The 126,548-nt window shown below is 41.3% G+C and overlaps 1 protein-coding gene and 1 long non-coding RNA gene across 4 annotated transcripts; both read right to left on the reverse strand.

Moving 5' to 3' along the window:
* Positions 1 to 13,365: 13,365 nt before the first annotated feature.
* On the reverse strand, positions 13,366 to 111,478 carry nf1a (neurofibromin 1a). 3 transcript variants are annotated; one of them, XM_053873074.1, is made up of 57 exons: positions 111,187 to 111,478; positions 102,430 to 102,573; positions 97,746 to 97,829; positions 92,174 to 92,364; positions 92,004 to 92,110; positions 91,857 to 91,924; positions 89,519 to 89,594; positions 84,175 to 84,332; positions 83,892 to 84,065; positions 83,480 to 83,608; positions 83,344 to 83,418; positions 83,136 to 83,267; positions 82,893 to 83,030; positions 82,426 to 82,539; positions 82,223 to 82,302; positions 75,307 to 75,430; positions 74,018 to 74,264; positions 73,409 to 73,482; positions 73,213 to 73,296; positions 70,761 to 71,147; positions 70,492 to 70,631; positions 66,456 to 66,578; positions 66,291 to 66,374; positions 66,102 to 66,218; positions 63,342 to 63,523; positions 63,053 to 63,264; positions 62,147 to 62,308; positions 61,976 to 62,073; positions 58,872 to 59,007; positions 52,374 to 52,436; positions 47,090 to 47,248; positions 45,338 to 45,435; positions 43,058 to 43,204; positions 42,503 to 42,649; positions 42,138 to 42,248; positions 38,105 to 38,537; positions 37,686 to 38,026; positions 37,066 to 37,268; positions 34,523 to 34,716; positions 34,307 to 34,447; positions 32,204 to 32,483; positions 31,915 to 32,129; positions 30,542 to 30,603; positions 30,308 to 30,449; positions 30,035 to 30,136; positions 26,458 to 26,598; positions 25,408 to 25,534; positions 23,063 to 23,194; positions 22,863 to 22,998; positions 20,765 to 20,925; positions 20,574 to 20,696; positions 20,369 to 20,487; positions 18,395 to 18,495; positions 17,852 to 17,994; positions 17,739 to 17,785; positions 17,439 to 17,655; positions 13,366 to 15,196 (listed from the first exon to the last, which is right to left on the reverse strand). In XM_053873074.1, exons 1-57 carry the CDS (start codon positions 111,244 to 111,246, stop codon positions 15,054 to 15,056), a joined length of 8,328 nt encoding a protein of 2,775 aa, XP_053729049.1. In that variant the 5' UTR covers positions 111,247 to 111,478; the 3' UTR covers positions 13,366 to 15,053. The 3 variants fall into 3 exon arrangements, with proteins under 3 accessions (XP_053729049.1, XP_053729048.1, XP_053729050.1); XM_053873073.1 differs by having other exon boundaries at positions 70,761 to 71,150; positions 111,187 to 111,477; XM_053873075.1 differs by lacking the exon at positions 52,374 to 52,436 and having other exon boundaries at positions 70,761 to 71,150; positions 111,187 to 111,477.
* Positions 111,479 to 114,755: 3,277 nt separating this feature from the next.
* LOC128764001 (uncharacterized) lies at positions 114,756 to 115,707 on the reverse strand. Its single transcript, XR_008415706.1, has 3 exons — positions 115,519 to 115,707; positions 115,329 to 115,414; positions 114,756 to 114,817 (listed from the first exon to the last, which is right to left on the reverse strand). It is a non-coding gene; the product is annotated as an uncharacterized LOC128764001 (long non-coding RNA).
* Positions 115,708 to 126,548: the final 10,841 nt, after the last annotated feature.

A 126,548-nucleotide genomic window follows, 5' to 3' on the forward strand; every position in this document is an offset into this window, starting at 1 on the left:
CCCAGGGAACTTTCATCTTGCCAGCAGCCAGTCAGATTTTCTTTTCACCATCCACCCAGTGCAGCTGCTGGCTCTGCGTCTTCACATTCAAGGAGCACCCTGGTCAAAACCTTTGTCGGGTGATTTGTAAGAGAAACCCTATTCACAACAACTTTCTTCTAAATAGTTTTTGTCGGTGTCTTGTCTGTTTGCTGGTAATTACTTACTACCCACCCCACAATTGAGCCGTGTTAATGCTTGTTGTGCCAAAAACCTGATGACCCCAGTCATATATTGAGTGGCTAATGTTGTCACTGTATATTCACTGACTGACTGAGAAGTCAATCCGAATATTATCAAAATCACTCCTTGTGAAAACTGAGCAGCAAGATGGTGACAGTCCGCTTCACGGAGTTTGAGGCCTGTGTTGCAACAATCACTGACAAGGTGAAAGAAGCCCTCGGAGATCAGGAGCCTGTCATTTAGTCAGGGGAATAAAATAATTGATTTGGAAGGAACAAGAGGTACGTATAATAAAGTTATTATTTTTGTTCTAATTATCGCTGTTTAAATATAATAATTAAATATATATTAATTTTTTAAAAATATAATAATAATAAATAATAATTTCTGCACAAACAGTTCACATTCTTAATAACTGAAAAAAGTGCATACACCCAAGTGATATTCTCACGAAAGGACATTTTTTAATAATAGCTCTGTACTTTGGATTTGTTTAGAAAAAAAAAGAACTTACCTTTAAGATATAATTAATCCACAGGGCAGAATATACATGGTTGAAACGTAATAAAACATTTTTTATGACAAAGACTAATCTTATTTATTCATGTCAGGATCAGTATACTGGAAGCAAAATTCCAGGAAGTATGTGCAGTACCTGAAGCTCATCTGCTCCAGGTTAATAAGAGGAGGCGGCTGAGGTCAGTGAAGACTATTTTACTTTTTTTGGATCGATGTTTGTGGTAACTTTCATATGATGTCCACAAAGGGTTCCGATTCTGGTTTTAAAAAAACACCATCTTGTGATGAAATATGGCTTAGTTGGGACCGTTTTGCTGCTCCTAACGAGGTTGAAGTCAAATTTGAGGGTTGAAACTTAAAAATAACTAGATCATTTTAATTGGATATTAGTTTGGATAAGGTTAGCCATTTATTTTGCATGGTTATGTTTAAGGGTGAGAGGCTGGGGAAACCAAGGAAGTCAATGAAAAACCTCCCAATGTCCTAACAAGGATAGAAATATAAGTTTGTGCGTGTGATTTGTTTTTTTTATTTTTTATTTTTTTCCCCTTTATGAATTTCCTGACTGCAGCTTTTCTGAGGAATCTGAAGTGATTGTCTGTCTATGTTAAACATTGAATTAAAATGTTCTTCAGTCGCAGAGAAGATACTGGCCTTCAAGAGGTTGTAGCAGACATTGAAGATGTTGTGGAGGCAGCCCAAGGATTAAAGGAAGTGTCACAGATTATCAAAGATCTCAGTGGATTTGGTCATTCCACGCTGACGACAACCTTGTCTCTGTCAGAAGCCAAAGCAGCCTCTTAAAGAGAAATCTGTAGCTGTCTCGTCTGTAAAGGTTGGTACTCTTAAATTTATTAATCAACATGGACTATGACGCACTCAATACTACACTGCTCTCACTGTCCTGGTTCTTATACAGTCAAAATGATATGAATTGTATGTCTAATAAAGCTGATTTAATAAAGCTTTTATCTCCTTACCAAATGAAATTTTTAAAACTTTTATTTTTTTTATTTTTCTATGAACTCACAGGTCTTTTAAAACGACCAATGTTCTCCACCTGCTGTAGAATATTATAATATGTAATTATAATTGAGCTCACTTATTGTTTGGCAAGTACATACAGTATTAACAATCACTCTGCATGCCTTCCAGTCACATGAATCGGGTACAACAATGCTTCTTGAAACATATTGTGGTCATTGTTCACAACTGAGTCAAAAAGAAGAGAACATGACGTAATTGGAGAGGGGAGACTGGCCCACATGCACCAGAGGACTAGGGATTAGATTGCAATGCTCCGCATGGCAAAACACTCATTGTAAAACTAGGCCCATGGTACAGGTTCTGCCTATATAAACCACCAAAGAGTACCTTGCACCAACCGTTTTTGGAAGGAATTGTTGATGACAGTAGCAGCAATGAAAGATGGATTGAAGGGCATTTACCAATGACGTCAGATTTTAAATGCATTTCATTCCTTTCAAACTCTTTCAGATTTTGGGATAGAACATGTATTTTTGATTGTGAATAATTTTTTTGTTAGCCGTGAAAGTTACTTTTGATCTTTGGCTGTACGGTCACTAGCAGATCAAACTCACCCTAGAAGAAGTTGTCTGAATGTAAGGCAGCCTGTTGGTGTTGTGTCTGTGTTGAGACAACTTCTCTTGAACGTAAAGGGTTAAGAAAAACTCTCTGCCATGATCAACTGGTCCCACATGCCATTGTTAGTAACTGCTGCCCTGCAACACGGAAAATATGTACATTACAGAATTCTGATGAGATAAATTAGCTTCATTTCACATTTACATGCACACAACACATATAGCACATTATGATAGTTGAGAAAATATGATTGATATATATAACGACATGAAGTGCTTATCATATGCTTTGGTTTAAAAATAACCATGACTAACCTGTAAACTTCCTCATAAATAATGAGATTGTTCTTCACTGGCATTGTGAAATTAGCAATGATTTTGCTGCTGAATCCATCGATTGCCAGTACATGAGTCACTCCAAACATTCCCAGCTTCTCATTTTGGTCAATGTGGAGTTTGTGGCCCATTGACTCAGCATGGTAAGGAACAGGGATCAGGTTACGTGCCCCCTAAACCAAAGTACCATTTATCCAATGAAAAGAAATAATAATACATAGCCTACCAATATAACAATATGGAATAATATAAAATTGTAAATGTACAATGACATAAGTTGATCAATCACGCATTTGTTTTCACTGTCAGTGACTTACCTGCTGACGCATTTCATTATAGGGCTGGTGCACCTCTCTGAGAACCCTTCCCACTCGACATTCTCCTGCTCTTTAACCCAGTGATGACAAAAATCCGGTCATAAATTTTCGGCCATATGATGGACCTGTCTGTGAAGACAAAAATGTTTCTTATGTAATTGAAACTGAAAATCAAGCTAATAACTTTGAAATGTGTTTATATGGCAGATGCATTGCGTGTGCAACAATATGGCAACTGCTTGTATCAAAATGGAAAACTGGTTATTTGGTGCCCGTATTGAACCTTGTAAATGTAAAAGGATTTATTAAATAGGGCTAGACATAGTGTGATAAAGTGTGAATGCACTTTAATCTGCATTGTAACAGTGGGTTGAAAAACCCCTTCAAGGGCCACGAAACATTATACCCTGGGCAATAAGGCAAGTAATACATTATTTGTATAGCTATATACTTTTACAATTTGTCACTAAGGGCTTTCAAAACACTTAGGGAGGAGAGGGCCCAATCATCACCACCCCAGGATCACCCTGTGATATCGATTTACAGTAATGTACAGTAAATATACCCAGTACACACATCTTGGAATGGACTATGTCGAGTAAGTGAGTAAGTAAGTAAGTGTTGTTGTACTTGCCTTGTATGCACTTGCAGTGGCACTATTGTGGTATTTTGGTTTTAGAATGATTAATAGATGAATGATTCGAATTTGAGATACATACGTCAAGTTTTCTTTGGACAAACAAAAACAAACCGTTTCAAATAGAGACGTCCGATTGAAATGAGTGACTTCTGTTTTGGTTTCAATTGCCAGAATCTGTGCATCAAATTCTTGGAATGACGTGACTTATAGTCACTTAAATTAAGTTCACGTTTGGATCTTTACAGGACTGTTTAGCAGTTAGGCAATTTCGGCATGCGTTCTTCCCTCCTCAAAAAGTTGAAAAATTATGTCAGCGTTATCATCCAGTCCAGCCATGTTTTCTTTGTGTTGATCTTTGTGCTCTTACAGTTGATCTTGAACCACGTTGCGCTTAACAGTGAGTCGGCAGAACTCACGCACCTAAACTTCCGAACCACATAAGGCAGACTGCTGAGCACTCGCGTTTCTAAAAGGTTCACTTCCGGGTGATGCAATCAACATCAAATCGAACTATGAAAAAGTAACAATCACCCCGTTATCCGTTCTTTCCATTTTCCAATTGTGCAGAAAATCGGAAAAAAACTATTCATTTTCTGTTTTTTCATTTTGGTCTTCGAAACAAACTATGAAAAAACAAGTTGTTTTTTCGTTTCTGTAGTTTTGGTTTTATTATGAAAAACAAATGAACGAATGATACACAGATTCAGAATGATAGTCTCAAGCTGGCTTTCTAGCATTTGGAATCGGCGCTCGGATGTACAACTCCCAAGTTTTGTACGCACATGCTACTGGTTCCTGAACATCCCCTAACCAGTAAACTTTCACATATTTGATTTATTGGAGCAACTGTTGGCCTGTGGTTTGCACCAGATTTTGATTATTAATTTGCACAGCACATCTCTTCCCAGCAGATTGACTGGGGTTTGGTCTGATACTAGAATGGGTATTTGAACTTCACCCTCCTCTGTGACAAGTTTCACTGGAGCTGTCATTGAAATAGCTCAGGAGTTCAGCTTCACAGAAATACACACAATGTCTCATTCAGTTCAGGAAGCTGAACCTTCGGAAGGCTGTGGGTCTGGACAGAGTTTCCCCTGCCATCCTGAAGCATTGTGCTGCTGAGCTGGCTCCAGTGTTCACAGACATCTTCAATGCTTCCTTGGAATCCAGTCATCTTCCAGCCTGCTTTGAATCCTCCACTATTGTTCCTGTGCCAAAGAAACCAAGGATCACTGGACTGAATGACTACAGACCGGTGGCACTGACGTCTGTGGCCATGAAGTCCTTTGAGCTCCTGGTTCTATCCCACCAAAAATCCATCACTGCTGCCCTCCTGGACTCAATACAGTTTGCCTACAGGGCCAACAGATCTGTAGACGATGCAGTAAACCAGGCCCTTCACTTTGTTCTGGAAGGGCCTGGCCTTTGTGATCAGTTGTTGTTGTTTGTGTTACAATTTTGATTTGCAGGAATAGTGTAACGGTTTCAGATGGGTGACCCACATGCAGCAGGGAGGAGACCAAGGGTCAAGTCCAATAAATTTAATAATAAAACCAACCGAATGCACTCAACTGCTGCACTAGAAGGAGGCAGTTAAACAAAGATGAGGGAAATTAAAATACAATACACAAACAGAATTACACTCTACATCTAAACAAGGAGGCATGAGGAAAGGTTAAAAAAAAAACACCAGAGGGAGACAGAGTCCGGAAAATAAAATTAAACAGTTCAGGAACAAAAGCGTCCATGAGCGCAAAAAACGGAGGAGAACCAGAGTAGAAAGCACGGAATGAATAACACTCTCTAGTCCATGGCTGAAGCCAATACCTGCCTTCCAATGATAGACCCACACAACCTGCTCTCAGACTCTTGCAATTGTGTAGCATCTCAACGCTGCATCTTGTCGCTCACAGTTCCGCGCTACATGGAACATCCCTCCCTCCTATCAAAAAGGTATGGCGGCCGAGAGGGCAAAGCTTGTTGCCTGCGCTACACTGTCTAACCTGAAGCCGGCAACCACCGCTTTATCCAGCCAACAGTGGGTGAGCGTGCAAGACAGACACACCAACCTGCTGATCACGCACTGTCATCTGGCGACGGCTCCTGAGGTTGTTCCAGACCGGTGAACTGAGTAAAGTTACATTTTTTGGTTGGTAATGCTGACTCGTTCCGCGACGGTCACTTGCCGCCTTCAATGAGGGACCCTCGACAGCCCTGGAAGACGTTTCTACGACGCCACCTCCACCTGGACGCAGCAATTCTCAATTCACTTGAGAGCCAGGAAACCACCTCCCACAACTCCAGTCCAGCCAGTATGCTATGGTTAATTAATTGAAGTAAAGTGATACTCAAGGTATTTTAATAGTTTTCTCAAAACTTCATTCCATGCGGCCCGAAGCAGATAAACTTCCTGTTACTTGGCTGAACCGGGATAATAACCGGGACAATAAGCCCCAATTTTTGGCAGAGAAGACACAGACCCGACACCAAAGTAGTGGTTCTTATTTTTATTAATGTTAGACTTGTTTGACTTAGATTTGGAGAATGTTTTCTTTCTATTCACGAGGCTGTGAGCGGAGGTGGGAGCAGCCAACTGGTCTCTCTGAGAGGAGCAGCGATGATCAGTGAGGCTATTCTCCGGACAGCTGGGCTCACCTTGGTCCTCAGATCAGTGATAGTATTCCATTCGCCCTTCTTGAAGTCAGGGAAGTCTCCGGCCTGGCGTAGGGACATGGCCCTCTGTCAGGCAGAAGTACATGTACTCCTGCATGTCCGGGTTCTCTTTTCTTGTCTGCACTCTCTCCGGCGTCATCTGCCTCGGCTCAGGCCCGAACAGAGAGTCGGTAATCGGCGCCCCATGAGGACCGGCTTTATGCTCCGCTGAGAGCGGTGCACACTGGAGCCACATTCTCTATAAACACCATTCCACTACGCGATGGTGGCTTTGTCAGCGCCGGGTGGGATCTTCATTCCTGCAGGGGTAGATCGAGCTCGAGTGGCAAGCGTTTGGTGTGCATCCAGCAGCGGCCTGGCGAAGAAAAATCCATGCTGCTGCGTCAGGTCCAAGAGTAGTAAAACAAATGACTCCATCAAACCCTGTTTCAACTGCCTTAATTGGCGAGTGTGAACCTTAATTGTTGAATTTCCCCACTGTGGGACAAATATAGGCCATCTAATCTAATTAGTCAGATAGTATTTTTTTATCTTTTGTGTTAGTGTTGTTCCAAAGTATAATAGAAACATTGAAAAGAACAACGTGCAATAGCAATAAAAAAACAAAAACAATAATAATAATCACAATAAAAACAAAAAATAAAATACAAATGAATAAAGATAAACAATAATAATAGAAGTAACTCATAAATAAATAACCCACAAACAGCATGGGCTGTTCACGAATTCATCAGTCTGACGGCCGAGGGGAAAAAGCTGTTCTCGTGGCGGGAGGTTCTGGTCTGAAGTGACTGAAGAATGAAAAGTGTTCATGATCCCCACCAGGAGGAGGAGTTTGAAAAGCACTGTCCTTCAATGTCGCAACCCCCCATAGGCATCAGGGCTCATTCCATCAATGGGGTTGCTGCCTCTGTGGCCAGTGGAGTATATTTTTCTGCTGCTGCATTGAGGTCCTCCACCTCCACCTTTATCAAATCATATTTCTTCAATATCACTTCCAGCTGTCTGTCTCATGCAGTTTTCTGACCACCAGACTTCGAGGTCCCATGCTGAGGTTTTATCTACAAGTAAAAGGGAGCTCACCATTCCAATTCTACTCGGTGTGATTGCTTGTGCACTCGCTGTTTTTTCGGCTTCAGGAATCCATGGTCGAACCCACGGTTTGTGGGCCTATTGGGCCCAGCGTCAGACGGTCCATTATACTTTAGTTCATCAACATTCTGATGACTGCACACCTGGAGGTAGTTATGGTGGGAACCAGATTCTGCTGTCCATGTGGTGCCATGTTGGTGCCCAAGGACCAAGTAACTGTGGTCAGGGACACGGTGGTTGACCATCTGAGGGGTGGTTGCTACTCTAGATGACCATCTTCAAGTTTGTTGCTGTTCCGCCGTGCACTTCGTGGGCTTCCCATGACTGCTGGTCAGTCAGCTTGCCAAGATTTCTGAGAGTGACCACCCACCTGGATGTAGGTGTATCTTTAGTGATTGAGTTGTCACTTACTGGTCAAACACGTAGCTGTAGGATACCAGCTGTTTGTCGTTGCAACCAGTTTGCAGTACGTTGATTCATGCATTCGCCTCTGCATCAGCATTCTGATGTAGAGTTACCATATTAGGTTCTACGATGTGCGCGTAGCCCTCTACTGTACTGATGTATTTTGTTGGCGGTTGCCGATATGGTAAGAATCACCCACGCATGCTGTAACTGTAACTGTACACCAATCTGGAATACCAGCATCCCATGGATCCCAGCTCTCACTACGATAAGTGCTTGAGTACGTGGACTGATAAGGTTCACACCCATCTAGAAATCAGACAGCAGATGATGTGTTCAGAATTGCGATATGAGACACTTGTCCTGAGGAAGTTATATCAGAATTAGTAAAAGATCCAGACCTGATGGATTCTGAATCTATTTATTGTAAGAGACACATTACTCGTCATCTCAAACTTTTTGCAGATCGCCACATTGGCTCAGTCAAGGGCATGCAGGGGCAGCTCTTGAAGCTGCAACTCACTCAAGCCCGTTGAGACGCCACGACCGGAAAACATAAAGGTAAAGATACAAGTAAAGGGAGAGAAACTGATGTGGATGACCCAGGGACCATGTCCATCGAGAGGCAGAGGCAGGGGTCACGGGAGGGGTGTTCCTTGACTTCAATAAAGAGAGAATTGTGTTTTAGGAATATTTATTGAAGAATCTTTGCAAAGAGAGTGAGAAGACAAGTTCGCATTATGAAGTTGAAACTCTCACCGAGGATATTCTCAGCCAGCATTCACTCACTAATCACTGGACGGGATGGGTACACAATAACATAACAAGCAAGAATGTTGCAACAACCTAGAGCATGTGTGAGACGCTCAGTCTTCACTCAGAATTCTGAAAACAAGGAGAAATGGTTTTACAAAAAACAATGAGACAGCCTTCACCAGAAACCAGTAACCCCCTTTTTTTATTACAAATTAATAAAAATAATAACAAAAAATATTAACGGTTGATAAACACTACTGATTATGAGATGAAAATGAGATTAAATGTATGATGATTTATGAGATTAAATGGTGAGAATAAATGTAAGTAAAATATAAAAAAAAGTGGATAAATGTGAGTAAATATGAAAGTAAAAGAATAACATCAGAAAAACTGAGCCCCTTAGGTTTTAAGGTAAACCATCATTCAAGAGAGAAGTAAATGAAACACACAAAAACTTTTGCATGACAACAGCATACATTTTAAACCAGAACAGTAGGAAAAGTATTGAGCTCAATCTCAACAGTGACATCATCATCCTCGGGAATATTGAGTCTATTCGATTGGCAAAGAGTCAAGAGCTGGTCCACCAGCTACAGGTGGATGAGACAGCGAAGTCATCTTCTTTCAGTTGTGTGTGATATTACCAGAAACCTCAGAAATGAAATTGCAACAGAAATCACCTGCCACGTGACATAAACCTCCCTGAGAGGCAAGTAATTTGATTGATGAATTTGCATGTTGCGAGAAGCTAAGAAAGATCTCTTTCGAAGATCTCTTATCTATATAATTGAGTCATAGCTGAGAAACCAGCTGTCACTATAGCAGGTAAATTCTTGAGTCTGATGTGTAGCTTATCAATGTTGTGAGCATTGTTATCTGCTCCCCACCAGGGACGGAACCCTGACAAGAATTTAGTTCCTGGGGAGGTCATGAGTCGCTTTGAAAAGTGATGAACATTAGTCCAAGGATGGTGGAAGTGTGGATGATGAACAGTAGTTTGTACTAGGTCAGACAATACAGTTAAAGAGGGACCTAAATGTACCAGTGACATGATGCCACTTCATCTTTAGGGAAGAACCTGATATAAGCTACTCCCGCAGATCCAAAGAGCATCATGGGGTGACCCAAATCCAGCATCACTTGCCTATAGCAGATAGTCACTTTTCTCGTACACTGGTGAGTTGGCCGAAAACAAAACATTGGCAGTAACCCAACATAGAACCAATTCAGTACTGTGAGAACTGATTTCTGAATTACCGATTTCAATTGTGTTCAAATTGTGATCAGCACAAAGATATTTGTCATCAAAAAGTCCAACAGCAGCAGAACCAGGTGCATACAATTCTGAATAAAATAAATATAATAAAATAGCCCAATATCATAAACTATTTCTATTTCCTCTGCCACTATATGTGGAAAGTGTATTAAAACTGAGCATCTCCCGGCCCTCATAGTCAGAGGTGTAAAACAAAAAAGTTCTAGTGGCCATATAGGGGGCGCTCACAGCCCAACCATTGAGTCAGAGGGTGAGGTTTGAATGAATTGTGTAGAAAAAGTGTACACACAGAACTGTCAGACATATTGGCTAAATTGGTCCTTGTACTTACTGTGTGCCGCCACATGTTATTTGACAGTTCAGCAGGGTGAACATTGTTATCAATAATGTCGTCAGTCACGTGACCAGAAGAGGTGGCATCATGTTTCAAATGTTTCCCAAAGATTGGTGATGGTTGTGAGATGTCACAAAACCACAGAAGCGGCAACACGATGGTGACTGCCATCACACTTTTGCATATCACAGTCATTCTGAAACCACGTAACCCATATAATCCAGTTTGGCGGAAAGGGTGCCATGGACGAGACCAGTGTCTTTCGCTGTCCACGTTGGAACGTTGTCAGCGGCTTCTGGACGGAATTTCTGGAACATTTCCGGTAGAAAAGTGAGCAATTTCATTGGTGTTAGATGCTAGTGTGGCGTGTTTTGTTTCTCATATCTGGTCACAGGCAGTGCTGGGGTCTTTTGCTCCTCTTATCTGGTCATGGGCAGCGCTGCTCTCCTTGGAGGGTCAGTCTGACAGAGGGTGGGGCCACTGAGGATTGATGTCATCATGGCATCGTCCTCGGATGGATTTTCATATCCACATCCACAACCCTTTCGTTTATCACAGTCTCTGGCCCAGTGTCCCACCTCACCGCAGTTGAAGCACGCATCATCATTCTGGAATGTTGGCCCAGTTCCAGATCTTCTTCCGTAGTTGCGACCATGTCCACGTTGCTGAGCATACCAGTGACCACGCCCACGGCATCTTGGAGTGGAGTATAGTGAGGTTGACGGTGAGCTTGGCTGTCTGTGTCTGGGACAGCAGATCAGAGTTGGACTCTTGAAGCACCTTCTCAGCATGCTTGGCGTGTCGCAGGATACCTGGAACCCAATTATCTTTCCACCCACCTACCAGGCTGGAATTCATCTCTTTGCAGATATCAGCACTGACACCATCATACAACGCCATTTTCAGAATCGTTTCAAGCACAGCCTCATCACCAGTATAGGTTTGTGGCTTTCCTTGCCACACACCGTGCTGCACACACTCTTCCTCCAGGCGGTAGAAGTACTCAGTGACAGTCTCATCTGGCTTTTGGGAGCAAGCTTTGATTTTGCCAGGATTATATCTTACTTGGAAGACGCGCCGTATGGCGTTGCAGATGCTTGTGACCCACTGTTCCCACGTATTGATGGTGTTCCAGGTGGCAGTCATTGCTCTGAAATTTTCAGAGGTTACCTCATTGGCGATGAGAATGAAGCGTTCTGTTTTCAGGTGGCAGTTTAGAAGGCTGTGTAGTTCGGGACCTGTTGGATGCCAGGCCCTGCAAAGCACCATCACAGCGTCTGTGAGTGAGTGTGATTACCTCCACATTCTGGAGAAGGCCACTCCTCGACTGCTTCACACATTTTTGCCTCCATTTGGTGGAGCATCAGGACAGGTCTGCCAATTGTATTTCCAACAATAGTTCTATCAGATTTAAATCTGATAAAATTGCATTAATTGCAGCAGGTGGCGCCACATGGCCACAAACGTGAGCGCGACTTAAGCCCTGGCTACAACTATTTTTACAGTCATCAAGTTGAAGTGCATGTGTTGCAGCTTCTTGTGGCCATGAAAAGGCAATGAAACAGTGGATTCACACAAACAATAGTTGAACACTCGAGAGCAAAACATTTTATTACCAACACTGGAAATGCTTTTATATTAATATACAGAAACTAACTGCTTTACAAAAAACAAAATGGTACAATATCACAATGTTTCCCAAAGATTGGTGATGGTTGTGAGATGTCACAAAACCACAGAAGCGGCAACACGATGGTGACTGCCATCACACTTTTGCATATCACAGTCATTCTGAAACCACGTAACCCATATAATCCAGTTTGGCGGAAAGGGTGCCATGGACGAGACCAGTGTCTTTCGCTGTCCACGTTGGAACGTTGTCAGCGGCTTCTGGACGGAATTTCTGGAACATTTCCGGTAGAAAAGTGAGCAATTTCATTGGTGTTAGATGCTAGTGTGGCGTGTTTTGTTTCTCATATCTGGTCACAGGCAGTGCTGGGGTCTTTTGCTCCTCTTATCTGGTCATGGGCAGCGCTGCTCTCCTTGGAGGGTCAGTCTGACAGAGGGTGGGGCCACTGAGGATTGATGTCATCATGGCATCGTCCTCGGATGGATTTTCATATCCACATCCACAACCCTTTCGTTTATCACAGTCTCTGGCCCAGTGTCCCACCTCACCGCAGTTGAAGCACGCATCATCATTCTGGAATGTTGGCCCAGTTCCAGATCTTCTTCCGTAGTTGCGACCATGTCCACGTTGCTGAGCATACCAGTGACCACGCCCACGGCATCTTGGAGTGGAGTATAGTGAGGTTGACGGTGAGCTTGGCTGTCTGTGTCTGGGACAGCAGATCAGAGTTGGACTCTTGAAGCACCTTCTCAGCATGCTTGGCGTGTCGCAGGATACCTGGAACCCAATTATCTTTCCACCCACCTACCAGGCTGGAATTCATCTCTTTGCAGATATCAGCACTGACACCATCATACAACGCCATTTTCAGAATCGTTTCAAGCACAGCCTCATCACCAGTATAGGTTTGTGGCTTTCCTTGCCACACACCGTGCTGCACACACTCTTCCTCCAGGCGGTAGAAGTACTCAGTGACAGTCTCATCTGGCTTTTGGGAGCAAGCTTTGATTTTGCCAGGATTATATCTTACTTGGAAGACGCGGCGTATGGCGTTGCAGATGCTTGTGACCCACTGTTCCCACGTATTGATGGTGTTCCAGGTGGCAGTCATTGCTCTGAAATTTTCAGAGGTTACCTCATTGGCGATGAGAATGAAGCGTTCTGTTTTCAGGTGGCAGTTTAGAAGGCTGTGTAGTTCGGGACCTGTTGGATGCCAGGCCCTGCAAAGCACCATCACAGCGTCTGTGAGTGAGTGTGATTACCTCCACATTCTGGAGAAGGCCACTCCTCGACTGCTTCACACATTTTTGCCTCCATTTGGTGGAGCATCAGGACAGGTCTGCCAATTGTATTTCCAACAATAGTTCTATCAGATTTAAATCTGATAAAATTGCATTAATTGCAGCAGGTGGCGCCACATGGCCACAAACGTGAGCGCGACTTAAGCCCTGGCTACAACTATTTTTACAGTCATCAAGTTGAAGTGCATGTGTTGCAGCTTCTTGTGGCCATGAAAAGGCAATGAAACAGTGGATTCACACAAACAATAGTTGAACACTCGAGAGCAAAACATTTTATTACCAACACTGGAAATGCTTTTATATTAATATACAGAAACTAACTGCTTTACAAAAAACAAAATGGTACAATATCACAATTATGTACAGTGTAGTAAATATACCATCTCAAATTGTACACAGTATTTACATTTATCATACATACTGCATTAAAAACAAATCAACAGACATTAGATTTTGCATTATACCAACAAAAACATGCCACATTTGGAGTTTTTCTGTCTGAACAAACCCAGAATTGGATTTTCAGAGCAAGTCAGTTGTCTTTTTTTGGAGTCTGAAGAAACATGAAATATAAAGGAAGAACCACGCCCATGTGGAAACACTGATGGTTCTCCTTCCATATTTGTGCTATTTTATGCAGTAAAAAGTTCCCAGATGGATGCCGGGGGACAACATAGTTAAACCAATGGAAGGCCAAAATGAAAAAAATAAAACAAAGAAAAACAAAACAAAACCACACGGACACATCACACACACACGCACATATCATGAACGAGCACTGAATTTCCTGTCCCTGGTGACACATTTAAATACTTACAGTTGGGGTTTGCAAAATTATTTCAGCTGCTTCTCACATTCACACCCTAGGAACAAAAATCCGATGTATCTTGGTGCAGTTTCTCATTTTGAATTAGTTTAAAAACAACTACTCAAAATTAGAAGACATACTCATTTTAGCACATGAATCAATCTAAGTGACAGAGGAATAGCTTTTCAGTGCAAGGGGACATCTCCAAAACATCATGCAATCATTGATGGAGGTCAACACTCTCTGCGTTTGTGATGGGTTCATGGAGATCAAGAACAGTAAGAATGTCAGCCAACTTCACTAGATGAACGAGTCACAAAATCCAGATTGAATAATTTGTGCTAGTCACGTCTCAGTTGTGAGTATAAAAAGGAATGTGGTTATCTATTATGATTAAGTTGTGATCACGTCTCCATGGAAGCTTAACTGCAATGGCAGGTTATGGACAAGCAACTAAAGTGGTTGACACATGAAAATTATTGCCAAAAAGTGAAATCTTCATCTCAGGATGCTGACATGTAGTTGAAAGTTGAAAATAAAAGTAAAAACAAGATCTGGGAATATTTACATTACATTAACCTCTTTGTATGTGAGAGACTATAACTGTACAGGATAAATATCAGGCAACCGGATTAATGGATGATTGTACATTTGGATGGTCGGAGGCCAGTGGGGAGACGGCTGGTGGACGGCTCACCTCTATAATTAGTACCTGTTCTTTCTCCAAGCAAGGTTTCACATTACAAATGGTACATATTAAAAACCCTGACAAAGGCACACAATGGAGAGCACGTCAACATCTAAATAAGCACAAGGTACTTGGTACACACTGTCTTTGAAAAATTGAAACTAGACACCAGCCATCCCGATCCCTACATATTCACACATACTCAAACACACTGTCATTTGGTCCATTTAGGCTGCAAAAACGTGACATTTTAGTCAGGTTTTATAAACCTTAAGCAGCAATGTCCCATGTTGGCAGAACCCGTCTCTTTCACACATCCCATCACCATAGTCCGTCACTTACATCAAAACATTCCTTGCACCAACACAATATGGGTACAAGATGAGGAGGAAATAATAATTAAAAAGTCAGATAAAAAGTTGAAAGTACAGCTGGGGGTGGGGCAAACATCAGACAATCTTCTTAATACTGGGCCCCCTGAAGCTTCCTGCACTGCGTTGCTTCTGGACCTGACTCGCTGAACCATGACGGGCCCGGCCACTGCTGGAGAGGGCTGCACTGGGGGACAATTGCACACTCTCTTTATCAACTCCTAGAGGAGAACGAATATGTTAGTCAAACACATACAACAGTGGGTCTGTAGCTGCATTGGCACTGTAGGAATAGTTTTACTTCTGGGAACAATTTCACAGAATAAATGGTTCCTGTATGCATTCTTAAACCAGGAAACAAACAGAATAGTTTTAGGAACCTTTTCCTTTCTTATACTTGGAACTATTAATCATGGACCATTTGGTTCTCAGAACCATCCTCCCCATGAGTACACATTCAAATGGGGTTGGTGATATTACAGTTACTTCACAGGTGCGTTGAGACTCACAGAACAAACTTAATATAGTGAACGAGTCGTGTTCCCTGCATGAACGGAATTTGTCTCCAGTATTGTGTTCGTTGAGTTACAACAGACAGAAATTCATTAGGGCTTACTAGAACGCTGAAACCAAAACAAAGAAGTGTGGAGGGGATCAACAACATTGAGGTACAAAGAGGGGATGAAGAGGGTAAGGGGAGGACCAAGTTGGTTAAAATAGACTTAAGTTAGGGTCTTTTAAAATAATTTGAGCTTACCTAAATTTGTAAATAAATACATTTGTTTTAACAATTATTCATCAGCAGGTTACCATGACATCATTTCAAATCAGCAGAGCTTGTTTGTCTGAACACACTCAGCATTGCTCAAAGTCCATAATCAGTGAATAAATATAGCTGGTTATGTCTGGAATGATCTGAACGATTTGTGTCGTACGTCAGACATCAATGCTTTATGGATCACATGGATCAATTCATCTGATCGATGCGCGTGTGACTTTTGATCTGTAGTGAACCATTTCGCCTATTGGTTAGAGCCAAAGTGTGTTTCATATTTCTGTCTGCTATGATGCAGTGGTCTCAAGACCACTTTTTAGGGTCTCGTTCTCGAATGCATTTTAAGAGGACTTGTCTTGGTATCGGACTGGGTGGACTCAGAGTCTGCATTCAAGATGAGTTGAATCTGACAAAAAAAAACTGTCATAATTGGTTAAAGAAGGATTTGTTTAGTTTTGTGCTTTTTCATTTCTATGCATCAGAGGTCTCAAACAGATCCACAAAGGGGCCACTGCTAATCATCAATTGTCGCAACTAATCAGGAGAATGAGCCAAACATCAATACGGTGTCTGAAGACTGTTAATTGTCACCTGACACCTGACTCTCCAGTATCGATAATGTCTTGGTCTGGTTTGGTGTGGTTTTCACTGCAACACTACGGTGTTTGAAGGTAATGATTTTGCAGGAGTGTGCAGGATAATCTCAACAGTCAGGCCAGGACAATGCGTGAACGCAAACGCCAAGAAGCGATGGATGAAGGAGAAGATTTTCATTGCCATTGTTTGAATTCAAATTTTAAAATAGCAAATCCTCAATGCATCTCAGAATGAGAGCTGTTATATCAAGTGTGATGCTTAGTACTGTCATTGTGAGTTTTCAAATCATCATCAAACTTGCCGAGCAACACAACAACGAGCCGGCAACACATAGCTCATGATTTAAAGTGGGTTTAGTATTTCAGAATCTAGTCAAAATTCACTTTTGACCTACAGATTTGTCTGTGCAATGATTCAACCAATGTTTTAAACATAGAAGCTACTTGATTGGTTTCCAGTGATGCTCAGTCCTTTTATGATCAATAACACCTAAGCCTTTCAGCCATAAAAGTGCATATAATCTATTTTAATAAATTGCCTTGGACCCAAAATGCTGCCTGATAACCATTTTCTAAATATAAATACAAAACACCAACACAGTAATGGAGCAGTGGGATAATGCGGATGAGAGTGTAATGCACTGGAACGCATCATGTACCTACCGACTGATAACTCACAGTGTTAAAGTGGCTTATCTGTTCTAGAAAATCATCTCATTCCAAACAATGAGTGAAACACCAGGTGGCACATCAAAATGACAATATACACCATAGTTAGTTTTCTTGCATAATTATGGTAACAAAATGAAGTATTATTTAAATGGAAGTCAAAATACTGACGTTCTTGAGTGCATTTATTTGCGTGTTGCAATAGTTTTAGATTTTACCTGAGCAGGTAGTGTCAGGTGCAGAGAAATGTTGAGATTGAAACCAAAGCTGAAAACAAATACATTTAGACACGTAGTCTATCACAACCATTAGACTACCTGCAGTTTGCCTTTTAATCCTAAGTGAATGTGATCCTTAAACCCATTGATACATTTTGAATGAATTCACTTTTGAGTGTGTTTTATAATTTTTGCAAATGCAGACCTGGCAAATGCTGTGAGGTGGCCAGGGAGGTCATGGAGTTTGACAGGTTAAGGTTGGCAGTAATGCTGAGCTGGCTCTGGCTCGTGGGAGGGTAGGGAGAGGTGGGAGTGCACAGCTGTTCCTCCCCACGCTCCTCCTCAGCTGCTGGCAAGTAGCTGTCAATCAGCGCCTCCAAAAACTTGACGATCAGCTCAGCATAGTCTGGTATCTGAGTTTGCTGTCAGAAAGGGAAATGGGATATAATGGCAGATATAAGTAAACTCATAAATCTTTGCATGACAGCAGCAGGCAGGGACATACCTTAGAGAACGGACCCGCAAACCTCCAAAGCCCGTTGAACCCAAAGCCTGTATGATAGAGAAATAATAAGTTAAGTTATGTTATTGCCGGGCAGTGAGTGCAGTAATTGTTACTTTGCAAATAGGAAGGTTGGTATTGCGGAGGTGATTCTTCATAGTACACTACACTTTGGACGATTCCATGGACTGGGTTGAGGAGGTTTGTGTCCTGGCACATGGAGAGCACCGTGTTGATTTTTGAGTCCAAGAGGTTGTGGCTACAGAGGAAAAAAAGGACTCTTAGATAGATAATCAATGATTGAAAGTTATTTCTTATCACTTCAAAAGTTCGCTCTCTCCTAATCCTCCACCACTTACTCCCACTGGAGTTGCATGATTCCAGAGCATCAGCACAGATCAGATCAGCACATGCAGATAGACATACATTCACAATCACACTCTTTCCTAAGGACAATTAAGAGTCATCAATTCATGTTTTTGGACCGTGGGCGAACGTTGGGGTGCCTGGGGGACACCCAAACCAGTGTGGGCATGAGACTAAACATTCTTGCTGAGAGGCTGCAGTACACACCTTCAAATGTTGGTGATGGAAGGAAAAGTCAACGACAATCCACATTTCAATATAAAATGTCAAACCAGAAGGTAAAATTCACTTACACAACAGGGAAAACTTTAGGGAAGACGACACTAGCCTCAGCCAAGTACTCATAGAGGATGCGCTGGTCGAAGTCATCAGTGGTGTACTTCACCTGTGTAGCCTATAGTGTCACAGTGAAGATCAAACAATTTTGGACAACATAAATTAAACACTAACTAATTTAACTACCAAAAGACACAAAACAGTGTGGAGAGGATCAACAACATTGAGGTGCAAAGAGGGCATTAAGGGGAAGACAAGGGATGATGACCAAGTTGGTTAAAATGGACTTAAGTTAGGGTCTTTTCCAGCAATTGAAACAATTTTTTAAATTTATGTACAAATTTAGGTAAGATCAACAATTATTCAGCAGCAGATTGCCATGACATTTCAAAACAGCAGAGCCTATCTGTATCAACACACTCTCAGCATTGCTGAAAGTCCATAATTTGTGAATAAATATTGAACAATTAGTGACTTTTGATCTGTAGTTAACCATTTCGCTCATTGGTCAGAGCCAAAGTGTGTTTCATATTTCTCTCAAGACCACTTTTTAGGGTCTTATTCTTGAATTCATTTTACTAGGACTTGTCTGAGTATCGGACTGGGTGCACTGAGTCTGTACTCAAGACGAGCTGAAACAGACAAAAAACTGTCACAATTGGTAAAAGAAGGATTTGATTTATCAGAGGTCTCAAACAGATCCACAAAGGGGTCACAGCTACCAGAAAGAGCCTTATTTGCTTGTGTCAGATTACCCCTGAAGTAGCAAGAGGACGAAAGAAAAACTACATCTTGAAACTGCACATGAATTGATGAAATTGTACATATGTAGGGATGGTTACTTAATTGTGATAAATTGTTATCGCAATTATGAAAACATGATAATGATCATGAAATGAAATCATTTGGCTGAACGGCCCTCTCCCGTGCCGCTCTCATTCTGTCCTGCAAACACTGTGCTGAGACCCACCGCCTGCACCTCATGTGAATTATTCGTGTAGTGCCTCTCCTCTGTGTAATCCATTGTCATCTTCTACCTTTGTTCTACCTGTCTTCTCCTACCATTTTTTCTGGCTTGTACTGTGTAATAGGTTGTCATACATGAGGAAGATCCTTACTCCATGAGTGTCAATAAAGGTGTCAAGTGACATTCCACGAGCTGCAGTAGCTCCATTAGCTCTGCAGTGCAAACAGTCTTTAGCATTGCGGGTGAAACAAGAAAACTTAATCATTCTGCCACGAAGTTAGAGGTGTATCACGTATACAAAAAAAAAAAAAAAAAAACTCAGCAGGACCATATGAACTCGTCCTGAGAGTCAATGGCAGGGCTTCAGCATAGATCTGTAGTGTTTAGAGTGTGGCACCGACAAAAAGCTAGCATATGATCTCCTCACGGGCAGAAGTCAACAAATTTTAATCGTTCAAATATCGTCATATTGCTCATCTATACTGAGGGACCTGGTTTCAAAATGTATCGGATATGGTGAGGGTCTATCCGACACCGACTGAGTTTCTTTGCGGACATGGTCTTAAATGTTCATGCTGTTTATGCAAACTACAATGCAGACTGTGCTAAGAGTGGCAATTGCTTGCCTGGTCATTGCCAGTGACACTGTTTATGCAGTATCTTCCTTTGGTAACTGGAAAGCAGTGAACTCGACTGTAAAGCCATTCCGAGGTCAATCGAACGCAGCATCTTTTCGGAATCTGAATGGTATGTTCTTTCTCAGAAACACCTCCATATTGTCTGTAACTGGTCAAACGCACGCACTGGCAGCAGTATTGCTTGCATCATCACAAAATCCAGTTTCGGCCGTGTATTTCAGGTGATGATTTTTTTTTTCTTTACATTACTAGTCAGACATTTTTCTGATTCTTATGTAGGTGGCTGTAGAGGAAAGACGAAGAACAAGTGATTGATGAAATTTTGCCTTGAGTATTTACAATGGAAAAAACAAAACAAACACCATCTTTGAGGTATGATTGCTCACCAAGACTGTGAGCAGAAGAGCCTGAATTTTCGGATCAGTTAGCACCTCCTCATCCAGCAGAACATTAGATTCAGATACAGAAACTTTGCGAAGGTGTGAGTTTCCGATCCTTTGCGTTTCTGTAATATTATACAAATAGTTGAGATAAAGGAGTAGCACATAAAACTTTGGTCTGACCTGCAGCAACCTTTTAGTAATCACTCACCAATCTCATAATCATTTTCAGCAACACGTCTCATCTTAGGAGGAGTTGTCATGCCAGACTCCATCTCTGGTCTCTTTGGTGGCTTGCAGTCTGATATGAGGTGATCAAAGCTCTTCCTGGTACCTGCAGAAGGTCGGCATTCACTCTCTAATTTCAATAAAACTAATAAGGAGTGTGAAAATGGGTCATACCCAGAAGCTTCTTGGTGTTGACCTGTGAGGGCTGGCCCATGTCCAGGCTCATGGACTTGCGTGTACGGGGGCTAGTCTGCCCTACTGTTGTGTAGTGATTGGCAGAAAGGTAGCCTTCAGACATCTCCGGCGATGTCCATGGTTGACTGTCTCGAAGAGTTCTGGAACAGGAAAGTAGAGTATAAGTAGAGTAAAAGATACATTTAGGCTAGAATACCTTGGCATGCATTACCGTCACAACTAGTAAGTGTGAACTCACTTCGGGTGTAAACAGGAATGTCTATTTTGTCTAGAGTTCCCTGAAGTTGTTTCCACACCGACACAGCCGGGAGGCTAAATATGGGCATGTGTGGTAATGTATATCTGGTAGGAGGAACGCTCTTGATCGAGTCTCTATTTAATGTGTTTGTACTTTGAATAATTTGATGCCAAGTGAGACAAAGCAATGCCAAGCGATAATACAATGTTATGCTGATGCTGATCTGAAAAAAACAAAGCTTGCATTGTACTACTTCTGTGGTTCTTTCTTCTCCCGACTCAATGCCCAGAGAAGTGTATAACACGCTGGCCGGACTACACTCTCGAAGTAGCGGCTCAACTCTGAGTCTCTTCTGAGTGACAGAACTTCTCACCCTATCTCTAAGGCAGACACCTGCCACCCAAACTCATTTCAGCTGCTTGCATGTGGGATCTCGTTTTTCCGGTCATACCCCAAAGACCTTGACCATAGGTGAGGGTCGGAACCAAGACCGGAAAATAGAGAGATTTGCCTTTTGGCTCAGCTCGTTCTTAGACACAACAGTGCTATAGAGTGACTGCGATACCGCCCTAGCAGTGCCGCTTCGCCGGCCAATGTCCAACTCCCTTACCCCGCCCCACTAAAAAACAACACCAAGGTACTTAAACTTCTCCACTTGAGGCAAGAACTCATTCCTCATGTGGAGAGAGCAAATCCATCCTTTTCTGGTTGAGAACCATGTACTTCGAAGTGCTGATCCTCATCCCAGCCACTTCACTCTCAGATGGAAACAGATCATGCGAGAGTTGAAAGTTGCACGGTGATGAAGCCACGAGAACCCAATCATCTGCAAATGGCAATGATGGGATCTACAGGCCACCAAAGTGCAAACCCTCCCCACTAGAGCTAAAATCCTGTCCATGTAAACAAAAATGGGATTAGAGATAAAGCACAACCCGGCAGAGACCAACCCCAACTGGAAACACATCAGACTAGTTCCCAAAGATGCGGACACAACTCCCACTCCCCATATTCCCAATAGTGAAGATCTGATTTGTTGTTTGACAGGTTTACTTTAATAATCTTGGAATCCAACTGCTCATGCAGCTGCCAAGTGTCATGAGGGAAACTGGTGGGAAGACTGCAGCTAATTTTAGTGAAGTAATTGAAAACGACCCAACTATCAATTATCCAATTAGACCGCTGGTTCTGGTTAGCCTGACGCATAGTGGTGCCATCAGAGGGCAAACCACACTCAGCCCTTCTATCCAGAATGAGATATGGTTCCGCCTCCACAGCCAGTGAGCTGAGCAGCACGACGGTCCAGGGAACCCAAGAGAAGTGAGAAGAAGACGAAGTTGCAACACATGGACAGAAATGATATGAAAACAGCACAATTTAGCACTTTAATGTCAATAAAATGCCTGTAATTTTATTGGTCTGACCCACAAAACTCCATATAATAGCAATCGACTGTGATTGGTTGACTGGCCTACAGGGCGCTCAGTTTGCTGTTGAGGATGATGGCACCTTACATACTAGTTATTATAGTGGCCAAACAGGATGGACAAATTGGACTGGTCAGGGAAACTGCGCTTAGTTGTGACTGTATTCCGACCTCTGACATCAGAGAACTGTTCAAAGAGCCACATCTGGCTTGCCAGCCATAGGTTCCTGACCCCTGAGAAGAGAGCACTGATGCTGAGACGCAAGCCAGGTTTGGCTGGTTCTTCTGAGGAACAGTTTCTGATTTTGAGAGAATGGAAACACGAATGTAGCCGGACATCTTTTTTTTTTTCCATGCAAAACATTCCCCAATCTTCACACAATATATGCTCACAAATGTAGGTCCAGACACACCTGCAGCTGGGATCTGGGATGTGAGTTGAAAAAGTGTCCATCGGGACTGGGTCCATGGAGAGGTCAGACATCAGGAGAGACTTCCTATGTTTTAAGCTGCAGCGACTCCGGACTTCTTCCGAGACAGTGAGAAGAGCTGCAGACAGATGTTTGTGGTTATTAAAAGCATGTGGTGAATGAGAGATGAAAAAGTCATACACCTGCTAGGTAGGCAGCACTGTGGGTGTTGACTTCAAACTTGTCACACTTCATGTGTTTGCTGATGAGAGACAGTAGGGTGTGCAGGATTCTTACAGTCCTGGCCACAGTGGTGGCCGATGGGTGTCGGTAACCTGGTAAATGAAGTTATCATACAGGGAAAAATTAGGTCAGAGTCACACAAGGAAATAGAAAAACAACTTATTGAAACTGGATTCTGGAGTAGATACGAAGGGGTTGTCGTAGCAAATCAACCTCATTCAGCTCATCTTTTTTTGAACAGCCTCCATATTCACACCTGTACTCTGTCCTTCTTTCATGTCCATGAATCCCACTGGTTGTCTTCCTCATCTTCTTTTGCCGTTTCTGAACCAATTAATGGTATTTCAAGTACCTTGTAATTATGTTTGACAGTTGCTTGACTTGAATTATTTCCATTACATAACATTCCTAATATTCCTATTTTATTTCCACTATGTTTTGATGTTTATATTTTACCTTTACCATGGAAAAACAAAAAACTGACCAAAAAAGATGGTTAGCCTCTACTTCAGTTCCTGTTTTTCAATGTAGAAACATGACAGCATCAATCAAAAAAGAAAAACATCCAGCATACATGCAAAGAACATGCAGCTTCTCTCTGGTTGTTGCCCCATGTTCTACATGAACCAAAATCACACTTGAATCGTATCCATAACCTCAAACCATGATGTGAATCGAATCGCTATTAAAAGGAATCATTACAACCTAACTACTTGTTCAGGCCTATCGCACAGTCACCTGGCACCTTTGGAAAATTGCAGGATGGATACATTTTAAACTGTTGAAGAGCGAGAATAGAATTGCAGTTGGCAATAAGCTTTCAACCAAACTTTCTAGCTAACAGCTGTGACTAAGCAGCCTTGTGGCAGGAGGACAAGCATTCAATTGTTGGAAGGTTTCATATAAATTAAACTAAAAGTGAAAAAACTAAAAGCTCCCTATATATATAAATGACATATTTTACATTGATTTCCATTCTGGACTATTTATGCAATATTTCCAAAAAATGGTGACAAACTTAACGTGAGTATGTGAGAGTCATGAGAGCCGTGCTCTCTCGATCTCTCTTGAAGGGACCAATGTCTGCTGCCTATTTAATCGCTTTCCTTGGTGTATGTGGCGTCAAGTTTCAAAACAGAGCGTCTTTCATGTGAGCGCACCAGTTGCTCCGTTGAAGGGTGACCCTTCAGTGTATGTTGTGATTTAAAGCAGAAAGAATGCAGAATTGTATTTAAAAAAATGTACCGGATCCACTGTGGGGATTTTTTTTTACGCAGCACTCATATTTCTGCTAAAATCTTTTTTTATCTTCATCAACGTTTCCAGGTAAACAGTTGGGAAGTCGAACTCAATCATGTCTCCTGCTCAACAGCAGTCGATCAAGCACCTCAGTCTAATACTCGTGACAAACTTTTATTTTCAAAAATCAATTATTGTCAAATGTATACCAACCACCATACACCACCGTAGCATGGATGAAGGATGTTCTCATCGTGCCAATGAGCACGTAAGCCTGTTATCCCCAAATGAATATCCCCAGTGTCATAAAAAATGGTGGAGCAACTGAAAACGATGAGGGACAATTGGCCGTCATCTGCATCATCAGTACTACTTTTTTTTTTAAACTTTTCTTTTCATTTGTTTTCAAGAGCACTATATTCCATATGGCCATACAACATCTGTATCCCCCAATCAAAGTCCTTCAGAGGCTTATAACTTGTGGTAGCAAATTATCTATTCTTATAGCTAGTATTTAGGGAAAAAGTTTATAGTTTCTACCATTTTGTCTTGACCTTCTTTTGGGATCAGAGGAATAACTGCTTCTTTCCATGACGGCGGTGTTACTCCTTACTTTGTAACCCAGTTGAAAGTGGGCTGAAGAATAGGGATCAGTTAGTTTTTCATCACTTAGAAGAAGTCTGCAGGGAAATTGTCTGGGTTTTGGGGCTTTATTTGTTTGTAAATGAGAAATGCCTGGCGATATCTCTTAATTAAGTAATCAATGTAATTCTTTGGTTTTCCTCAAATGTTGGCAATTTGATTGTTTTGATCAATTCGTTTTCACTTGGGACAAATTGTGCTTGTAGATATAACTTCTTTATTCAAAACACTTTTGAATTTCTTCTCCCGTGGTATATTGTGTTCCATTCAGGATCTTTGATTTTATATATACTGTTTTGTGCTATTAGCTAAACATATTCCAACAACGCCTGTATGAGCAAAATTGAATGTGCTATGAAGCTTTTTGGAACAAATATTTCTAAGTAGGAGAGGGTGGAGACCCACTTCTGAGACTTTTCTTCACCTTTTAGCAAATGGCCTACTAGTGCAAAGTTGAAGTTTGCATTGAAGTTAAGTCCGACAAAATGATCCATCTGCTTGCAGTGCCACTCTAATGGACAGCGGATTTCCATGAACACCTGCTCAGGACTCTGGAAGAGAATGCAGACATACAAGATCGTTTCAGAAAAGGCAACATTTCCGTTCACATTAACTATTACAGTGCAGATGAATAAAACTGTCTGACTATACTTCTATATTGAAAAAAAAAAAACTCTTCAGTTAAACCATTTCAAAAATAAGCTGAATACATTTTATACAGTTAGTAAATCGACATCGACAATTGAAAACATTACAGAGGGAATGAGATGGTTAGAATTTAAAAGCCTGGATTCATCAAAGGCATATTGCTAGATGCATCTTTTAGAGGCCGATCCTTGTGATGGGCAGTCATTGATGACAGACTCTTATTTAAGTAGGACAACTGTAGGACTAGAATCAACATTTGCCATGCAAATAAAGTCAGTAAATAGTACTGATAGGTTTATATATGTTGGACACCATTGAAAACAGTCTGCGAAATAACAATAATAATTATAAATATTGTTTTAATCATTGCAGAGAGGAATAAATGATGCTGTTTTGTATCATTTTCAGTGTCATGGTCCAGCAAAGCCATTTGTTCAGGATGCTTAGATTAAGGGTGAAAGGATAGGGAAAGCATTATGTCAAGTCACCATTTAGTTTAACATTTTATTGGTCTTTATGATTTTTTTTCAGTGTTCTTTGCAGTGATCAGTGATATCTAACATGGGCTGATGTCAGTGTGATTGGGCATCCATGTTTGTACGATGGCGTGCAGCTCCGACTGCTGTCTTAGTGAAGCTTAGGTGATATATACTCTCTGACAAACATAATGAAATATGCTTCTTGCTGGCTACATGGAGACTCATGTCAGGCCAGATGTGGCACACATGCCGTAACTTGATGGTCCCTGCTCTAGTCAGTATGGTGCTAATCATTAATCACAAACTAATGACAATAATGTTGAGGCAGAAAAAAATGTGTCACAAACCTTCTCATTAAAGACGCGCATTGTGTCCAGAGTGTGCAAGTTTTGCTCCAGCAGAGCAGTCCCAGCTGAGTAGAGGTTGACCTCATCCAGCTGCAACACAGCTATTGCCACCCAGAACAGAGCTTTGTGCATTGGGGAGTCCTAAAATCACAGACAAAAAAACAGTCAGGAGTCAAAGACGAATCGGTCAACTAATACATCAAAACTCGCAGTCAGGGCCGTCACCGTTGTACTTGAGAAAGGCTGAATTCAGTAGGTGAGAGATGACAAGCAGGAATAGCCTTGCTAATAGCATAAGGCTCCAGTAACTGAAAGGCCATTTTGGAGTCACAGGTTGTTAGATGTATTCCCCTGCCATGATACTTCAAAGCTCACCTGAACGGAAAAAGTGTAACCCAGGGTGCCTATCCAATCTTTACCAAAATTGGCATTCAGACGTTGACACTGTTTGCCCATAACTAACCTTGTTATTTGTACAATAGAGGTGTCCCTAAAAGAACCAGAGGCACAAAGAAAGGTAGCACCACATTCAACTGATCTGTGGCCATTTGTTGTTGACACTCACACATGACAGGAGTTGAGAAGTCAACCAATCACTACTTGGTGTCAGATGGCATAGAAGGATGTTGCCCCAAACGTATGATTAGAAGATGCAGGGAATATCTGGAAGAGTCTCCGGTCTGAAGCGTCTTCAACTCTAAACTGTATACTGAAGGAGTCTACTGATGTCCTAGTCCTCAACTGCAGACCCAGCTAATTGGAGCCTGTCTAGGAACTAAGCAGCTGAACCCATTGGAGATATGTGCCATCAAACTGAAGAAAGAGACCTATCTACTTACAGCAAGGGCCTTCAACCCTTCAATACCACTGATGATATGTCAGAGGCAACTCAGAAGCAGGTTCAGCTGTAACCAAGCTGAAGTAGTTAAAAAGCATCGGCGTGGCACAGCGAGGGGCATAATGTGAGTGACATGCTCCAGCAGCGCCACATAGGCCATCTAGGACTTGCCAATGGCGGCCCATCACACTGTGCAATCTCCACAAAGAAGTCTTGCAGCAGTACTGCAGCAGAGGACTGAGCCCACAGTTGATTATCAGTTACAGGACGAGCACAGTGGTTTTAATCCACGTTTGTGTGTGTACCAGCCAGGAAGGTCAAAGGTAAAAGGAAGTTTGCTCAACCACTACACATGTTTCGTTTGAACTAATGGACATAGGCCTTTAGGGCCCTGTCTGGTCCACATACCATATGTGATAATAAGGAAGGGATGAAGTCCAGTCGTGCTGCCCTTTTGTCTCTGGTTCAGCTCACAATTTTTGGGTGAAAATTTCTTACGACAGACAAGAACACAATGGTGCACTCTGTTTGGTAGACATGGGATCTAGTTCCTGGCTTCGGCTGGTTAGGACGTGGTCTTGATTCCCTCAGACCGAAACCTTGAGTCCATGATGGCAACATCTACAGCCACTAGTGAAGCAGCTGGGTAAAATCAGTGCCAGTACATCCAGGACCGATGCTCTCGGTTGAAAAGGGGTGGCGAGTCTTGTTAAGGTTGCTGGCAAGATGCTTGGCCAGGGTGGAGGGATTCAATTGGGGTCTTGTCCACGAGTGAGGGAAATTACAGCATCCTTCGTTAAGGATCCTTACAAATCTAAATTTATGAACTTTTCCAGCACGGTACAGCCATAGTTAAACAAAAACGGTCACCACCAGAAATGTTTTCAGAAGCTGTCAAGGAACGAGGAGAAACTAAGCGTTGATTTTTATGCATTCATGAGACTTGTTATGAGATACAAGGAATAAGCATTCTGGAGTAGTTCATTAAATACATTTACAAAACAGGAATTTCAAGTGAAAGTGAACCCAAAGAGCAAAAATAATTATACGAAGTTAACTTATATCTCAATGTCGAACTGAATATGGGCAAGAATATTTGCAAACAAAATTGCGAATTGATGTTTTAAAATGAGTACAATAGTTTGGAATTTTTTTAAATTAAGTGATTTTTTTCCCAAGAATTTCACTGCATATACAGTGGAGAACACATTCGTACTTGACACGAGGACAAAAAGGCACTTAATATTTGGTACCGAAACCTTTGTTTACAATTACAGAGATCAGACATTTTCTGTAGTTGTTGAGAAGTTTGCACTTCTTACTTTTTCTGATAATTGCACAATTGCAACAGTTCTTGCCTTCTCACCAAACTGCTTGCCTATTGTCATGTAGCTCACCTCAGCCTTGCGCAGATCTACAATTCTATCTCTGATATCCTTGTACAGCTCTCTGGTCTTGGTCATTGGAGAGAGGTTAGAGTTTATTTGAGTGTGTGCACAGTAGGGATGGGCGATAAGTTATCGTACATGATATCGCGCAATGAGAATTCTGAATCCAACAATAAATTTGATAAACATAAGCCATACTGACTGCATTGGACTTGCATACATGAATATGACGAGATCATGACGGTGTGCCGTGCTCTCCAGCTCAGCTGTGTTTGACAGCTGACACGCGTGTGAAAGCCTTGTGGAGAGTTTGGTGGACTTTGGTTCAGGATCACAGTTTTCAACCTATTTTTAATGCAGGAAACCTCTGCTAGTTACATTGGCGGGGCCCGAGTCTCTGGATCGGTGTTTGTTTAGATGGAGTGGTCCTAATAGATTTTCTGACGTGGTTCACATCAACACATGCGAAATACTGTGGTAAAATTAATTGGATATTGAACAGACATCTGCACCGGTATAGGCGGTGGAGTCTTCTTCCATGTCCTGATTAGGGTTCACTGATCACAGGGACACTGATGCCAGGTTGTAGCATCACAACGTAATGCTACAACCCGGCATCAGTTAGGGATGGTCAACAAATTCTGATTTGCTCAAAATATCAGTGAAATATTTAATAAGGAAATAAAAACATTTCATTTATTCACATTATTTCAAATACAATTTTCTTCAATAGCATCGAGGAAATGTCCATGTGGTTCCTAGTTAACTCTAAACTGTTAAGAGACATGAGATAAGGCAGGCAGATGTCTCAATTTAACCCCTAAATAAAGCTGGCAGAGCAGTCTGTCAGACACGATCGTGTTCTACGAGAGATGTGAAACATTGAATTTCTCATCTCTACACTTTGTTAACTATTATAATTAAACATAAACAAACAATGATGTTGGAGACAAACTCCACTAATAAGTTTCATTATAAAACAGTTTCAAGAGAGACATTAGTGTGTACAAGGCATGGAATAGAATGAAAATGTATTTATCATTGACTTCATTCATTTATCATTAGCACAGAAATTACAACATTTATCATGATAAATGTGGACAGGTGTCTTTTATAAAGGTAACAAGTTCAAAGTACAGTTAATACTGTAATGAAACTAAACAAAAGCACAGTCCTATAAAAATTTATATTTTTATAGGACTGTGCGTGTAAAAACGGTGCAAGAACATGGACAGGACAGCTCGTTTCGACAGTTGAGGATGTGGGGCTTCGGCTGCGACCACCTCAAAGGTTAACTCAACATTGAGAATATATGCAGACATCCAAGAGTTCTGGCGAACTGTCGGCATACCTTGCAGAGTAGAGGCTGCAGCTTGGTCAGTGCAATTACAGTGGCCTCAATCAACACTTGGCTGTTGTAATTGTCGGGACCCTTCAAGCAACTTTCAAGACTCTGGAAAGCAAGGAAATGGGAAATGGCAATCAAAGGTTTGATAGTTAGATCACTAAGTCAATGTACAATTTTAAGGAAAAGTCTGTCACCAATTTTGAACTGAACATAGGTGGTGAGAGGGTTTTTTTAATACATTTGATGCAGAAACTAATGATAGACATGTGCTCTCACTCGGTCAATGCTGAGCAGAGGACTGGCTTTGCTCAGGATGCGAATGATCTGCTTGATCTGGCCATGGCTCACACGTTTACTGATACATCCAAACACAACCAGGGCTCGGGGCTGAAGGGATGGGTTGTACTGGAATGCAAACCTGAATACAAAACAAACACACACACAAGCACACACAATCAGAAAACCACTGAACAGAAAAAAAGCATAAAAAACAAAATAAATATGTCTTACTTCTGAGCCAACTCAGTCCACTGGTCCAACCACTTACTCCCGGGAATGTCCCTCATACAAGCCTGTCCAGGTTGCAAGTAAAGTCAAAGACGATGTGGTCAGAAAAGAATAATGACAAATTCATACTAATATTAATATTAAGTGAGGGGAAAAAAATCAACTGCGCATAAAGCAGTAGTATGGGTATACATGAGCTGAAGAAATACAAGCCGGCTTTTGTATAAAATTGATACTGTCATACTGACAATCTGGAGTACTTTACCTGGATTGCTATGCCTACGACCCAGTGAAACAATCTTACACATCAACGGCACCAGGGAAAACGACTGGATGAGACAAACGTCACACCGAGTGAAACTATGTTGTTCATTGCCTGTGGGAGTGTAGGGTGGTGTAGTAGTAGTAACTATGCCAGGTTGTTGAGTGGCAGTGCATTTTTGGCTCTGCTACTGTCATTTACTGACGGCAGCGCTATAGCAGACACAGCAGATTCCAGCCAATAGATCACTTGTGTACAATACAACTAAGTACCAGCAGCCTGAGTTTTCCTACAGGCTTGTTTTGTCTTAGTGTAGTGGATCGGTACAAGCAGATTCAGGTGCCGCTATTGCTGTTAAATGAGCACAGAATCTAACACAAAATGGTGGTTTATTCAGATATCCACCACTGTGTATATGGCACCTTAATTTTCAAACAAGAAAGGGCTGGCTGCTGATGTAATCCCACTCTCACCTTGAATCCTGTCACTCTTATACCACAAATCCCCACTGTATCTGTCCTGAACAGTGCTAAAATACTTCACTGATGCTCCTGACTAACTCATCACCCTCCACTCTAGGAACTCTAGATTATCTTAAGCATTCTTCTGATCAATAAAAACTGCAACTCATTCTCAAACATATGATTTGAAGCCATCTTGCTGCTCACTGATGATCTGACCACATCTGTTGGCCTGACCTCATCAACTCTGTCGCACATTTGTAAGGCTCATCAACTTGAACCCCCGATAGAGTAGTTAGTAGTCAGCATTCCCATTCCCAACATTCAGCCTTCCCCAACAAAAAAACGATCAATGTTCCCTGTAATCTTTTCATTTCAAGGTTTGAATATAATTGGATTGTACAACACAGACCAGTGAGGTTATCCCATTAAACCGGATGCTGAATTATATAAACCTGCGAGCATCCACACATATGTGGAAAAAGTATATTTTAAAACGAGAGAGGGAGAGAGTGAGTCAGAGAGAGAGAGATAGAGAGAAAGAGAAAGAGCGAGAGAGAATAGACCAGTAAGTAATAAAGACAACTTGACTGCAACTGCAAGATATTGACAATTAAACAACCATAAGTTAGAAAACACGTGATAAGACAGACCTCCATGATTTCCAACAAGGCCTCTGTGACTGTCTCAAGAGAAGACAGGGCAAATGTCTCCCTCTCATAAGACCCAGGCGAGAAGGACCGGTCTCTGTAGCTGGAGCGGAAAGCGATGACAGCAGCTGACTTGACTTTACTGATACCAAAAAGCAAGTAAAACTTTGGTAGTGAAAACTCAGTCAAGCTCAGCCGCAGGACCTGCTTGGTCTCCTCTGAAAAATCATGCAAGCGTAATATAAGTAAGACGATGCTTAAGTAATCATCGTTGGGATTTTTTTGTGCTCACCATTGAAGTTGAGCTGGGAGCATGTGCAGAGTGAATGGATGATATTGATGACCAAACCATGGGTCGAGGCTCTAAGAGAAAGGGGTCCAGTTGCTACCAGCAGAGTCACAACGTGAAACAAATATGGCAAATGAGCTGCAACATCCAGTGAGTTATTGAATGACAGCATGAGCATATAGCGAGCTAAGATGGCGATATCGTCCCACATCAGGTGTTGCTCCAGTGTTGGTGTTGGTGACAGACAAGTCTTATCGATGATCTTACACATCCGGCCAATTACCTGTCACAGAACAGAAGAGGAGGTCACAGAACCCCGTCATTATATAATTTCAATACAGTACAGAGTGCATGTACCATGACATACACAGTATCAGTCCTTATCCTCAGATGAGCATCATCTGCCTCTTCTAGACTAGAGCAGATTATGTCCATGACATATTTTGAGTTCATCATTTTAGTTGAACACTTTCAAAACAAAAAAAGATAATACGGTGGCCACCTACAAATGGGAGGACACTTGACCTTTGATTCCTGATGATTCAGCTATTCTTCTGAACCATTGAAAAATGAACTACATAAATGTAAATATACTGTATGTATGATAGGATTTGGGTGCATGAACAAAGATTTGCCTTCAGTCTTAATAACAGCTGTTTGTCACCTGCCAGCTTTAATAATGGGAGGGTGAATATTGTTCACTTGATTCTGCAGCTGAAAAACAGCACCTGACTGACTATCAAGTGATGATACCCCTAAGACACCTGACACCTGAAAAAGTGTCCTCTTGATTGGTTGGAACCCTAACCCTAACCCTTTGTGGAATAGTTTGCCCACTCCTGCATTGGACAAATGCTTTTGTCACATACTGGAACACCAATTAACTCATTTTTGGATGAATAACACACTGAAGTTCCTGGTGTCCATGCCAAGAATGGTGAAAAAGATATGTACTGAGGGAGGAAGAAAATATTTAAACACCCGTCTCACGTGACAGTGGGCGGTTTCACACTGCGCGTTCTGTCTGAGAGCTCAGCTCAAAAGTCCGAGATGTGAAAGTATGCAAGTCGGGTATTGGCTGCGGACTTGATCCTTGATGCACCTTGTCTCGGGAAACTATCCACGGAAGGAGAGCTTCCCGCCTCTGGTGACTCTGTGCCAGATGCCAGAAACTATGTGTACAGCGCGACTCCACAAAAACATGAAAAATGCCGGGCAATAAAGGGTCTGATCGCTGTCTGGGCGGACAACAGTGTTTAAAAACTCTCTGAACACTGAGGTGTGCAAGCCGAGACTGGTTCTGTGGAGGAGCGCAGCAGTACGGGAATCATGATCTGTCCAAGTGTTTTGGCCTTTATTAAACTGATATGCACCCAATTTTAATGACAGACAGATTTGCTTAAATGAATAATGCTGCACTCTCAGTCACTGTTTTCACTGCTGTGATCTCACAGCTATCTGCATGAGGAGAACAGCGAGGAGGAAGACACTGATTTTTCCCAAGTTGCTGAAGATTACCAGACTACTAATTAATCATTTCTGAACATCTTCTCAATTGTTAGTCATCTCGCTCACATTGTTCAATGAGTTGTGAGAGCGGTGTGGATAAGTCAAGACGCTTTGTATTGCACAGCTTGTTTCGACTATTTCTTTGTAAAATAAACATGAAAACACTCTTTAATGTTAGCCACATTCTGTTACAGCCCTTGTGGAGGTCTGTTATCCATCAATATCTGACATGATAACTCGTAGTGCAAAGCATAGAAATAAGGTGGTTAGCCCTGCTCAATAGGTTGTCACGGGGTGATGATGACTTCCTTGAGACGTGCTACACTGTGGGTCACAAAGCAGCTATTTTGGGCAGAGCGCCGCCAGCTGGCGAGGGAAAAAAAAGACATGCCAGAGGCGCGACGCTACACAGCCAGGGACATAACCCGCAGTGTGAAACCGCCCAGTATGTCATGCGGTTCTGCCATTACATTAAAAGAGATATGTTGCAGCAGAGGTGCTCTCGCTGTGAGAGAATCATTCATGCTACTCAGAGAACCAGGGTTACAAAAGTAACCCTCAATCTTCCAAACCTAAACCCACCCCACGGATGTTTACCTTGCTTGAGACCAGCTTGACATTTCCAGATGCCAGCGCAACAGCTGTATCCGCCATGACCTCTGCTTTAATGGAACCCAGCCCTCCTGTGGCACTGGTCTTTATAAAGCTATCTAGCACCACATCCAAAAGGTCCGTGATCTGAGGACAGAAAAGGAGCAAATATATGAATATGAATCATATGAATCCGTTCGGAAAAAAATGTGGCACACATACCTGGCCCAAGCTGCCCCAGATCTTTGCTTGAATGGATGGATACATCTGTTTCTCATTGATGGTCATGGTTATGAGCTTGTCCAAAATTGCTGTAACACGCTGACGCTTGCCGTCATCTTTATGCTTACAAAAGTGAACCAGGTTGAGTAGCCATGGCGTCATGTACTCTAGACACAGGTGCTTTAGCTCAATACCTGCAGAGAGCAGTACAGTCAGCTTCTCAAAGTCAAGCCTACTGTAGGATAGGAAGTACAGTAGGAGCAGTTCAATTGTTCCCCTCCCAGCACTGCTCCAGCCTAGTCCCAGCAGAGTTACAGCACAGTTACAGTGGCTGGAGTGACCCCCCCTCTGCTTGAGGGAGTGTCTTTGAATAATGTAAACTCCACTTACTCATTGAGCTGTGAACTGAACTGGCACCTTCTTTTCATACACAAAGCCCAGAGTGATGAGTGAAAGCTGGTCTCACACCAACTTCAGTTGTGTTATAAGACAACTCCAGTGTGATTAGGGTTCCATACATCATCCCTCCACTCAGTGAAGAGGCCCAGGTCTCAGGAATAGGTTACTTGGAGCCCATCTGCTGCAAGCTTGAGGTCATGAGATAAGTTCTTCATGCCATTTCCATTCTTAAATGTTGTAAATGGTGGTGTGCCGTTGTATCTGTAACTTTTAATTTTAATACAAAAGCTCACTGCACCGTTATTTCAATCGTTTTTCATTTTATTTTAATAGATCCACTCATTCAAGTCCGGTGACTCTGGTGGAGTTTTGACCCAGCTGATCGCTTCGGATGCCATGCATGCTCCAGCAGCAGTATGTTTTGGATCATTGTCCTTGACAAAGCGGTGGTTTGATCCCAAATGTCTTCTTATGCATGCCACAGCACGCTCTTTAAGGATATACAGCAGGGGTGGCAAACCAGTCTGTGGCAAACCTGTGTTGTTGAAAAGAGCCACATCTACAAATACGTCAGGCTGTAAGGCTCAGCTGGTCATGTGACTAAGAGGCAGTATCGCGGTTAAAGCACATCCCTGTGTGTCACAAGTATGTTGATTCGCTTCCGGCATATGTCTCTTCTGCATGTATTTTTAAAATTCAATACACTTTACTGTGATTGTCCTTGAAATGTCAAGTGGCGTAGATAGAAATGTGTGCGCCATTTATTTTACTTATATATTGTATAACAGCTCTTACTTTTTCATCTTATTTCCTGTACAAATGATCATCTCAACAGCAACTTGACCAAAATCGCAGCCAGTTTGGCCGCTCATTTGATGAAGAGCTGCACAAAACTGGGGAAAGAGCTGTGGGTTGGCCAGGTCTGATCTATCTGTTCTCATTTACTTACAGGTATATCTGTTCATGAGCAAGGGGCTCTCAGGTAACACAAAACAAAAGTGTCTTTGACTTGGTGTGACGTCATTATTCTTATGCGAATATTTGTCAGAGGGAGGCAGAGCAGCATACAACCCTTTTGGAATTGTATATGACCTCAAAAAACGCAATAAACACACCCAATTCAGACATCCCTGTCCAACAAGTCAAGTGGCCTGGATTATCATTTATTTACACTGCACAAATACGGGCATTTGCCTTTTGGCATGGGTGTTTGCTTGGTTCACCCATACTAAAACCTGCCCAGTGTTGGTCATCTTAGCATAAAAAGTAGTTAGTTACAGTTACAAATTACTTCACCATGACTCAGTTGCAAGAACTGTCAGAATCACAAATTATTTTATAGTTGTACCTTTTTCTTTCAGCTTGTCCCTTCAGGGGTTCGCCACAGCGGATCATCTTCCTCTATCTCACCTGTCCTCTGCTTACTCTTCTCTGAAACCTACAAACTTCATACCTACACCTCTCTAGCTTATCTACCACTTGCGCCCTGCTCTTACCACAGATCACAATCTCATCTGCAAACATCATCGTCCAGGGGGCTTCTTGTCTAACCTCATCTGTCAACCTGTCCATAACCATCACAAACAAGAAGGGGCTCAGAACTGAGCCTTGGTGCAGTTCCACCTCCACCTTGAACTCCACTTGCAGCACACCTCCCCACTGTCTTACTCCTGGCATATCGTGCATACTTCTCTGCCACTCCAGTCTTCCCCACAACTCTTCTCGTCACTCTGCCGTATGCTTTGTCCAGGTCCACAAAGACACAATGGAGCTTCTTCTGACCTTCTCTGTACTTCTTCATGAACATCCTCAAAAACACAGCATCTGTGGTGCTCTTTTTTTTGGCATGAAGCCGAAACTGATATTATGTGGCAGTTAAATTTTATTGTTTTATTATTTAATTTTCTTTTTTTTTTTTTTTTTTTTTTTTTTTTTTTTAGCTGGACAAATGCAATGATTCAGTTTTCTGGGTTGTCAAGCATCTGTGCTCAGCTTTGGATTTAATGCAACACCTTTGGGTCCAGTATTGAGAATTTCTTAATTACTTTAGAATAATGCAAACCACTTTCAAATTGGATTCAACAACATTTCATGATTATTAATATTCATAGAAGTGGTATTGTCACTCAATTACTGGGACTTACTAGATTTGCTGAAGCCAGAGATGCATTCCTCCAGAAACTCCAGCGTGAGGTGAGGCTCATTGGCAGCCAGTGTCTTGCTAATGGAAACAATAAAGAGTGTGTTGTTGGCTGGGATGCAGAGCCCTGACGTTTCCAGCAGCTGCCCCTCAATCTTCAAGTTGAAAGTGCATGTCAGGGCACACAAAAGATTATAGGCAGCAGATCTGTGACACAAAAGCAATACATGTTTTTAGTTTTATGCAACTACATGTTGTCAGGTGTAAGTCTTAACATACATCTCCAAAAAAACAACGGATATATATATATATATATATATATATATATATATATACACTTCTGACTGAGTAATTGGGTAATACATGGAAACACTTGAACAGTGTTTGTTTTGAACAGGATTGCTTCACCTTCATGTTATGTAGTGGTTGGGTGTAGGTTTGTGTTTGTGTGATTGTTTTTAGGAAACACTATATATATATATATATATATATATATATATATATATATATATATATATATATATATATATATATATATATATATATATATATATATATACAGATATATATCTGTCCCCAATATGTTGAAGGCCACAAGTGAAAAATGCAGAACATTGTACTGACCTAAGGCTGGGATCGGAGCTGCCGAGGTTGAGCAAAGCAATGTTTAAGAGAGTACCAGGGACATCTTTGGGTCTGATCTTGGTGTGTTGGGGGATGGAGTCAGGTTGAGAGAGCTCCCAACGTGTTCGGATGTGTATGATGGACTGGACAATAGCATCACACTCCTGATGCATGAATGTCAGAGGTGTACCTTGGTTGGCCATAGTCAGGGTGAACTGGCTCTCGTCTACCAGACAAATTTCCTCAATCTCTGAGGCATAGTAGACATCGTTCAGGAAGACTGGCTGGCCAAGAACCCTGGTTCGCTCAGCAGAGGTCACCTGCACAGCTGTCGAACCAACCTGAACATATGAGAAGAAATAACATTGATATTGCCTGAAAAAACACTTAGTAAAATCATTCACCAAAGGAACACCCACCTTAATTGAGACTTTTGTATCTTTGTGGGCCAACTTTAGGGCATTATGAAATACTTTGAGATCTTCTTCAAGAGTCAGTGTGGCTGCAGGAAGCTTTTGCTGGTCAGCTTCAATGTGTTCAGCCAATTTGGCCGGAGAGTCAATAAACTGAAGACGCTTGCTCCCCTTTAGGCCAGTCAGCAGCCGCTCATGATATTTGGTGTACTCTCTGACCCATGTGTTACAGTTGTACACATAAACAGCTGCCACATTCTCGTAAGCAAAGCCAGGAAAGACCACAAACCACTTTGAAAGGAAATCAGTCTTGAAGCGATTGCTGGGCCCCACATGGGTCAGGTCTACCACAATCTCATATGGCTTGGCATAGTATGGCTTCAAAGTGAGGAGGACGTGGTAAATAAGCAGGTCTCCATTTATTTGGCCAGTTTTGAATCTAAGAAAAAAAAAAAAAAACAACATTTGCTTTGTTTTTCAGGAAAGACACGTTCAAAAACTAAGGGACAACAATAGCCATTACAGTTCAGCATTAAACATTACATTCAAGAACATCTACATTGTATGAATGAATTAATGCTTATTTTAATCCCCCATCAAACATGAATTACTACTGTATACTGCGATGCATTAACCACATTCAACACAAAGGGATGTAAATAACACTTTTAACCTGACATTTGCTGGCATGTAGCAAGCTGAGGCACAGAATGTATGAGTTGTATGGAAATTCCTAGAATTTTCAAAGTTCTTTGGCCTGAAATATCTATCGACTTTTTTCCTTTAGCACTAACACTGACAATAAACTTGGAAGTTAGTCTCAAAAATACATGTGAAATAAAACTGAAACTGTTATTTTAAATAAAATACTAAATCATGGTATATTTTGTCATATTGCCCACCCCTTTCCAGAGACATTTTTAAACAAATCAATTTTCTGCAATTTGTTCCTGCAAATAGCATGCCAAAACAGCAGAATGTCAGTCGCTAAAGACTTTCACAAACTAGAAGGGTTTTTCTACGAGAAAAAAAGGTTGAAAAATACTGCTCTAAGCCAATGGGAGCTGCATTTGGGCAGCTGCAGCACACTCTCTGCATTGGACCATGATGGCTTGCAGAGCTCTCCTCCAACTCTGTGTTTGATAGATGATCGGAGCGGGACAGTCGTGGAGAGTATGGAGGACTTTCATTATTGTATCTTTAATACAATACACTTTTAATAATGACATTAGTTGACCATGAACTGGTGCTGGTTTTGTTACACTGAGTGGTCCAAAATCGGATTTCTGATGCGGTTTTCTGACTTCTAATCAGTTCAACACATGCAGGGTCTCCCATTGTGCTGCCACTTCTTAAAAATTGTTGATAATTGGATATTCAACGGACATCCACCCCAGTATTAGCAATGTCATCCACAGTATGTTTGGGGACAGCATTACCATGAATTACAACAAAAAGATGATAACAACAACAAACATGGAGGATTCCCAGAGCAAAAACAATATTTGCTTTGCAATCTGATGTTTTTCACTACACAATGGCCAGGGTTTCCAACACTCTGAATGTACTTGAAATTCTGATAAAATTGAAATTCTTGTTCTTACAAATATTATCAAGACATTAAAAGAGCTTTAGTTTTAATAAGGTGAATATAGCCACCATTGTGATATAATGTGCTATTGTCAAACTGATGCAAAATAAACAATAGTTTGTTGCTTAAATGTATGTGTGGGTCCACCATTTGATTCAGTAGTATACCAAATACATTCAAATTGAAATTGTGGCATCTTGTTGCCAATATTCTTGCCAATAAACTAACAATTCATTGAGATGAATTAATCAGATGTAATTAATTAGATTTGTTTTTAATTGAATCCCACCCCTATTACAAACACAAGAGGGTTCTACAAGAGACGAGTAACATTGAATTCCTCATCTCTACACTTCATTAACTATTATATTCCAAAAACAATTGATTTGGGGACAAACCCCACTAGACTCAACTCAGCTTTCAGAAGAGACTGTAATTTGTCATAGCAGAACGTGGCTGATAAGAGAGCATTTTTGACTGGAGAAACAATGTTCAATAACACTGAAGAAGTTTAATGACTAATGGCTAAAAAGCATTAGAGCTGCTTACAAAATAAATATGAAAAAATATTAGGCGCACCGAAGCAACCAAACCAAAAGGTATGTCTGGAGCCCTGCTACAGGGTAAAACAGAATATCTTAAGAGGGAGAACACAGTATTGAGTCAGCTTGTTGACAAAAACGCAGCCTCAAAAATCTCAACTGATGGTCATGAGGAGACAATTGCCCACACGGAAGCCAAAGTAAGAGCTTATATTCTCAGTGCCAGAAGACACGGAAGCTGATCTCAGGCACTTCACAAAGGACCTAAGACTTCAAGAACGGGGGATACATTCAGTTTTATCAGGACAGCATGCCTGGCCAGAAACGTCACTGTAAAGACTCTTCCCTGCAAAGCTCAGGTCATGTGGTGATCTACAAAAACCCAGAGGAGGCTTTTCATGCCTACTGCTGCATCACCAAAAGAGACAAGCAATGAGGAGTATGACTGACTGAGAGTTACACATTCAGAAACCTTCTGAAGTCATAAAGAATAGTCAAGGAAGTGTAACAACACACTCAAAAAGATTTATGATTCATACATGTTAAAGTGATCAGCTTCTGTGCTATTACTGTATCCATCCATACACTGAAGTTTACTTACAGGACTCTGGAAATCAAAATGGACTGCTATAAAGGCACCTAACCTGTCTGGGAAAAGAGAATACAAAAAAGGTGCAGAAATCATAAGAACTGGTCTTTAGCTCAAGTTGATGATGAATGAGTTGCTGTTGAATGTATATTTCATGTGGGATTGGAATAAACATTCAACACTGACAACAACCCGATACCAGTGGGCACAAAATCCGAGGGATGGACCAGTCTGCCACTGAATGTGCTGCACAGTGCCAACAGGGTGTCCTGGAGGGTGTGAGAAAGGCGGGTCATCAAGGATGACAGCTTGGACACAGTCTTCCTGTCTCGAACCTCCTTCACTAAGTCTAATGAGCAGCGCAGGACTGAGCTGGCCCTCTTCACCAGTCTGACCAGTCTTCCTGTCTCTGTTTGTGACGCTGCCCGCCCAGCAGATGACTCAATTGAAAATGGATGATACCACCGGAGTCATCGAAGGTCCTAAGCAACGTTTCCTGCACTCCAAAGGACCTGAGCGAAAACAGCCTGCTCTCCCTTCTTTTGAAAAGAGCATTCATGTTTTTAGTCCAGTCCAGTTTACAGATCAGGTGAACACCCAGGTACTTCAGTACCTATCAGTACCAAAGATGTTCATCGGTGCAGGTGAAAAGGGTTGGCGCCTGCTGAGGTTCACCTCCAGCTCCTTGGTTTTACCCCTGTTGATCTGGAGGTGGTTTCTCAGGCACCAGTGCTCAAAGTCATGCGTCATGTCCCTGCACTCTGTCGTCTCCGTCCTTAATGAGACAGATGATTGCAGAGTCATCAGAGAACTTCTGCAGGTGGCAAGATGGAGTGTTGTGGGTCATGTCTACAGTGTAGAGGGTGAAGAGGGACGGTGCAGCAAAGCATCAAACACCGTACCTCAGGTACAGGATAGTACCACATTTGCACGCAAACATGCCTACGCATATGACACGTATGCCCTAGTGTCAGTACACCTAAAGCATCCAGACAATGTGGAAAGTTCCACTTATCCATTTCATCCAGTTGGTGGTCATCTTAAAATACAGAGGATGGCTCTCTGTATACACCCACACTTCAGCATAAACATAGTGAAAGTCCCCTGGGCATAGAAAATTATTTCATTGTGACCATGTTGAGTGATGAAAATAGAATATACAACAGAGGGTTATGATTAAGAAAGTTGTCTTGATTTTGTCTGAGGTTAAGTAATTATTGCATTATTGAAGAATTGTGAAGTCACATCTTTATAAAACAAATTTCAATGAAAGTGTAGCATAATAGTTACGTCTTTGAATTCAATCTTGGATCTTACCTTCGAGCCACATAGTAAAAGACTGGGTTTCCATTCCTTGAGGTCCCTGCCTGGTAGAAGATGTTGAGGGTCTTCAATGCTTTAAACTCTTCTTTTTCATGAACCTGGTGTCTGGACACAAACCAATAGTATTGAACCGTAGTATTGAAGTATCATACACACCGTAAAGCAATATCAAAGTGGAATCTGATTTCATCATTTTCAAAGTCAGAATTTTCTCAGTACTCAGTACTTGGTCAACACAAAGTTATTTTTGAATAATCAAAGCTTTATAGTGTACTTCACTAAGGGTAAGGGTTCACACAAAAATACAGAAAACAAATAAACTTGCAGAAATTAAAATAAATTGCATGTAAGGTTCCAACCTTGTCATAAACTCCTCAAACTTGGAGCTGGTCAGGTTGAGGCTGGACCAATGTGTATCAGCCACAGGTTTGTGTTCTGGAGGACCCAAATAAGCTAACAGAGTGGCCATCTTGTCAAATGGTCTCCTGCCCACAGCCTTGTGGTCTCTGAAAATATTAATACACATACATATTATCCACTACATTGCCCCATGGGTCAACCCCAATTTTCACACAAATTTGTATATGGTCAGTTTTTGACTGTCTGCACGGAAACAAGTCTATAAGGTAAACCAAACTTGATCAGCTGTGCATGTCGGATGATCTTGTAGGAGCAGGACATGGATTGAGCCCTGGCAGTAACACTTGCTCAAGAGATGGTTAGTGTGTTTCCCAACCCACAGAAACTCAGAAATCGTCAAATAGTGGACACCCAGAGAACTGTCTGGCATTTTAACATCAAGCAAGACTAACTCAGACAAACCAACATTTAGATTTGCAAGTAATAAGCTCACTGGACAAAAACATGCGTTATATTATAGATGATGAGATCACATTCTCTGAACTCTATCTGACCTGTTGCTTGACAGGTACTGGCCAATTCTCTCTTGGTTGTTCCACAGCAAGCGGTGAAGGGCCAGAACATTACCATCACTGATGAAGGAAAGACTGTGGTTTACTGAGTCACTGGGAGGGGAGTCAGAGGCAATGTCCAAGAAAAACCTGTGGGGACAAGACAAGCCACTGACATCAAGAGACTTCACCCACTAGACAAGCTCTAAAGTAATTGATGTTGTGGCTCATTGCTGTACAATCTGAGAGTAACAAAAAAATCCCTTTTGATTTTCATCTATATTTATGATCAAATCTTTCTCTGGTCTCACTTAATTTCTAGCTGAATAAAAACTGTGAAAATACACTGTTTAAAAAGACTTCGAGTGCAGTCTTTTCAAGTGTTTACTGTAAGTTAGGCGCTACCCGGCAAACTCTCAAAATGAGACAGAAATGTTTTATTCATTTATGTAACTTTATTCTAACTGTTATGGAAATTGTACAAAAAGGCCTTTGGGAGGAGCGGCGTAATATTTTATTTCAGATTTTCCTGACTTTTGTATGCTTAAAAAGTTTTAAATCATTGTCATCACTTTAAGTTTAATTTGGTGCTCAATACTGAAATAAATGTACAGAAAGAATTGCTCATAAATAACTATGGCGTCCCAAAGCGGCCAAATAAATAAATAAAAACAAATAAAATTGAAATCGTGGCCACGAATTAAGTAAAATGTGCACACAATATATTCATTCATGTCGACAAAATACATATTCAAGGGAACAATTTGAGGAAACAAATTAATTAATTAATTTGTGGGAACAAAATAATAAAATGTGGCTAGGAAGTAAGCGCAAATCGAGTGCAGCTTCACCAACACGGACACCTACACCTGCACCTGCATTAGGCTATGAGGGCCAGCATTGGCCAATGTGGTTGACCAATTAAGTTGAGTTGCATGTTTTGTTCAAATGCTTTCACAAACTAAGGCATCTATATAACCAGATCTTTATTTTTCTACTTTGGCAATTCCTCCAATAGTTGCTCGATTACGCTGCATGTAACTTGTTAGATTGGGTCATTCGTCACAATCCTGTGTTTATCAGACATAATATGCAGTGAAGCGAAGCAACTTAATGGAACGAGTGGGAAGGGCGCTGTTTAAGGCCCTCACAACCATCTTTTGGATGTGATTCTTTGGACACTTGCCACTCTTGGAACGCCGTGATCATGGCTTCAGCAATGTCCGCAGTGGGGGTCCTATGCTGAATTAGAGTTGATTAAAACTTGCCTGAGAGACATCAATTCAGACATCTGAGTGGATAAGCACATTCCCCGATCGTATCCATGACGTCAAACCAAATAAGAACTTAATATCTATTTAAATATATGGGAGAATGGTGTGCGCTGCAATGGACTGGCGAACTGTCCAGGGTATATTCCTGCCTCTCGCCCAATGACCGCTGGGATAGACTCCAGAAAGGACTAAGCGGTGGTTAATTAAAGAATATATATGTATATATACACTGTAGAATTCCACGTCGTAGCTTCACCGATAAAGCAATCTGGTCCTCAATATTCAGTGAAGACTCAGTAATAATAGCTTTATGCAATGTAAGGGTTTTCAGAATGTCATTGTAGTTCATTCTAAGCCTAAAACAAAACTCAATCATGGTGTCCCAGTTTGTCGTGCTGCTCAACCGTCTCTACCTTCATGAAGATGGATGATTGCTGGTGCTAGAGAAGGTGTGTTTGATTTGTGCCTACTTTGTGGCCACAATTTAGCATTTCGTTCCCACAAATTAGTACTTATTTGTCTCAAATTAGTACTTTGTTCTAGGGATGCTCCGATTAGGATTTTTGCTGCCGATCAACGATACCAATCAGTCAGAGTGACAATCTGCAAATTTCGATCATTCAATTTCAAATTCAAATTACCAGGCGGAAACACCCTTTCCATGGAAACCAGTATGATGACAGTACGAGTGGGACATTGTACAAGCACGAATAATTGGAGGAATTTAGGGCGTCCTACTGAGAAAAACTTGTGGGTGTCTTGACTTGAGGGTTTTGCTGGGGACGCCTGACAACCCCCGCTAACAAAAAGCCTGTCAACAGATATCAAAATTATAAAGTTTTTTTTTGGTCGAGACCCAATAGAACGAGACATCAGATGTGGAAATGGCCAAAAATGACCAAAAACTTATTTGGGTGTTTCCAATAATACACATTGCTTCTAGATTTCTTCCAGTTATAATGGTCAATGGTCACAATCATTTCAATATTGCACAGGATTGGTCCCTCACCTGCGCGCTGCATCAAAATTGCTCTTCACAAAGTCATTAAAAGGCCTCATGTGCTCCTCCTTAGTAAACAAGACATGATTGGCAATGCTCTGCAGAATCTGTAAAAATGACAATAATGGAAAAATCATCAAAACAGGTATTTTATGTTTTAAGATATATGACTGCTTGGCAACTTTGTGAACAAATACACTCGGCAGTAGAATGAAATGGATAAATACAATTCATAACAACACACGTTTTCACAACAATACTTTAAAGGGGACCGTACGTCCAGTATTATGTTTAAATGTTAAAGCTTTGCAAAACGACTGCTTTGTTCAAAACACTCTGTTAAACTATCATGATCATGAATGTCAATCACCTGTTCCTTTAAGTAAAGTGTCTGAAGCGGTCTCTTTTCAATGAAAGGGGGGGGGGGATTTGCAACAATGTTTTTTAGTTCACAAATTCACAGTTCATAGCAAAAAAAATAGTTTGTGGTTTTTAGTGGTAAACCTCAGCAGCTCCACTGGAGAGACTCACATATTCTGACATCAAAGTTTAGAACCAGGATAAGTGTGTGAAAAAGTTCCTTGATTGTGCAGAAGTGCTTTGCCATGACCCCCGCATCTGTCAAACGCTCCTGACTGCATTTCCTGCATCAGTCAGCAGATTCAGATGCTAGGTGAGAAACTACAGCAGGGACACGATCTTAAACGGAGCTGCAGCTTTTAGGATTTTAGCAAATACTGTGTTCCTCCAGCTCCCAGATAAAAACACAGCACTTCACCTATCAGGAACATATTTAGCAGTGGTTAAAAAGTTGCTCCATGAAGGGTAAGCGCCTCTGTTTACAGTAAGATGAGCGTTATCAACCCCATAATTCTTTCTGGGTCACATGAATATGCTTTCCTGACATCACAATCCATCCCAATTTGCATAATTCATATTGAGGAAACTAAACTGAGTGAAATACTGTAAGTTAATATTGAAGTCACATCACACAGTTGAAGGCGTTGTATACTTGTATACTGAGATTTTTGTGCCAGGATGGATCAGGCAAAAATGAATGAGGAATATGCTTCTTCCATTGCCTACTCACTGAAACAATGATATCTATCCCATATTTCATTTTAATATGATCACTCGAGAAACTAATGAAGGCCTGGATCGTACCTTTTTTTTTTTTTCCCCTCAGGAATCAGACAACTGCAGCGCATGAATGATGTTCCCAATAGGACAGTACAAAATCAAAAGAAAGCAGTGTAAAATGGTGACTGATACACTGTCTCAACAATCGCAGTTATTATATACAGTTACAGGCACTTACAATCTTTGTTTTGAAGCCTTGACAAAGACACAGGAATGTCTTAACAGACATTACATAAAGCACATTTGATGCTTGAAAGATGCAAAGGGGCATTAAGTCGGTAGGTGAAGCCATGGGTTGGTGAGACTATAAGATGCCCTTTTGGAACATGTGGAGCGTTGAGAACTTGAAGCAAAAACTTGACTGTGGCAACTAAACCCAATATAGTCACATGAGAGGTAAAAGGAAAACATATTGAACATGCAAACATTTTTATATGTACATCCAACTGGCAAGTGAACTAAGGAAAAAAAAATACAAATACGTATATAAATGTTGCACGGATATACGAAACAAACTAAAAGTTCATAACAAGCCAGTATGTACACATCTTCGTTTAGCAATGGCCTTGAAAACATGTAACACCATGGATTTATTATCCTTGGTGTCCCATGCTCATTTACCTTAGACATTAGCTTTAGGCCTCGTTCAATCCTGGGCAGTGGTTTCTTATCCAAAATGCCAGCTTCGTATGGGGACACGATGGCTGGATTGACAAAACGTAAAAACATGGCACTACCGACAGCGCCAATGCTGTTCTGCGGAAATCGCTGACTCACCACCTGTGTGAAGAAGGATTCAAGCATTAGTGATGAGACAAAAACAATGGGAAACAGAGAAAGAAAAAACAAGTGTTCAAAGTAGGAGACCAGGTTGTGTTAGTAAAACTAAGAGTTATTTGAAATGGATTTAAAAGAGGGATTACATATTCTATGAAACTATCAATATGGTAATTAGAAAGGTAAAAGAAAAAGGGAAACTCCAAATCAGTTAAATATGTTCTGAAAGGCAAATCATCAAGGAAGGCAAAAAAAAATCTTTTTCTGTATCCAAGTTGAATGTATTCAATAAAACTGTGAAAAAGAATATGATGAGAAAAAAAAATCCTCTCATGATAGAAGAAGAAAGTGACATCACAGGTGTGAATTGAATCTTAGAAAGCAACTACTATGGGAACATAATAGAAAATAGTGAATGTGAAAATGTGAAAAATGGTTTCAATTCTTGTCATTGGTAACTTTTCATTTTCCTTTTTTTATTTTTTAAAACACAACCATTATTACTTTTTATGTGATTTAAAAGCAAAACAAACACACAAAAAATGGATTTGAAACATCAAGACAGAAATATTATCAAACGCATGCAGATAATGTAATGAAAACAGTCTATCACAAGCCACTTTTCGGGCTTGGTGGAACAGAGACTATTCCCACTAATTTAAGCAATGAAAAATAAATAAATCCCAAGACGCCCACCGAACTATGCTTAGTGTTGTTTACAAGTTAACTGGGAACAGAAAACCGGACTACCACACTTTTACAGCATGTTAATCACTCTATCTGGAATTGAACAGAGGAGGAGCTTGGTTGTCACCCAGGGTTCCAAATGATCATGGCTATCCATGCAGGACAGCAGCATTATTATTGTGATGAGGCCCTGATTTCACGAGGGGAAAGAAGAGAAAGATATAATGGTTGCATGCCGCACAGAACTCCAGGTGCCAGGTGGTGCATCACTGCTAAAACGGCATAAAGCCCCTGCGAGCACCTGTAAAACAATGCTTATATTTTGGCTCAAGAACTTTAAAATACAACTAATACGAGCTACGAGAGTAGAGCCCACAGTGGGCTTTGTTTGGCCTCCAGCACAGCTCTTACACCTCCTTATTAGACAGAGTTGTCATCCCCTCTAACAGCTCTAATCCTAGAGTGCTTCTCCAGGTCTTAAACTCCATGACAACACCTACTGTACCACTACATTTGACCTTTGTGACAGATTACAGTTCTTTGTCAACAAGGTAATCAATATTAGACAACAAATAACCCCTCTGAACACCATTTCACTGACTAACCTAACTATCTCCTATATGAAGCCAACCACATGCAGCCACCATATCCTTCCCACACACTTCAAAAAAGAGATTTTAGATGTCGTTGGGCTCACAATTTTATCAATCGTTAATCAGTCCTTTTCTGAAGGTACACCCAACAGCTTTTAGACATCCAACAACACTGAAAGAAATCCAGTCTAGCCTCTGATGATATGAGTAACTTCAATACCAGCAGCAAGTTCCGTTCTTAGATAAGGTCTGAAAAAAATAGTGACTCCTTAAACTGTGGATGCATCAGAACTCATTTAATTCAGTTAGTGCAGCTTTCTATACTGTTGATCACAGAATTTTAAACCACCTTTGTTCCTTGCTGGAACTTGAAGACACTGCTCTGAACTGGTTCCTGCCATACCTCTGAGGCAGGACATCTTTAGTCAGATCCACAGCCGAATTTGCCTGGGGTGTGCCATAAGGTTAGATTTTAGATCCCATTCTATTTTCAATGCCATGCTACCCCTTTGGAAAATCATCCAATGTCCCCACATTTTTCCAGTGCTACATAGATGCCACATAGATGTATTAACCCCATAAAGAATTATCAAGATGTGGCTGATGTTCTAGCGTGTTTATATTTAAATCTAGATGTGACAAAGACTTCACGATCAGGGTTCCTCAACTCTGGAACAGTCTGCCAGAGCAGATCCGAAACACAACATGTAACTAAAAAGAAAAGAAACCAGTGTGATGACACTACGAGTAGGGCGTTATACAGCAGTAATGACAGGAAATTTAGGGCGTCCTGCAGTGGGCGTTTTTTTTTTCACGTTTTGCAGTTCAGGATGTCCCAAGGACACACATACAACCCCTTAGCTAAAAGCCTGATGATTATTATTATATTATTATTATTATTATAACACCTCTACATGAAACCCTGACAGTCCAGCAACTGCAATTGAAAAAACAAGGAAGAAAATCAGGAACACAACAAAAGAATGACACAGTAATTCTGATATGTGAATAACAACACATTTATTTTGCAGCCGATCACGCTCATCTAATCTAATGACAATTATTTAATGTACGTTTTTTTGAACATGCTCTCTTTTATGTGATGCAATTAGCTCTGACCTGAATTCTTGTCTATATTCTATCAATGTCTTGTCAAAGGAAGTAGAAGAGGCTCAGTTGAGAAGAGGGAAAGTCGTGCGATGCTACTTCAAGAAGATCGGGGGTAAGGGGCTGGGGACCACAAAGAGGTGGGAGGACGTGGAGCAAAACGCCACCCTCAATAAGGTGTTCCATGGTGTCCTCAGGAACCTGGTAAAGGCTATGAGGGAGTGGAGGGAAGGAATCTTCCAAAGTCCTTCTCATTAATTAAGAAGGTTGAGAGATTGTAATGAAGGCTGAATTCAAATGTATGGACCAGACTGCTTGGATGTGCAGGCAGGAATGTGGGGGTGGGACCATCAGAGCACCTAGACTCCTGAAGAGCCAACCCATGACATAACTTCAGTTTTAAAACACATTGATATATATTTGCATTTATGTAATAATCGTCTCATTTCCTGAAAAAGCATCCTGGATGTAATAACCTGGGAATGGCTCATCTAGTTGATTCTGGCATGTATATTACTTGTTTTCTCAGAGTACGGTGCCAGGTGGCACAACGTGACCCACACAAACAAAATCACATTATTATTGATTTTGGAGACTTAGTCAAATGAAGGAGAAAAAAAAAGGTCACGTGGACTTCTTCACTCAATTTGTTGCGTATGTCTCAACACTCTCTTTCTCCCATAAGAATGGATACTCAGTGGAGGGACAGTTGGACAACTGGAAAGTAAGCACGATACAGACAACTAAACCCACTGGGCCTTCCACAGATAAGGCTTTAATAAAAACAGAGCCCGCACATGAGGATAAATCTTCACACAGTTCAGTTCCTCAGCTCAGGATCGTGAAAGAATCGCTCTATCCACAAACATGTTTTACATTTACAATTGTAGTCCCTGCCCATTCTTCAGTGTCTATAGCTGCACCAGGCTCATGTTTTAGGTAAAACGTATACCCTGAACACTTCATTATCTGACAGATAACCTAAATAACCGACAGAGGCAACAGTGTTCAGTGTACAGCATATGGCAATCAATCTATAAGTTCACAAGTATCACGGAGGGATTGGTGGAGATAGTAATGGTGTTGATGCTTCTTCACATTGAAGCCAGTCTAGATTACAGTAGCCTCTGTAACATCCCTTCCACCCTGAAAAGTGCATGAAAAGGGTTGACCCCCACCTTGATGTGGCACTTGGACAGGTTCACCCCGAACACTGGGTCTCATCTCCCACTGAGACGTTGCTTGCCTCCTCATCTTTTCTCAGACAGCTATGAAGATGAGGAGCACTTTTTTGCTGAAGTGGGAGCTTCTGCTGTAATCATATACGCCCTCAGATTTGTGGAACCCACTGGCCGGACACCAATAAGTGTGGCCTGAAGTGGACATAAAGTAAGTCTCACTGAAGAGGTATTCATGAGCCCCACCACTCAGTTAAGTATTTCAAAAAGTTGATTCATGTGCTTTGATAGCCGTTCTAAAATTTTATTTTAAAAGTATTGGATAATTCACGTATATTGACATATGTCAATATGTCAATGTCAGTAATGAAAATTGCTAAATTCCCATCACGATTTTCAACTTTTATAAACTATTATGGTCAGTCACCATTTAACTAATGCCTACAAGCCTACAAAGCTCATCTGAAAGAAAGAATAAAGAACAATACATAGCCAATATATTTGTAAATAAATGTTTTGTATTTTTACGGTTGGTATGGTAAGCTAAAAAGTTAAAAGTTAGATAAAAAGCTTAAGAAGTGTGGGCCCCCAAAAGCAAATGGATCTAGTTTCAGTAAGAAGATACCTTGGAAATATCCGTTTTACTTTTTACCCAAAAGGAAGAGAACTAATCTAATCAGTGGGATGACGTTCAACATAACCATGTCATCTGAATCATAGCATAGCAATCAGAGAGAGAGAGAGATCAAGAGCAGAAACTGTCACTTCCATTTTCACCACAGTTTTACTTGTAATCAGTTTTGTCAATAAAATGCATGGCAATGTGATCAGTCAAAATTTTTTCATTCATGTATTTGGTAAACACTGCCACCTCCAGTCGTTGGGCACTCAATGAAAACATGTTCATAACCTTGTTAGAGAGCCATTGGACAATTGTCTTCAACAAACTGCAGTTGAATATCGTCCTTACTTGCATGTCAATGTGGTAAAGCTGTATGATGGACAGAAGGTGGAGAGGCAGCCAAGTATCACCAGTGGAGGATAAGAAACAGACACGACATTGTGAATGTGTCCAAATGCAGCATGAAGGAGGTTTGATCAGCATTTTTAAAAATCCCGCACAGATCACCCATCTGCATCATCATCCAGAATTAGAGCCAATCGTAGTAGACATTAAAAAAAAGAAACCCCTTGCACCTCATTCGCTAAACACACCTAATGTACAGTAAATGCATTATATTAGGTAATTTCAACAAAACATTGCCATATCCAGATGATGGCCAAGTCAGTCGTGGTAGGGTCACATGCAGGGTTATGAAACATCAAAGGTGAGAGTTGTGATCAGCCACAGAAATAATCTAAAAATGACCCTATGAAGTGATAAATGCATCTTAAATGACAATGTAGAATTTAAAATCAATTCACATTCTCAATTATGATTTTCACATGGATGAAGAAAGGTTTCAGAAAAACACCAATTTAAAAAAAAAAAAGAAAAAAAAAGAAAAAAGTTTCAATTTATTTGTTGTTGGCTTTACGGGAAAATAGATTTTCCAAACTTACTGATTTTTTGTTTTCCTTTTTTTCTTTTACTGTTGCCTTATTCAGAAGAGAGTGGCAAGTAGCCTACAGAACAGAGATGAGCACATGGTCACAGCACCGGCTACACAGATACAGTATACATCATCTATATGTACACACAATAACAAATTAAATGCAAAATAGGCAAAAGACAGCTACTTGTATGGGTAGCAAACACATGCATGCACAGGTTTTCTACACTCATTTGTACTGTTTGAAAATGTGCAGTAGACAATCCAAATACAGATCACGATACCAATGATTATAATGATTCAGCTTTTCTTTTCTGGGATTGGCCAGTCTACGCAGATGTGTGAAAGGTAAAAAGTAGAGCTGTAGGTTTGAAGAGGAGGCAGCAGCAGTTAAGCAAAGGCCAAAAAGAGAAAAAAGCAATAACTGGAAAACAAGCGCATGTGAGATAAAAACACCAAATATATATTTCTGAGTGGAGTGAATCCAGTCAGAGACACTTTTCTGACCAATATTGTGCTTTCTGAAATAAATTCAGTAAGTTAATGATATTTGAAATAGAAAGAAGAAAATCAATTGACAGTACCACTAAAAGTAAATAATAGAGACCTTATTTTCCCTACAGCTTTTTATTAAATAAACCCCTTTCCAACAGGTTTTACTTTATTTCAAAAACATTTTGTTCCACTTTTTTTTCTCCCATCTACAGCATTGTTCCAAGAAAAATTTGTAGCGAGCTACTCCAACTTTTTCAAAAACTAATAAAACAAATTTGGAATGGAAAAATATCCTTTTCAAAAAATGTCATAAATGTCATGAAGAAGAAAATACATTTATCCAAAATAAATAAAGAGTTAGGGAAAGATTAGTGATGGAAAAAAAAATTGCTACATATTTTTCAAATATTTCACAAAGAACTGTATAAAGGGCACACAAAGAGCAGTGTAATGTCACGCTTGTTGTCAGCCTTCTGCTTATGATAGCATGAACGTAACATGCATTAATTATTACATCTGAATTGAGTAATGCCAAGTGCTTTAGCAAAATAATTTCATAACATTAAAATCCAGTTGGGACGGTTCAGAAGTTTCTCACCTTTTGGACAAATCACAACCTTTTCTCATCTTAATACTCAGTAGTTGGCCAATATAAGACACTTAGGCACCATCTCATAGCACCTTCAAAAATAGCGTTACGTTACGATACGTTAAGTTATTATACATTCAATATGGTGGAAACAAAGGCTGGCCTGGCATTATCATGCGTGTTATTAGGCTTTAAGTTTCGACAGTGCATCAACGTTCTACCACCCGTGATGAGTTGATTAATATCAGGTCCATTATTTTTTATGTCAGTTTCGGATTTTGGCTGGGTAGAGAAGACTGAGGAGAAAAGGGAAAAGTGCCGGTTCACTCTTACGTTTTCGCTGAAGAGGCTCATGCACACCCAATCCATGATATTCCCCTCTAATGTCCGCTCGCTCAGCAATAAGATGGCGCTTATGTTGTGAAGGAACAGGGACTTTTCCTTTTGTGTTTTATGGAGACATGGTTGAGCGATCTCATCACGGACACGCTTTATCTGGAGGGATTCCTGCTTCACCGAGCAGAACCGGAGCTCAATACTCAGACAAACTTTGGCAGCAGTTTTCAGACAATGACTCGGTTGCAGTGTGGAGAGGACTTAAGGTTGTCACAAACTACAGGCCACGTGCCCTCCTCATCCCCCACCCACCTGAACAACCTCGCTGTTGCACAAGACTCGAACAACTTTTACTGTCGCTTTGAGCAGTCATTTTGCCCTAACACCTCTGTGGTCTCCAGCCCCCTCTTTCACTTTACAGCAAAGTAATATTCTGTCTCTGAGTGACACAACAAAGATGAACAAAGTCACTGACACAGCTAAGACGAACACAGTCACTGATGAGTGTTCTTCTCATGGCATTCTAGAGCAGGCCGTGCTCACTCAGTTTAAGAAGCTGAAACTTTGGAAGACTGCGGGTCCAGACAGAGTTTCCCCTGCCATCCTGAAGCATTGTGCTACTGAGCTGGCTCCATGTCCACTCAATGGACATCTTCAACGCATCCTTGGTGTCCTGTCATATTAGTGCCTGCTTTAAATCCTCCACTATTATTACTGTTCCAAAGAAACTTTGGTCTGTGGTCATGAATTCCTTTGAGCACCCGGTTCTATCTCACCAGAAATCCATCACTGTTCCCCTCCTGACCTCAATGCAGTTTGCCTACAGTGCCAACAGATCTGTGGATGATGCAGTAAACCAGGCCCTTCAATTCATTCTGGAGCACCTGGACTCCTAAGGAACCTGTGCCAGGATCCTGCTGCACCTCCAGCCACCAGTCCGTGAAAGTGATCAAGTTTGCGGATGACACCACCATCATCGGCTCATCTCAGATGGAGATGAGTCGGCTTACAGGAGGGAGTTGGACCGCTTGGTGTCCTGGTGCAGCCTCAACAACCTGGAGCTGATCATGGACCTCAGGAGAATCACAGCTCCTCCGTCCCCCTCATGTTGGTTGGTTCACCCATTCTCATTGTGGACTCCTTCCGCTTCCTGGGAACCACCATCACTGAGGACCTCAAATAGGAGCTGATCATCAGGTCCCTCATCAAGAAGGCACAGCAGAGAGTGTTCTTCTTGCGGCAGCTAAGGAAACTACGACTGCTGACGAAGTTGCTGTTGGAGTTCTACACAGCCATTAACGAGTTCATCCTCACCTCCTCTATCACTGTGTGGTACAGCAGTGCCACCTCCAGGGACAAAGGCAGTCTGCAGCGCATTGTGCATTCTGCTGAGAAGGAGAGCGTTGCAGAGTGTCACCTCTTCATGACCTGTATGTCTCCAGGACACAGAGATGTGCAGGTCGGATCCGAGCCGACCCTTCTCACCCTGGTCATGGACTGTTAGCCGCTCTTCCCTCTGGCAAGAGTCTACAGTCAATCCAGAGCAGAACCTCCCGTCACAAGAACAGCTATTGCCCCTTGGCCGACTGATGAATTTGTGAACGGCCCTTGTTGTTTGTGGTTTATTTATTTATTAGTTACTTCTATTATTATTGTTTATTTTTATTCATTTTTTTTCATGTATTTATTTATTTTATTCATTTTTGTTCATTATTGCACAATGTACAAAAGAGCTTTCCTAGTTGGTGAGATCCTCACTGACATTGGCAATAAAGCTGATTGTGATTCTACAGAACACTAGCAAACATTTTTGCTTCACGGTGCTAAGTGAAAAAACCTTAAGGCAAGGAGGTAAAGTCCCTAGCAAAGATTTTTTTCACCAGCCACCACCAGTTCCACACTTAAAACACAGAAAGGATGGAAAGGCCTTTCTATCAATTGATCAAATATCAATTGAACTCCATCGAAAGTGCACCAATACGAGTGTGGATTATCAATAGCAAAAATGAGCAAGAATAAACAGGTTATCTATTTTTGTGTTTGGTTTTGAATATACATAATTTGTCAATGTAGCGCTGCTGAAGTACATAATTAAACGTTTACATGCTGTAGTATGAGATCCACAAGTATTGTGCATGCTCGGTCGGACGGTGTGAATTCATGGGGTGTTGTGTGAACCCACTCTCAATGTGTCATAAATTGAAGTCGGGAAAGTGGACTTTTGCCTCCTGTGATGACACTGAAGTCAGTCTTCATTGTCGCATGTTGACGCACTACAATGGACAAAAAAATCCTTCTGTGATCACTAAATTACATTGAATGTCACTTGCTATTAGGGATGGGACAAATGACAAAGACACACTGATGCATTTTGGAACATGTAGAGCGATACCTTGCATCAAAGCAGATCGATACATGTTGAAAACACGTGACATATTCAGCAGCTATATCTTTTCACGGGGACACATCCAACTGTGTTGTGAGACTCACTGAAACACGCCACAGGAGTAATTGAGGTCCTCAGTAGCTATGATTAAGAAAATGAATTAAGTTCATTTTTTTTCATGTAACACCAACATTGATATCACAGTTTGTTTTTATTCATCACACTTCACGTGGATGTGGGTGTGCACAACGGCAAGTCATGCTCTCTGTGCGTGACGTCATGTCACGCTGAAGCTGTGAAGCAACTGTTACATTATTTCCCCTCAATAAGTCGTGCTTCACACAAACTGTCAGAGGGACAGCGTCGGCCGTTTTGTTTGCGTGTCCTCTCTGATGTCATGAATGAAATGTTATCGTCATATCTGTACTACTGAAAATACATTTTGACAAAGACACCTAACACCTAAAATTCTCTCACGGTACTAGTAGACAAATACGTCCACTACATTGTTTTGCCCTGTTAGTAGTACATGTGTCACTTTTTGCTTTACTAGTAAATTGTGGATTCACACCACAACCAAAGTTGAGTACTAGTACTAAAAAATATTGTCCCTGTAGTGCAGAACAGAGTAGATGTTGAATTTATGACCAAACAGCATTCCATATCAAGACATTATCATGCATGTGTGACGACTGACACAAACATAAAGCATTGTGGAAAGAGTATGTAGCACGTTAGTTCATGATTGTAACGATCATCATATTTTCAATACATCTTACTTCACTAGTTGGACTTAGAGCTTTAGAGTCAGAGTTGGTTTTATTAGCTTGTGTGTGCGCTTGTCCCATTGAGCTTTCAGATGTGGACAATCTGACATGGACCAAACCCACGATTAACACATGAGGTGTCACCGCCACACCACAGGTACGATGAATATGTACGCAGTACAAAATGATCACATATCGTCAAAATACTTCATTCTGCTGAATTGCACTACAAAACAATAATACAACCATCTGCACTCTGCAGCATTGCAGGATTATTTTTCCAAGAATGTTTCCCTACAATGAGTTTGAAATTTGCAAATGCCTATGGTTTCTGAATTAATAAGAAGTGATGACACCTAATCAGTAGAAAGAACCTATCAAAACATCAGTGAGGTCAATCCATCCTGGTAAAAGACAGATTAAGTCCTGGCGCTATACAAAGCGCAATATATGTTTTGTACTGCTGACCCTTCAAAAGAGAGTTTTAGATTTCATTTACAATAGTAATCAGTGTTGCCGTCCGTCTCTGAGCCATTCAGAAACTTCATCCCCTCACAATAGGAATAAAAATATGAACCAGCTCCTCTTCCTCAGAAACCATTGACAATTCCCTCACTATTGGATGATATGGTCATTACTTCCATTGCTTCAGTGCACAGCTCACAGTTTTCGGTACCTCCAGGGACATTACAAGATGCTGGCGGCCTTTGATCAGCTTCCATGTCAGAATCACATCAAGTATTTTATGGTAGCACATGGAAACGGAATTATATTTCTTGCCCATTTCGATCCCATGGGCCTTTGTAAGCTGCTTGAATGAGCTTTGTGGCATAAAAAATAATGACAATATGAGATCTATAGCATTAGCAAAGTACATTTTGAGCCACCATGTGTGTTATGTTCAAAAGTACAGGAAGGTTTGTGTGGATGTAGATGACACTTAAAATGTGGAAAACTGCAATGGGGCCTCCAAAGTTGAAAATTGAATTCAACTTGAGTTCTGCATTTCATATTCATGATTAATTGGCCAGATATCACTTAGAGGGTTGCAGAACTCTCTTACCCCCTTTGAAGGAACCCTCTGATGCTGATGGAAACATCCTCATTAGCACATTTTCAGGATGCAATCAGATGCATGTGCATGAAGGTCGCTATTTTCAAGCTACGACTTCCATGACGTCAGTTAATATGCTCCTTTGATTTACACCCATTGTGTCGACATACAAGTTCTCCAACATTAACATTCCACCAGGAAATACATTCTATTGGTATATTTCAAATTATTAGTTGATGCTTTTTCAATGGAGTTCAGTATACACTCATGATTATCCTAAAGTCCTGTTGTGGAGGCCTGGGGTGACATTTGGCTCCTTGATGCACATGTTCAGATTGTGTGAATTCAAAAATTCAATAGGATATCGGTGTCAGACTCATACCGTCTTTCTTTTTCAAACATGACTTGAATATTTAATTCTCTACCAAAAGAAAGAGAATCGGGCAAGAGGTGGGTACCGCCACAGAAGGATTGGCAGTTCACCACAGGACAAAGATGGACAGGTAATCACTCAAAAACACATACCAGTGTCCAGTTAAAAGTCAGAGTAAAGCTTTAAGTGGGCTCAAAGTGTCATACCAGTAGGAAATCTGTGTGAGCATAAAAACAGACCTAAATAGGCTGAGTGCTACCTTAAGATTGATATGGTCCACTTTGCAACGGTGCTGGTACACAGCCCGATTTTGGATTTTCTACAAAATTGTTGCAGTAATGAAGAGCAGAGAATGTGCGTTTCATGTGCAGTGTGAGGCAGCAAGCAGCTAGTTAAGCAGCACCAGTGACTCTGGAAAAAGCTTCCAATATGATTTACGGCACAAAACTAGTGAAGAAGAGTGGAGAAACATCTGAAATATTAGGAATGAAGATGGAAAGGTGCTTACCTGGTACAGACAATGGCAGACACTGCGCAGCTGTGGGGGGAATTCACTAGAGGAGCCAGTGATGGCGTGGAAGAAGCGTTCCGTGATCTGCTTGAGATTCCTCTGGTTGTCCTCCAAATTTTCCCCTGATTCCAATCTGAAGGTAGCAATGAAAGTTTAAAACATTTGTTGTCTTTCTTGATTTAAACCTTACATTTATATTATTACTAACAATAAACCAGAAATGTGGACTAACGGAGGAGCAGAAGTCCAGAGGTTATACTAAGGATTTAAAAATCCTTATTCATGGGATCAAATCTGGATAGTGAGGAGAAAAATTCAGGGTACATGAGTTGAAATAACTGGCTAGAGGGCATCTGGACAGATTGTTAAATTACACAAAATATTGGTTTCAGTATGCTGAATTGTTGAGGTTTAGAGGCAAACGTCGTCTGTGTCTGATAAAACGATAACAATAATTATCACGAAATAACAAAAATGTGCCATCCAAAATGGGCAACACAACAAACTTATTCCACTATTAAAAATAGTATCACCTGCGAGAACACGCAGAAGGAAAAAAAATGCAGTCCCAAGCAAGTGTTATCAGACCCTCAACAAGCACCAGGCCAGTGAGAGCTGAGTCCAAGCAGCAACAAACTTACAACCTTATGACAAAACAAATTAAAGGACACTTTACAAATGCGATTTAATTCATTCATTCATCACAAAAGACATGCTACCCATTAGCACTGCTGAAAATCAGAAATTCAAGAAGCACTTCCCATGATGTGCACTGAGTGTAGAGAGAGGATGAAGCGGCAGCTGTGCAGAGTCTCATCCTTCGCTATAACATGCGACAAGTGGTCTAGTCAAACGTCTCAGCCGTATATGAGGCTCACGGCTCAGTTTCTAGACAATGACTGGAGTCTACGGAGCAAACGAATGCTAAAACCCTGCCCAGGATTCTGAAGTTTTTTTCAGGAAGTCCACCAAGTCCTTGAACACAGTAACTATTTATTGTTTTTTATATTATATATATATATATATATATATATATATATATATATATATATATATATATATATATATATATATATTTTTTTTTTTTTTTTTTTTTTTTTGGTTCAATCAACTTTCAATAAGCAAAAATCAGACATGAAATTTGAAAAAAAATCATGATTTGATAATTATCGTGATAATTATCGTTATTGACTGGTACAAACTTTTTTTGTTATATCCCCCAGGCCTAATTGTGCTTATTTTATTATAAACCGGGAGTGCTCAAACATGCTCACTTGTGTGAGGCTGAGCCTGACACTTGGTGGTGTCCCATCTTTTGTACAAGTTCATCAATGTTTGGAGTCAGGCTCAGTGCTGAGTGTTTAGCTTCGTAAAAGAGAATAGTTGAACACACAGGTATGTGTGGACAAACAGAAAGCATCTGAGCAGCTTGGATGCGCAGCTGGGCCATTGTGTCAGGGATGAAACACACAAATTCAGCAGCACCCAATCTGTCATGTTTTTTTCCTCAGCATGTTATTGCACTGGAGCACAATCAACTCCATTTGTAGGTTTGGTTGTGCGCTTTTCAAGTCAACTGTAAAAGAATAACTGAGCAGTTCAGACCTCCTTTTTTGGTCTTCGAAGTCAGCAAATCGGAAGTCAGCGGCAAGTATTTTGAGTTTATCTGCAAACTGCGTACTTGAGAACACAGAGGTAGGGAGCTTTTATTTTATTGTGTGGCAGCTGGGAAAGTGGCTCAAGTTTTTTTTCCCCATCTGCGTCTCCCACAAACTTAACTTGGATTTAAACACATTCACTCTATAAATACATATTGGAGATGACAAGCTCTGTTGCTGCAGTTCCATCACGTTCTGGAATGTTTGCATAGCGGAGCTCTGTTGTGTCTTTCCCCTTGCTTTCCATGAACAGATAAATCTCCTCAAGAAGCTCAAAACATCTTAGCAGCACCTTTCTCTGGCTTAGATAGAACAAGTCACTGTACTCAATATCTCATTCGCAGAGAAATGCCTTGAACTGACGGTGATGAAGTTCACTGCTTGTTTTATAGTGCTCATTACACATTCCATTTTCATGGATATGCCGCACAGCCACTCCTCATTTATGATGCAGTGATAATCTGTGAGCTCACATGTGGAGTTTTCTTCCCGCACCTTCGCCACTAATTCACTCCAGTGCCCACACATCGCGGGGCTTCATCTGTTGCTAATGCCACAAGTATTTCCTAAGGCAGTCCCATCTCATTTACACATTTGGACATGATGCCAAAGGTTCTTCTGTTACAAGCAGGCTGGAGTCCACTCCTTGGATGAAAACTGACAACTGGGTAGAGTCAGAGGTGCCGGTACTCTCCTCCACTGCCTTAGAATAAGCGATTAAATCTTTTCCCTTTCCCACAGTTCCTGGAAAGCTCGTCAACACATTCTGCAACGGTATTTCTGTTCAGGTTCACGTATGAAAACGGTTTTCTCAGGGCACACTGCATCACAAACTTTAAGCATACAGTTTTTATAAACTCTCCTTCTGTAAATGGTCGGGCAGATTTTGCGATCTCTTCCACCGCAATAAAACTAGCCTTGACAACAGCTTCGCTTTGTGTTTTGACTTTAGTGAACAGAGCCTATGGGGGCTTAAAAACTTGTTTGAAGCTTTAAGCATTTGTTTTGTGTTCATATTCTTGTCTTTGTGAGACATGTGATGGTGCTTTCTTACCGGTATGCCTTTTACCTCCAGCACTAAAATGACAATCAACTCATTCTAGTTTTCAAACACCTGATTAGTGAAGCTGTGTGTGCTCATTGGGTTGGAGCAAAAACCTACACCCACTGCAGCCCTTGAGGACTGGTTTGGACCTCCTTATTATAAACCCACATACATGAAATAATTTATTCTAACTACCGTCCTTGTTGTTCCAATTACTTTGATAAAGGATGTTCCACACAGATCAAAAAGGAGTCATTCTCCCCATGGACGGAAGATCAACAAATTTGGAGATTTAAAACGGAGCATGAGATAATTCAGATTTTAAAAAAAGTAAACTATTTTGAGGACATGGTTTTTAAGAAGGCTCAGACTACCATATTTTCTACGCCAACACTCACCTTGCGGGATCCACCTCAAAACTGATGTGTTCTGGACTGGTGATGACGCCTTTCAGCAGTGGTTCAAGTAGTTTCTGCAAGTATGCAGCTCCATAAACCTGGCACAAGACAGCAAGTTACAGGTAAGGAAAAGTTACCATTATAATGCAGGATTAAACATGGGTTTCCTACCTTAAAGCAGAAGGTCATGATCTTGCTTGCCAGACTGTTTCCTCTGAACAATGTTTGCATGGAGTCTGCCAGTTCCACTTCTTTGGAGAACATGTTCCAAAGAAGTTGGTAGAGAAGGTGCCGTGAATCGAACAGCGTAACCAGTACTCGGGCCAGCTCATCCTATGCATACAGGCATACATTTGACCAGCATCACAGCAAGAGACACACTTTTAACAAATGTACTGATGAAGATCAAAAATCCAAACATTGGCATTGCAAATTATGGCAGTCTAGGACTAACTCAATGTTTGTGGTGCAGGTATAATTGCCTAGTTTTCTGTTGTGCAACAAAAACAGTACCTAATAATAATAGCAATAACAATATTATAAACATCTGATCAACCATGTCTGTGGTACACTCTTAGCAGCAGGCTACTTGTTAAAAAGATACAGCTCCCTAAATATATTTTAAACACAATCAATCAAGCAGATATGGTGCCTTACTATTTTGCTTGGTAGAATTTGAAAGAAACTCACTTAATAAAATAAAATAATGGACCAAATCATATGTAACAATCTTTTCTTTGGAGCAAAAGAAAACCAACAGAAAAAAAAACAAGTAGTTCCTAATTATTTTTTTGCTTATTCACGCAGACCCCTTGTGCTGGCAATTCAAGAAGGAAGTCAGATGACAAAAAGCAGGGTCGATCTGATAAATTCAATACATTATCTAACAAATTCAAAATAAACAGCTTTTGCAGACAGAACAGTTGGTGGTCTTAAGACAATATTAGAGGAGGCACATGGTAACGTGAAGAAAGCCTTGAAAGCTTGTTATTGACAAAAATGACTTACCAGCTAATTTCATACTTGTTACATACACTGTAGTAACAGTGAGCAACATAATGTGGCCTTCAAACTCACCCACTGAGAACCAGGAACAACATTGGCCAGAGCCATCGCAATGGGAAGCTCTCCCTGGTCTCCCATCATTGTGACCAGCTCCACCAGCCTCTCAAAACGATCGGCCAACACTGTCTCGGCTAGTGTATCAAACTCCGTGCCCTGCTGCAGGATCTTGGTAAGGACTTCCATGAAAGTGGCCCGAGTCTGTAGGTCCTTGTGGTAGCCAAGACCTTCCAAGAAGTAAGAGGCAGAATTGGACTCACTCCTGAAGTGGTGTGTTGCAACTTATGTTATTTCTGCATCCTACCAATAGAGTGCATGAGGCCACTGTCCACATTGGCATTCAGGAGGTTGGACATGGCTAAGATGGTGCAGTGACGAAGGGAGGCGAGGCGTCGAGACATACCCCGTTTCCGTCCAGTCACTGCCTGTCCCTCATCCTCCACCTCACTGCAGTCATTGAGCAGGTTCATGAAGAGTGTGAAGTATCTGTATGGGAACAAAGTTTTTCTATAGGCAAGCTGGACGTGCACTTGTTTGAAGATCAAATCATGAAATTGTCCATGAAACACACTGCCTTCCTAAAGTTTGGGATAGTTTCAGATAGACCTTCTATTGAATGAAAAACATTTCATGTTTTCCGTCCGGAATCTAAATACATTTTAGGTCTAACAAAATCTCAGCACATCTTACCAGACTTTAGGAGTGGATGATGGATTTATTTTCTGAAAGTGGACAGGTCCCAACTTCAACTGATTTTTTTTTTCAACATTTTTTGCAAAATTTACAATTCATTGGATGAATGGTCTCATGGAAAACATGAACTTGAGTGTCCCAAACCTTTGGACATCAGTGTGAAAATTACTCACATTACTCACAAACTCACATTTCACTCCTAAGGTGCCACACGAAAAAACCCACTTGACAACCGTCAGTATGGGATGCCTTGGGCAGTGAGGATGTGTTGAAAATACATAGAAACATAACCACAAGAATAACTGACTGAAATAACTGATAATCTGAACTCGTCTTTTTAACACGAGATCAATTAAAGAAAGAAGTGAAAGTGATGCAACACTGTATGTTTTTGCAACTTTCAGTAAATAACTTCTTGTTTTGCATGGGTTTGGAATAAACCATTTCATATATATATATATATATATATATATATATATATATATATATATATATATATATATATATATATATATATATGTGTGTGTGTGTGTGTGTGTGTGTGTGTGTGCAAATGAATGTGGTTCTTACAGACCAATTTCTGTTTGTTGATTTAGAACTGATGGTTGTAGTATTAGTGCTGCCTGAGTGTGTGTGTGTCCGTGATCGGTGAACGCTAATCGGGGACGCGGACGAGGACACCGCCGCTAATACCGGCGCAGAGGACCCTCCAATATCCAACTATTTTCACCACGGTTCACCAAAGTCCACCACACTCTCCACAGCTGTCACACGCCGGTGTCGGCTATCAAACGCAGCGGAGCTGGAGATCGCGATCTCATCATGTTCACGGGTGCAAGTCCTACGCAGTGAGTATGTCACGTCGAATTTATCGTGAGAGGCAGAATTGTCATCGTGGAGATTGTGTTTGGCGGTATATCGTGTACGATAAGTTGTCACCCAGTTCTACTGTGCATAACGGATCCAATTAACAAGATACCAAACTTAATTACCATTTTTGAAAAATATGGCTCATTTTCTGGCTCCTAACTTAATTTTAATAAAAGTGTCCTCTATCTATTAATTAATTGGCTGTTGAGATACAAAACAACACTTCACCATTTAAAACTCCTACTCTGGCTTCAAATATTTAAAATTAAATAAAACGGGGAATTAATGTCACACGAGACATGGGGAAGCTTTACTTGGCAACCTTTCTAACGTTTTAGACTAAATTAAGTTACACTTGGAAGAATGGAAAATACTCAACCTATCCATGGCGGGGAAGGTAAACTGTATTAAGATGAATGTACTCCCTAAATTCCGCTTCATTTTTCAAAGATATAGACAAAGCATTCATCTTTTGTTTATACGGAAGGGTCGAAATCCAAGAATTAGATTGGAACTTTCACCCACACCTAAACTTCAAGGTGGCTTGGCCGTTCCGAACCTCTGTCATTCCTAATGGGCAGTTAATATTAAAAAAGTACAATTCTGGCTTCAAGCCCCTGAAACAGTCTGGTGCACCCTGGAGGCAAATTCTTGTGTGGCAACATCCCTCCAGGCTCTTGCCTACCTTTGTCACCATCAAAATACACTGAAAACCCTGTCGTTATAAACACCTTAAAAATTGGAACCAATTCAGGCACCACTACGGATTCACACAACTTCTTTACATTAGTTCCATGTGCAACAACCACAACGTTATTCCAGCTAAATTAGACCCGACATTCTCCACATGGGAAAGACTTGGTGTTGCCAAGCTCAAAGACTTATATACTGATCAGGTTATGATAACGTATTTGCAAGTTTTGAAGATCTCTCTAATAAATATGGCCTTCTTAAGTCTTAATTCCATGCGCTCCGGGTTTAGATGATATACTGTATCTAATAATTGATAAGCAACACTGATGCGATGCAGAGACACAGACTCCAGTTATGGTCAGTCAACTACACAACTGAAACCCTGTTGGGCTTACCAAACACAAAGTTGACATGACAAACGGGAACCATCAAACAGGGGTGTCCAAGCCAGTCCTCAAAAGGCTGCAGTGGGTGGTGCAGGTTTTTGTTCAAGCCAATCAAGCACACACCGTTTAACCAATGAGGTGTCAGATGAAACAACACTAGCTTGACAAACTGATAACAGTGCTCAGACACCTGACTGGTGAAGCTGTATGTGCTAGCTGGGTTGGAGCAACCACGGACTGGTTCGGACACCCTTGATCTACATTTTATTAAGAGCTTCTTTAAACCACAATGTGCTTCTTTGCTATCAGAAAGCGCCAGGTCTCGTACCCAGGTTGAATCGCAAAAAATGGGCAGACATGGAGCTGCTTCATCACAAATGGGCCAGTCATTGACAATAAAATGTCAGTAAGTGCATTCATACTTAAGAAAAAGCTGGGACTTGGCCTCCATTAGTTCCACTCCATCCCCCTCTTCAGGCTGCAGAGGCAAACCAGCAAGAAGAGATACTACAGCTTCCATACTGGCCTGATCCAGGTCTCTGCAAACAAAAGACAGCTGAACCCATTTGTGTCATTAGCATTAAAATCAAATAATTGAAACACATATTCACCTTGTCAAACATTTAATATCATCATCAGCAGCCTGGTTGGAGGTTCCCATCACCCAGTCAGTTAAATACTCCACCATTTTGTTTCTACAATAACACGATAAAAAACGGAAAAAAAAAGAATGAGCTTCTCTGCGTATTTTGGAGTAAGACTCACCAGGAACTTACCTGAACTTCATCTCCTGGCAAAACGACAGATCATCACGTCTCTTCATCATCACCTCAACCAGTTCACAAAGCTTTGTTTTTATTTGGATGGCACGAAGCACGTTTCCCAGAATCCGCACATACCTGGTAGAGAAAATTATTTATTTTTTCATCCAGTTTGATTTCTGTCCACCAGCACAATTTTGAATTCATAACTGCAATGAATGACAAGTCCCTCGAGGAAATCACAATGTCTTGTTCGCAACTATTAACACCAATTCATCCAATCTCCACGGGTTCTGCGAGGGGCTGCAATTCTGGACAATCATCACGACAAATTCGACCCATCACTGAAGCATCCTTTCGCCTACCCCTCTATAAGGCATGTGCATCATCACATCATTACTGCCTTCTTGAGATGAGGTCATGTGATATACAAGATAACATCCGACTTACGACCGGGATCGGTTCAGTCAGATTGGACGTAAGTCGAATGCCATTCAAAATAGCTGACGGGAGGGTTATAGGTACGACTGTAGTGGTAGATCGCTGTGTGAGAATGACATGGTGGGATACTGTGCTGCTGTGATTGTTGTACGTGATGCCAAACAGCTGCCATAATTGCTGCTATGTGCTGCAGTGCCAGACATTGAATTAAAAAAAAAAAAAAAAAAAGTATCTGATCTGCTGGCCGTGGTCAAAAGTACGGGTGTATGTAAGTCGAGCAGGTTGCATGTTACTTGTAGGTGGAACTAAAAAGCATAGCTAGGGCCACATGATAATCGTTTAAAACGTTGTCATCACAGGGCAGTGCCATATCTTCCTGCTGTTTTTCCAATGTTGAGAATGTTGTTTTTAACAGCAGAGCGTAGCATCCGCAATGAAAAAAATGTCTGCACCACGTAAACAGGCCCTTACAGGGTTCCTTTAGTATAAAAGCAGCACACTAATCAAATGAAATTGTTCTAGGAGCTGGGTCTGTCCAATTGAATCACTCTCACACCTCCGCGATGTGTGAACGTCCACACTACCACAGTGGCATTGTGGAGGGAGTCTGGAGAACTTTAGTTACTCAACAATGACAGGAGTAGTGACAGAGACGTATTCAATGCCAATGGCAAATTGCAGACATGGTCATCTGGATCAGGACAACAATCAAGAGATTTATAGTTAGTTCAACATTTGTCGCTGGTGTGACATAAAGGGGGAGGAGACTGAGTCCAATGATGAAGAGAACATACTACTGTTACATCATCGCACACTACTGTACATTAGTAGAGTTCATCTCAGCAACCTCGTAATATGGCGGTGATGCCACTGGCCCAGCTCTTCCACCTCAGCAATGTCTATGGGAAAGCGTATTCTGGGGGTAATGTCTGTACTTTCAAAGGTTCTGGGAAATAAGCATGTGATTATTGACGCTGACACAATGGCTTTTCTTATTTTTCCATCTTTTTATAAGAATCTAACAGGGACTAAAAAGTAATGAGCGATCCACCTGTGCATATGCTTTGATTGCAAAAACGGCACATAATTTAGATACACGATAATGTCACATGTACAAAAGTTTCAAAACTACTGTTTTATGAAAGATGAGGAAGGCCAATCAAAGCTGCAGTAATTTTAGAAACTGTCCGGCGCTTCAAAGAATGGGCCAACGAGGACATCTAGTGGAATGTGTAAACTTGGGGAAATTCAACAACTGTTAAGTTTGTCTTCTCATTGTGTGTTATTAGTTGAGAAATGACACAGCAAGATTGTTTTATTCTATTCACATTCTTCATCAAGCCACTGGTTTTAAAATAATTTATAAAGAGTAATACTGGCTTCGGATACTAAAGAAGAGAAATCATCTAATGTTCGGACCAACGCTGACTATGAGTCTTGGCATTAACTCAAGTCAGTCGTGAGAATTTCTTGTATTATAAATAAGTTTCAAACGAGAAGAACCCAAATGCAGCTTTCAATCGCACAGTGGATCCTGTGTGTAAATGAAAAAGTAAAGCAATAATGATGGTTACCTTTAAATAGATGTGCATTGTGCAGTTATTAGATGCGTAACAAACGTTTTGAATCTTTTTCTAGGAGAAACAAATGCTTGCTACAGTAACACTAGTTCTAGTAGGATTAAAGTCATGTTGTAGATCTGCCGTTCTCTGCCTCTGAACAATGTGCAGGGAGCTGTTTGTATCTGCGTAATGTCAAAACAACATTTCTACATCAGCAGATTAATGGACCAGAAGTCCACTACAACTGTCCTATCTCTCCAGCAGAGTGCAGTATAAAACACGAACCGCCTCATGATGATGAAGGATCAGGCCTCCGACAAAATGCAGAATGTCGAAAAAGTGATCAAAAGTGATCTGAACCTGCTGAAGAAAGAGGCAGCCTCAAAGATATGTCACATCACTTGTGAACTTTTTTTTTTTTTAACACATAGCTGCCTCCTTATGATTATGTGTGAGGTTTCATGTTAGCATGCTGGGAAACCTAAGGCTGCTGGTTCACATCCTGTTAGTTATTACTAATCAGGGAAAATAATGTCAAAAGCTGTCGAAAGAAAGTGGGCACTTTTAGACAGCAAAGCTTAACCACGATCTAGCATTCAAAAATATGGACACATCCAAATTTGTCACCAATATGAGATATGTGTAAAAAGAAGAAGTGTGTAAACTTATTCATAAATGATAGCTGGACTGATAAATCATCATTTTTTTTATCACAATTACAATACACTCATGCAGTGTTCTGAGTCAGCAGCAGCAATAGCTGCTTGTTGGAGATGTTCTCAAAAACCAATGATGACTTGGAAGTGGATAAATGCATGAGAACCATTGCTCGCCCGCAAACTGAACCTCGAAAGTTACAAGCTCAAGGTCAAATATTACTGTTAAACTATTATTTAAATTCTACAGATTGTTTTGATTATTTTATTGTTGTTCAATGTTCAATAAAGTTTGAACACTGAATCACTGAACAATCGTTTGAATCATAGCGATTATATCAATCAAAATAATCACGATTATCATTTTTGCCGTAATTATCCAGCCCTAAATAACAGTTGATGTAATTTAACATGGTTAATGATTATGATTACTAACTACCTAGTACTACCCATTACTCCAAATTACAATGCATCACAAACTCAACATAACATAAAAACATGTCAGAATGTGTCATATTTTCTAAGTAGGTGCATACTTTTAAATATACACTAAACTAACGTCATTGGCCAGCATTAACAAACAAAGTGCATCATGTCACAGCAGCCCACTAAACATCATTTCAATACTCCCTGGTTGTCCTCATGAAGTGATTTACTCTCAATCTAATTCAGTTTCATTCACGCCGACCTCTGGAAAATCATACACATTACACTCATTTAATCAATTTCAAAGGGCCTTTTTGTTTTAAAGTGCATCATCGAAACTCACTTAAAAGTCTGTTTGTCTTCATAAGGTGATCTGCTTTCAGTCTATACCAATATCATCAATGTTAACCTCTGTTTATTATTGTAGAAAAGCTCAATGATATCACACGTATTCATATCAGCAATTTCAAAGTGGCCGGAGGTTGTTTCCTTTTAGCAGGAACTGAGGTAGCCATTTAGCTTTTTGGGTCGTCATTGGTCCAAAGCAAGAGAGCTGACTCGTATGATCACCACCCCAAATAAAAGGCAACTTTTCCAAAAAATGTGTCATTTTTGTTTTCCTTCCCTGTATGCCTTCACATCTGGAAGTAGTTTCAATGAGAGTTTTGAAAAGCTTTTCTGTGGTTTCAGAGGCATCTCCAATGAAACTCCAATATGGCAGGCTATGGGAGGCATCTGATATCTGAAGCATCCGATATTGCAATATCGCGAGAGTTTCTTCTGCGTTTCTTCTTTCTACAGCGTTCTTTCTTTCTTCTAAATTTTGCTTAATGGGGACAAAACATTTGGAAGATAGCACTGTTGTTCTGTCTATGAAATTTCTATACTGGTATCAGGTTTGTTGAAGGATTACAGGAGAGACAGCAATGTCACTTAAAGCAAATACAATTTAAAAACGAATCTAACCTAACAAGATTGAGCATCATGGTCTCAATACTGGCTTGACCAAGGTGTTCAGAACTGCCCTCTGTGTGATTATCCAGCAGGTTCTTCATGATGGCAATGATTTGTTCCACAAACTGGGTGTTGGCATCATTGATGGGAACCTGTAGAGAGTAAAGCTTGGTCATAGCAACCAGAAGCAGCCCAGCATAATCATGTTTAGCAGAGCAATATGTGTCATCATTATTATATATTAATATTAATAAACAATAATCTGAGAAGACTTTACTCACTGGTCCCTGAGCATCAAAAAACTTTCCAATGCTGTTTCTCAGCTTGTTGAAGAGCAATGGGTAGAGAGCAGGGTTCAACTCCATCCCCAACAGGTCTTTAACATTAGTACGAACATGGAGGCCAACCCTTTCATGACCACACACCAACAGAGTCAGTAGACGATCCAGGAAACAGCTGACTGGCATGTCAATTGATGCCGACGATGAGCATGTAGGCGCTGAGGCCAGAAGACTGGGCGCATCACAAGGGCCCATGGAGATCATAGAGTGTTTGCGCTCACTCATGGTGCCCATGGGTGGGCTGTAGGTGGCAGGGCCAGGGGTACTGCGCTGTTGGAGACACACACCTCCCAGAGCACACAGGAAACCCGTCATGTTGATCCACTCCTGCTGTAAATTGAGGGGTAAAGATAGACGAGTGTTAAAACAATTGAAAGAACATTGCTTCACATGTATGTACTGATTCAGACAGTTAAGTAATGATTTTGCAAATGAGTTATTTCTTTTCATTTACTGCATTGCAGTTTGGACAAGCTCTAAAAATCATATTTAAAAAAAAAAAAAACTAAATTAAATCAGATTTTCCTGGGAGCTCAAAAAGGTGCATCATATGCCTGAAACAACACCAAAAACAGGTTAAATTAAAAACTAGATATGGCAACATGAAGAACAACGGCAGCAAACATCTTGATGGCTTGAAGAACACTCAAATATTTTTTTTCCATGTACCGTGAAATATGTATGTAAAATATGCAATGGGTCCACCCATTTCTGTGCTGTTCATTTCCACCCTCATGCTAGATATGGCACTAATGGAGAATCCCTGCACCACACACAGCAAAATAGTAATCATTGCAAAGTCAGTGAGATAATTTCCCATTCAAGCAATTCATTGATGCGTATTGGTTCCATATCATAATCAATTTGAGTTGATGAACATTAGTAGATTTGCCTTCAAAATGAGCCAAAATAATAATGAATTCCTGAATTGGACAAAAACCATTAATACAGTATTGTCATCCTCTCTATCGCGTTGCATCCTGTGAAAGAGGTTGGATACCCAGAGGCCAGAGCAGACAAATACAGTACCCCAAATTGTACAAGCTAGCACTAGCACTAGGAAACGTTGTGAGGGGAGGGGAAATATTCCATTCAATTGTATCCATTTACACATGTACATGTTTATTTATCTAACAGTTCATTTTAATGCAATTGCAATGTATTGCTGGAAATTGGGTGAGCAAAAAGACAATTTATACCACACAGAAGCTGTTCAAGGGATACAACTTTTATGACTTAATCACATGCAAGTCTTCCTGTCAGCGATGTGATGTGCTCAGATCAGAAATCAACACATACATTTGATTTCTGATCTGGGGACCAATATCAAAGAAAGATTATATTTAGGATTCTCAACAAAACAAAATCTTTGGTTCAGCGGCATACTAAATAATAACTTTCATGAATTGACAAGCGAGACATATGACAGGATATGATAGTGTCGTAATGTCGTACCTTGTACCTTCTTATTGAAAGTTGTTTCCCTCAGACACCACAAGATGGCAATATAATGGTCCACATACAAGGTCAAAATGTCTCGAACATAATTGCATTAATAGAAACATCACCCAAAATGTGCGTCCATTCATTGGTTACGCCAGGTCCTGAGAGGTTAATGCACAAACATGTGTGCATTCTAAACACAACCCTACTGAGAAAAAGTGATCCATACAATGAAAAGAATAAAATGATCATGAAGCCATTGATACTTGAGGAGTCCAGCAGTGGCTCAACACCCTCTATTAGCCAGTCACGGCATTAGTATTTGATCAATTGTAATGACTGACCATAAAGGACTGTGGATAAAACCCAAGATCACATATACCGTAGAGGAGGTCACAACAAGTTCTTTAAGAAGATTGGAACGTTAAAGAGAGACAACCTGCACTTTAACCCTTATCCTGAACATTATTTTACTTTGTTAATAGCACTTTTTGTATCTGTTCTGTACAGAGGAGTGCATGACAACAGCCTCCCAGTTCAAAGCCTGTATGTCGTGGTTGGCAGGTAATAGGTAAAAAAAATAAATAAAATGAAATCTTTATTCCGCTATAAACACATTGTCGGTGCAGTGCAGAAATAGGAAATGCTGTAAAATACCAACACCATAAGGAAGCACACAGGAACAAATTTGTCCTGTTTCATTGAGCAATTTAGGGTTTGGGATTTTAAATGTCAGAATATTTGACAGTACAAAGGCCGGGACAGTTTAGCGGGACTTAATATATACTGTGAGATTGTCATTCGAGACACTGACAGTGTTGCTCTCACTTGAAAGTAGGAGCACAACTCGCTGTATATTCATGAAACGGTGTTTGTTTGAGATAGCTTTTTTGGTATAAATTCCGCCTCATACCAAATACAACTTCAGTAAGGACTTGAAAGCCTTTACCTGTCCATCATCTGCTTTGTTTTTTGGAAAATTAAGAATCTGCTTGGTGACCAGCTCCCATTTAATATGTGTATCCTCCCATGCCTGAAAACAGAAAAATAAACAGCAGTGGTAACACAAAACAGTCAAATATTCAAGACATTCATTTCTGGTAACAAGTTGAGAAAAACAGATTATTTATTAATCTTCACCAGACCTCAATGTTTCCTGGGGTGGGATGTTCTATTCTCCTGAGCAGAGCCATTACTCTCTTCTGAAGAGTAGAGCGACCTGTCACACAACAAGAATAATTTATACACTAAATACAAGCCTGGGCCAAAAAAAAAAAGAATCTCAGCAACAACCTTTTCAAATTCAGTCCATATCACTAGAAGAGCAACATGCCAAGACTGCAGATATAAGGGCAATGCAATTCTTTGGTTGATCAGAATCAAATATTTCCATGAATGAATGGGCAGAGAGGTCCAAGTATGAACTCCTCACCTCTCTGCCCATCATTATTAAATTCCTGGAATTCCAGTATATGTTATGGATTGGGTGCAGCAGAGATTGAATGATCCACTGAGCAGTCCACACAGTGCGATGGAGTCTGATAAATATGAATGTATTTAATATGGGCTTCATCACTAGTCCGTATGTGGAGTCTGCTCTGTTATCAGCTCCTAAATGAGGATGGACACCACGAGTGCAGTGTACCACAGCAGCAGCTCCTGGGTCACACATCATGAGCCTAGGCCTGAGGTCAAATGCATGGCTGTGCTTGCATCTCATCCACTTCAATTGCAATGCAATTTTACTAACTCACCTGTGCCCATCATGTTGCTGACAGAAGCCAGTTCACTGAAGGTAGAATAGTTGGGCAGGATGTTCTGGACTGGCACCTCGTCTGCAGCAGAGCGGATATTGGCCTCCTCACAAAGGTGGCGGAAGCAGGACATTGCCACAAGGACAGCCTCTGTGTCAGGACTCCACAAGAACATGTATAGACAAACCTCCAACTTGGTCTGCGCTTGACGGCAGATGGGTAGTGCAGCACCCATAGTGGCACTTTCCTGCAAAGGGAAAACTTCTCTTAATTTTTTTTTTTGTTTTAACAACGATGCACATTCTGGTCGCACTTTCAGTGTTTCCCTCTCATTACTATTAATGAATGAGAAATTTGGGTGATCAATCATCTCTTACAAGTTAGCTCCATGCTAACCGACATGCTAGCTGTTAGCTCAAGGGTGTGTGGAGTCACAGACCAAACATGGAACACTCATTCATCATTCTACGATGGTGTCGAAGGGGTTTGCTCATCCTTGAGGCGCGTTACCTTCGCAAACAAAAAGAAGCCACGCTTTTGAACACTCTGCCTTCTCCAGCAACACTGACCCAACACTCATCAGTGAAGAGGATTGTAGACCACTGCTGCATTATCCATGTCACATGGTCTAGTAACACCTAATGGTCATGACAGTGTCTTGGTGTCAATGGAGTCATCTGCAATGGTCGTCTGCCATGGAAGCCAAAGATTTGCGAATGGTCTGTCTGGAAAGGCTAGTACCCATCACTTCTTGTAAACGGGCCCGCAAATGTGTAGAAGTTGCATCGCGTCTGAGTGAATAGGTCCTTCGGTATTGGTCAATATTGCAGTGCATCGTTCGTGGGGCTCCACTCCTGGGTCACTAACACTGCTCTTGCTCTTGCAACATCTGACCACCTGCTACCAAAAAGAAGGCCTGCTATTGCCAGGTGGCACCACATTGAAAAGGGTTGTCTTTTTGTATCTTTTGGTATTGGCCCCAATACGCACTGTATACAGCGAGACCATTACCTAGAAAACACAAAATGAGGCGTCTATCACCCTAATACAATTTCCGTATGTATGAAATCCATTGAGGACCTCACAATATAGCCATCTGGATCACGCAAAATGGAATCATTTCTCCTTGTCCAATCTTTCAGAACATAACAAAAAGCAATTGTAAATGATCTTAAAACTACTTATATGAAATGAAATAGTGAGGACTTAACCATGACAGGCCAGTCACCACAAATGAGGATTAATTTTTTTGTTGCAATGGGTTATAGGAATAATTCATGTTTTTGTACCTTGTTTTTGTGCAGAAATTTGTTGCGGCAGATGAGGATTTCCCTCATCCATTTGAGAACCTCCGTTCCATTAACCATCTGCTGGCCAATCAGTTTTCGGCAGATGAGGAACAGCACCTGTGAACTAAAAGGACAGGCAGGAAGTTCAGTTAAGGATTCAGTCTTACTCCATTAATCTAATCAACAAATACAAAACAAATTCCAGATCATTATAGATCTGGCTAGATTGAGACCAAAGGCAAAAGAGGACCAATTGCAGCCCTTCTCAAATAGTAGGGCAGGATACAATCCCAAAACACATTCTTTTATATGAAGGCTGCTTCATGATGAGCTGAACAATACACTTCCTCATAATTCAATCATGCCATACTATATACTCGTAACTCATCCTCATCCAGCAATTGTTCATGCATGTGTGTTTTAAGTACTTCAAATTAAGCATTTTCTTCTCAAATAAAACTCAAACATTGACACTGTCTGCATTCCTTCCATCAAATAAATTATGTGTGCACCAAAATTAAAACATCTGAATGAAACTCAAAACTGAAAATGATGTAATAAAGGCAGAAAAACTAAATATATAATATGCTGACAAGAAGCACCACAGCTGTGACTGTGCGTCCCTCACAAAATCAATGTATTACAATAATGTAAATAATAGTCATGCTTCAAAACGTTAATAAAAAAATATGAAAATATTTATTAAGCACTGGCATTTAATAATTCACCTTCATGGAAAATTGTGCAGCTAAAACCCAATTATAAACCCAATTATTAACCCAGCTACCCTAACCCTCAAATTGAAGCTTGACAAAGTGAGGACTGACCAAAATGACCTCACTTGATAAAAACTCATACATGTTCTCACAAAGATAGAAGCACGTACATACACTCTCATTGACATAATGCTTTCCCCAGCATCTCACCCTAAACCTAACCATCCAAAACAACCTTAACCATGACTCTGAACCAAAGGTAAACCTAATAATAAAAACCTAGTTATTCTGAAGTCTTCATCCTCAAATTGAGTTATGGACCCGTGGGGACCTTTAGCCAGTCCCCACTAGAATAGGGAGTTGTCAGGAATTGGTGCCCACGCGGGAGGGCTGGTTACCCAAACTCTGCATCATCTCTGTCTCACTTTTTCCCGAAGTGGTGAGACTGTGTGGTCCTCTTTCTCCATGGATGGACAGAAGGTTACGCGCAGGTAATGCGTTTCCAGTTTCCGACCTCCCATGTTCAACTGACGCACAGCACAGTGGCCTGCTCTCATCAGAAACGGGTGTGCTTACAACGAGAACGAGACATATTCTCTTCTCCTAAAGGGGACTGTTTCAAGAGTCCCGTCGGAGGAGTGCAGCATGGGGTTTCACTCTGTGTATTTTCTCGTCCTGAAGAGATCAGGCAAGTTGAGACCCATCTTCGGAGGTTGAACAATATTGCATCACGATAATTCAGAATGTTGGGGGTCAGGCAGCTTCTCGAGTGTGTCAGGCCAGTGGTCTGCATGATGTCGGTGGACATGACAGATGCGTATTTTCAAGTCCCCATCCTGCATCACAGAGAGTCGAGGAAAGGGAGATCATTTTCAATTCAACAGACTACCCTTTGGGTATTTGTTGGCTCTGAAGACCGTCTTCAAGGTGGTGGACACAGCTTTGGAGCCTCTCAGAAGCTTAGGTCTGAGGATCCCGACCTACCTGGATGACTGGCTCATTCTGGCAACGTCCTTGGAGTAGGCACTCAAGCATATCGGGGAGGGAGCTGAATCACATCAGAAGCCTGGGTTTCGGCGTCAATCTCCAGAAAAGTGTGCTGCATCCCATGACTTGCGCACAATAGCTGGGGATCCTCCACGATTCTCATCTGTTGAGGGCGCAGCTCTAAAATTTGTGTCAATCAGTTCCGGTGGATCAGGTCCGCATGATGAGAAGTGCTCATCAGATGAGAGCCAGCGAGGTGATGACACATGTCAACAGTACATCCGGTTGTGAAACTGGGGCTGTGAAAACTGGTACTGTTAAACATGAGGCGGCTTATGTGCTGGATGTCATGTCTTCGTCTCCACCTGGTCCGGGACAGGAACAGGTGGTTGAGTGTGTCTGCTAAAGCTCACCTGGACATGGCACTCTAGTACTCCATTTTACAGCAGGAGTGCCTATGGACTATGTCCAGCAATACGGTCTTCACAAATGCATCCCTTCTGGGCTGAGGAGGCTGCCCTAGACGAGGACAGTGTGGGAGGAGAATGCTCCGATCCCACACCTCAGATCAATCTGCTGGAGTTGATGGTGGTGATTAAGGTTTTGCTTCACTTCGCACCGTGGCTGACGGGACATCACGTGATGGTGATGTCAAACAACTCCACAACAGTGCCGTGTATTAACCGTCAAGGAAGCACGAGGGCCCCCTCTCTGCACAAGGTGGCAGCTCGTATTTTGGCGAGGGCAGCAAGCCACCTGCTGTCGCTGAGAGCACGCCACGTCCCAGATGTGCTAAACCTGGGCACAGACAGGATGTCCAGACGAGGTGCTCTCACAAACGAGTGGGGTCTCACGCCAAAGGTGGCAGACGCAAACTGGCAGAAGTTCATGAATCAATTTGCAGATTTGTTTGCTTCGAAGGAGAATGGCAAAGCTCCGCTGTGGTTACCAGTGTGGGCGGCGGACAAGCCCACGTACTGCGCTGGCTCATCCAGTGTGGGGCTGCACCTGGGGCAGCACCAGGGGCTGCTTTGCGCATTTCCCCTGCTCAGGCTGATTATGCCGTTTCTGCAGCACGTCAGGGAGCAGAAACTCCGGATCGTGACAGTGTGCCAGACAGTCCGGGCATGAGGCGGATTCCGGATCTGTGATCTCCATGACCGATCCCCGATTTTCCTGGTGGTCGTGTGACGTCCTCATAAGGTTTGTATGTTGAAATGTGAAATTGCTTGACAAGGGATTGTCAGATGCAGTCGTTTCAACAGTACACAGTGCTCGAGTTCCAGCCACTAACAGGCCTTACGCCATTTGCTGGCGCATCTCTGTGACCTAGCGTGAGTCTGACGGCCTCAAGCCAGTTAGTTGTCCTCTTTCTGGTGTTCCTTCCTTTTTCCAGGAGTTACTGAAAAATGCCAGGCAGCAACGTATTTGCAGCCACCATTACAGTGGGACCCGGGTCTGGGCCACTTCTCAGTGAGGAGTCATCTGATCATCAATAAGGTTCCTGTTTGGTGCCAGGTGGATCAGGCCCTGTCTTAAGACACTGCTGCTTCTGGCCTTGTCTACGGTAAAACGGGTGGGTGACCTGACGGCTTTGACAGTCCCTGGTGTATGTCTTTTGGGGGTGAAGGAGACTCGGTGACCCCTCACCCCAACCCTGCTTTCAGGCCGAAGGCAATCACGTCTCAGACTAACAGACAGACTGTTCATTTGCCATGATCTCAGTCTTAGAGGGAGACCAGTTTCTTCTCAGCAGCTGGCGCACAGATTGTGCTCAGCCATTAAGAAGGCTTCGCCGTGGTTCTTAACCAATAGCGAAGACGTTAGAGGACCGGAGCACATATGATGTCAAAATCTGGGTTACCTTTTGTAACCACAGTTCTATGAATGTGTGTGTATTAATTTGCAAATTAAATTCGTAAGTTCGTAAAATAACAAGTATAGCGTAGCATATCAGGTCTCACCACTCTCAACAATACACTCAGAAAGTGAAATGAACCTCAATTCCCATGACGCTTTGGAGCCCAGTCATTACAACATGTAATTCAGCCTTGTCACATCATACCAATAAAATAATAGGCATTTTATTTACAGTAAAGGGTTCTATGTGCTGTTTTCACCACATAGACCCCAGGCATCTTCTCCAGTGTTCTCGCACTTCTGCCTCCTCATCCCATCTCAGTGGGGCTCCGGGTACAGCGAAGCATTGGTCAGGGATACATGTGAGAGAATTGAGCGCTTATTCCAACATCCTGAAATAAAGTCTTCGATTTACTTATTCCAACAGAGTGATTGATTGCCGTTGGTAGGTTATTTGTTTAACTTTATTAGATGCACAATTGTTACCCACTATTGTTTGTAGCCTACCCGCCATGATAATTTAGACAGTACTGTGGTATTGTGGACCTCTGCTCGTGTGATCTGCCTGATGGTCTGGTGGTTGTCAGCGATTGACTGCTGACTCACTGCAGTTGCTGACGTCAGAGCATTTCCTTTTGAAGCTACACTTTTCTCTTGAATCACGCTGATAATTAGGAATTCCATGATCCAAGTGCACTTCTTTAATGCACTGTCTGCCAGGAGTTAGACCATCATTGAGAATCTCACAGATACTGTAGGTTACCTTCACTCCCCACATCGTACGTCAAACTTATTGTTGTCCATGTTGGGACAAATGGCACATCCCAGAGACAGTCAGAAATAAATAATTTGACACTCTGTACACTAACGCATTATCAGTCCTCTCCGGTCCCATTCCCATTATGTTCTGAAGGATGGGGCGGTCCAGCAGACTTTTAAGTCTACACTCCTGGCTTGAGTCCCAGTGTTCGGTGTGGGGCTTTGTGTAAATTGATAACTTATATCAGCGTGGGGAGTCATATCCGGTCGGACAGCGCCGGTTGACACTGGCTCACGGTTGTCTTCCTGGCCAGCCACATTGCAGGATTAGAGACTGCAGAGCGTTGTGTTTTAGTTACTTAGGTGCATCTAATGTATTTTCTTTAGGCACACCAACAGGAAATTTAGAAGTACTCAAATTTTCATAGGAATCAGCTTTAATGCAGTGAAGTCAATGTTTTACTACTCTCGAAAGATTTTTAAACAAAAACACAATTTAAAAATGTTTCTCTTAATGGCATGCTTTGTGGATTTGTTGTACTTCTTCAACATCTTGATTTGGAAGGCCGTTGCTCCAGTCACGACTGTTTCAAGATGAAACTTATTAGTTTGTCTAGAACATCATCATTTGTTTATGTTTGAACATAATATTTAATTAGATGTAGATGAGAAATTCAATATTTCACGTCACACTCTGGAGCCCTGAATCGTGGAATAATTCCCACCTGATTTTACAATAAATTGCCAATACTATCGCTTGTCTCAATAAAACCTCCAAGTTAAATAGATCCGTAGTAGCTGTATTGTTAAACCCACAATCAACTTTCAGAGACCCAAAACCACCCTACTGACACAGCATTTCCATCACATTCTCCTTTACATTGATACCCTGAACAACAAACCCTTCTTATGTCATAATCTCATAAACATCCTTATCATCACTGAAATCTGGCCGGGCTGCTACACACTCACAGAAGCAACAACCCCTAACTTAAACCAAATGCACTGACCCAGACAACCAAGTAGAGGAGGAGTTGCAGTAGTGATGGGCAATATCACGATATATATGATGTATGACGATTAGTTGCAGTTGTGATGTAACAATTTTTTGGCAGGAGCAGAGAGCAGATTTTGCAGAGGCAGCAGCTTGCAGGAGACCCTGTAAGTATTGATTGCTGATATAATGGGCCACTACATCTAACAAAACATACATCTAAACAATCCTGAATCAGAGTCTCACACCATTACGGAGAGTTTACTGTTTGAAAGCAAAGTTTAAAAGTACAATCGTGAACCAAAGTACTCCAGACACCCTCGCAGCTCTGTCTTGTCACACACAGCGGAGCTGGATTGATCACACTTCAGTTTGTGAATTGTGAAACAGTGTGAAACGTAAAGCAGTGTAGTAGAGAGTGTACAAAACGGCATCTTCTTTGCAGGAAAACTAGCCTGCACTCCAGTGCAAATTCATCCACTCTTGAGATGATGAAATGGCGGTAGACGACAAATCAGACATACAGTACATATCATCATATTGCCCATGGGTCAAAAGCCACAGACGCTTTAATGCATTATGACAGGGATTTTTTTAACCTTTTTGATCTTGGGGCCCACCTTTTCCAGAACAAATGAATCTGGGGCCAATGTAAGAACTGCGATTGCTGATTTCTGATTTCATTTGTGTTCAGACAGTCAGTTAATCAGTCAACTTTGATGTGTCAATTGAGACAATATTTTATGTACATCTATTTTATGTACATGTACAACATTGCAAGATATCAATATTAATAATCAATTCAAATTTTTGGCAGATGATTTCACTCCGCTTGCATACAGCGTGCCAGTTGCCCTCTAAATTTTTGCATGTGAGAGAAAATCCGGAAACTCATGATTGTTCAACAGTCCGTCTGTCGACACCGCACAAACACAGTGGACACAATTATAAGTATACAATGGGATCTGGATTACAAAATTCAACTTTATAATTTGTCAAACAAGCATGATGAGTCAATGCTAGAGAAAAAAAAATTTGAGCACACCATCCAGACTGAAAAGGGACCTGTGGGCAACTAAATTTGAAAAAATTGATTATAATAGATTAAAGCATTATTAAATTATATGCAACATGAACATTTTAGAGGATGGTAGACTTCAGATGATATGTGTTTTTACCAGTGATTTTCAGTGTCCAGAATGTATGAGTCATAAAAACTAATGATACTAAAAACAATTTCACATTAATAAGACTTGCCATATCCAGCCTGCATACCAACAAAGTTATTGACAGAAAAGCTTCATAATCAACATTGATTAAATAAACATATTTAAATTCATGTTCCACATTCTCAGCTCACTGAATGCATTTGACAGTCAAACAAAGATATATCTGAGGCTCCTAATATTTTCTTCACCGATCCCCACAAAAGCAGCATGAATGAGCATATCGTATTGTTTCCTATGAACACCAAGCTTTAAAAAAAGAAAAAAAAAAGAAATGAAATACCAAGACAGATGAAAGTGTCCAAAAGAATATAAAAGCTGACAGCAATGGAAATTACAGCAAGCCCAGAGAGACACAGGTTTGCAACTCCTACCTGATATCCCAGAATGTCTCAATAGGAGCATCGGGATTCCACAGTTCTATGGTCTCTGGTTGGTGAAGAACTAGCAGAGCCTATTGAAGAAAGCACATGTTAATCAAACCAATTTAAGCCATAATTTAATGCATCCAGAAGAAAATCCAAAATGAGACACGGCAGAAAGGTGCAGAAATATCAAAATAAGACTGAAAGCAGACCTCCATGGCTTCTTGGGAGAGCTGAGTGGTGGTGCTGAGAGGCACAAGCTGGACCAGGCCCGTAATCAGCTCTGCTGTGCTGCTCTGAGCATCAGGAGCATGTCTCACTGGGTTCTAACAAAGACAAGTCCCAGCATTAGAAATTGTGTGTGTGTGCGTGTGTGTGTGTGTGTGTGTGTGTGTGTGTGTGTGTGCGTGTGCGTGTGCGTGTGCGTGTGCGTGTGCGTGTGCGTGTGCGCCCCCCCGACCATGGCAATAAATTTGATTCTGATTCTGATGGTTAAGGTTAGCCATTTGTTTTGGTCTGACATGGACAGGAATGGTAAGCTATCCCAGCATTGGCTATAACAAGTCAATATTTTTAACAAAATCACCTACTGCAGCTTTAGTGCACAAAAACAGAATCTGAAGAAGAAGAATCTGGTTTTAAGAATGACATGTTGGTAGGTTACAGAGGCTTGACTTACGTGCAACAAAAGTTTGGGATCAGCATGAATGAGTTTGACCAAAGCAAGAAGAAGGCACTTATAACTGCGAGTGTCCAGGTCCGTGGCTTTCTCTTTAAACTTGAGACTGGTGCTCATCTTTCCCTTGAACGTCAGACTCTGTAAAATACACAAATGTACAATTAGCAAATTAACAAAATAAAGTCGATCACAAGGCAGACAAGTTGTGCTACAACGTTCAGTGATGAGAAAGATATTAGTTACCGATGCCATGCGAATAGGAGGATGGGTTGCAGTTCCTTGAACAACCCGGTTAAGTGTGTCAGAGAACATCAAGCGAAGCTCTCCGGAGTAGCAATACACTGCATCAATCTTAGGCCACCAGTCCAGATGAGACTAAAAACCAACACATGACCAGAAAGCAGATAAGAGGAAAATACTACATAATATAGATGAGCGATCTCAAACTAACATTGGTGATAATTCTGTGCAACGAGTTCACCAGGACAAAGTGAAACGTGGAGGGAGATGAAGGTGCCAAGCAGACCTGGAAAAAATAAACAAACATCGATGAGGGTGTGAAGACAAAGACAAAATATTTGTTTCACCTTAAAGTGGTGGTTATTGTGAGGATTTATGCGGAAGCAGGAGACAAAGCAGTCCATCATCAGTTCCACATCAGCATTCTGGTTACCCACACCTCTCCAGAACGGTTTGGCTGGGTTAAACAGTAAAGCCTGAACAGAGAAAAAAAAAACAATGGAAAAAAACGAACCTTAAAATCTCAAATCACACACAGTAGAAATTCATTTTCTCTGCATCATATCTTTAATCTAATCTATTCCCATTGTTTCCAAGGCATCCGCAACCAAGTGTGCTTCTGACTCAGTCACAGTTGTCAAAGTCAGCGACATGAGACAGATGAAAGGGGTTACATAATTCAAATATTACATTTATTTGAATTGTCATACTAAAAAGCTTGCGTTGAACAAAATGAATGTTTGTTAAAAAAAACACTACCTTAAGATCCATGACGATGGATTGAACCAGGAGGAAAATGGTAGAATGGTCCTCCCAATTGATGTAAGTAGAGGCTTTACACAGTTTGACACAGGCGATAGCAGCACTCTCCATCAGCTGCTTACTCCCACCCTGCCCAGCCAAGGCTTTTCGTAGATTGTCCAGAAAAATTTTCTAAAAAGGTGAAATGCAAAAGAGGAGGGATGATAATAATGAAGAGAATTACAGTGCAAATTTAGGCATGGTGGTACATTTATTTAGACTGCATGATCAATCTGGGTACCTTGTTGGTCTTGCTTTCTTCCACAGTGTCTTTAGAGATAGTGTGTGTTATCAGAGGACAGAGGATGAGGAGAATGATCTGAAGTGGCCACACTGCAGCCTTCCTCTTTGCACTTTCAGCGAAATTGTCCACCAGGTCAAAAAGCTTCTCTGCAGCTTCTGCGGGGACAAAGATACCCACACAGGTGAAGACCAACGTTTGATTTTTTTTTTTTTTTGTGCCCAAATGATATAAGTGTTGTAGCTGAGGTAAATGCTGAGGAACTGCACAGGAAAGAGACGCATTCACAGTACAATAATTTTACACTCATGGTTCAGTTGGACAAGTACGATTTAAACCACTTTCGCGCAGACCCAGTCATGCCCATGGACGGGGCGCAAAATAAAAAGGTTGTGATCGACTGTATCAAAAGCAGCAGTAAGGTCCAGCAGAACCAACACACAGTGTTCTCCAGCATCACAGTTTTATTGAAAAAAAACAATACAAAATAGATGATGTACAAACAACTGAAATTCTGAGACATCAATGGCAAAAAAAGGATCAAATATAATCTCCAATAAGACTGGTCCCCATCTTCTGTCAAAGATTGGAGCTGTAGCTGTGCTGTTAATCGCTCCATTACACACATATGTTTATTTATTTGTATCCATTGGCCAACTGTAGGAGACTCAGGCAGTGTGATCATATTCTTGCAGTCATCAGAAGAAGATGCAATATAAATAATAATGGCTCCATAGAGAGGTTCACTTTAAGTAAATTATCCAATATTCCTTTTACATCGGTCCAAAAGTGTTTCACAATGGAACAATCACAGAATATGTGCATGTGATCACCAACAAGACCGCAGTTCCTCCAGCACTTGTTGCTAACACAACATTTTGGAAAAAGAAAAAGACTTTGATGGAGTCCTGAAAAATCTTATTTTGACTGGGGAAATTGGTGAAATATCTATGTTTATTGGTTCTCTTTTGATCTGATGCCAGTCAGCATGTTTTTTATGTAATGTCTCATTTGTAAGTTCCTAAAGTGGTCATTGGATGATAGGATAAATTTGCTTTTTAGTTGGTCAAAAGTTTTAAATATACTTCCCTCAAACAGTTGGCTGACAGTGAGTTTTACTCTCGGCCCACCAATGAAGCCCCTGTCCACCAAAGATGGAAGGAACTCAATTTTCCCATTGATGCGGACATAGCTCGACAGAGGGACACCTTTCCTTTTAAGGATGTAAGAATATGATTGAACCATATATTTATGTTATGTTATTTTATTTATTTATTTATTTATTCATTTATTTTAGATTGCATACTTAGAAACAAGAGGCATGAAAGCGAGAACCCTGGTAATGACTCCTCCTCCGAAGAAACCCAGTGTGTTTCTGGATCACGAATGATCCAGGCTACCATCGCTTTTAATTGGGCTGCCCAATAATACAAGTTACCCTTCGGCGGCATCAGAATTTTAAGACATATTCTTGTTTTTTTTTGTTTTGCCAAATTAATTTTTATATTAATTTTTCTCATGATGTAGAAGCTGACAGCGGTATAAAAACAGGGAGACGAAAAGAATAATCTGGGAAGCAAATTCATTGTGATGCAGTCAACTCTCCCCAGGTCTTAGGGGTTTGGGTTACTCCTAAATATCTGAACCCTAGTTTGGAATGTCTGAATGGGATTAATTTAATTCTCCGACTGTAATGGACAATTATCAAGAATCATTATAACTTCAGATTTATTGCTATTAACTTTGTTTGTCTGTCTGTCTGTCTGTTGTAGAAAGGCCCAATCCACCTGATCAAGCGCTTTCTCTCCGTCCAAACATTGTGCAATGTTCCTTTTTTGTGCAGTGATTTGAAGGCCCTTCTAACATTAGCGGTTCCCTGTCTATGTGTAATAAAACCGTTCTGGTGAGGTATTATTAATTTCTTTATGTGATTTTGGATTCGATTTGCAATAACTGCTGTCAGTAGTTTCATATCCGCACATAGTAGGCTAATGGGGTGATAGGACGTACAGAGAGTTGGATCTTTACCATCTTTGTGTATAACACTAACAATGCCTTCAGACAACAAATGATCACCTTCAGATAGAGCGTAATTATAAACTTTATGCAATAGTGGTGTCAACTTATCGTCAAGCATCTTAATAATATTTTCCAGGAAGGCCATCCACTCCTGGTGATTTATTGCTTTTAACTTTCCCAAAACTTGATTTAATCTCTTCAACAGTAACCAGCCATGTTATTTGGTCTGCCTCCTCTTAAGTCTGTTTTCCCAGTTAGATTGAAATAAGATGATTTTCAGTCTTTTCTGTATTTTTCATTATTTGGAAAGTTTTCTTCCTTATACAAATCTTGGTAATATAAGGCAAATGCTCCAGCAACCTACTTGGGTTGGAGCATTATATCACTGGATTCTGGACTTTAGATTTTATGTACTACTCTGACTGTGATTTACGCAGCTGAAATGCCAGTAGCGGGCTTGCCCTATTACCGTGTTCATAATACTTTTGATCAGTGAGTCTTAGTTGTCCCTCTGCTTTATAGGTTAAAAGGTTGTTGAGCTTCTGTCTGTTCTCCTTGAACATTGTCCTTGCATGTTGTTCTGGTATTCTCTCTGTAATACCCGGATTTAGTTTTCCAAACCTGATTATTCTGCAAGTCTCTCTTTTTTTCAACCTTGAACAAATTGCAATAATATTCCCTCTAGATCCTTCCCATAAGACTGATGCGGATACTTGGTCATTATCATTAAACGTAAGATAGTCGGTAAGCATTTTTTTTATTCTTGCTCAACAGTATCTTTGTTTAAAATAGATACATTAGCTCTGCAGTATTTAATTATCTTATTTTGGCTCATCTTCAATTCCAGGCAGACTGGGGCATGATCAGAAATAGTGATAGCCTCTACATTACACTGAACAGCTCTAAAACAATGCACCGAGACATAAAAAATATATATAATCCTTAATAAGTACCATGCATATGTGAGAAAAAAGTAAAGTCTCTCCCTCAGATGCAAGTGGCACTATACATTCACCAGACCAAGCCCCTCCATCCAGATGTCAGATGGAAGCTTATCTATAAATCCTCTCAAGATAGAAGTCTCCCCCTACAAGGATGATTCTTTCTGCTTTAGTTGCCATCAGTGATTCGATCTTTCTCAAAAAGGTCAGACTGTCTTCATTTGAAGCATCTTTTTGTTTAAGGTTTTTTCATGACAAAAACATGCAGATTTATTGATTTTATTGATCCCCTTTTTCCCCCCATTCTGAAAAGAACTAGTCTGCTGATTGACCCATTCCCTCCTCAGTTTTGTGTGATCATTTTCTGAAAGGTGTGTTCCTTGGAACATCGCCATATTCACGTTATATGTAAAACAGTTTAGATTATGCATCTGATATATTATTTGTTCATTTTAAGCCACAACTTTTTCATTCAATACACAGTCCAAGTAGTAAAAAAATGGACCATTTCTCATCTTAGAACAAAAAGAAAAAGTACATATATGCAGGCGTCCCAAGCAAACTCCAGTCGCTCTCTCTCATCCACTCGCACCTGCCACCGATTTTCTCAACTGTAGGGAGAGGATCCGTCACCGTCGGGAAGGTTTTCTCCCCATCACAATACTCAGCTGTACAGCGAAAAAACACATCGCTCTGATGTTCTTCATTTTTAACTGCTTCACTGTGTCGCGCACAATCATCCACTTTTTTTGCAACAGGGGCGAGAAGTCATGGTCAAAGTATATCTGCTCGTTGTTATACATTCATTTTTTTCTGTTCCCATGCTTTTCGTAGTATAGTTTCTTTGACGGAGTAATCCAGAAACTTGACTGAGAGAGCGTGGGGTGCGGGGAGCTGCGTCGAGGTTCCCGGGCTTGGCAGCGAGGGCTCTGTGTGCTCTCTCGATGTCGATGTTCAGGTCAGGTCAGTTGAAGAACAGATTTCAGTAGCTCTTGAACAAAAACTTAGACATCCCTTCCTTCGCTCTCCTCCGGCACACGATAAGTCCTCAGATTATTTCTCTGCAGTCTGTTCTGCATGTCTTCACACCGTACAGTCAAGTGAATCTCCCTGTGTCAGCAAATACTGGAGGGCCTGCTCGTGTCACCTGGCGGTGTCTTCATTAGCGCTAATGCGCCTCAGTGGTTCTGTTTTATAACTTTTCGACATCATCTCTTTGAAAGATGTTTCAAGTATTGTTAAAGAGAGTTGGGTTTGCATGTGGTCCTCTTGGTTGTCTTTTCTTAGTGTCTTGAGTTTGGCTAGTATGTTTGATTAGCTGGGGTTTAGCATGCTAGCGTTTGTAGCCACAGGTTCATACAAGGCTTGTTGCAGAGTTGTCACTCTTTTCTTTGGATTGGTCCTGCTTGTTCGAGACTCTGCCTCTCAGAGATGATACCATGTTATGATTCTGCCGTGTATTTTGTTGGCTTAGTTTGGAAATTATTAAATTAGAACAGAGCGAGTTCTTTAGGCTGTTGCCCTCGACATGACGTCACCGGAAGTCGATTTGTATAATTGTTGTCTGCATGAAATGGTTTGGCCTTTAACACCATTTGATCTCTTCCCATCCTGATACTGCACAACAAACAACAAGCAATAAAATAGTTGTAAAAGAGGGTTATTTTTCTTTCTGCCTAGGTTTTTATGAAAAAAAAATATTGAATACACTTTTTATTTCTAATTAACACACATGGAAAACACAGCAAGCATAAATGAACACAGCCAAAGATTCACATACTCCTCCATCCAAACATGAGCATCCTTTCAGAGAATGTTCTCCATCATTGTTGAGCTGTTCTTTAAGGCATTAGTTTACAAAGTCAACACTATGGTGTTGATGAAATCTTCCTTGAAAGTACATTACAGAACAGATATAGAAAGTGTGATTAATCGTGAGTTAACTAGGGCTTCAGTGCGATTAATCACAATTAAGAAATTTAACTGATGGACAGCTCTTGTTACAATGTTATTTCTCTTATGTCTCTAAGGTTGATTTTTGTAAAGTTATATTTTCACTGGGAGATGTACATGACCAATATCTAATACTGTAGATAATTAAAGTCTAAATCACTTCCCTTGACGTTTGTGATGTCACTGTCAAGTATCACAACATCACCTCTCATCTGACAGTGCTTCAAGAGTAGAATGTGTCACGAAGTCAACAAATAATACTCATTTTTAATGTTTATGTGGAAGACATGCCTATCCAACACAGGACTTGTGCAGATATGAGACTTGGTCAGAACAAACAAAAGCAAGTATTTGGTGTCAAGCGTTAAAGAAGGATTTTCCTGTGGGGAGAGAATAAATCTAACACAGAGAATTAAAGAGGAAGTAAGTACCTGCCATGTCAGCCTGTGGCCTCTGGTAAAGCATTGTGAATTCATCAGGGTAATTCTCCACCCAGTTCCAAAATGCCTGTGAAGAGACTTAGTGTTAGATTCCCATCACACTGAATGCACAATTCTAATCAAAACCAGGGATTGGTAACGTGAGGACTGTCATTTTTCATTGGTTCCTTTTTTATTGGTCTCACATTCCAATGACAGTCTATCAGATTGATGTTCATCAAAGACATCAGCAAGTTTGCCCTTGCTTAGCTCCAAAAGTATACCTCATGCGAAGGGGCACTGGAGAATTCAGAATGGCATAATAGAACTGGGGTCTGCAGGTCCTCCACCACGTCGGTGAGGCTCACAGGTGCTTTGAAATACATGGCCCTTGAACATCCCTGGTCAAGTGAAGTCTCTTTTGTGACATGTAACACATAGTTAACACATAACTTTCATTACCTCCAGCATTATTTTTTTTTTATGGGGGTCCATACCGAACATTCATAAATGACTGAGAATAGCTTGCTAGCCATTAATAATGAACGTCTAGGCAGTGGGTGCATTCAAGAGCAACTTGCATGATCAGTGAGAGCATGCAACACCAGGCAGCCACAGGGCATAAGCGGACACTGTGTGCACCGCATCTCAGGGGATATGAAGGATTATTTAATCGATGACTTCAGCACTCATCTGTTGGCAACCTGCAGTTCCCAGATGTTCATAAAACACTTGCAGGGATATAAGAAGCGCACAAGGTGAGGTGAGGTGAGGCAGAACATTCTAATGTCAAATCTGATGACCGGAACTAGTTAAATAGAAAATAGATATTGACTGCGTTAACAATTATGCACAAGCATGTCTATTGTATTTCATTTTCCAAGCTGTGGATTGATCCTGATTAAATTCACAATAAGCACACAAAGAAAACACTGAAAAGTCCATAACCATGTCCAGCCCATGATGATCATTTAAACTAGAGGTGCACTGTCTCCAACCACTGTCTATCCGAGCACACCCGGTGACCCAGGCAGAAGTCAGGGGGGTGCAGTTGGTCAGAAGCAATGGCAGGTGCCACGTTCACCCGCCTCACTGTGCGGGCTCTGTCAAGATTAGGATTCAGCGTCTGTGATGTCACAGTGAAACTGTGCCATTGTGGTCGGCCCTCTTTACCACAATGCATTCCGCACCAATCATTGCTTATCTACGGCCGCTTGGGTGAAAGCACCCAATGTAACTGTCTCCAAGTAACTTGCCTACCCACGTGACCAACTGGCTCTTTTATGGCATCAGTGAGGTTCTGTTACCATGAGACGCACCTCCTCTTGTATCAAACCTGTCTCTCTGCAGCAGTGCCAGACATAACCCTGCCAGAGCTTCTGAGGGATGCCGCCACCACCACCAACATAATCAAATTCAATCCAATGAACAAAAGATGGTCACTAGACATGCTGCTTCTCAGGTTGAGTTTTAGTGCATTCTTCCAGTGGTCATTTCCCTGGAATCAGGATATTATGTTCATTGTGGTATGCAATTTATAGACTCCTTCTGAGTCATATCTCTGATAGTGTATCATGCCCATTTATATCACCCTTTTTTTTTAGCTAGCTAGCTCCAGTCTGTCTTCTATTGATCTTGTACACTGTTGTCCCAGTTCGTATGGAATTCTGTTATTCTGTCTATCATGAACTTTGCTTGCGAAAATCTTGACTTTGTATTGCATGTGTCGTTCTTTTAATCATTACTGGGGCGACTTATTTAGTCTAGTTCCTACCTGTTTCTGCCACACACAGGTTGTGACAGAAAAATTGTTGATAGTCCGGCTGTTTGGACAATAACAGGCAGAGTTATCACTGTTATTAGATGAAGTCTCAAGTCTACTGTAAAAACAAACTCGTTCGAAGACAGAAATTTAGTGTGAGTCTCAAATGATTTGTCATGGCTTTTACAGAATATAATCATTCATTTGTCTGCTCTCTGAAGCCACAACATTTATTAAGTTTTGTCAGAGCAGATTCTCCAGCAAAAGGGTTGAGGCAGCCACTTCGGCAGCCTGCAAGAGAGGGAACCATATATACCATATTAAGAGGGCAAATCGATGTCATGTTTTTCCCAAATCATCCAAATCAAAAAGCCTGATTTCAAAAAAATAATTAATGAATAATGCTGCCCTAATTCCTACCAAGTCATAAGTTTTCCCTCCATCACAGTTAATCTCGTTCCATTTGTTTCATTCTGTCTCATGAGACTGCTCATGTCCAGCACATCAGGGCCGCTGTATGGTTATCAGCATGAAAGGCAAGGCAGGCATTCAACCCATTTTGTTTTCAGAAACAAGGAGGACACTAACCTTCTCTAAACTGTTGATAACGGATAGTTGGGCCGGCTTTTTCAGGGCTCGGAATTTAAGGACAGTTTCTAAAAGAGACAGAGACAGGAATCTTCAATTCGAAGTCACAATAGTTGCGTAAAATGTTACACGTCCTGGACAGATGACCTTGAAGCAGCCTCTTTAACTTAGAGCAGTCCACATTGATGTACTGCATCAGTTCGATGTCATGAACATCCACCGTGTCTTCCAAACACACTGTCAATTCCTGCAGTCTGCAAAGACAAATATGTAACACAATGTTCGACAGTTAAGTGCTCAAAATAAGTACCAAGTACCTGGTTGAGATACGACTGAAGACCGCATTGAAGTTGTTGCAGCTTAAAGAGAAGAGGACAGCTGAGGCAGACACACGGAGCTCAGCTGCGTGCTGGTGGCCTTCACGATAGGTATAAATGAAATGGCAGATCTCAGGAAGGAGCTGTTTTACCAGCATGGCCTCATCCAAACGCAGACAGTCCTTGGGTTGCTAAAACAGATTCAGAAATTAAAGAATTGACGAGATGAGACATACGTTACTCAGAACAACAAATCTTCGTTATTTTTACAGTTTTGGTCTTGGGATACTTTCCTCACTGGACAAACACACTTCTGCCTTTTTTAGTATTCCAACTAAGATAATGAGTTGGCAAATATGACGACCCGACCCCCTCTTGTGTCAATATGAACAACTCAGAGAAAGGACAAAAGTATACTACATACATACTGCATACTGATCTGTTCAGTATAGGGGGTGAATATCACGCAAGACACTCAAATCAGTACAGTAGTTGCTCTTTAAGGTTTGAGGTTTTAAAATATTTTGAATTGACTGAGAGCACATGGCTGTTTAACAATAAAAGTAATGTGTATAAATAGAAATGGCCTGATTGTACACATAGTTTCAGGCACCACAATTAATCAAGGGTAGTTTTATTGATTTATTTTTTATTATTAATATTTTTTAATCAATATTTTAAGTTTTTTTTTCACATTTAATGTTGTTAAAACATTTTTACTTCAAATCTTTTTATTAAATGTTTCCAGTGTGACAAATGCTGTCATAATGGCACAATTTTACAATTTTGTAAAATTGTGCCATTATACAATTTTGTGGTCCACATCAGTAAAATGTACAGTATGCAGGTGTTTGAAAGAGAAACCGAAAGAGAAAATTAAATACAACAATCCCAAACAGACAAAAAAAAACCCTCAGCCCTAGTAAATAGTCTGGCACATCACCGGGTCATATTTATGTCTAGGATGTGCTGGAAACGTTCAAAAAGGCACCCACGTTCGAAACTTCCCAGGTGATTGTTGGAGTGAGTAGCTCATTTTCTCTAATTTTAAGGTGGTCATGATCTCCTTCAGCCAGTGATCATGAGTAGGAGGAGGCGCATTGGTCCATTTAAGTAATTGGACATTAAATGTTCTAGATAATGTATAGAAAACGTCCTCCCAATACTTGGATAGTCTTGGACAGGACCAGAACACGTCTATGAGAGAGGCCTCAGCAGCTTTGCACCTCATACAATATGGGCTGGTATTTGAATACATATGAGACAATCTTTCTTTTCTAATATGAGCACTATGTACAACCTTAAACTGACAGTGACGTGCACAGATAGAGGTTGAGTTTATCAAACCAAGAATCCAGGTCCAGGTCTCCTCTGTCAGGGAGATACAGAGGTCTTGCTCCCATGCTGCTTTGAGTTTGTTGGTGTCAGTTTGAGGTCTAACAACTTGCCATACATTACTGAAATAATTTTGTTCTTCAGTGGGTTGAGGGAGATAATTGTGTCAATGGTCTCCGACTCAGCTGGTATTGAAAGTTTGGGGAGATGAGATTGGAGGAAGTGTCTTACTTGGAGATACTTGAAAAACTCACATTGTGGAAGGTTGAGTTTTTGACGAAGTTGCCCAAACGAAGCAAGATTGCTTCTGCCCTTCCTGCACCACTCCTTGAAAACCAAGTCGTGGGATGACTGTTTAAAAAGATGGTTTGAAGTTGTAGCTTGAAAGAGAGAAGCTTTGTAACCCTAAGAGCTTTCGGAATTGAGTCCATGATATTATGTGTGTTTAACTACTGGGTTTTTAATAACTTTAAATGAGATGCAAGGAAGTGAGGAACAAACAAGGGCGAGATGTGAAAAGTTATTGTCTGAATGTAGTTCCATAAAAACCCAGTCAAGGTTGTTTGGTCAGTAGAAAGAGCAAAATGCTAGAGGATGCAGGTGAGCAGCCCAATAATAAAGGCGGAAGTTGGGGAGGCCCAGTCCCCCTGTTGTTTTGGGCCTTTGGAGGTGACTCTTATTTAATTGTGGTCTTTTACTGCGCCATATATACGAGGAAATGACTGCGTCGAGGGTTTGAAGGAACAATCTAGGAATAAATAAAGGTAGAGTCAGACAGGTACAAAAATTGAGGGAGAACTGTCATTTTAATTTAATTGATACGGCCAGCAAGAGACATCTGCATGGGTGACCAGTGTATGAGGGCTTTTTTAGTCTGATTAAGCAGTTTAATATAGTTTTCATGAAAACGATTGTTGGGCTTCCTTGTGACTGAGATGCCCAAATAAGAAAAAGACTTGGTCTCAATTTTAAAAGGTGATTCAGAGAAGTCTAAAAGTTGAGCCTGGTTGTTACTTGGAAATTGAAAAGTTCACTTTTATTAAAATTTAGTTTATATTCAGAAAGTGTGCCATAAAAAATTAAAAAGTGATGTGTGAAAAAGTGAAAAAGTGAAAAGATGTGACTTGGGACAGGACTTTTTTTCCATTTTAATTGGAGGACTTAACCCTTTACATTCCAGCTCCATAAATTATATTATAGATGTAATGTGAGTTGAGGCATTGATCAGACCACTGTGTGAAACGAGATGGCACCATAACTGGCAATGGTACTTCCCCACATCCCACCCAACCACCTGTAAAGACTCCACCCACCCCCCTACAAACAAAACTCACCCCCCAAAAGACAGCTGCTACAAAAATGAACAGCAAGCTCTTAAAATGTAATATTGCACACTTGAGCATCTTCCTTAATTGGCCCAACAGACTGTTGCTCCTTGAACACATACAAAGAATGTTCTGAACCTCTAAGCCTTGCAAAACAATCAGAAACAATTAACAGTAGTTAATGCTGTCGCAAGATCACTGGTCTGTGTCGCTGATCCGGGGAAGGTAAGGCACCCTTCCCAAATACTTCGCAAAGCAGTTGTGAGAAAAACTCTGTGGGGTGTCCACTCTTGACAGATTCAGGTACTCCTACGATGCGAAGGTTCTGTCTTCTACTGCGGCTTTCCAAGTTCACGACCTTAGCTTTGAGTTGAGTGTTGTCATCACGAAGGATTGTGCACACGTTCTCAATGCCCGCCACTCGTTGGTTGAGGTCCTCCGTAGCAAGTTCAAGTGATGAGACTCGTTGGCCATGTTCCTCCACGGCGAGTCGCATCTGGTCAAGTTTAGCCTCAAAGAAAAGTTGTCCTGAATTTGGCAACAAGCGATTCGCGGTGTTGGTCTAACAGCAAAATGACAGCTTCATGGTTACGCTAGTAGCACTAGCATCGTCCTTTCTGCTTGCCTTAGTGCTTTTCGATGCCATTTCTCCAAAGCGTTGCGTCAGACATTTCGGTGTAGTCAAGAAATCAAAAACTGATCAGTTTGGTGTGAGAGTTAGAAGACTTAAATGTCTCAAAGATCAAATGTTGGCTAGAGCCCACGCGCTATACGTCTACTCCATTTCCTTGTCAACCGGAAGTCCCATTCATACATTTTTTAGGGCAAGCAGTAGAAACAAGATGTTTTCCACAGCATCATGAAGCATCATGATTAATAACCCAAAAAATATTGATCTAAATAGTTATGATTATCAGTTTGGCCCAAAATTGTGCATTTGTATAATGCACTCCAGGCCTGTATTAAGCCCTGTAATGCTGAAACAAACAAAAAGGAGCATGCACATAGAAACCTTGTGTGCTTTATTAGCATAGTGCTCCAGAGTAAGGGATGTATGCTTGCACACACAAAGACAAGACACAAAGACTGTGTGGCCAACAGCAATCTTGGTTGGTACCAAGCAAAGACTGTAGAATATAATAAGGAACTTAACATCAAAATATAATTACCAGCTCAATATTTGACAGACTGTCAAACTGATTCATTACACACTGTGTGATCTTACAAGACATTTTTTTAACTTCTGTTTGCAGCCCAAATACAGGTAATTGACACAAGTGAAAAAGATGCCACTGTTACTGGACTTCAGAGCTGCTTCCAGGTGTTACTGCGAAAGTGAAACAGATCCAGGGGAATCATTTTTCACAGGTAAGGTGAAAGTAGTGGATGAAGTGAGTGAGGGAACTGCCAACTAGAGAAATGAATTCTGACAGTAGTGATAGGAAACATGGGTAAAATTAATTATCACAATAAATTTTGCCATTTTGCCAGCAACGATAAAACTCAAGATAAATGTATTTTCATTCTATTACCTCTTCTATTATACTATTCTATTAATCCTGAATGCCTTTCAATTTTAAGATGAATCTCATTACTGGAGTTTGTCTCCAAGATCATCATTTGTTTACGTTTAAATATAATAGTTAAAGTGTGGAGATCTGTTCATAAGAGACAGACCGCTCTGCTAGTTATATTTAGGGGTTAAATTGAGCTGTCTGCTGACCCCAACGTATCTCAGGTCTCTTAACAATTTACTTTAACTGTGGACCTGTCTGGACACATTTCCACACGATGAAGAAATATTAGAAATAATGTCAATACACTATCATTCACTTCCATCATACTATCAAAATTATTATACAAACTGTCAGTCCTTCGTTTAAAAAAAAAAAAGATCACATAATCTCTTTCTCCTAAAAATGGTCACAATTAGATATGTCTATCAATAACCTACCCTAATACCCTAAACTAAATTCGGATGGCGCTCTGCTATCTTGGTCTGATAAAGATTCACAATGGTTCTAATGCTGCTGAAAACTTTGATGGCTCCAAGACAGTTTGGCAACCAGGAAGAAAACAAGGTTTGCAGCCTTGTCAGAAGCTCATTTTATCTTGTTCATCCACAAGAGATGCTACAAAGAAGAGGATCTTTTCCAGTGTCAGTAAAGAGACCAACAGTGCCTTCATGTGATGTCTCATAATACACTCGCTTCGTCCAAGTTCTCATCCACAACCACTTGTCCTGAAACTTTTTCCCCCCATCATTTAATATTTCCCCTGCTCTTTTGCCCCAGCACACAATCACACTTACAGCACAATGCATTACATCACCTGCTATGGAAACCCACATGTCAACAATTGTGCTTTATTTCCAATCAAAATTTGATTTAGATGTTTATATAATCAAAATGAATTGCAAAAACTATGGATTTATTCCATTACGTTTATGAAATAAATTTCTTAATGCCCAGCAGAAACCCTGCATGCTCAATGTACTGCCAGTCACACAGCACAACTTTTTTTCATGAACCGATTTGTGGAACACGTGTGTACCAAACCACAGAGATTGAGTGGTATGGCTCACAGATCAATGTATCCGTAGCACCATTCACGTCAGGCCTAAATATCTCGTCATTTTGGTAGGCAAAAGGAAATGGTGAAAGACACTGTTTTGTGTGGGACCATATTTCTAAAATTTGAAAATAGAAATAAATAAAAATATTTTAGAAACATAAAGGCTGTATTCCTATTCAAAATCAAACTAGTCAGATGGCTCAACAACATTCTTTCACACTTCAATGCACTGTTTCTTAAGGTTACATTACTTGATTTTGTGTCTCCAAATATTAGGGAACATAGAAACAGTAATTTTGTCACGATATATCACGATCCAAATTGCCAAGATTACTTACCCCCGCAAGGCACTTCTCCAGAGTGTCAAGAATGATGAGCTGAGAAAGGTAGAGATTCTTCTCAGAGGTTTCTCCAAATATTCTCTGAAAGCACAGTGAAAAAAAACTTTCATTAATTTATATTTATTGAAATTAGAGATGCAGCAAACATTCAGTGGCCAAATATATTCAACCAAATCGTGCTAAATAAGAAACATCCGACTAGTGGCTTGACACAAACACACACCAAGCAGGGCAGTCTGAATGGCAATATTCGCTTCATTGACAATGCAAAGTAATTATGTGCTTTTTTTAATGTAAAAGATGCTCAGTGCAAGTGAAATGAGCTCTGAGAGTACGCTGATGAAATTCTGGTAACCCACTCCACCATTTGCAGAGTTGCCGCATCTGGCAACATAATCCTCCACTTCACCAATGACAGCACAGATTCTCTGGCTCAATGCCCGGGTGGCTGGCAGGAAATTATCCAGAGCATGTGGCTGGGCAATTAATCGTTCATTAATTATTGTGGAAAATACCTGGTCGATCGAAACTATCAAAGTCACCCAGTTTATCAATTGACACACCCCTCAACGGTTAACAGAAGTCACCATGCTCGTAGTCTGACTGATAAAGGTTAAGACTAATGTGTGCCCCCCCCCACTCATTCTAAGATGAAATCTCACATGATCATCACGTGTTAAAACAAAGCCAAAAAACAACACACACATCATAGAGTTGGAAATGATTATGGTCAGCATGTTTTCTCAGGAAAATCTAGAAAGACAGATCATATTAACTTAATGACTGGTACACGTTGGAACTGAAGTCAGTCACGCATGCCAGACATATGAAGAGACGGACCAGGGGCTCATATATGATTATTTGCATAGACATCATATTGAAACTAGGTGTACAGAAATTAGTGGTCACCTGGTGAGAAACAACATTTCTAGGCATGTAGGTTGGCGAGGGTCGTTCAGACAGGAAATCAGACCATGAAAAGTGACGTCAAACTGGGAAAATTTCAAAGTAAAACACTATCCGTACTCACATTTCAGTGTCAAAGAGCAACCAGTACACTAAAACAGAGTTCCCTACTCATTGGGCCGCAGATAACACATTACAGCAAATTAGAAACATCATGCTGACAAGTTGATCGCAGTTTCCATAAGTCCATATCAGTAACAGCAATGACTTAAACCAGGTTACGGTTTCATGATGTGAGGTGTCATCACTCTGAACAATAAACTCAGTTATGGTTGGTTGAAATAAGCATAAATAATTCCCATGATGCTTTTACAGTCCATCAACCATCACGATTGTTGTTGAGGGTTACGCCACCTCGCATACCAATGTTTGTTACGATATTTAACCGCCGTAACTCTGCCGGCCAATTTCATTACTCAACACAAATGAAAAAATGCAAATGTTCTGGCACATAGACTAGAAAATGTACTATAATATCTACAGATCAGACTAAGGTGGCTGTCTATGACTCTATTGGGTTTGAGACGGAGTAGGTGAGTGAGCTCCAGTAAACTTCTACAGAAAACCAAGTAAAACAACCCCTGCAGATGACAAAAGTATTTTGGCAGGGAACCATTGTTCCCTTCAATTTGCACGAACAATCTCCATTTCTAAAATGAGCTCTGCAGCTGCCAAATCCAAGAAGAGCAATGCTAGTGTGACCATGCCATCACAAAAATGCAGAATGTCCTGGCACATAGACTAGAAAATGTACTATAATATCTACAGATCAGACTGGATTTATTTTTTTTTATCTGTTTTTTTTTTATTTTATTTATTTTTTTATTTATTCAGCATTTCATACACCACACCAGGATCAGGCCCTGAGTGTGTCATCTCTTTACACGCTGAAAAGGCCTTTGACCGCGTGGAGTGGGGCTATGTATTTGCAGCTCTAAATAGATTTGGTTTTTGACATAACTTTATCTCATTGATTAGAGTCTAATCATTAGACTATTACATCTGCAACCAACAGCCTGCATTCACATTAACTCGCAACAGTCCACACAGTTTGCGCCTGGTAGAGGAACCCATTAGGGTCGCCCTCTGAGTGCTATGGTCTTTGACATTGCTATAGAATCTCTGGCTACAGCCTTTCGCAGTTGTGGTGAAGTCTCAGGGACCTGGAGAGGACACCTTGCGCACTAAGTGTTACTATGTGCTGACAATCTTCTATTATACATTTCTGACCCAATCACTTCCCTTCCTCTCGCTTTGTCTTTATTAAGTACAGCTGGCAAACATTCTAGCTATAAATTCAATGTACAAAAAAGTGTTTTCTTTTTAATGACACTGACATTGAATTATGTAATATGCCCTTTAAGATAGAAAAAAACAAAATCTCATATCCAGACGTCACAGTAACAAGAAAACAGACTTATTTAAGGGAAACTTTTCCTTTTCTAAAAGAAACCAAACAGATGTTGACCAGGTGGTCCCCACTCTCCCTGACACTTATTAATGACTGTTTTTCCTAAATTCCTTTACTTTTTTCCACAATCTTCCAGTGTTTTTGCCCGCTTCATATTTTAATCAGTTACACTCAATACTCTGTTCTTTTATATTGAATGGCAAACACGCACTCCTTAATAAGACCCATCAAAAAACCAAGACAAACTGCATTGTCTGATCTTCTGCTCGTATTACCACAATGAGCCTGCCAGGCCGGCTTGGGTCTTAAACACTGGAATTAAACACTGTCAACAAAATATCACATAAATGTATGTTCAACCCCATCGTTATGCATTCTCTTAGAATCTGGTATACTTACAAGCCAGACATTATGTCTTGTCCCATTTGTCAGTCCAAACAGTGAAAGAAAGACAAAACATCTTGTGCTCACCACAGTCTTATGTAGTTCAAAGTTGTACATAGGGCTCACATGTCCAAAGTAAAACTTTCATTCATATATCCTGAAATCAGTCCTCTATCCGACAAGGTCATACGAATCTCCTCAGGTCACACGTTCTGGATGTGTCCAAGCTTGAATATATTCTGTACAGAAATTCCCAAATCCTTCTCAAAAACTGCGATGGTGTATTCGGCTTCACTTGGGAGATTAAAAGTGTATTGTCCAATAATCAGCGTCAACTCTCATTTAGTTTTTTCTTGGCCCGTAGAGCCATCCTGCTCAGGCAGAAAAATGCTGCCCCACCTACTCACACACAGTGGCTTCTAGATGTCATGTCTCGTCTCAAAAACAATTTGAGACCAGGATTGATAATGTGGCACTGACACTGTGACACTACATCTTTTTTTGTTATTATCAATTTTATTCACGTTGCTTAAAAACTGTCTGACTTGTCTATTACTTACTTTACATATATTTTGTTTCATCTCAGCGTTTACCATTAATTAATACATTTTTGATTGAATATATTTGTTTTTGTTTTATTAAAAAATCTTACCGTTTTTTGTATGATTCTTGTGCAAATTGTGCCTTATTTCACGTGTCTTGTATTTTGCACTGCCTGACACAAGAATATTTTGAATTAAAAAAGACTTCCAGTAATGACGGATAACGTAATAACGCTTATTTGAATGATAATCTAAAACGATGTGTTCAGTGTAGCTCCCAAGTTGAGTTCTGGTTATTATTAGGAGGAGAAGAGAGACCGAGGACACTTCACTACATCACTGTAAAAAAAAAAAAAAAGACTAGTTGTGCAGATGTTTCGTGTGTGACATCATTAAAAACAAATCAATTTCCTCTTACAAGTTAGCTCGGTGCTAACCGACATGCTAGCTGTTAGCTTGGTTTGCTCATCCTTGAGACGCATTATCTTCGCAAACAAAACAAAGCCACACTTTTGAACACTACGACCCGTCGCCGCTCGAACTCCTCCGTGACTGAGGTGGTCAGTCAGAGGTGGTGACGCAGAGCTTGGGGCGTGTAGCGACGGCAGCCGGTTGGAGTCGGACCTCAGTCAGGAACCAATTAAAGGAACAGAAATTAACATAACTTAATGATCCCAGAGAATGCAATGTTTTTCTCAGTGCCTCTGAATAACAACCAGTTCTCGAAGCACATCCAGCGGCCCATGTGCGTTTACACCAACAGAAACACGGTCCAAGCATGACATTCGGAACGCAAAGCTAATTGCCCAAGAAAAAAATTATTCATTTCACCGACTTAGATGAGCAGCCTTTCTCAGGTGTATTTTATGCAGAGACGGAAACGACTGGATCCGTCGCCATTTTGGAGTCAGGTGCAGTGTTTGTCAGACACCTGAATCTGAAACGTTCATAAATGCAGCGCTCCCTGTCTCGTAGTCCTGCTACAAGCGGCCATTATGTAAATATTTCAATGACATAGCAACATTATGTTTGACTCATTTTATTGTTATATTATAGTATAAAACTATTATAAAAATATTGTTGAAAAAATTATTACTCGTATCATTACTCTGAATCGGGAAATCCATAATTTTGTTCTTCACACTGCAAATGGACTGCGACTTGTCCATGTGATGTCTGTCAATGCCCAAACTGCTAGAAAATAATAGGGTTAGGGTTGTTGCCAGACCTCAAGACAGAAAAAGGAGCATACCCCACAACACCAACAGCTAATCTCTTCAACCCCTTGTCATTGTATAACACAGAAGCTTTATGATTTGCATAACCAAAAGTAAAATTCATATAAACACCAATATGTTTTTTCCCCTGTAAAACTTACCATGTTGTTGACATTTCGAAGGATGTTGGTGAGGCCACTGATGACAAGGGAGAATTTGTACTTGGAGATGTTGATCAAACATTCTTTGTTGTGCTCTGTGCTGATTTTGGTGTGAGTATTCTGGTGCCCCACTTTGATCGGAAGCTGGAGGAAACACATGACAAAAAGCTTTTGAGTACATACATCATCCAAACAGAAAAATAAAGTCCACCATGCAGGCTCGCACTTAAAGAGTCCTAGCCAACATCAGAGAGTTTGTTACTATACCAACTTGGTCAATTCATCAATTTTTTTTTATCACAATTACGATTATTGCTTCCTACCAGTGATGTGCAGTGAGGTTTATGGCGGGTTACGGGTTATGTTAAAAATCCCATATCAGCTTTATGACAAAGAAACGTATACAAAAAAGCACAAAAAAAACAACGACAAGAAAAAACGCGATTATGGTCTTAACCTTTATGCTGTTTGGCGAGCAGGTGGTGAGCTTCTCGCCTTAGGCGACTCCAGACAAAAATGATAAATGCCGGGCAGTCAAGGGTCTGGTTGCTGTCCGAGCGCACAACATTGTTCAAAAACAACTTCTCAAACTCCCAGAACACTGAGGCGTGCAGCTGGGAGCTGCAGGAAAATTGCGCTCCGGAGCGCAGTGCAGGGCAGCGGTCCAGGACTGGCGATGTGTGCAGGTGTTTGATAACGCACGTGTTTTCGCCTTTATTAGGCTGATAAACATCAGATTTTATTGACAGAGAGATTTGCTTAAATGAATAATGCAGCGCTTTACAGTAGCTATTTTCACTGATGTGGTCTCGCCACAGCGCAGGTGCATGAGGACAGCGAAGAGGAAAGACGCTTTTTTCAGTTACTGAAGATCACCGAACTATTCACTGATAATTTCTGACATCTGGATCTGAACTTTACTGACGATCAAGAAGGTTTTAATCAGTGATCTCTCTCACTGTGTTGAACGCGTTGTGAGACCAATCAAGGCGGTCGTTTTGTTTTTCTGTTGTCGCAAGAATTCCTGGGATCACAACTGCCCCCTACCATGAGGCAGGAGAACTGCATGCCTCACTTTGTGGCTTTTATGTTTAATGATTTGAATAAAAACCTAAAACTGGTGAAATAAAAAAAGCATTCATACTGTAAATCACTGGATAATTATAACCATTTAATATATTTTTTCATTTTACATTTTTTTTCTTTCCAAGATTGACAGGTGAGGCACCCCCTGACTGCACGTCACTGCTTCCTACGATTTTGGAAATATGATAATTGTCGTGAAACAATTATTTAGCCGAATGACAGTCAACCCTGCAGCTCTCATTCTGACCTGAGGCACCGCAAACGCCGCAATGCTCACCGCCGCGCCCCTTGCTGAGACGTAATGCACCTAGCAAATTGCACTCCCAAAAAGGATGGTGGAGGCAAGGCAGGCCTTAGTGCCGAAGAAAGGGAGAGTGTCGTCGGTTATCTGGTCACACTTTGGATTCCTAGAATCAGGCACGGAACAAACTCAATGCCGGTGTTACGTTTGTGATGCCGTTGTGTCCGCTCCAACGAGCAACACGACCAATTTGTTTAATCACCTGAAGGCGAATCACAAAGTTATATATGACCAAGTAATGAAGGAGCAGAAAAAGCGAGGGAAATAAAGCTTTGTAGTCTTCTGCCTCTTGCAATCAGACACTCTTGACAATTCAACAGCCTATCAGTCCAACTCTCTGAGACATCAAGAAATTACCGACGCCATCATGTTCATGCTAGCTAGCTATCATGCTAGATATGAGTCAAATTAACACCGTTAGCAAGCCAGGATTCCAAAAACTGGTGACTACTTTGGACGAGCACGCTACCGTCACATCATCACTTCAGCAGAGTTGCGCTGTCTTCACTATTGGAGGGATGTCGAAAAAGAATTGCAGTCAATGTTGGTAACTACAATGGACCTGTGGTCAAGCTGCACCATGGACCCATACTTTTACGCTGCACTACATTGACACTGACTTCACCCTGAAGACGAGGTGCCTCGAGACTTCTTTTTTTTTCCAAACGACCACAGGACAAAACATTGAGGCAAATGATGGCTGCGTGGGATTTAAAGGAGGAGGACCATGTCTGTATTAGCACAGATAATGCCACAAATATAAAAAACAAGCTGGCAGCTGAAATCAATGGCTGGATACGGTTGCAGTGCTTCGGTCACAGGCTACACCTGGCCATAGGTAAGGTGTTTCCCATCTCATTGACTGTACTTGAGTTAAGGGCAAAATTAATAAAATTGTGTGGTAGCAATTATTAGTACTACAAACAGCGTGATGAAGATGATGAAGTTGCTTTGTTTAAAGCCCTTTTTTAGTGTATTTTTTTTTTTCAGAGAATGCTATAAAGGATCCCAGGATGACCCATGCAATGGGCCTGTGCAAAAAAAATTGTCAGCACCTTCTCCTACAGCTGGAGAAAAAAGAGGGAGCTTACAGAGGCGCAAAAGAAGCTGAACCTCCCTGAACACTCTCTCAAGACCGAATGCCCAACCAGGTGGGGGTCTCGGCACGCCATGGTTGCCAGGATCCTTTAGCAGCAGAAGGCCATTGCTCAAATACTCTGAAATGACAGAAAAACAAAGCACCTTGTCCCCTCCTGGCAGGACGTTGCGGTGGAGGCAGTTCATAAGTCACTCGGCCCACTGGTTGAATTTACAGATGCACTGTCTGCTGAAAAGAGTGTGTGTCTTTTGTCAAGCCCACTCTCCACCTCCTCAATAACTCCATATTGGCAGTCAAAGAAGATGAGACAGAGCTCACCAGAAGCATTAACATTAAAATAAGAGACTACCACGATGAAAAATATGCTGATGCCCCAACACAAGAGCTGCTTGACATGGTCAGCGTCCTGGACCCAAGGTTGCTGTTCAAAGCAAAGTTCAAATATGTGAGGGAAGACAACCAATTGAGGCCAGGTTGACAGACAAGATGACGACTACAATGGTAATTATAATCATTGTTATCGCACATTTTTTAGACTGTAAGGTTTCAAAATTTAATCTGTGTAAAATCTATGGTGTGTATCTAATAAGCAATTCCGTTCACGTTTCTTGTCCAAGGAGAAAGCCCCTATGAAAACAGCAGTGATACATGGTGTGGAGGTTGATGCTGATGCGAAGAAGAGGAGGAAAAGCCTGGGAAGCTTCTTCAAAATCAACGAAGCCACTACCTCCAGAACCTCTTTGCAACGTGAGCTACAATCCTACCTCCATCCACTAGAGTGGTGGAAAGCATATCAGAAGCATTACCCACGGCTCTCTAAACTGGCAAAGAAATATCTTTGCATCCCAGCCACAAGTGCCAGCTCAGAGAGGGTTTTCAGGACAGGTGGAAATATTGTCACCTGTCCCCGCTCCTCTCTGAAGCCAGACCACATTAACAGGCTGGTGTTTCTAGCTAAAAACCTGTAGTTAATGATTGTTGAATATAACTTTTAAATTATTGTTTTCAGATTGCGTTTGCATATTTGTGGTTAAAGATTCAATTGCATGATGCATGTTTAAGAACATCGGCAAGTTCGTTTTAATCATCAGTCGCGATGCTAGAGCCCATTTGTCACATATCCTCACCCACTTTTCAGCCAGTATACAGAACACACCGTTGACAGCACTGCTGCACCTATGGCTTATAAACCACTGGAAAAACAAACAGATTTGCATTGTGTAATATGGATTCAAGCATTCAAGCAACTGCAACCGTGCAACCTTTAAGTCAAGAAATGTAAAGTCATATTCATAGTCATATCTTATGTTTTACTATTCAACAACAATATCTTATCAGATATTTTCTGCCAGTGTGAAGATGATTTCGGTACTGCGCCTCGGAATTCTTCTTCTTCTTCTTTTCCTTTCGGCTTCTCCCTTCAGGGGTCGCCACAGCGGATCATCCTCCTGCATCTCACCCTGTCCTCTGCTTCCTCTTCTCTCAAACCTACAAACCTCATGTCTTCCTTCATCACGTCCATAAATCTCCTCTTTGGCCTTCCTCTCCACCTTCTGCCTGGCAGTTCCAACCTCAACATCTTCCTACCCATGTACTCGCTATCTCTCCTCTGTACATGTCCAAACCATCTCAATCTAGCTGTCTGACTTTGTTTCCTAAGCACCTGACATGTGCTGTCCCTCTGATATACTGGTTCCTGATCCTATCCATCCTGCTCACTCCCAGAGAGAACAACTCAGCATCTTCATCTCTGCTACCTCCAGCTCGGCCTCCTATCTTTTCCTCAGTGCCACTGTTTCCAAACCATACAACATTGCTGGCCTGACCACCTTTTGGTACACCTTTCCTTTCATCCTTGCCGACCTTTTGTCACACATCACACCTGACACTTTTCTCCAATTATTCCATCCTGTCTGCACCCACTTCTTCACATCTTTGTCACACCCTCCATTGCCATGGACAGTTGAGCCTAAGTACTTCTTTATCTCTGCATCCTGTAACTGTGCACCTGTGCACTTGGGTCCCTCTCATTCACACACATGTATTCCATCTTACTGCGGCTAACCTCCATGCCTCTCCTTTCTAAGGCATACCGCCACCTCTCTAGCTTATCTTCCACTTGCTCCCTGCTCTCACCACAGCCTCTGACTCGGAATTATAGAATCTTTTTCTGAATATAAATATCATCATGTTTAAAAATAATAATAATAATGGCTATATATTTGTCATTTGATCAGCTGATCATGATGCCCATATTGGCGCTGATGCGATCTAGCCCTATTTCTAATGTTTTAAACTTGTATCTATAATGTGATGAAAACTGTTTTAGCAATTGTTGCAACTGTTGAAAAATAAATTTTAAAAATGCTATTTTTTTCAGCACGAACAACAGCACGAGCGGCTCCATCACAGCATAGAACAGCTAACTGCAATTAGCATCATGTACATGGGTCCTTGTAAGAGTTTGTGGTATACATTGCCTTACTGCTTGATTTGGGTCTGAAAATAATTCAAGAGAGCATGACATCCGTTGTTACAGACACTCTGTGATGATTGTTTTTAAAGATCCACGGATATCAGTGGGATAGCGCATGTGATCCAAGTTTGTTAGTTCAGCGTTTCACATGATCATATTCTTTACTAGACCTGTATTGTGTATTTTTTATTTTTCATCATCGATCGCTCAATGGAGCACTTCCCTCAACACACAGACACGCAGCTGCTGCGGACATCCATTCATTCATCCAAGCCCACAACAACCAGTGAACCATGACTGTATTGTGAGCCAAATTATGAGGCTTAACTGATCTATGATTTACTGAGAAATCTCATCTTTGTCTCTTTAAATGCATTAAGTATCATGCGATCCAGCCACCATTGGGTGACTGAGTGGAGAACTGCTGTTCCACTCAACTTCAGGTGGAAATTGAAAACAACTGCAGTAATGCTGCAACTGCTGTTAGCTGCTGCCGTGTTTTTTGACGGCGTTAACGTGAGCACTAAACATTATGAAGCCAGTATTGGCTCCCGCATCTGCAATTTTTCCCGATCCCACTTCAAGAAGCTGGATTGGGTCAATACCCAAAGCTGCAGTTTTGTGTGTACAGTTTTGTTCATCTTCTTTTACATGTTTAACCCATCAATCACAGCGCACTTCATGCCGCGAGTGAAGTGACTTGCGAGATGTGGATAAGCGCAAGATCACACCAGTAAATAAACATAGCGTCTGCCGTTTGTCATATTGCACTAAGTGTACAGTGAGCTGACCAAACCGATTAGCCATGAAGCTAAAAATCGCGCTCGTCATGTTACCCTTACTCTGCCAAAAATTTGTTTGACAGTGAGTATCTTGTTGGAAAAATGGCAAGTACATCTAGTGACACAATTATCAATCTGCCGTTTGTCGTAACGCACTGTCGAAGAGTAGTGTGAACATACTACAGGCGATACTGATCAGCCGTGATGCTAACAATTGCGCGCGTCATGTTTTGTTTTCTCTGCCAAAAATTATTTTGACAGAAAAAATACAGTATTGTAGCGAAACACAGTGTTTGTATGAAACTTGCACGTCAGTCATTTAATTTTTCCTCAGCCAGTGGCGCTCTGCGCAAAATAGCTGGTTTGTGACCCACGATGAAGCGCGTCTCAAGGAAGTTGTCATCAGCCGCGCGACAACCTATTTACCACCACCGTGGTCCTTACCTCCGAACTGAACTGATGATGGATCTCCGCCACGGCTGTAACAGAATGTGCCGTTTCACAGCCAAAACTAAACATGAAAGAGTGTTGTCATGGTTATTTTTACAAGGAAATAGGGGAAACAAGCTGTGTAACACGAAGCGTCGTGATTGATCCACGCTGCGCGTTGAACGCAGTGAGAGAGATTACTGACGATCGAGACGGTTTTAATCTGTGACGTTCAGAGCCCAACATCAGAAATGATCAATGAATAATCTGGTGATCTTCAGTAACTTTGGGGAAAATCAGCATCTTTCCTCTTCGCTGTCCTCATGCAGAGAGCACAGCAGTGAGAATAGTTACTGTAGAGCCCGGCATTATTCATTTAAGCAAATCTCTGTCAATAAAATCAGATGTTTATCAGCCTAATGAACTTGTGAGTTATCAAACATCTGCACACATCGCGAGTCCAAGACCGCTGCCCTGTGCTGCGTTCCCAAGCGCAATTTTCTTGCAGCTCCCGGCTGCACACCTCAGTGTTCTGGGAGTTTGAGAAATTGATTTTGAACAATGTCGTGCGCCCAGACAGCGATCAGACCCTTTACTGCCCAGCAATTATCAGATTTGTGTGGAGTCGCACCGTAAACGTAGTTTCCGGTGTTTAGCGCCAAGTCGCCTGAGAGTTTCCCAAGATCTCAGCTCTCCAGCCGGGATCAAGTCCGCTGCCAAAACCCGACCCGCTTGCGTTCACATCTCGGACTTCTGATCCGAATGAGCTTTGTCTCGAGACAGAACCTGTAGCGTCCACCCAACTAACTATTTTCACCACAGAGTTTCGCTGAGGCACCAGCGCCGCAGGAGACCTACATGTGTTAATGTGAATCAAGGCAGAAACCTATTTGTACCACTCCATCTAACAAAATAAACACGGATCCAGAGACTCAGAGTTGACCTATGTTGACCTATTGAGTTAGTTTCAACGATCTTTGTAGAAGATCTGGTAGGAGTCCATTTCTGGCTCTAAACATGACCAGCAGTGTTTGTCTCACGACTGGATCAGGTCACTTCAAAGGTTCGCTGTATTAAAAATAGATTTAAAACTTTTTGTCAACAAAATCCACCGTACTCGCCACAACTGTCACACGCTGGTGTCGGCTGTCAAACGTTGCAGAGATGGAGAGCACGCCACGCCGTCACAGTCTAATGTTCATGAATGCAAGTCCAATGCAGCGAGTGAGCCGCGTGTTTATTGAATTGTCAGAATTGTCATCATGGATATTGTGTTTGGAGGTAAATCGTGTACGATAAGTTATCGCCCATCCCTACTGCGCACAAAAAATATATCCTGAATTGAATATAAAATAACGTCATTTCTACAGGGCTACGGGACCTCTTGCGATCAAGACATGAAGCCTCTTCACATTAGAACAATAAAATTAAGCGTTCACTGCACTATTCGATCGTATTCCTGGCATGCATTTTCCACCACTTCTCCATTGCAGCGGTGACAAGACTGGTTGTGGAACCGAATCACAGTTGGTTGCACACTGCATCACTCTAAACGTTTATAAACTATTACAGCAATTGACCGCTCAGAGAGTTTGTGTGTTTGCTCAGACATATGACGATTAGAGGAAACACTGAATGTGACAACAAGCCCTGGTCTCCATAACAAGTGTCTCCACAGAATGTATGTTTGCTACATCTGGTGACATTGTAACTTATATCACGCATGTCATTTTTGACCCCTGAATTGGAACACAGTGTAGTAATATAAAATGTGTTTTGTTTACCAAGTCTGAAAGTAAAAACAGGAATTACCTGCTACAATCAAACAATTTAAGTTTCGTATTCCTATGGTGGGCAGCCTATCTTATGGAGGAGAGAAATAAATGGGTATCAATGAAAACATCCCTTTCTTTTGGTGGTAGTCACGCAATTTGATCCATTTCACATAACTTCAATCCGATATCAGATGGGTTTTAAAGCAAGTTGACATTGACAACCAAGAGAGTTTTCGAAACAAGACGGTGCCCCACGAAACCGTCACTTTTGAGGATAATAGAGTATGTGTAAATTAATTTAAACAGGCTTGCAAACAAAAAAATTCTCATGAACTATTCCCAATACAACGTGACAGCAATCACACGCATAGAATATATTGGGAGTGATTAAAACGTACTTGAGGTGATGTGGGGGATGACCAACATAAACTTTATAAAAGTTGAACAGCTTTCATCAAATAACATCAGAGACAATGGATCCACTGCTTATTTGTTTACATTACCGATCAAGGCCTGCTAATGATAGCTAATAAAGCTAACGGGCGAAACCAGATGAAGCAGAAGCGCAAAATGTGCTTAGGAGTTTCTGAAAGGCATTTGTGGTGTCCACAAAGCCAACCTGGAAATGACACGGACCGAAATAAGTTAAAACAAAGGGGTGGTGGCGGGGAGTAGATGAGATTTGGCGTTGGGCAGATTCCTTTCACCTGATCCGTTTCTGCTTCACGTCACCTCGATTAGTTTGGCGTCCACAGATGACCAACAAACCAACGCGCTTCATACAACAGAATCGTGTTAGCTCATCTTACCTGCTCATCAAATCTAGTAATCACGGCCTGGACCCATTCCACTGGTTTATGAGCCGCCATGGCGAGGCGATGAGACAAGGCACAGCGTAGCCGCTATTTCCAAGCAGAAAGAGCGCTGCTCTCCAACCTGGAAACACAGGCGATGTGCTCTGGGTCTATGGGGAAGGATACGAGGAACACAAAATTTCCCTTTCTATTAGATTCACCATGCCATTGCCATGAAACAACACCGGAAGTGTTTTTCAGCTATATAGATGGGAGGTGTTGGCGGATACAGAGATCAAGTTAGAGTTTGTGAAATAGTTCACTTCCGATTACTAATTTCATCCTCAGCACACAAAATACGGCGAAAATAAGCGACGGAACGACCCACCGACATTTCAGTACATACACACATAATGTTCTATTTTGATCTCAATACGAATTAGCAAAAATATAATTCAAAACGTCCTTTCAAATAAATTGTAACTGTAGTCATTTTCGTCTGAAGGGAACGGTGAACACAACTTCCGCTATATCGCCGTTCCATCAACTCGCACGGCGCACGCGTGAATCCTGCTGGTCACGGGAAGTTGTGGTTGTCCATCTTGTCTATTCCCCTTTAATTTAATGTTGGGTTTCTGAGTTAACACAGTGTAAGTGAAGTGAAAAGAGAAATTATGAAATTGTGAAACTGAATGTTCTTAACAGGAGGAATCAACTAAACAAATCAACCTGTGTAATTTCTTGAAACCCCTTGCATGTTTTTCTTTTATTTATTTATTTCCTTTGTCAGTGAGTTCCACATCTTCATTCCCACTTCTTCTCTGCTCCTCCTCATCAGGAGTTAGTTTCAACAGTCTTTGTAGAAGGTCTTGTAGGAGTCCATTTCTGGCTCTAAACATGACCAGCAATGTTTTTCTCACGATTGGATCAGGTCACTTCAGTACTCTTGCTTTTGCAAACAGTTCATTAATCATGTATTCTGTAAACTGCCTTATATATTATTTTAACGGCGGTTTCACACAGTGCACTCTGTCTCAAGACAAAGTGCGTTTGGCTCAAAAGTACGAGATGTGAACACAAGCCAGTCGGGTTTTGGCCGCAGACTTGATCCTGGCTGGAGAGCTGCACCTTGTCTCGGAAAACTCTCCACAGGGGGGTGAACTTCGACTCTGTGCTCGATGCCGGAAACTAGGTGTACAGCGCAACTTCACACAAACATGATAAATGGGGTCTCATTGCTGTCTGGGCGGACAACATTGTTCAAAACAACTTCACAAACTACCAGAACACCGAGGTGAGCTGCCGGGAGCTGGGACACTGGTGCTGGGGAGGAGTGTTGCGGTCCATTTTATTGACAGACAGATTTGCTTAAATGAATAATGCTGCAAAGCAGCAGAGCTGTCTGCATGAGGAGAACGACGAGGAGGACTGACACTGATTTTTGAAATTACTGAAGATCACCAGACTATTCATTGATCATTTCTGACGTCTTTCTTCACTGACTAAAATCTTCTCACTCGTCAAATAATCTCTCTTACTTTGTTCAATTATTATTAATTATTAACAATTATTATTTCCATTTCTGCATTCTGGTTTTGTGTTTTTAGATCCTTTCCACTGTTGATAAAGTTTCTGTCATCAGCAAACTGCACATGGTTCATTTTTCTGACACCTCACATATATCATTGAGTATAAACAAACTAGGGTCCCAGAAGTGAGCCTTAAGGCACTCCACATTCTATCGCTCTCTTTCCTAATTTAACACTATCTACCTCCGCATACTATTACCTCCTGCTCAGGTAGGTTTTTATCCTTGGCTGGGCCTCTGAACCAATATCCTTCCAGTTTTGAGACCAGTATATCATGGTCAATGTTGTCAACTTCTTTTTATCAAATCTAGAAATATTGCTATTCTTTTTTTGGCCAATTGATGCTGCTGCATCAATGACATGGTGGTTGATCTCCAGCTCATGAACCCAAAGTGTTGATCATTCAGTAGATTTTTTTTTCTAAGAATGTATCGAACCAACACAACACAAACACAAAGTTTTTTTCAGTACTGGTGGCACTAGTGCCAGTTGTATCTTATCTTTAGTATCATCCAGGTCTCCATGATCTATCATAGTTGTAAAAATGTTATTAGTGTTGCATTGGTTGGGGTGTCGTCCTGTGCTATACAGTGTATCCATGACGTTGGCTGTCATATGGCGAGTTGACACGTGCAGCAGGTCTATATTAAAGTATATATTTTAATGTCCTTTAGGTGGTTCATAATGTCTTAGATTTATTTTGTTAAAACTTGTATATCTGACCCCAGAGGTGTGTACACAGTACTTACTATAACTTTGATATTTGAACTCCAAGTCATCTATAGTCATGTTGTCTAAGGGTGCTTTCACACTAGGGGTTCTGTCTCCAGACAAAGCTCTTTCGTCTCAGAAGTCCAAGATATGAACACAAGTGAGTCGGGTTTTGATCCTCGCTGGAGACCCGCACTTTGTCTCGTGAAACTCTCAGTGGGTGGTGAGGTTGACACCTCTGGCAACTCAGCGCTAGATGCCGGAAACTATGTGTCCAGCGCGACTCCACACAAACCTGATAAATAACAGGCAGTAAAGGGTCTGATCGCTGTCTGGATGGACAACATTGTCCAAAAACAACTTCTCAAACTCTGCTGCAGGAAAATTGCACTCCGCAGCGCAGCAGTCCGGGACTCGCGATGTATACAGATGTTTGATAACTACATGTTTTCACCTTTATTTGTCTGATAAAGATATAAATAAATAAAAGTTCATATTTTAGTTACATACAGTATGCAACATTTTTTAAAATCCAAATTTAATGCATATAAAACAAGTCCACTAGTTTTTTGTTTTTTTATTTCTCATGACATTTAGCTTATTTTTTTGTGAGAGGGGGCAGGGAAGGGCTCTTTGGACCCCACAATCACAGTATCACATCCTATATTCAATATAAACGTGTGTCTGCTGGCACTGTTTTACCCTTAATTGTAGTCTGTGTTCACAGGATGAGGCATATGCTGTATCAGTGCCTGTGTCGTGCTAAACGTAATCTTCAGTCACTGGAAAAAAAAAAAGTCTTTATTGAGCTGAAATAACTCAGTTACAGTAATTTTAAGGCACAGGCAACAGAGAATTCTGCTTGTTCTGTATGGAGTGACAGAAATAAGATTTTGCACATAAATTGCTATGGATCTGCACAATCCAAGATACACACATTAAAATGCGTATGTGATAGTTGTTCTCTCTGACCCATGAATCTGGCTTTGGTATAAAGGGCTACATACAGCTTTAAAAATACAATTGTATGACCAAACGTTGAAGCTCCTTGAGTCAATTTCATTTTTTTGCGCCACAGTTAAGCACAGCCATCGCACAGAAGTCAAGCTCACACTACTCCAAGTCTCCTGGTCTGGTGGCCACATAGACAAAGAGCACAATTAAGAAAACCACGACAGCCACAGTGGGCAAGACTACTGTGGCAACCTGCTGGCGGGCCTCCTGCATTGCCTGTTTCCGTTCCTTCTTGTCTTTGGACGTCTCTTTCTTGGGTTTGCCTTTCAACTGTCTCATGATGACTGTCTGTCCACAGTGGCAGATCCACGGATCTCAAACAGCAACAAATGCTATGAAGAAAGGACAAATATTGAAAAAGGTCATTAGATTACATGCCTTTGAATCAGAAAACAAAAGTCAACTGGGTTGCAACCAACCTTGACGCAAAACAAATTAATTTAGCTGATTAAAAAAACAACTTTATTTATAAAGAGATCATTTAAAACAAAAACACATAAAAATTGCTGACCAACAGGTATTTTGATTAATAAGGCCAACATCAATGTATTACAACACATAACACTGAGAACACAACAATATATTGAAAGGAAAAGAAAATATGATCTGTAAATACAGAAACGAAACAACCATTTCACATGGGGCTAGGACATACTTCTTATGGCAATTTACGACCGCTGTGAAACTGAAAACTGAGTAAGTAATTCGCTACGAAAAAACTCCACCATAAACAAGTGCCGACATGGACGTAGTATGCGTTGTAGGGCTAAAGTTTGGACAGCTAAGCTAACTTCTGAACGTGGTGGCTAACACATTCGGCTACTGTAGAAAACAATGTCTTACATGTGATGTCACGGACGTCACTTGGTTTACTCTGTTGGACTTTGTTCTTTCTTCTTCCGAAGTTTATTTCTCATTTGTATAGGTACCTGGATGAAGAGAAAACAAATGTAGTTATTTCTGGCGTATCCTGACGAGGCGAAAACCTCCAGTTGCAGCACAGCGATTTTGGAAAGTAACTCACAACACCCACCATTTCTTCAACAGTACCCGATTGGCTCGGCCGGTCCGATCGACTCGAGGCGATCGCTGACGATGACGTCAAACAACGACGCGTTTATGTATTTCAATTACTCTAAAAGAGCAGAAATACACGTCTCCAAAGTAACATCGGCGTCTGCACTGCGTGCACGCAAAAAAATTAACCCATTGAAGTTTGTACTCAACCGTTTGGCTTCCGGTGACGTCAGTCACATTGGGCGGAGTAAAAAAAAACATTTAGTAAAATGATCAACTTTCTGACTCAAGAATGGAATATTTAATGACATTATAATTCCATAAGAGTCAAGCAAAATGTGTGTCTGAAGCCGGAGGATGTAAATTATAATTTGAGGCGAATTGAGGCGGGGCTATCCATTGATATGTCCGCTGTATTCCATTTGGAGCGGCATGCCTAAAGCAACGCCATCTTGGTCCGGACCAAGCACCGACTGGAATGCCATGAAGTCGATGGAGGAAAGGGAGACATAGACACGTCAAAAAATAATTATGCGGTCATTATTCGACTTTGCAGTGTTTGCTGGGTTTTTGGAGCTTCACGGCTAAGAGCTGCCACGCCATCAGAAAAAGATCTCTTTTTAAATCTCACGTGGTGAATTGTATTGAAATGAAATCAGGGTTACTCAATGTAACGTCAGTTCTATGAATATGTGCGTGGCCCTCTAGCCTTCGCTTTTGGTTAATCCACACCGAGACAATGGCCTCGGCCTGAGACTATGGGCGTATTCTGTCACAGGTGGCTTCAATTCGATTTGCCCCCTACTGCAAAGCCTCGCACCTCTGTGTCTCAGGCGATGTCCTTTTTTTCTCCTTAGCTGGCGGCACTCTGCACATAATAGCTGGTTTGTGACCCTCGACGAAGCACGTCTCAAGGAAGTCGTCATCAGCCGCACGGCAACCTATTTACCACCATCGGCTTGACCGCCTTATTTGTTTGTCTCTTAGCACTACGAATCATCGTCATCTCAGCTATTAACTGATGACGGACCTCCGCAACGGCTGTAACAGAATGAGTGTTGTCATGTTTATTTTACAAGGAAATAGCGAAAAACAAGCTGCGTAATAGGGAGCATCTTAATTTATCCATGCTGCTCTCACAACATGTTGAACAAAGTGAGCAAGAATACTGACGATCAAGATTTTAAAAATAAGGGAAAAATAAGTGTCTTTCCTCTTTGCGGTCCTCATGCAGACAGTTCCGCAGCTGCGAGAGCACAGCAGTGAAAGCAGTCAGTGTGGAGCGCAGCATTATTCATTTAAGTAAATCTGTCTGTAAATAAAATCAGATGTTTATCAGCTGATATGTGAGTTACCAAACACCCAGACAGATCACAAGTCCTGGTCCACTGCGCTGCACTCCTTCCTATCAACAGTCGCACTCCATTGTCTCCCCCTACTCGGCCTCTTTTGGAACTCAGAAGACCGGCCTGCTGGGCAGCCAGTTGCACTTTGGTGAGTTTGTTATTGCGCATAGTTATTTCTCTATCCCGCGATGATCAATGTGATCAGTAATATATGAATTTGTAGACTGCTTTATCTGGTTTTGTTGTTTTTGTTCACTACTGAGATAGCTTTCGGGAAGAAGCTATATCTGAGTCTGTTTGTCCTGGTTTTGTGTGACCTGTACCTGACCGTCTGCACCGTCTGCCTGATGGTAGCAGGTCGAACAGAGATTTACTGGGGTGGGACAAGTCCTTGAGGATGTTGCCGGCTCTGCTAAGGTAGCGGGAGTTGGCGATGTCCTCCAGGCTGGGCAGAGAGCAGCCAGTGATCTTCTGGGCTGTGTTGATGACTCTCTGCTGAGCACCCTGCGTACCATGCTGTGATGCAGTACGTAAAGACGCTCTCTATGGCGGCTCTGTAGAAGGTGCAGTCAGAAAGCTTTTGACCCACATGCAGATGAGGAAGGAGAGGCCCAGGTGGGACAGTTTCTGGACCAGGATTTCTGGGATGATGTGGTTAAATGCTGAGCTAAAGTCCAGGAAGATCATCCTCACGTAGCTTCCCTGGTGCTCCAGATGACTCACATTGTCTCAATGGAGACAATGGAGATACAAGTCAGTGTGACATTGAGTAACCTGGATTTTTGTGTCATATGTGCTCTGCCCTCTGTTATGTTGGCTCTTTCAATATTGCATAGAAGACACGAGGCAGACAGCGTACGCTTGGTACAACTCTTTTCTTCCATGTTCCCATAAAAACCTTTGTGTACAACTTTGTTCCGGGAACCTAACATTGGTTCCACTTACACAACACCTCCCATTTTTTAGTAAACATTTACAAAACACCTTCTTTCGAATAAACTCCTTATAAATCCATTCGGCTCGGAGGCAGTGACACTCTGCCAGACCGAGTGACATGCGATGGGTTATTGCTCGTTGTCTCTGTTTTTCTGCTTACCAGAACAGTTGTGTCAGTGTTATCCGACTCTGTTTTTCATGTGTCTCTGGTGATGACTGTTTAAATGAAGGCCGTTGTACTTCTTCTGACCTGTCCTTCATCTCTATGTATTATGTATGACCTGGGTGTTGTCCCACAGTCCCTTCTTTCTCTTCTCTGTGGAGCCATACATTTTGACCAGGTCGAAGCAGGTTCAAAGGACGAGCTCTGTAGCGTAGGTTGTATGTCCATTGTTGTTTCTCCTTCGCTTGCTTTTCCATCTTCCTGAACCTTCTGACGTTGGGCCAACGAGGCAGGAGTAATTTGGAACGAATCTGTCGACCCATGAGGAGCTGTGCTGGTGAGTAGCCACTCTCCAGCGGTGTGGCACGATAATCCAACAAAGCCTTTGCTTTCTCTGCTCCTCCCTTCCACAAGCCTTTAACTGTTGCCACCACCCTCTCTGCCCCACCATTTGCTTGGGGATATCTTGGGCTACTGGTAATGTGAGTAAACTGGTACTCAGCTGCAAAGTCCTTAAAGGTGGACCCACTGTACTGTGGCCCATTGTCAGATCTGACTGTTTCTGACACCCCATGACAACCACATCACGACGACACATCCTTCAGTGCCGCAACTACAGTCTCCACTGAGGCTACATTTACTTGCGCCACTTCAATGTAACATGAAAAGTAATCCACAATTGCAAGATATGTCTTCTTTTCTCAAAAGAACAAATGTGTGCCAAGTCTTTGCCAGGGTCGTTCCTGTACTGGGGTTTCAGCAGAGGCTCTCTGTGCAGTGCTCTGTGCTTTGAGCACACACAGCATTTTTCTATCATCTGACTAATATGTACAGATACGGCCACCACACAGACTGGTGAGCTCTTGCTCTACACTTCATGATATCTTGGTGTCCTCCGTGAAGATTTTGAAGGACTTCTTGTCTCATGCTGTTTGTCCTTTGTCCTCTGAGTACAGCTCTCCCGCCAAAGTGAGATTTTCCTTCTCATGCCAGTATGGTCCCAGTTCCGGTGGGAGGGAATCCTTTTCAGGCCAGCCCTTCTTGCAGCAACTGATAATTTTCATGCAGACAGGGTCAACTCTCTGTTTTTTTTCTATCTCTATTTTCAGAGGCAGGGAGACTTTGAATGACTGCATCCACAAACACTTGAACTTCTTCTCCACTCTCTCCTCTGGAGTGGATGTGTGTTTCACAGGGGCTCTTGATAATGTATCTGCAGTTATTAGCTTTTTCCCTGGCACATATACAATATCGAATGTGGACCTGAGAAGTCTCACTCGGAACCTCATCACTCTCGTTGGGAGCTCATCTAATGCCTTACTGACAAGCAGTGGCACTAGAGGCTTCCAATCTTCTGTTTCCAATCTGAATTTCAGACCCAGGAGATATGATGAAAGACGTTCACACGCCCACATTGTCGCCAAAGCCTCCTTTTCTACCTGTGCATAATGTTTCTAAGCATCAGACAGTCCTCTTGATATGAACATTACTGGCTTCCATGTACCGTCTGTTTGCTTTTGTGTCAAGACTTCCCCAAGTCTAAAGGATGACGCATCTGCTGAAACACAGGTCTCCAAAGTAGAATATGGGGCCAGGACCCCGTGATGAACTGAGTTGTTCTTACAATCTTTGAAATGCCTCCCTCTGTGTTGCATCCCAGAACCATTCATTCTTCTCACACAGCAAGTCTTTGATGGGGCGTGTGTACGAAGCTAGGTGAGGTAAAAACTTGCTCAGGTAGTTTGCCATCCCCATCACTCTTTTCACGCCCTCAACATCCATGGGTTCAGGCATCTCCTTTATCGCTTTGACTTTTTCTGGATCTGCTGTCATACCTTCTGTTGTGACTGTGTGTCCTAGAAACATGACACTGCTCTTTTCAAATTCACATTTGTTTCCATTTAGCGTCAACCACTCTTTCACCAGACACTTGATGGAATCTCTCTCTGTGTTGCTGTGCATCTTCTCCACATACCAATATGTCGTCGGCATGACACACTACTCCCGCACAATCCTCCAGCATCTGTGACAGGCGTCGCTTGCTCCGGGGCCAATGAAATCCCAAAAGGCAGGCGACTGAAAGCATATCTGGTAAATGGGGTGATGAATTTTGTCACGAGTGAGGTCTCCTCTGACAATGGGACTTGCCAGAATCCTGATGCTGCATCCAAGTTTGTGAAGACCTTTGCTCCTGCAAGCATCGCAAGTGTATGATCTACTGCCAGGATGAGTCTCTCTTGTCTTACCCACTTATTTAAATGTGTCAGATCCATGCATAACCGTATGTTTCCTGCAGGTTTGGGGACTACAACTATACCTGCGCACCACGGTGTGGGTTGTGTCACTTTCGAAATCACCCCCATGTCCTCCATGCGCTGTAGCTCTAATCGCACCTTATCTCGCAGGGGTAGGAGAACTAGACGTGGAGATGATAGAGCAAATGGTATTGCATCTGGTTCCAGCTCGATTGTATAGGGCTCCTTCAGTTTCCCAAAGTCCAAAAACACAGTGGGGTATTGTCTCTTGAAATCCTCATGTCCTGTAATTGTATGGAGAGGTTTTATCAGTCCCAGAGCTTCAATAGCAGGTAGACCAGGGAGGGGCTTAGCTAAATCTCCAACCACGTAAACAAGTTGTTCTGTCTGTGTCTTTACCTTATAGTCAGTTTCCCCCTGAAGCAGCCTTTTACCTCCAGCTTATGTCTTCCTGGTCCATACAACACCTTCATGGGTGGTTGTAATATCCCATGCTTTCGAATGGAATGCATGCTGCTAGGGATGTGACCTCAGCTCCGGTGTCCAGTTTGAAACTGATCTCCTCTTCATTCAATTGTGACAGTTCCTTCCACTCATTGGTATCTTTTGAGCTGAATTCTCCTAAGACAGCGAAATCATTGTCATCTTTTCTTTCTGTCTGTACTTGTGTGATATTGTTTATATTGTAGCTTGATCTGCATTTTGCACTTTGCAAAATGTCCTTTTCTGTGACATTTCCTGCATTCGGCTTCACGGGCTGGACATTCTTTCCACAAATGCTTCTTTACATTTCCACATCTGCCGCATCCTGATGGCTGTTTGTAGCTCTTCTCTTTTTTCTCTTCATGCCACCTGCTGGTCTTTCTGTGTATTGCTTCCACACGTCCTGTTGGCATCGCTGTCCCTCTCAGCACAGGTTGTGTTTTTTTCAGTGTTTAAGAGAGGTGGCAGTAGACTTTTTGGCTAGAACTTTTAACAAGGTCTTTCACAGTGACAGGATTCCTGAGGAATGGAGGCGAAGTGTGCTGGTGCCCATCTTCAAGAACAAGGGAGATGTCCAGTGTTGTGGCAACGATAGAGGGATAGAGTTGATTAGCCATACAATCAAGTTGTGGGAAAGAGTGGTGGAAAGTATACTAAGGGCGGAAGTTAGTATATGTGAGTAACAGTTTGGCTTCATGCCAAAAAAGAGCACCACAGATGCAGTGTTTGCTTTGGGGATGTTCATAGAGAAGTAAAGAGAAGGTCAGAAGGAGCTCCGTTGTGTCTTTGTGGACCTGGAGAAAGCATACGACAGAGTGCCAAGAGTAGAGTTGTGGTATTGTATGAGGAAGTCTGGAGTGGCCGAGAAGTATGTTCGAGTGGTGCAGGACATGTATGCCAGGTGTAAGATGGTGGTGAGGTGTGCTGCAGGTGTAACAGATGAGTTCAAGGTGGAGGTGGGACTGCACCAAGGCTCAGCACTGAGCCCCTTCTTGTTTGCCATGGTGATGGACAGGTTGACAGATGAGGTTAGACAAGCAGCCCCTTGGACGATGATGTTTGCAGATGACATTGTGATCTGTGGTGAGGCCAGGGAGCAAGTGGAAGATAAGCTAGAGAGGTGGAGGTTTGCCTTAGAAAGGAGAGGAATGAAGGTTAGCCGCAGTAAGACAGAAAACACGTGTGTGAATGAGAGGGACCCAAGTGGACAGGTGAAGTTACAGGATGCAGAGATAAAGGAGGTGGGGGATTTTAAGTATTTAGGCTCAACTGCCCAGGGCAATAGGGAGTGTGAGAAAGAGGTGAAGAAGTGTGTGCAGGCAGGATGGACTAACTGGAGAAACGTGTTAGGTGTGATGTGTGACAAATGGGTGTTGGCAAGGATGAAATTGAAAGTGTACGAAATAGTGGTCAGGCCAGAAATGTTGTATGGTTTGGTAACAGTGGCACTGAGGAAAATACAGGAGGCAGAGCTGGAGGTAGCAGAGATGAAGATGCTGAGGTTCTGTCTGGGAGTGAGAAGGATGGATAGGATCAGGAACCAGTATATCAGAGGGACGGCACATGTCAGGTGTTTAGGAGACAAAGTCAGAGAGGCTAGATTGAGATGGTTTGGACAAGTACAGAGGAGCGATAGCCAGTACATTGGTCGGAAGCTGTATTTTCCTTTAAAAAAATGTTGAAGTCAAGTTTGGTTTGTATGTATACATATATTTTGTTTTTGGGACATGTGGTGAAAGTTCTGGAGCCCTTCTTCTTCAACTTTGTGTACATAGAGGCAGAGAAGTCGTCTTCCTCCTCTACACTGGGGAAAGACACTCAGAGTGTCTCCCAGGCCCCTTTAAAGAGCTGTGGCATCTCATCCAGGGGATAAGGTTTCTGGGCTAACCCCGTTTCACTGCACTCACCCTCCTCCAGCACTGAGCGCATGGTCTCTTTGTCATCCTCCGATGACAAAGAGACCAGTGAGATCATACTCAGTCTCACTCTTGCGCTGCTGCTCTGGCACTGTAGTGAAATCACTTTTGAATGTGAATGATAAAGCCTAATTTGGAACAAAACAGACCCCAGTATTCTCAAGAAATCAGTGGTGGTTGTCAATGCCAGACTAGGGTCCTACAACATGTTCTCTTAGCAAAAATACTTCCAATGTACCAAACTGTTCACGACAACATGCACCACACCAACACCTCCCGAGCTGATGGGACTTGCTTCTGCGACCACCTTCCCTTTACCATTTGATACAATCATCAGCTCACCATTGTTCTTCAACAGAGGAAAGTGTTAGTTGAGTTTAAGTTGATGAGGATACATATGATAGTGAGATGCTCAAGCTCTCCACCAGAGGACATCCGTACAGCAAACTCAGACACTGTGCCATCCTGGGCTGCCATGTTGCCTTGTCTACTTAAGAAACCATACCTGACCATCAGATGGCCATTTAAATGTTAAAACACATATAAAAACATAAATTCTGATTGTTTTATGAAGACTGCAAAATGTGGAACTACTGTACCAGAAAAATACCGATTTGATCTGGAATATAAATATATATATATATATATATATATATATATATATATATATATATATATATATATATATATATATATATATATATATATATATATATTTTTTTTTTTTTTTTTTTTTTTTTTTTTTTCCAGTCGTACAGTAGGATTTGTTTGTCCATAGATGTGAGTGGGTTTCCATATGCAGCTAGCATATGATGGGCAAGAGACCTCACCAGGCTGATTTTTTTTGCATGCCAAATAATGTGTTTGTAGTCGTCATTAGGAAACTTGTCTTCCCTCTTGGAATATGGACCATAAGGACTCAATCTGCTGGTTTGTAATAAATGAGCCATTCATGTCACTGGCAGCTCCTGTGAAGTTGTCGTCATAATGGTGCCGTTGGGTGCACTGTATTGCGGCCATTATGCACCAGTGCATAATGCATACTAATTTTGTGTAATAACTATTGGATTACTATTTGTTGGTCCATAATAAAGCCGCAGTATCTATATTGAAAACAAATCGCAAAGTGTCAAACCAAATTGCTTGAAAATCATAGCTATCAGAATTCTAGATGTAATTTGGCCCCATTGAATGATAGGTCCGCCTGACAAACCTCTTCCTGACTCTCCTCTCACAAACACGAGGGTTCAAGGAGCGCAACAATCGCATCACATCATCTTGTCCTATTGGCAGTACAAGCTTTTATTTGAGTACCTGCCACATGATTCCGTAGCCAGATAGTTGTCCTGTCCACAGAGTTCCACTCTGATAACTTCATTTTCAGGAGAACAGTCCTTTCTGTGGTTATACTACGTTAACACCATATAAACTTGCCATTATAGCCACAATAACACTGTGTGAGTGGTCTTTGTTGAAGAATTGTTGAAGTGCATTCATTTCTTCTGTCTCCCCCTTGTCCACCAAATGTTCCAAAGAATAAATGCGGCAATTGGCTTAAGTGGGTTCCCCAAACGGACAATAAATCTACTACTTCTGGAACACGACCCCGATTTGGTATACTAACTATCGGCAAGATTCTGCAGCACATTTGCATAATCTTTAATATTACATTTACAAACACTGGACACAAAATTAAGAACCACTGAAAACAAATGCAGTTTAAAAAAAATCAAAACTCTGAAAACATTCAAAATGCGGCAGAACTTTGTCGATTTGTTTCAAATATTGTGAATGTGTTTCCAAGGTTTGTCAATTTGCTCCAATAGTATGTACATTTGTTTCATAAGCTTGTAAACATGTTTTGCATATCACAGCCAGTGTACAAAACTACATCAGAAGATGAAACATTTTTCATGGTTCTGGTTCCTTTAATGCAGACATTGTCATTACAAAGAAAAGAACACACAGAAGTTAAAATTCACAAAGTAGTTTATGTAGCAAAAACAGCTGACTGGAATTTGGACCCTTCATTTATTGTCTATGAATAATGACTGGGTATAAAGGAAATAATGCTTTTATTTTTGCTAATCAAAACTTTGACTATCAACATTTGATTTTCTGAAGTCATGGTCTCATAGAGAAATGAATCAAAAAAATGTCAAAAGCATGTGTATGGATCTTTGTTCTGTTGAGATAGGTTGGTGCACTGATAAATGTGCTCCTTACGTGGAGCTGCCATGGAACTGCCTCCTCAACCGGATAGCTTCTCTGCTTTTTTTCTTTTTTTTTTTTTTAGAAATGAGTAATGTTAGCAATTATCTTCAGGTCATGGAAACACTGCACAGTTCCTTCTAACAGACCATCCGTACTGAGAAAGTTTAACTTGATGACTGCAAGTATGCTTGCCTTGGTACACTGTGGTCTAAAGACTGTCTCCAGAGCCGTCTTGAAAGTGCTTTAACAGTAGTTGGTGCTGTACAATTTTTGCAAATAGAAAGCAGAGTAGGTTCACATTTGCGATACTACTTTGGTAAGTCAGCAGCATCAATTCTGTACTTCTATTTTTCCAATAGTACTACTGTCGGAGAACAAAAGTTTTTATTCATTGTATTATTTTACAGATTGGCAACGCTTGTTTTATCCTCATTCAGGAAGCTGCTTGGAGTAAGAAAGTTCTACAGCGTTTGATGTTTCATCAATACTTTGACCTTCTTGCTTCTTGTATTTAAAAAAATAAAAGAGGGATGTTCAAATTTCTGATTTGTATGCCGTTCCCAGATGGAAGTCAGGAAATATAGCTTCACTAGTGAGTTATTACACAGTAATTACTCTTGACAACAAATAAGTCACTAATTTCCTAATGATTACATATTTATTATCTTCCAGGAACCGTGCACCAAATATACCATTATTATTCTGGCCTGGAGTAGTAATAGCAGACCATTACATTCTTTGTCTATACTACAGTTCTAATGACTCTTTATTACCAAAAGTATTTGCTCACCCATCCAAATGATCATAATCATGTGTCCTAATCATTTGGCCTGGCCACAGCTGTATAAAATCAAGCACCTAGGCCTGCAGACTGTTTTGACAAACATTTGTAAAAGAATGGGCCGCTCTCAGGAGCTCAGTAAATTCTAGCGTGGAACTGTCATAGGATGCTACTTGTGCAACAAAACCAGTCATGAAATTCCCTTGCGCCAAAATATTTCCCAGTCAACTGTCAGCTTTATTATAAGAAAATGGAAGAGTTTGGGAACAATAGCAACTGACAGAGGGGGGTCAGCGGATGCTGAGGCGCATAGTGCAAAGAGGTCGGCGACTTTCTGCACAGTCAATTGCTCCACAGTTCGAAACTTTATGTGGCCTTCAGATTAGCCCAAGTACAGTAGGCAGAGAGCTTCATGGAATGGGTTTCCATGGATGAGCAGCTGCATCCAAGCCATACATCACCAGGTGCAGTGGTGTACAGCACGCCGCCACTGGACTTTAGAGCAATAGAGACGCGTTCTCTGGAGTAATGAATGACGCTTTTCTATCTAACAATCTTACTGACAGTTCTGGGTTTGGAGGTTGCCAGAAGAAAGGTACATTTCAGACTGCATTGTTCCAAATGTGAATTCTTTTTGGTGGTTGAATTATGGTGTGGTGTTCTTTTTTAGGACCTGGGCTTGGCCCCTGAGTGCTAGTGAGAGGAACTTTGAATGCGTCAGGATACCAACAATTCCATGCTCCCAAACTTGTAGGAACAGTTTGGAGCAGGTACCTTCCTCTTCCAACATGACTGTGCACCAGTGCCTGAAAAGGTTTTGATGGTCGTGAAATGAGATATTGTTTTCCTCAATTCTTTTCGCCTCGGTGGATTTGGGGATGGAAATTAAATTGTTCTCAATTCAAAATGTAATATAATCTAATCTCATCGATCGAAACGTATACAAGACATA

This window comes from Synchiropus splendidus, chromosome 8 (genome assembly GCF_027744825.2).
Source record: "Synchiropus splendidus isolate RoL2022-P1 chromosome 8, RoL_Sspl_1.0, whole genome shotgun sequence".
Taxonomy (NCBI): domain Eukaryota; kingdom Metazoa; phylum Chordata; class Actinopteri; order Syngnathiformes; family Callionymidae; genus Synchiropus; species Synchiropus splendidus.

Coding starts and splice junctions, on each gene's coding strand:
- nf1a (XM_053873073.1), bottom strand. CDS start 111,246: ATGGCGGCTCATAAACCAGTGGAATGGGTCCAGGCCGTGATTACTAGA. Junction 32,484..34,306: donor TCAAGCTGGTCTCAAGCAAG/GTAAACATCCGT, acceptor GTTCTGTGACAG/GTAATTGGCCGGATGTGTAA. Junction 17,786..17,851: donor CCAACCTTCCTATTTGCAAA/GTAACAATTACT, acceptor TCTATCATACAG/GCTTTGGGTTCAACGGGCTT.